The 144,179-nt window shown below is 33.1% G+C and overlaps 2 protein-coding genes across 4 annotated transcripts; one reads left to right on the plus strand and one right to left on the minus strand.

Annotated features, from left to right (window-relative positions):
• Positions 1–30,454: 30,454 nt before the first annotated feature.
• On the plus strand, positions 30,455–99,990 carry LOC118187089 (uncharacterized). 2 transcript variants are annotated; one of them, XM_035357271.2, is made up of 10 exons: positions 30,455–30,582; positions 46,027–46,050; positions 53,567–54,403; positions 59,800–59,914; positions 69,954–70,204; positions 73,374–73,568; positions 81,691–81,978; positions 87,160–87,255; positions 88,777–88,900; positions 98,370–99,990. In XM_035357271.2, the coding sequence occupies exons 2-10, from the start codon at positions 46,030–46,032 to the stop codon at positions 98,426–98,428; spliced, it is 1,986 nt and encodes a 661-aa protein (XP_035213162.1). In that variant the 5' UTR covers positions 30,455–30,582; positions 46,027–46,029; the 3' UTR covers positions 98,429–99,990. The 2 variants fall into 2 exon arrangements, with proteins under 2 accessions (XP_035213162.1, XP_035213163.1); XM_035357272.2 differs by lacking the exon at positions 30,455–30,582 and adding an exon at positions 31,145–31,414.
• Positions 99,991–112,157: 12,167 nt separating this feature from the next.
• On the minus strand, positions 112,158–117,409 carry LOC118180319 (uncharacterized). Of its 2 annotated transcripts, XM_085823890.1 has the most exons (4): positions 117,178–117,409; positions 115,126–115,268; positions 114,898–115,011; positions 112,158–114,253 (listed from the first exon to the last, which is right to left on the minus strand). In XM_085823890.1, exons 1-4 carry the CDS (start codon positions 117,284–117,286, stop codon positions 112,916–112,918), a joined length of 1,704 nt encoding a protein of 567 aa, XP_085680016.1. In that variant the 5' UTR covers positions 117,287–117,409; the 3' UTR covers positions 112,158–112,915. The 2 variants fall into 2 exon arrangements, with proteins under 2 accessions (XP_085680016.1, XP_085680017.1); XM_085823891.1 differs by lacking the exon at positions 114,898–115,011.
• Between the last annotated feature and the right edge of the window lie 26,770 nt (positions 117,410–144,179).

The following is a 144,179-nucleotide window of genomic DNA, read 5'->3' on the forward strand; positions in this document are numbered from 1 at the left end:
TTTTTTAAACATCTTGGTATGTTTGACATCCAAATTTTTGCTTACTTTTCTCCCTAATTTTCTTCTTTCCTTCTACAGTTATTTTCAATGCTCACACAACAAAATTAAGATTTTTCGATTGCTAGACTTCCATAAATTTTGCATTCTTGTTAATTTTTTATAATGTCAGTTACATGAATTGCGTTTCAGCTGAAGACACCTTTTCAGTTTCTAGTCATTTTAACTATAAATAAAGCAAAGTCCAAAGGATAAATATTTTAATCAAAAGATTTTTTGCTAAATGAAAAAGAAATAAAACAGTCCAGCAGTGTTTATTCTGTACCACCAATGGGACCCGATTTTTATATCGACTGAAACAATCTAAATCATATGAAAGATCATGTTTTTTTTATACAATCTATAACGCTAGAGAAAAATTAGTTTCTTAAAACATTCTTTCTAAGAGAATTAATATAAAAATTTATATATATACTTATATATATTTTTTTAAAGCTGGGACTTGAACCAAACTGTCTAACTTTTAAAGTTTTATTTACACGGTGATTATAATTAAACTTCCACTTTGAAATGGTCCTAAAAAGAAAACTACTTGACCAAATATTATGAAACTTGGGAATCGTGTAAAGGAGGTTATGGAAATTTTTTTCCCGCGGGGGGGGGGGAAGAGTTCAAAACCTTACTACCAGGGGAAAAAGGGAGCAATATGCAACATTGTTAAATGAAATAAGACATGAAAATATCCGTTTAAAATGAGTTTAATCGTTTCCGAAACGTGTTACAAAGCAAACGTGTTACAGTTCAATGTAGCGTCCAGTTTTCTGAAAGCAAATTAAATCCTGCTACTGCATTCTCAACAACAGCTCTTAGCATATCAGGAGGAATGTTACATACATGTCGGTGTATAACATTTTTCATTTCTGCCAAATTTTTTAGATTATCACTATAAACAGAGCTTTTGAGACAACCCCATAGCCAAAAGTCACAGAGGTTGAAGTCTGTTGGGAAGTGTCGGCTTATAAGACGTTCATTCGTGAAATGTTGCCTAAGTAACTGTGCGACACATGTGAGGTGGGGCCCAGCCCTGCATAAAAATCGTAGTATCTAAAATGCCACGTTACTGCAGTTTCTGTATCACGAAACATTTTAACATTGCCTCTACGCGAGCTGCTATCACAATGGTCCAGCTATCGACTGCTCTTCAGAAGAAAAAATGTTCAGTTATGAAACTAGCTGTCTGGTGTGGAATGACTGCTATGCAATGAAATGCAGTAGGAGAATACAATGGAACTAGGGAGATAACATGAGGGATTTCTTTGGCCCAAATCGATTAGAAGAGTTTTAAATCAGTATCTTCATGTTTTAGGGCCGAATTCAGGCTTCAAAAATTACAAATTAGCGATCTGTAAGAAAACGATTTTCAGATTGTACGCACTTGTGCGTGTGATTTGCGATCTCACATTTTCTAATTGCTAATTCGTAGTTTTCACGAACGAATTTCTCCCTTACACGGATGGCGCACTCGACTTTTATCGAGTTTAACGCCTTCAAATGGTAATTTGCTTATTTCAAAGTTTAAGGGTTTAAACCCGTGTAACAAAAGGTTAAGTTAGATTCTTACCCATATTTCCTTTAACAATATTGCATACAGCACCATTTGCCCCTTGGTGGTGAGGTTTGAACTTTCTTTTTTTGGCGGAAAATAAATTCCCATGACCTCCTTTGCACGGTTACCAAGTTTGATAGCATTGGATCCAGTAGTTTTCCTTTTGTGACCATTTCAAAGTGGACCTTTAATTATAACCACCCTGTATATTATTAAATTTTAGTTTGAATCTGTGCGTTATATGTATACCATGCGTAAGATTTTCGCTTTTATGGGCAAAATAAATAATCGAAGCATACTTAGGATAACTTACTTAGGATAATAGACCACAACTGAAAAAATTTCCCCTCCCTCCAAAAATAAAATATTGAAACTGCGATCTTGAATTTATTGGATTATCGAAATATTCAATTTGACTTATATTCTAAGTCCTAGTTCCGACAACAATTCCGTCAAAAATTCCGAATTACTGAAGGTAAAGTAAAAGGTTTAGTATATATTCGCTGTATGTTAATAAAGTAATCAGCGTGTAATAAAAATAGGTTATAGAATTTACGCTGATGCAACTTTTTGTCTGAATTTTTGCTGATGTAACTATTTTCTGAATGTACAACATGTAATGGAAGAGAAGGCTTGTAGAAATCTGTTTTTGATATGCCTCTAAAAGTAGGTGTCATACTCCTTTTGTCTCTTCAATGTCAAAAAACTTTCCTTTGAGAGGCAACTTTAGTTTTTGGGAAAGGAAAAAATCACAAGGAGACAAATTTGAAGAACATGCAGGACGATTGAGTACACATACAGTTAGTCACAAAAGTCTGCGTACAGACTAAATTTTAAATTAAAAAAACACTTAAAGCATAGAAAAATGTATTTTAATCATTTTTTTTTTTTTTTTTTTTTGGTTCTATTAGCATTTTTTTGTTCTATTTGGTAAGCTTAAATAAAAAGTAAATAATATCAATGTAATACATTTTACATTTTTTCAAAAAAACTAAGAAATTCCCTCCAATAAGTCTGCGTACTCTTTCAAAAATAAAAGCAAAATTTTTTACATTACTTCAATACTTTGTAGGATATCCTTTATTCTTCAAAACAGCTTGCAGACGTCTGGGCATTGACTGAACTAGTTTTTCAGTGTCATCCGACGTAAATTTCGCCCATTCTTCCTGCAATTTACTAATTAGCTTATTTCGCGACGTAATATTGTGTTTTCGAATTTGTTTCTCCAATTTTGCCCACAAATGTTCGATTGGATTGAGGTCTGGTGACTGTGGAGGATTACGCAACTGTCTTGGAGTGTGATAGAGGAGATATTCCTTCACAATTTTAGCTCTATGTTTCGGGTCGTTATCTTGTTGGAAAATAAAGGTATTAGAAAGGTTTAAATTTCGAGCACTGTCTCGTAGATTTTTCTTCAGAATATCCAGATAAACATACTTATCCATGACTTTATCAATAATGTGAAAATTTCCAACTCCTTTCGACGACATACACCCCCATACCATGACACCGCCAACTACATGTTTGACAGTTGGATTTAAATTTCTCAGATTCAGTTCTGTTCCTGGTTTTCTCCATACATTAGGGTGGCCATTAACTTTAAATATTGTAAATTTACTTTCATCTGACCAAATTACATTGTTCCAGAAGTCCTGCGAAGAGTTTAAATATGTTTTGGCAAAAGCAATTCTTTTCTTTCTTTTTGTCTCGGAAATGTATGGCATAGACCTAGGTTTGCGTCCATGATAATCGGACTTTCGCAGCACTTTTCGTACAGTTTCAGGAGAAATTTCCTTGTTGCTAGTTAAAAAAATGTCTTTTGCAATGCTCGCAGCAGAAAGTTTAGGATTTAATTCGTAAAAGAATTTTTCTTTCTTCTCTCTGCGTTAGCTTCTTCGGTCTCCCACATCTTGGTTTTACAGCAAGACTACCAGTGTCAAGATAGTTTTGAACAACTCTTTGCACACTAGAAAATGGTTTTCCAATGGTTTTACCAATATAACGAAGAGTTTTACCTTCATCTCTCAATTTGATAATTAGTTGTCTCGTAACTAAAGGAATTTCTTTATTGGTTGTCAATTTCGTCAAAGAAAATAGAAATAGCAACTTCCAATCAACGTGAAATTTGCTTCGGAGGTCAATGACCTTGAAAGTGTAACCTTCTTTGCATTCTCAAATTTTAAGTTTAAAAGTTAGATAAGAAATCCCCCGCCTCCTTCGCGTTGTACGCAAACTTTCTTTGATTTCTGGCCACTTATCTTTTAAAAATTAGTGTGCATAAATTATTAAATATGAAAATATTAGTTAAATAATTTCAAAGTCACTTATTGAAACTAAATATTTAAAAAATAAAACTTTAAGAAACTACCCTTTTCGCACCTTAAAATTTGGATTTTATATTACTTTTCTTGATGTATGCAGACTTTATTGACTAACTGTACATATTTTCGGAACACAAGCGGTTCTCCGATTGGTTATTGAATAATGAAAAGATGCATAGTCATGCAATACAAAACATTTGGAATACGTTTTCTGACTGAATAACATAAGATTAAAAGTAATCTGCTTAATTCACAGCCATTAACAAGTCAATACTCGGGCAATTGCAGAATCGTTTTGATACCTGAGCTTGTAAATCAAACCTAATATCGCTGGATTTAAACACTTCTTTATCGTAAAATTCAAATAAACATCATACGAAAGTTCTCAGTTTTAGACAATTCGATTTAAGTGAAGTAGCAGACGATAAAACGCCGAAGATAAAAATTTACTCTTACAAATATTTTTTTAAAAGTTAAAAAGAAAGAAATTTTTAAAAAAATTTAAAATTTGAATAATATCATCTATAATTTAAAAAATAAATATCATCTATAATTAAAAAAAATAATTTTTCACATAGTATTAATAAATATTTATTACGTATCATTGAGGGAAAAAATTTCATATAATTAATTCTCCGTAAAAATTTATTTGAAATTTAATGTTAAAAATAGCTGTGGCAATTAATTGTAACAAAAATCCATAAACTACATTGGCGTTATTATTGCTCAAATAAAAGATGCCAAATTTCAAAACGCGAAAATATGTAAATTCGTGCATATCTTAGAAAATTTTGAATAAAAAAGTCTAATTTTTTGCAGGTAGGCTTAGAAATACACCTACTTTAAGATGATGGTGAAAATTTTATAGGTTATAATTCAAAATTTTTTCCCGAAGGCTTTATAAAAATTATTTAAAAATATATATTTAATAAATAAATCACAAAAAAATGGGTAAATTTTATTTGGAATGAACCTAAATTTCACACACACACACAGATCGTATTTTTTCTCGAGTGTCAAGATGTAGAAACATCTTTTTACTCGACTTCTGATAAAGATCGGGAGGGGGGAGAAAGAGAAGGGTAAAAGGAGTGTGGGAGGCGGAAGAAAGAGAGTGAGGTCCACATTAGCGGCGGCGAAAAAAGCGGAGGTGTCAAGTTCAGTGTCGTTATAAGATGTAGCCGCGGGTGGTAAAACCGCAGAGTCAGTTTTGCGTGAATGAGTCAATTAAGGTTGTGAATCCCATGTGGGGAGGATATCACAAGGGTAGTAATGTTTTTCTCTGGGACGCGGGGAGTGTCTGAGAGTGCTAATAAGGCTATTACTGTGGGTTTGTACTGAATAAAAGAAGTTGACCGCTAATCGTTTAATATACTCTTGAATAAGTTCCATTCGAAGGTCTCTGTGGATGTAGATGTTGGGAATATACCAAGGAGCATTGATAATTTCTCGTAAAATTTTATTTTGTAGAATTTGTAATTGTTTAATATTGGTTTTAGCTGCATGTCCCCAGATCGGTGCTGCATAAAGAAGAGCTGGGCGCAATATGGAGCGATAAAGAATTAATTTGTTTGTAGTTGATAAGTTGCTTTTTCTACCAAGAAGAGGTCGCATAGTAGCTGTAATGATTTTAAATTTTTATACTACGGACCGGTAATGGGTTCTGAAGGTAAGTTTTTGGTCAAGGGTGACTCCAAGGTATTTGGTTTCATTAATCCAGTCAATTTCTTCGTCAAATATTTCAGGGGGTGGAGGATAGTATTTCATGTTTCCTTTACGGAAAATTATCGCCTTAGTTTTATGTGTTAATTTTAATCCTCCAAAGGGTAAGCCATTTTTCCAGTTTTATGAGATAGCTTTAGAGTTGGTTTCTTACGGCGATAACAGTGCAGGCTCTAGTAAGTATGGCGGTGTCATCGGCAAAGAGTGCAAGATGAACAGAAGGGTTTTAGGGATATCTTGTGTATAAATATTAAAAAGATACGGCGAAAGTGCCGACCCCTGTGGGACACCAGCATTGATTACTCTGGTGGTAGAGTATGCAGTACCGATTTCGATTCTGAATGTTCTGTTGCTGAGAAAAGAGGCTATTAAGCGAATAAAATGATCTGGAAAATTGAGAGTGATTAGTTTGTAAATAAGTCCTCGATGCCATACCCTGTCAAAAGCTTTCGCGATGTCGAGAAATATAGCACCGGTCGGAAGCTTGCAGTAGTAGCCTTCAGTGGTAATGTTGATAACTCTAAGAAGTTGGTGGCAAGTGCTATGATGATTACGAAAACCGAATTGTTCTTCTGGGAGAAAATTCATGGAAGGGTGAATTTTTTGGATGTGGAAAAGTAGGATTTTCTCAGTAACTTTAGACAGGTGGCTAAGTAAACTGATAGGGCGATAGTTCTGTGGGAGAGTTGAATTTTGTTGCGGTTTAGCAAAAACAGTTATTATAGCTTGCTTCCATGAGTTAGGAAAATGAGCGAATTTGATAATGTTGTTGATAATTTTAGTTAGGCAGGTATCCGATCGGAAGATGCTTCAGTGCTTTGGTCGAGATGCCATCGTGCCCTGGGGCTTTCTTCGTTTGTAAGGCACTAATGGTGTTGGCAACGATGCTTGGGGTAGTCAGGAAAGTGAAGTTGTACTGAGCAGGGGTATTAAAGAAGTTATTGACCACCTGGTTGACCCGTTCAATATGGTTATTGTCGTACGGAGTGGAATTAAGAGTGAATGTATCTTCCATATAGTCCGAAAAAGATTTAGCTTTATCTTCTTCTGTATATGAAGTTCCACTAGGTCCATGGATAGGTGGAATAGGTTTATAAGATTTCTTGAATTTGCGGGAAATATCAAATAGGGAATTGTCCTCTATAGCAAGGTTATTTAGGAAATTGGTTCATTTTTGGTTTTTCAAGTTCTTGATTCGTCTGTTGATTTCTTTTTGCATAGAGTTTAGTTCGTGTTTGAGCTGTGGATCCCTGGTGGTTTGCCATCTTTTGCGGATCCGGTGTTTCTCTTTAATCCTATTTCTTATATCGGCAGGCAGGGGAAGGAAAGGCTTGTTCACATAAAAAGTATTGGTGGCTTCTTTTAAAGCAGAATTGATGCTGTTGGTAAATTTTGAGACTTCGTCTTCTAAATCTTCTGTGTTGTTGATGCATGGGTTACCTTGTATGGAGTTATTCAGAATTTCAGAATATTTGATCCAATTTGTAACTCCTATACTTCTGTCAAATGAGGGGAGGTATTTATTAATGGCGATTTCAAATACAATGGGGTTGTGGTCGGAAGACAGGGCTGAAATTACAGAGATATTGCATCTGTTAGTAATGTTATTTGAGATGAAGAAGTCAATTGTGGCGGCGCTATTGTACCCGTAATGGGTGGGCTCGTCTGGAGCATGAATGTTATAATTATTTGATTGAATGAGCTTAAATATGTCATTTCCTTTTTTGTTAGCAGGTCCTCGGTTCCAACAGGGGTGTTTGGCGTTGAAGTCCCCTCCGACAATGGTAGAAGTATTAGAATTAAGGAGGTGAATCAATTCTTGTGCGCTGGGATTATTATTTGGTGGGATGTATATATTCGAAATTTTGAATTTTTTATGTTCTATTACAATTTCTATCGTGTTACTTTCGAAAGTGGTACTGGAATTAGGAATTTGAGCGTGTTTTATGCTCCTTTTAACAAATGTGATGATGCCACCGCCTCTTCCTGTCTCACGATCAGTACGGTAGGTGTTATAATTAGCATAAAGTACTTTGAGTGCTGGTTTAAGGTGAGTCTCTTGTATGAGTATTACGTCAGGTTCAATTTCAATAATGAGGTTCGATAATTCATCTTTTTTATGGTAAAGACCGTTAGCGTTCCAAGAGAGGATTTTTATGTTGCATCTGTTCTTGAATTTATTAGCATTAAAGATGATTTCCTATTTTTTTCAATGATTTCGACTACTGCGATTATTTTATCAAGAGGTGATTTCTTGGTTTTAATGTTTTTGAGTCCTTGTATCACTACTATCCAGATTGTTTTTAGCGTAGAGAAGTCAAAGAGGTCTGACAGGGAGGATTCTGCGGTGCTGGTAGTTTCTTCTGTTAGAATTTCGTTTTGAATGGAGATCTGAGCGATATTTTCGTTACTGTTTGATGTCAGCGGAGGAAAGTCTTGTTTTCTGTTAGTCCAGGGATTGGTTGCTGGTGGAGGACTGGGTCGGAACTGAACTTGTTTGTTTTTTGATCTGGCTGGGCAATTTGAAAGGTTGGCTGGGTGAGGACCTTTGCAGTGATAACATATGGCTGGCTGGTCGCGACTACCGGTGCATTCTATAGGTTTGTGATTGCCTCCGCAACGGACGCAAACCCAGTCTCTGGTGCAGAGCAGGGAACTGTGAAAAAATCTCTGGCATCTATAGCATTGTGGAGGGCCAGGTTTCTTGCGTAATGATTCTATTGTTACGTTCATATAACCTATGCGTTTGATTTTGAATACTTCCTTATTTTCTTCTAATTTTGGTATATGTACTAAGAAAAGCGGCATTGGTTTGTTTTCTTTTCTGTTTCTTAATAGTGTTATAAAGTTAACCTTAAATCCTTTGTCAAGAAGTTCTTGAGTGATGGTTTGGGGATCTGTGGTGATGGGTAAGCCTCTTATTATGACTTTTAAAACTTTATCTTCGGGCAGTAAGTAGGTGTGGGCTTTAAGCTTAGTTTCTTCGACTATTTTGCGAATGAATCGATGTGAGTCAGAGTCTGCAGGCTGTATTTCAAGGCGGCGTCCTTTTAAGGTGCCAGTTATCTCTTTTCCGGTTTGCTTGTTTAAGTTTTTTAAGAATTCATCCGCTTTTGGTACGTCATCTACGACAATAATTGGCACTTTATCAATTCTGCTTGTTTTGGGGCTGGAGTTTGGTTTTCTATTTGCGGGAATGGTGTCACTTTTGTTTGGTTGGTCTTTTGTGGTGGTAGTGAGCTGAGTGGCTGATTCATCTTTGTTGTCCAAATGCATGTCGTCTATTTGGTTCTCTAATTGTTTATATCGATTGCTGGTTTTGAGGGAAGGCTCCTCCTCGGAGTCAGAATCCGTTTGTCTATGGCGCAATTTTCTTTTTCTTTGTTCTTTGAAACCACTAGTGGATTGAAATATGTCGCAGAAGTTTTTAATCTCTTCAAATTGCTTAGCGAGCTTTTCGTTAGAGGTTTGTAATTCGTTTATTTTTGCATTGGCCATCTCGTTTTCCTGCATACGCAGTTGATTAATGGCTTTAACAAGGAGAAAGTTTAGTTCTTTTTTATCACTAGCGGACAAAATCACATTTGTGTCGTTACGGATATCTTGGATATCTTCCACCAAGTATCTGGTAGTTTCTACGTCATTGGATAAAGTAATTTTGTGACTTAATATTTGGAGAGGGTTGTGTTCATCGAGATGTCTCATGTGAGGATTTTCTGAGTTTGGAGGTGAGTTATCCATGTTTGTGTTATTATTAGTTACAGTTATGTTTGTTGTGTCATATTGATTAATCATGTGAGGTAAATAAGTTGGAAAAAGGCCTAACTAGAGGCCGTACCCGAAGGTACCCTTATCAGCACGGTAAATAAAGAAAATCAGAAGAAAGAATAAAATACGACCTGTTTTATCCAGCGAAGGGTGCAGCAGTGGAGTAAAGGCGACGCTTTTGCGAGGCGAAAGCCGAAGAAGAAACAACCAAGAGCCCGTGAGGCGAGGTCGATGAACTCGATACAGTAGCGGGGGTGGTAGCAACGCAAGGAAACGGAGAGCGAAGTGATAAGACGTCTATCTCGAACGCTGTCCCACCTCGGAATGTCTAAATTTCGAAATGTGAAAGGAAAAATTAAAAACGTTTAATAAAAAAAGAGATATTAATAAATATTTGCCAAATTCAATTAACATTGAGGAGCTAAAATTTTGAGAGCTAATATTTTAAAAACTACTCGCACGATTTTTACAAAACTTGGCATTCTGGCATAACTTGAGTCGTAGATTCGAAATATGGAAAAAAAATGGTATGTTATTTCAGAAAAACTCCGAATATGTGTAAAAATACCTATGTTAGAAAAGTGCTATATATGAATCTAATATATATCCTAAGTCGCGCTTTCGAGACATGAAAAACGCAATTTGAATTTTGTCAATCGGCCCAGTAGAACGGGAGATATAGAACTGTTCTCTCCCCCCACTTTTTTTGAGCAGTGTACAGGTATAATGTCTTAGTAAGTTTATTTATTACAAATATAATACATACATATAGTCTTACTTATTAATCAGTCCTTTTCCTTTCTTTGGGCGTTAAAGAACATGTCTAAAGTCGATTGTTTTTCTCTCTCCTTCAGGACTTTCAGGAAATGATTGATTGCAATGTCGTTGTAGAGATCAGCAACCCTATTGACATCAGCTTGGTTTGGGTGCCATTTTAAGACCGTTGCTCTGACATCCTCTCACTTCTTCAAAAGATCTTTAATGGCAGATGTCGGCATTGCTCCCCTTTCGTCTTCCTCTTTTTCAGAAGGACACACATTTCGCTGAGTTTCTTGGTGTTCTTTATTCAAGATTTCTTGAAGTTCTTCTGGCATCAACTCACCTTCATGTTCCATTACGAACTCTTCAATGTCATCATCGTTCCCCTCCAATTCCAGATTTCTCGCAGTTGTTACAATTTCATCCATAATTTCAGGGGTGTCACACTGATCATCTCCGTCTCCTTGAACGAGGGATGGACACAGCTTTTGCCAGGCATAAACCAATTGTCGTTGAGCAATTTCTGATCACGCCTTTTTAAAAATACGAATAGATTCGAGAATGTCAAATTTTTCTATCCAAAACGTTTTTAAAGTAATTTTTGAAGAGAATTGTGTTGTATTTTATATATGTTGGGTATGTGCTCAGTGATGATTACAACATGTACACAAACATCGTTTATTCTACATTGCTCATCTACTATTACATCTTGTAATCATCACTGAGCACATTCCCAACGTATATAAAATACAACACATGGCGCAGCCCGTGATTGATTAAAAAAGAAAATCTTTTTTGAAGCCTGGGTAAAGATATTCTAAACAAAAACATGATGGAAAGTTGTTTACAGTGAAATCGAAACTTACATTGCTGGTAAGTGCGTTGTTTATTTTTATTGGAAGTGGCTAAAAATACGTATATATAAATTATTTAAAGTCCTAATTTAAATATGGATGGATTAAAGCCACCAAGTAATCTAAACTTCGAAGGTAATTTAAGCGAAAATTGGAAGAAATGGAAACAAAAATTCCAAATTTATATGTTAGCGTCTGGTGATATTACTATTATCACCTGAAATTAAAGTAGCTATTTTATTGCATATTATTGGTGAAGAAGCACTTGAAAAGTTTAATATTTTTAATTTAAGTGAAGAAGATAAGAAAGATGTTGACAAAGTAATTGAAGCTTTCGAAAATTTTTGCATACCGAAAGCAAACGAAAGTGTTGATAGACATATATTTTTCTGTCGAACACAACATGTAGGTGAATCGTTTGATGATTTTTTAACCGATTTAAAAAAATTAAGTAGCAACTGTGGATTTGCAGAATTAAAAGATAGTTTAATAAGGAATAGAATAGTAAGTGGAATTCTAAATAAAAATCTCAAAGATAGATTATTAAGGGAAGATCAGTTAACATTGGAGAAATGTATTAAAATGTGTAAAGCTTCTGAATTAGCAGAACTTCAGCTGAAAAATTTAACCGAAGAAAATAAAATAGAAGTTATCAAACGTAATAAATTTCGACCTTCAGAGGAAAAAAAGTCTGCCTTGTAAGAAAGACTATCATGTAAAACAAAAGCAACAAAGTACTAAACCTTCTTCAAACTATCAAGGAAATAAGTACAATAATCCAAAACCATGTAGAAAATGTGGAACTTTTCATAAGTTATACAACTGTCCTGCTTATAATAAGATTTGCTTGTACTGTAAAAAGAAAAATCACTTTTTTAAATGTGCACTTATAAAAATGTTAATGTTGTACAGAATAATTTAGAGCATGAGTTACATAAAAATGGTAATGAATATATTTTAGGGTTAGTAGAAGATACAAATCCATTTTCTAAAAATAAAACCGAATGGTTTGAAAAACTAAAAGTAAACATATCTAAATATGTATTTATTAAGTTGGATACTGGAGTTCAGTGTAATGTGTTACCATTACCTAAATTTAAACAATTAAATTTAAGAGATAAATGTTTGACTAAATCAAAAGTCACTTTAAATAATTGCAATGGTACTACAATTGATGTAGTTGGAAAATGTAAATTATTATATGAAACATCGAAAGGGGACAAGGATGAGCAATGTAGAACAAACGATATTTGTGTATATCTTGTAATCATCACTGAGCACATACCCAACATATATAAAATAGAACACAAGTATTGGCATGCTTCAAAACATCGCCAAAACAGCGCCCGAGTGTACAGTTTCTTGAAACTTGCAATAACTTCTTGATCCATAGGCTGAATCAGTGAAGTCGTATTCGGAGGTAAAAACTGCACTGTCCGCGAGGCGTATTTCCAAATCCTACCCCACTTTTCAAATTTTTGACGTCACGGAAATATCGACTAGTTTCACCTGGCAAGACGCCTACCCTAAGGCTACTATACTCTAGTAGCTCTAGCCTACCCCACTTTTGACTACTACGGCGCGCTTTCGAAAGAATTGTGCTGCTGAATAGCGTGTTTAGGTGCTAATTGTGAGATTTTCGCAATTTAAATTATTATGAGTGGGAATTTACGCAAAATCTTTTGTGAATGGTTATTGTTTAAAGCCGTAGTGTATTTGAGGAAAGAGGAGAATAATTCACTGCTGATGTATACTTTAACAGTATGAAAAATCTGGAAGGTGATACTCGGCAATAAATGTGCTGCATTACATCGCAAAATTCAGCGACGCCAGTAAAATAAACGAAAGTGTTCGAAAAACTTATCCACATCTGAAGCCACTATACAAAAATTTTATGTGTGCCTATACAGCAATTTAAATAAAAAAAAAAAAAAAAAATCTCAGAAAACTTCAGATCAAGGAATAAGAATTGCAGTGCCTCTATGTGCTTAAAAACTACGAAGCATTCTGCAGATTTTCGTGCCAAAATCAAGTTTGACAAATAGATTAATACATTTTATTGTTTCTTTTAGTGTATATATTTCAAAATTATTAAAATAATTTGAACAGTTGTTTAATTGCTTAAAACAGCAATAAAGTTCATTTATAAAAATATACAAGGAACTTCATAATTCATTGCTTTGTTGAACAACTGAAATTTACTAAATTACCTAACTTTATAACATTAAATATCTTTGTAACTGTGTTATTATGCTCTGTTTTATAAAAGCTTAACTACTTCCAAAAGCTAACTACTAACTAAAAGCTTAGCTACTTACTATTCATTTGTTATACATTAAAATATTTTCTGATTTATTTACTAAATGTATTAAGAATTTCCATACATGCTTGTGCAGTGTGAATGCATGTTTGTGTAATGAACTTTGATTTTCATGAACGAAAAAGAAATACAATCTCCGAATAAGTACTTTTTTGTTTTTCCAGTTCCTGTGTTTAGCTGTAAAAGTAAATTCACTTCAAGTATGTGTATGTGCAATTTTGACAATGTAAATGCTGAAATGTATGTATAGTAAAAACTCGACAAAAAAAATATCCGGAAAGCTCTTGAAATTTTGGATAGCCGAGCATATGAAAAATGAAATATTGTAATAAGTGAATGGAAGAATAAACTACTAGTCTAAAATCATAAAAACAGTTCATCTTATTTGTATCAACTTGACTATCAAAAGCCAATATTTAATATTATGCACGATTTTGAAAAAAATGTATGCTGCTGATCTTTGGAATATGATAATGGGTGATTTTTACAATGGTTGTTATGTGGATTAAGATTGCAAGTTGAGACTTTAAATATGAACAATAGTAATCTGAAAATTTGAAGTAATAATTTTATATCCAATAATCTCTGCCAAATAACTTCCATGTTTTAAGTAATTAAAAAATATATTTTTAACCACTTATTATTAATTTTATAAAGTACATTATTTAATTTAAATTTTATTTACTTTCATCTATTTTTAATGTTTGCCATTATAAATTTCATACTATGTACTTTTTTAAGATTTCATAGTCGCTAATTAAACTTCCTTTACAATTTATTTAGTTATTCTATACATACATTTATATTTTATGTAAGAAAGGGATTTATGTGCAACAGATATACAGTGAAAATCATTTAACACAAAACTGAGGGGACTGAAATATTTTTTCGTGTTAAAGAATATTTAAAAGAAAAATAAAGCATATATTCAACAAAATTAAGCTTATTAGACTACATTTTATTTACATAGATATGTATATATGCATGTATTTAATAAAAACCAATGAAACAAAAACATCCACAAGAACTTAATGGAATTTAATACAAAATTTTTAAGATTTTGAAAAACAAAACATTTATTGAGTTTTGGGAAAATAATCTGATATTTTAATTTGCATTGTCTTTTTTAGCATCAAATTGTTCAATGTCAAACATTTTGTTATTCATTTTACCATTGGAAATGTGCGTCTAAATAACTGTCCATACTTTTTATGATATTCCTGATTTCGGATGACATGGGAACAGGAACTGCATTCATTTTATTTTCGTCTCTGCATCAATGATATCTTTTTAGCTTTGAACAAACTCCAAAATATCTTTGTCTGCCAAAATTGGGGCTGTACACACATTATCATAAACTACTGCAACGAATTCTTCGATAGTACAGTAAGACAGTTCATTAATACAGAAACTTTCTCAAACATTTCATTAAGTGTCAGCTCAGTTTCAATATCCTACTTCTCCATTTCTTATGGAGCCAAAAAATCTGATACTTTTGAGAATCGTGTGTAATGAAAATAATTTTCGTTCAACCTTGGAGTCGCTGAATTCTATGCAGTGCAACATATGAGCCAAACTCACTAATTTTTACTCACACTGCCATACACTCATCACTGAATTCCGAAGCTAACTGATGAGAGATGAGATGTTTGTGTGGCGTTTGTAGACGTGGAAGGCGAAAGTCCATAGATAAACAAAACTGGCTCGTGTCACAGGCTATTCCGAGGGTATTTCAAAGACAAATTAGCCTCTTTTCTACGAAACATGTGAAACCACCTCTCTTTCATTTCACACCCCGCTTAAATCTCGCCAGCGATGCCAGTGTTTTCTGTATTTTGTTCATTTCCAGAAAGGATATCTTTTCGTGTTAAGCGATTTTTGTTTCGTGTTAAGAGAAACAAAATGCATGAAATTACATAGTACAGTCAAAAGTCGTTAATTCGGACACCCATAATCCGGAATGATCTATAATTCGAACCTCAAAGCTATAAACTTTCTGCGCATGCGCCGCATTGACACATGCGCGTAAGACCTTTTATGACTGCGCAAGCGCAGAATACATTTTCGCGTGCGTGTTTTACGTATAACGGACGGTATAAGCTAAAACTATCTAATTATCTATTTCAGTTAATGGTGATGATTGCGTTGTTCCTTAATCTTCGAATTGGATCCGGCTTATTATTTTTTGCAGACTGTAAGAGCAATTTTATAAAAGTAAACTTGAACTTTCGATTATGTCAAATAGAATTTCCGATTCTGGAGCTCCCAAAGGATCATACATAACGAAAGTATGTTTTGATGTCCATCAAACAAAAAGTGGAATTGCTGCAAAAAATGGATAAAGACATGAAGGTGACAGAGAGATTAGTGAAAACGAAAAACTTTTGATTGACAAATTAGTCGGTATTCTCGGCACAGCAATTAGAGGACTTGGAACTTTGTAACTGAACAAGAAATTATGTCTGTTTATAGAATTAAAGAGAAAGTATTATCACATAAAACGAAGCAACTTAAACAACTTACATTGAAAGAAATGTTTAATAAAGTAAAGAAATAAATATTAAGCTTTTTTTTGTAAATTTTGATACCCTTTAGATCATAATTGTTCTTTATTTCATAAATTACGGTTCCATATTTTTAATTTTAGAAATTTTGCATGCCATCTTACGAGATTTAAACTGTTGATCTATAATCCAAAATCGCCGAAGTCCCGACGAGTCCGGATTAACGACTTTTGACTGTAGTTTGTTGGGACTGTTGCATTATTTCGTGTTAACCGATATTTCGCGTTAAACGTATTCCACTGTATACAGATGTGTTTGGACTATGTATATACAAATAATTTTTTAAATGGAAAATTTAGAATCTTTCCAAAAATTTTTGTGCATTATGCTGCTAAAAATTTATCAATAAATATATAAAGAAAGAAATTTAGAACCAATTTTTCAGAAAGAATAAAAATTGAAATTCAAATTAACTTGATAAAATCCTGTTTAGACTAGTACAGTCAAAAGTCGTTAATTCGGACACCCATAATCCGGACCTCAAAGCTAAAAACTTTCTGTGCATGCGCCACTTTGACGCATGCGCATAGGCGTTTAAGCGTGCGCGTAAGACCTTTATGACTGCGCATTTGCGTGCGCACGAGCGCAGAATACGTTTTCGCTGCACATTTAATGGTATAACGGACGGTATAAGCTAAAATTATGTAATTGTCTATTTCAGTTAATGTTGATGATTGCGTTGTTCCTTAATCTTCAAATTGGATCCGGCTTATTATTTTTTGCAGACTGTAAGAGCAATTTTATAAAAGTAAGCTTGAACTTTCGATTATGTCAAATAGAATTTCCGATGCTGGAGCTCCCAAAGGATCTACGAAAACGAAAGTATGTTTCGATGTTCAACAAACAAAAAGTGGAATTGCTCCAAAAAATGGATAAAGGCATATCCTTTGTTTATCTAACCGTTCCGAAATCTGTTTATCAATTTCACGCTGCTCTGCGCGGGGGGACGTGGCGGCGTGCAATGAACTGGAAGTTGATCTGTCAACACTATCGTTATCTTCAGGGCAGATGTTTTTATTTTATTCGGCTTATAATTCCTTATTAAATGTAGTATTTCATCTCGATGTACTTCGTCTTTGATATGATTTAAATCAAATTCCTTGTCATTATAAATATCACGAATACAAATCAAATAGTTTTCTGGTTGCAATTTTCTAATTTCGGCTATGCATAATGTATGCTTTACGCATGCGCGCGTTGAAAGGAATGTTTAATAAAGTAAACAAATAAATATTAAGCTTTTTTTTTGTAAATTTTGATACCCTTTAGATCATAATTGCTCATTATTTTATAAATAACGGTTTCATATTTTTAATTTTATAATTTCTGCATGCCATCTTGTAAGGATCTTAAGTTTTACTAACGTTTATTTTATTTTAAATCTTTACTATCACTTCTTATTTTCTACTTCCGGCCAGAATTATAAGCGTGAAGGTTTTTATGCAAAGTTTGTCTGGCGAACGCCAAGTATTTAAGTGTGGCCTTTTTGCCAAGCGAGAGGGAGGAAGCAGTGAGTTCGAAGCAGGCCGCTTACCTTAGAAGTTACGCAGATGCTATTTGCCTTACAGGCCAGAGGTTTTAATCCTCTTGATAAATTAAACGTATTGTAGTGTTCACAGTCTCTGTGCTACATACGCTTCCTGTTATTATAAGGCCAATCTTCCACGTGTATTATTCTAAAGTTAAATTAGAGTTTAGTTTTATTTTTATACTTTTTTACGTTAGACCCCCGAGTGGAGGGTCAGTGTATTCCGAAGTACGGAAGTTATTGTATATAGAGAAAAATAAAGGGTTTTGTATACCCTTCGTCTGTATCCTGTCTACTTACCACAATTAGTGAACATAGCTTTAGTAAGCTCTCTGTTCCGAGTCAGGTCCTTGTATGTTCCCGAAGAAGGTTAGAAGGAGCATTGAACCTGATAGTGGCGCCCAACGAAGAAGAATAACCATGGCCGAGTTTCAAGAAGAACCTGTGCTGCCTGCAGAAACGGCTCAGAATCCAGAAATGCCAGCTGCCGCCCTGGAAGGATTTGGGTACATCGTCCAGACCATGCGCGCTTCGATAAAACCAGAAGCAACATTTAACGGAAACTCACCGGTAACCAGTTTTTTGGAAAAATTGGATGACCACTTCATGCTCTACCCCGTGCACGAGTTTCAAAAAGTTACCTTAGCTACCAGCGCTTTGAGGGGCCAAGCGCTTAACTGGTTCAAATGTATAGGCAGAAGTCTCTTGGGTCAAGCAGGAAGTCCCACCTATACTTACGAGAATTTCAAGACTGCCCTACTAAAAGCCTTCCCTGTTGTAAGGGATCGTGCGAAATTAGAAACGGAACTTTTTAGTATATATCAACAAAGAATCGAAAACCTCTCGAGCTTTATTTTAAGAAAAATTCACGTTTTCAAGCTCTTGTATGGAAACCGTCCGGATCCTGAAATAATTCAAGTGATTTTGCCGAGGTTACTACCCCAAGTGCAAGACTTTATTGAATTAAGAAATCCGACTACACTGGAAAAGTTATTTGAGCTAGCAATCCAGTTTGAAAGTAGAAGAACGGCGGACGTCGAAAGAAGACGCCAATATCAATAGCGAAACCAATTTGGTACGCCAAGACTACAGCAAACTCAAGCACATGGCTACGGAGAAAAAGCGAATCAGTGGGCAAGGAAACCCGAGCATTCAAAAACAGCCGGCGAACGTCGACAGTTCAATAGCAACCCAGAAAAAAAGTCTCAAGGCCAGGGGAAAAAGAAGGAAAGCACGGAAAGGAAAAATAATTTAAACTAAAACGCATTTCTGCGGACGAGAGGGTGCGGAAATCCGAAGGCCACGAAAACCCCTCTTCCTACAAGTTAAATACAGTAATGGTGAAAAATTTGACTCTTCCGAAGATTGAAGTCTTGGTGAATAATATCCCAGCCACCGCACTCCTGGATACCGGCGCGCAGTGTTCCTGTGTGGCAGAAGTCTTTTTTAGAAAGTATTTTCGCAAATACCGCATATATAATGCGGATAATACGACAGTATTAGCGGCGCAAGGAGAACAATGTAAGTGCGTAGGTAAAATACCTTTGTATATCCGTATCAAGGACGAAGAAGTAAAGGTGATGTTTTTTATAGTAAAGAATTTGCAAGCACATTTGATCTTAGGAATAGACTTTCTTTCAGGCGCACAAGCTACACTGGATTTTAATGAAGCGTCCCTTAAGCTGACAATGAAACCAGTGCGTGTAGAAAAGGTTGAACCGCCAAGGTTAAATCTTGACCACCTGCCTAATGACGAGCAAGATAGAATCCGACAAGTGGTAAGTGAATTTGCTTCGTTATTTAGTGATATTCCAGGATTTACTCAGGTTACTAACCATAGTATTGACACCGGAGATGCATTGCCAGTTCGTCAAAAACCATACCGGTATGATAAGAATAAGGAAAAAATTATAGAATGGCATATTACCGATATGCTACGTAAAAAGATCATAACGCCCATCTCAAGTAGTTATGCTAGCCCGGTGGTTTTATGTAAGAAAAATAATGATTATCCTTTGGAGCATCCAAAAAGGTGGAGATTCGCTATTGATTACCGTAAATTAAATTCCATAACGAAATATCCGGTATATCCGTTGCCGATCATAGAAGAAATTTTAAGGAACATAAAATCAACCAAATTTATGACGACTTTAGACTTAACGACTGGTTATTTTCAAATAGGGGTGAGGCCTGAGGACGTGCCTAAGACTGCTTTTATAACCAAGTCTGGCACTTATGCATTTTTGCGTATGCCGTTTGGCCTTTCAGGCGCCCCGGCAACATTTCAGCGATGCATGGACATTGTGTTAAGACCTGTTCTTGGAAAGTCCACATTTATCTATTTAGACGATATCATTATTACTAGTGATAATCTCGACCAACATATACAGGATTTAAGACAGGTGTTTTCTTTATTAAATGAGGCCGGTCTAAAAGTTAATGTCGAAAAGTGCAAATTTGCAGCCCCTGAATTAAAATACTTAGGTTACAAAATATCGCAAAAAGGGATCGAGACAGATGAATCAAAAATAATCGCTGTACAAAAGTATCCGACTCCAAACACGGCAAAGAAGCTCTCTTCTTTTCTAGGACTTTGTTCATATTATAGGTCCTTTATAAAAGATTTTGCGGCTATCGCTGAGCCATTGTTAAAATTAAAAAGGAAAAAGGCAAGATTCTCGTGGACGGCCGAAGACAATAGTGCTTTCGAAAAATTAAAACAAGCATTAACGCAAGCCCCTGTGTTAAAATTTCCTGAAAAGGATGAAAACTTAGAAATTTCAGCGGATGCTTCGGATTATGCGGTAGGAGCGGTACTTTCGCAAAATCAGCAGCCCGTCTCATTTTTTAGCCGAACTTTAAATCAAACACAAAGAAACTATTCCGCGACCGAGAGAGAGGCACTTGCAGTTCTGTTAGCAGTGCAAAAGTTCCGAGTCTATTTTGGAAAGGCGCCGATAACAGTATACTCTGATCATGCGGCGGTAACTAGATTGTACTCAGGGAAAAATTTATCCCCAAGGTTAATAAGATGGGCACTCAAGCTGCAAGAATATAATCTGGTAATCAAGCATACCCCCGGAAAGGAAAATATCGTAGCAGATGCCCTATCACGAATTAAATTAGACGAACAGGGTAATACCGTAAAAGTTGCAATGCTTACAGCGTGTACAATAAATTCCCGAGAAACTGTAATAACAGAACTGGGTAAGGATCCTGAGTTTGGAAGTATTTATGAGTATTTGAAGGATCCTGAAAATTTTAGCCACCAAGATATTGTGGCGATAAGAAATAGGGCGGCCCATTACGAACTAATAGATGGTCTATTATTCTACACAAAAACTACGAATTCCAACAACGAATTTCGACCTGTTATCCCAGCTAGTCTTAGATTAAATATCCTGCATGAGCTCCATGACAGCCCTTTAGCTTCTCATGCTGGTATTCGAAAAACTATCCAACGCGTACGCGAGGCAGTCTACTTTCCTGAACTGCAAAAGTTAACAAGGGCGTATGTCCAGTCCTGCCCAACATGTCAAGCCGTTAATTATATTAATTTCCGCCCGGCCGGGTTTCTAAATAGTATTAAATCCGAATTTCCAAATGAAATAATTGGCATCGATTTATTGGGCCCTTTCCCAAAAAGTCAGTTAAATAAAAGTCGCTATCTCCTTGTTATGGTTGATCATTTTAGTAAATGGACCGAAATTGTTCCCTTAAAACGAGCCTCCGCGAAATTGGTTACGATTCTATTTTAAATAAATATATTTTAAAATACGGGGCGCCCCTAAAAGTTATATCGGATAATGGTCCTCAATTTGTAAGTAATATATTTGAAGACATGTGCCAAAAACTGGGCATACGTCATTTAAAAATGGTCCCGTATCGGCCGCAATCAAATATAGCGGAACGGGTCAACAGAAATATAGTGAAAATTATCCGTAGTTATGTTAAAAATTTTCATAAAAGCTGGGATAACTATGTCAATGAATTTGCTTTCGCCCTTAGGACCGCAAAACATGATACAACGGGCAAAACTCCTGCTGAGTTATTTCTAGGCAGAAAGATTATAACACCGTTAGATAAACTATTTTATGTGCAACAAAGAGCCCCAGAATTTAAAATGGGTGATATAGAAAAACTAATAAAAGAAGCAAAAAAGAATACGGAAGTAGCACAAAGAAAACAGAAATTATATTATGATTTGAAACGACGGGGAGTAACTTATAAAGTAGGGGATGAAGTTTTAATAATTAAGCATTCACTTTCTTCAGCACCAGAAGATAAAACTGCCAAATTTTTTCCACGATTTGAAGGACCATATGTTATAGAAAAAATAACTCACGCTGTTGTAGTGTTAAAAGCCAGAAATGGTGAAACCTGTTCCGCAAACATTGATCAAATTAAGCCCTACTTCGATCGTAATAAAATGCAAATCTTTTCAGATCTTTTGCAGGATCCGGCACGGCAGACACCGCAGGTACAAGTTCCAGAGGTGAAAAAACGACAAGTACAAGGGCAAGCCATTAAGAGAAAGAAGCCGTTCCACCGTCAAGAAAAGAGTGCTCACGAACACCCCCAGAATGAAGAAGGGAGAAGGACGACATATGCAAAGAGAGCCAGGGGAAATGACGGCAACTATAACCCGGCTTTAAAACGGAAGATCTACTCATCCGACAGAACTCTCCGCAGCAAAAATCGCCGAACTGCGGAAGGGCCATCAGCGGCGGAGGAAAAAGTACAAGAAAAATTTGAACGGCCAACAACGAGGTCCAAGCAGGATCACGACAGAAGTTTCCCGGTTCCGCCAAGACCAGCTGCCATCAAACGGCAAAGACCACAAGCAGAGGAGAAAAGGAAAGTATTCAAGGGTGGCCGTACTGGTGAGAAAAGGAAGCTTCCAGAGGAAAGCACTGAAGGGCGAGCCCGTACAAGAAGGAGGATAAACCAAGCTACTATCAGCAGTACCTTTAAAGACTGGGCCCAGAAAAGGATGTCCGAATATTACAAAGATAAGTAAAATTTTATGTTACTTTGCAAACTTAAGTTAATCTTTCATTCTTACTGCAAGTGGCAGATTTCAAGAAGTTTTACCTCATGCGAGGTCTACCTTTATCGCCAAAAGGGCGAGAAATGAGTTGTGACCGATTTTCGTATTATGTTTTTAAATTACTCGTGCGTAAAATTAAGTGATGTATAATAGCGTTGTGTAAAGACTTAAATATTGTAAAAAGTTATTGTATAAATTTTATTTAAAACATTCTAGCAAGAAAGAAGTTTTAGTCTGAAAGACTTTCTGAAATGTAGTATTATTTCAATGTAGAAAGAATTGGCACTTGCTTTGAAAAGAATAGAAGTTAACAATGTACTACTAATGTATGTTTTCAAATGTGTAAAATTAACGGCATGTTGATATGTTCTTATATACATGTGAACTGTTATTTTAAATGTTAAGAAATACCGTGATATGGTAAAAGTGAAAGTAATGTTAAAAATTTGTTATTCGTGTGACTGTAAAGATTAAATCATGGTGAATATGTGGTAAAGGTTGAATGATGTAGTTAGGCTCTCTGACGCTACACTTTAGAGTTAGCCACTTTTAGAATAGTACCTCAGGGTTTAGAGTTGAAAGTAGGGTGTGTTAAGAGGTCTCGTTATGTTGAATTTTAACACGTTAGTGTTTTGATTGTAGGAGGAAGTGTGGCACACGTAGACAGAAACACATTCGTGTTTGGTGTTCTTTTACAACACATGTCAGAGAGCACGGGGAGAGATAATTAAAATAGTCATGAATGAAATAAGAATGTTAAGAGAAGTATATTCTATATGTTATTTGCAATGTCATTCTGTAACATTTCATTAAACTAGTTTTCCTTCCAGATCTCTGGAAGGAACCAGAATTGAATAAAGCTCCTGTTTAGATGCAGTACAGATGAAAAAAAGATTGTTGTATATCCTGGGAGCTGCTATTGTAACAAATTTCTTTCTTTTAAATTTTCTAGTTTCTAGTTAAGTTGTGTTTGTAAAAGGTTGGCCTCGCGTTAGATTCTAGAGCTAAAAGTTTTCAACAAGGTCGTTTTAGACCTCAGTTTCAAACTAATTAACTCTGGCGGGAAGTATGTAAGGATCTTAAGTTTTACTAACGTTTATTTTATTTTAAATCTTTACTATCACTTCTTATTTTCTACTTCCGGCCAGAATTATAAGCGTGAGGGTTTTTATGCAAAGTTTGTCTGGCGAACGCCAAGTATTTAAGTGTGGCCTTTTTGCCAAGCGAGAGGGAGGAAGCAGTGAGTTCGAAGCAGGCCGCTTACCTTAGAAGTTACGCAGATGCTATTTGCCTTCCAGGCCAGAGGTTTTAATCCTCTTGATAAATTAAACGTATTGTAGTGTTCACAGTCTCTGTGCTACATACGCTTCCTGTTATTATAAGGCCAATCTTCCACGTGTATTATTCTAAAGTTAAATTAGAGTTTAGTTTTATTTTTATACTTTTTTACGTTAGACCCCGAGTGGAGGGTCAGTGTATTCCGAAGTACGGAAGTTATTGTATATAGAGAAAAATAAAGGGTTTTGTATACCCTTCGTCTGTATCCTGTCTACTTACCACAATTAGTGAACATAGCTTTAGTAAGCTCTCTGTTCCGAGTCAGGTCCTTGTATGTTCCCGAAGAAGGTTAGAAGGAGCATTGAACCTGATAATCTTACCAGATTTAAACTGATGATCTATAATCCGGAATCACCGAAGTCCCGACGAGTCCGGATTAAAGACTTTTGAGTGTAAAATCTTTTTAAATTGGAAGATATTTTTAATGATTTTACTTCCCTCCCCCCATTTTCCTTTGCTACTGCTGTTTGATAAGAGGTTCTAGTAAAGTTTTGTGTTAAAATTATTTTGAACTTTCAAAGATTTTCCACTGCAGGAGGGCATGTTTTCTTTCTTTCTTTCTTTTTTTTTTTTTTAAGATTAGAAAAATATTTTTAAATCGGAAGATATTTTCAATAATTTTCCTTCGCTTTGAGGAGGACTAGAATTTTTTGGTGAACTATTAAGATAAAAAATATATTGAAATGGTTCATCAGCTGATTCTGGATACAGAGAAGCAAGGATTTTGTTTTAGAAGGGGAAATGTAATTAAATTCGACATACCTCCTCTTGACGATATTATGTTAAAGTTGGTTTTATTCCTCACCTTTCTTGTTCTTTTTATACTACTTTTTTGGTTTTTCTTGTGATGGTTTATTTTAACATGTTGACTGCCGTGGGGGTCACCTGTGACCTGCACTCGACTTGGCTACAGCGCTGTGGGTGCCACTGGCAACGCGACTAATAGTAAAATACATAATTAGAATAAATATTGATACTGATAAATTTTTAAATAGTACCATTGTTACTATAATGGTTTGAAGAATAATAAATCGCAAGAATTTAAATTATAAATCACAAAAATGGTCTACAGATGTTTGGAGGTCGCTGGTGACCCCCAGCATGAAGCACAATTATATAACATTATGTTCTGTAGATAATATTTCAACATAATATATATCGCACAATAAAAATTTCAAGTTGGCGTCCTGCGCAAATCACGTAAAATGCACGCGGCAGTCAACGTGTTAATTTTTACATTTTAAATTATTCTTGTTCCACATTTATAGGATTTTATGAAGATCATTTGAACTTCAATTTTTTAGTCTTTGTGAAAAGTTGTTTCTAAATTTCTTTATATACTATGTATAAGAACTCCTACACTCCTAGAAAAAACTAATTTATATATTTATTTATCCCAAATTTTCATTTTGAAACATTTTAGTGCATGCTTTTCCTCAATATTTTAAAAGTTGATTTTTTGTTGAACTGAAATATGTAATATGGAAAAATTCTATCAAAAAACATAACTCAGAATCAAAACAGGAGATAAATAGAGATAATAACAATGTGGGATATTCAATTTTCTTCCCCTAATAGTCATTTGAAACATTTTAGCGTGTTTTTCCATTCAGCTGAAACAGTAAAAATATAGAAAAATTCCCACAGAAACATAATTCGGCTTAGAAACAAAGCAGGCAAAAAAAAAATGGGTTGGTGTCAGGAAACTGATTGTTCTAAAACAGTGCTTCTTAAACTTTTTTTCAGTCGTGACTCTTTTTTATCATAGAATTTTTTCACGACCCCAAAATATTTATGAAAATTTTGTGGGACCCCATAAGCATTGCGAAAATCTGACACACGCGCGAATGAAACTGTCAATTTTTTCACTTGTATTGTAAGATAGTATTGCAGTTTTAGGTCATATCTTTAATTTCTCATTTTAAGACACAGAACAATGTTAAAATTTTAATTAATTAACAGACGAAATGACAGAGTCATGTGCAAAGCAAGTAAAGTGAACATTTATATTATAAACAGAATGCGTTGAAACATTTTTGTTTTTCTCTTTGTCTGTATTGTCTTATCTTTATCTATTTTCAGATACATTGTGTAAAAATATTGGGTAATTGTAAAATTATTATATTAAGTTTAAGAAATACCAAAGCTACTAAAATTTTTTGCGACCCCCAGCTGTAGATGGGGGTTGCAATCTACAGTTTAAGAAAGCCTGGTTTAAAATAACGTTACAATATTTGATTTTGTTGGAACATTGGATAACTGAGGCCACAGCCAGTGCAGTTATGGCAGGTGTGCAAATTTTGGAATTTACAATAATATCAAGTAGCAAAATTTTTGGAATTTAGGAGTGGAAAAGTTTTTAGAATTTAGGACTCACAGAGATTGCATAGCATAACAAAATGTACCTGCTGAAGCTAGGACTCCAGTGCATGGTTATATTCTTATAAAGAGTGTATACCTGAATGCAAAGATGCATTTTGAGTTATCATCGCTAGGTCACTAGCCTACACAGCATTGTGTGATACATCATTCATGTAAATAAGAAATAAAATTGACTGCACTTTAGTTAAATAACCTAACTCATTCCTTGTAAGTATTATACAAGAGTATTGTAATTTTTTTTCGAAAACAACCTCATTTTCGAAACAAGTCGCAGCCATTTCTTATCAGATTGTTTCTTTCAATACTGGAATACAACTACATAGAATTTTTACAAGATAATTAAAATTTATGCCCCAAGACCATTCGTGGTAATTAAGACAATTAGACTGCAATCACTCCACCCACCCGAAGGCAAAATCAAGGGTTAAATTCATCAATTCTAATGAGAATGCAGTAGCGAAGTAAAGCACTGCGGTTTTACATAATTTCTGAGTAAGCTATTTGTACATATTGAAATAATTCTTGCATTTAAACTTGTATTCCAAATTAAGATTTAACTTGAAATTAATGTAGATAATTACTGAGAGAATTAGATTTTTGTAGCGTAGTTTACGCGAGAGGAGATCGCGTGGTGTTACGTGATACGAACTGGCGAATCAAGATGTTGAACCATGAAAACATAGTGAATTCTTAATGTCTTTTAACAAATTTATTATCTCTATTTATTGGCTTTTTACAAAATTTTAAAAGATATTAAAATGTTTGTGCCTTCAAAATAAAAAATTCTTAGAACTAACGTCTGTTAACATTTTTTATTTGTATATTGTATGTTGTCGTCAACAAAGTCTGCTTGGCGAGATTTGCGCCAGTGAAACTGAAAAGTACCTCAGAAACTAAACATAAAGATTAAGTAAATAAATCTGAAGAATTTTTTTAAAGAATGAGCTGAGAACTTTAAAATTAAAATGTGTTTTTGAAAAATATACAACAGTTCCTGAGAAGGATTTACAGGCATCCTTAAAAGTTTCATATTTAATTGCAAAAAATTTAAAACCTCATACAATTGGAGAATCGCTCATTCTTCCTTCAGCAATTAAAATGACATCATTTATGCATGCAGAAAAATATAGTAACGATTTAAAAACAACAGCATTAAAAAAAGATACTGTTTCTCACCAAATTTTTGTCATATCAGACACTATAGAATACAAAATCCAGTCTTTACTATAAAACTTGATGAAACTACCGACAGTACTAAAATGTTTCAATTTATTGTTTATGTGAGATATGTTTTTGAAAACGACGCAGTAGAATATTTTTTATGTTGTAATATTTGGAAAGGAAAAGCAACTGGAGAGAAAATATTTGAAATTATTATCAGACATTTTGAAACAATCTTACCTAGACACACTGTGTCACAGTTTGTACTAATGTAAGCTTTTAAAACTAAGCCAATACTTTGGCAAGGAGAATTGAACCAAAAAAAAAAAAAAAAAAAAAAAAAAAAAACAGAAACATGCTTTTTCACAATTTACTAAAGAAAATAATACAGATTTCTTGTTTAAAACGACATATGATAAAATTGACAGAAATTTTTTTGAAAAATTTCCAAATAACGGAATTAGGTTGGATCTGTGACTCATTTTGCCTTTGGTATTTTCAATTCCAATGTATCTCTAAATGAAAAAGAACAATTTATTGATATCTTAAGTGACGGAATACTGTGTGTTAAGTTAAGTCTCTAACTAGCCAAAAATTTTAGTTGATTGGAAACTAATATGCCGATTTAAAAGGAATGAAAGTAAATTATTACGTTTCTTACATAAAATTGCACAGTAAACCTTTAGCTTCTATTTAAAACTTCTAACATGCTTATGTTACATTTTTCTGTTATATAAGCATTGAAAGTGGATATCTCACTGAAATAGAAATAATTTTGCTATTGAATTAACATGGAGAACTTTTTTATTGAAATATTTTTTCTCTGTGACATTAGTTGCATCTCCTACAAAATAAAGATTAAAGAACTGTTTTTAAAACATTTTGAATTCGTTGTCATATTGATCTATGAAGCACTAGATTAATGAGTTTTTATTACATTATTGACAAATATAGTTTTTAAACAATCAAAAAATTTTCAGCGGAGATAATTATTTGTCAAATATTAATGTGTTTTCAAAGAGGAAATAAATAATAAGTGATAAAAAGAAAATGCAGTTAGAACATTCACATCTCGGAAGCACTTCCGCAGAGAACCCGGTAAATGTAAACATCGCCAACTTTGGCGATAATAGTTCAAACCTGGTAACCCAGCGGATTTATCCTATTCGCTTGTTCGAAGTTTGCAACCATTCCTCTTGCGTTCATTTTGTTGAATTATCACTGTCGTTGTTCGCATTTGCAGATTTATATTATTCTTCTCTTACTTATTATTATTTTTTCTGAATTTTTTAACAACGAATAGATAGAAATATTTTCGTAGATAGATGCCGGTTCTCGGTTCGTGATGAAAGGAAGAAAATACGGCGGGAGGGGTGAAGCTAATTTGTAACACGGCTGTTCACGTTGTGTTCTTAATTATTAACAGCTCTAAGAACCAGCAATTTAAATTACTATGTAATGCTTTTATTTTTATTATTATTGGCTATTGTCATCTAAAATTATGAGAATAAATCAATTTTCTGGGGTAAAATTTTAACAAGATAATATATTGTTAATGCTTTTCTAACAATAATCTTTCAGAGGATGGCAAATGTGACATAAATAGATGATTGAGTTGAAATAAAAAAGATTATTCATTATCTAACATGACAGAATAGTTTGATGCATCACCATGGTCATCAAAATTAGCAAACCACTGCTGGTGTAAGGAATATATTGTTTTCTGTGTTAACTGGAATTTAAGACAATTTTTTTTGTTTGTTTTTGTTTATCACGTTTAACAGGTTAATTTCAGTACATTAATACTAATTTATATTTTTCAAATGAATTTTTATTTCCGTTATAAATGCTTATATATTGTCTTATACTTAATATATTCTTTTCTGTGCTAAATTGAATTTAATATAATTTTCTTATATCACGTTTAACAGGTTAGTTTTACATCTACATGCTTATTATCTGTGAATTTTTACTACCATATGCTTAATATATTGTTTTGTCTGCTTACTTGAATTTACATGCACTAAAAATCACGTTTACAAAATATCTCGTTTGCGGCTCGGCTCATCGCCGATGAACCGCGAGCTTGGCGAGTAAAAATGCAACGGCGCCAACGGGTTCTCTGCGGATGAAAACCCCACATCGGAATTGCTTTGATTTAATCTTTATAATACAATATATTTTAAAATGATAAGGCAAAATCCAATGTGAAAGGTTATGCGAAGATTACGACAGTACCTAGAGTATTCAGCATTTCGTATAATCCTATAACCAGATAACAATAATAATAATATTAAAATAAATTTTATCTGAATGAAGTTTTCTTATTACAGAAACAGTAAAATTATGCAATTACATAAACGAATACACTTTCAGACAATATATTTAATACTGTTTACAAGTGCAAGCCAAAGTTCTGTTTATGTTACTTCTCGCCCTTCAGCGCACGCTCAAGAATTACCATCCAGGCGAAACTAGTCGATTTGTTCATGACGTCAAAAATTCGAAAAGTGGGGTAGGGTTTGGAAATACGCGTCCGCGAGGGAAAGTCTCTCAGCAAATTATCTTCAAGGTCTTTTGGGTGCCCTGGTGCGTTGTTCCATAGCAGCAATGCTTTCATTGGCAAGTAATTGGTATCAAGGTAGTCCTTAATGCTCGGGGCATAAACTTCAAATAGCCACTCTTTGAAAAGAACCTGCATGACCCATGCCCTTTGATTCGATATCCACATCACTGGCAGTTTTCTCTTGGTTATGAAATTTTTTGTAATGCTTTAGGATTCTCAGAGTGATAAACGAGAAGTGGCTTAAGCTTCATATCACCACTAGCGTTATCTCCCAAAAGTAACGTTTGCACTAATGTTTACATCAGCATTTATAAGCTATTCACCGATTTCAAGTTTACTCTTTTCAGAAATTTTATTCCACGATGCATTTGAACTTGTTTCAGAAAACCATGTGTTCTCCGAACAATATCCGCAAAATCTGCGCCAAATTAAACACAAGATTGTTTTGTTGCATACACTTACTTCCGTTGTTCTCTTCGAGAAGGGGATGAATAGCTTCTGCTTCTCGCTTTCTCCGTTGGAATTGTAGCGTAATTTATTTTTCTTCGGGCACAACGACTGAGAATACAGCGCTCGGCTGTGTCTATTTTTATTATTGTAGTTGACTCAAATTCTTCTCAAATTTCATAGTTGCTCCTTTTCTCTTGTAAGAACTTAATATTATGTGAAAATTATATGTTAAAAAAAAGGGCATTCTTTTATTTTAAGATGTTTGGTTATTTTGTAAGGTTATGTAAAAGCAGTTATATATTTTATTACTGTGCAATATTATTCGATGCATAGTTTTAATAAACTTAAAATGAGAGCTTTTTTTTTCTTTCTTTCTTTGCGTGCTTCTTCTCGGAGATGAAATACGAAATTGGTTCATAACTTTATAAAAAATATTTTTAATACATTAAATAGCGTTTGACCCAAATTCGAGTGTTGCGTTTTGTGTCAAGTGAGTTTTGCGCTTGCGAGCTTAAACGTTTACTGCGTTATACAGAGTTTTAATATATTACTTTAAGATGCTACAATGCATTATATTTAGGAATTTTAGATTTTACCGATGATTTATTTTTCTTCCTTATGCACTCTTTGTTGAATGGAATTATGAAGAATCATTGGCTTAAATAAATGTATGTTCTTTGCAATTGGAATTAGATTTTTTTAATGAGTATTAAAAGTGTTCGTATGTTCTAAAACTGATAGGTTGTCAAATTACATTGAAATCGTTGTCCAGATGCTAGTTGTAGGTGTTAGAATATCCTGATAGCAGTGATGATCTTAATAATGTACAGAATCTGCTTCAGTTGTGAAAATTTTATTTCATATTCACACTGTATTATCTTGCAGCTTTCTTATTTTTGAGTTTTCAAGTGTAGAAGAGTGATGATTAAAATTTTTATGTAGCATATAGTCATTCTTTTTTTGCATTAACATATTTAAAACATTAAATACACTTCATATTGAAATTGAAGAAGGGGGGAGCATTAAAGGTATGCCATAATAAAATTCAAAAATTTCTTCTGTTTAGCTCCTTTCAAAAAAATAAATAAATAAATAAACTGATTAGGTGTAACAATTTTGTAATGAAATTATTTATTTTTTAAAGTTTTCGTAACCTCTATGCCATTATTGGCAAAAGATGTGACTAGTATGTATAATTTGAAAATAATTAGAAATTTTGCATCAAATCGTATGCAGATTTTGGGTAATTATATATTGTATTTTGGAGAATATTTTAAATGGGATATTTTAGCTGTAATTTCATCTGAAATTATCCACTTATCCTCAAAAGTTAACTGAATACTGAATAATTTTTCAAATATGTATTATTTATTTATTTTTTTACGAATGTAATTATTATAATGCATTCTTATGCCATAATTATTATTGAATATTATTGCCATTATTGCATAAATTTGTTCAATGCATTAACATTTAGAACTTTGTGCATTATTCTGCATGGAAAAAGTTTTTATTTCTTGCAATTTATTTTTTATTAGAAATGTAAACTTTTTAAATTTACCTTATATTTTCATGTATAATTTTGGTACTTCTCTGTTTTGCATTTGCCATGCATTTTGGCAGGTATTGTAAAAAATTTCTAGTTATAAGAATATAGATACACACACACATAATGATAGCTCAGATGTAGTTGTTTAGTCTTGCTGTGTGTTTGGCCTCTGTATTAGAGTCACCAGAAAGTGTGGCAGGTACCATAATTTTTTTATAGTTTTTTTTAATATATTCCACACTTCACAAGTATTTGTTAACATTGTTTTGAATTTATTGAAGGCTTTTTTATAAACTTTCAGTTTATGGACCACTTTTTTCTTTTTAATCACGAAGGGTTTTGTTTTGCATGAAGGGTCGGAAACGAATAGCCTTGCAGCTATTCGTTTGAGGTATATTTGAACTCCGTACAAGTTCATAAAATCAAGTGTCAGTTTTAATATAAAAATGGATGAATTTCTAAATATTTAAGCATATTTTTATTACTGTACATTTCTGAATATAATCAAAGTGTGTATTTTTTCTTTAAAAATTTACCCGACATTCAAAACTTCTTATAAGTTGAAATGATATTAAAAATGTCTTGCAACATTTAAGCATGTTGCTATGAAGGTGAAAATGTTGCAAAGCAGGTAAAACAAGTGGAATATTTTCCAATCAAATCATTGTGAAGTAAAATACTAGGCACCAATGACTATAGTTTTAAGTCTGATTATCCTATCTGAAGCTAGCACATTCGTTGTCTTGTATACGATCTGTGGCATCTGGTCTTATTTTCTGTGTCATTTAAATTTTTGTCTGAAAGATGAGCGCACGCCTGTTGAAAATTCCAACAACTGTATGGCTGCTCAGCATTTCTCTGTAAATGAAAAACGAATTCCAGAACGGAGAAAGCCTCACACAGATTTCGCCAACATATCTTTCAATGCAACAAGCCAGCATTATAAACAGATTTGAAAATAAAACAACTCATTTTCATAAAGTGAATAATTCATTTAATTTAAATTGAAAAACATAACGGTAAAGAAAACAAGCACAAAAAAACGAACAGTTAACGATCTAACTCATTTTTCACAATTGTATTGTATCAGTATAGCAGTTTTTATGCTTATTATTTTCAATCTCCTGTCAATGCAAAAAGAAGTTTCAAGGTTATGTTAGAGGTATTTTAGCCTTCAGAAAACGTTTGTATGAACTTTTCAATATGTTTATAATTTTTTTTAATAAATTGTTAACAAAATTAAGTAATGTAATGAATAGGATTTTCTAGTATGTATAATAATAAATTGTACTTTCCACTGTGTTTATGTACACTGGTTATCATAAATTAAGGAAAAATCACGGTTACTGAAAAAGTTACGTGTAGAATTTTATGAAACTTACTCACAATACACAACACAAAGTAAGGTATCAAATAACATAAAAAGAAATTACCAGACAATTATGGTAGTATAGAAATTAGCACATGTATAAAATGAACAAATCGAAGATGTCAGTTTGCTATAGTAAAAGTACCTTCAATATGGAATGTAATCGCCTCTAGAAGCAATACAGCACATACAACGATGTGTGATGCTTTCAATTATGCGGTCTATCAGTTCCATAGGAAGCGAGAGCCATTGCTCTTTCAAAGCAGTTGCAAGGGTCTAGAGGGTGGATTGAGGGCAGCTAAACATCTCCCTAAAGCATCCCAAACGTGCTTGGTAGGATTCAAGTCCGGGGATCAAGCTGGCCACTCCATTCGCATAATTGTTTCCTGTTGAAGATAATCGTATACGATGCGAGCCCTGTGTGGTCTTGCATTGTCGTCCTGTAACACAAAAGCATCACCTATTGCCCCGGCATATGGGCGCACATAAGCATCAAGGATGTCATCTCTATAAACATGAGCATTCATGGTTCCCTTTGGAAAAACATGTAGGTCTGTGCATCCACCCAAAATGATGCCACCCCAAACACAGACACTGCCTCTTCCGTATGCATCTCTTTCACAGATGTTTGACGGATGATAATGGGTTCCAGGTTTTCTCCATATCAAATAATGCCTACTATCGTGGTCTAGACTAAACCTGGACTAATCAAAGAGAATAGCTTTCCATTGCTTAGGCGTCCAGTGGACATGTTGTCGTGCCCACTGCAAACGATCCTTCCTATGGTGTGACTTGAGCAGCACCCAAATGGTTGTTCGCCTCGCATACAGGCCACCTTCGTGAAGAGTTCTACACACAGTTGACGTTGACACCAACCTTCCAGTGGCTGCAGCAAGGGAGGATCTAAGAAGAATCGGAGTAGCGGTTCTATTCATGCATAATGTCAAATATTGGTCATCGGCGCTCGTCGTAGCAGTTGGCCGTCCTTGGCTAAACCTCCTAGGTGCTGAATCTGTGATTTGAAATTGCCTCCAAAGTATATGAACCACAGAAGGACTCACATTTAGCCATCGGGCCACTTATGTTTGACTCTGTCCTGCCTCTAGTCTCCCAATGGCTTTCTGTCGTAGTTCTGCAGGCAAATGATGCCTGGAAATCATTGTTACGAATTGGCTATCTCAGATTTCTGATGTCACTATCACAGTGAAATAGGTGGGCTTGCTCACAAACATGGACTTTTATGCTCCTCGCCAATGAAGTATTCCAAGTGCAATGCCAGTAATTTGCATATTGGAGTTTTACTCAGCTACTCTTACTTGGCAACATATTCAAATTTTACACGGTTTGGCTTATTTTTTAGGGAGTTATCGCTATTTTTGTGATTTTTCCTTAATTTATTATAACCAATGTATGTTACTTTTTTAAGTAAATTCTTCACATAATTGTATTAAATACAATAATTGAAGTGTACATTAAATAAGTTATGTAGTATTGTGTTATTATTTTAAACAAACTGCTGACAAAATTGTATTTAATGCTATAATAACAAAAATTTATATTCAATTCCTTCTGTGTGTATATATATATATATAAGATAAAACATATATTTTTATCTTACATATTCCCTCGCCCTTCAAAAGAAAAAGGCGTAGCGACAGAGAAGCCTTTTTAAAGAAAAAGAGTTAAAGCACTAGCAAATGTAAAAAAAAAAAAAAAAAACATAAATCATAAAATTTTTGTCCTGTAAAGTATAATTTATAAATATCAATATTTTTAAATAAATTTTTAATTTTTAGATTCCTAATGAATTTTTCAGCATTTCAGTCCAAAAGTCTTTTTGTTTGAGAGTTCACATAATCATAATTCTTCAGGGAAGGTTCTTGTTATCATAGAATATCACAAAACAAACTTTTACATAATCATTACTTATAATTAAATGTAATGCGCATAAATATTTATGATACATATTTCCATACTGATAAATTATAATTTAACATCATAAATAATAGGATTAAGATTTTCAGAATTTATGGTTTCACCGTTATCATCTTTCATTTACTATTCCTGATTTTACCAAACTGGAAGTCTCGCAATACTTCTAAACAAACATATCCATCAATAGGGCTGTCCTCTTGAGCTAACCAGTGTGTTCTCTGCACTGGTGGCCCAGGGTTCCTAGACAGTTTACTTGAAAAGGCCTCCGTTCCTTGCATTAAGGTAACTGGCCTTTGAGAACTGCGCTAATACATTCCATAATAAAAAAATATAATAATATAAAAAAATTACACACTCATAAAATGAGAGCCTCCAACATTATCTTACTTGATGACGGTGAAGGGAACAACTGTACAAAGGTAATTACAGGCCTCTGCTTAGGAACCCAGAACTCCCTCAACATATACTATACTTAACATACAATCACCCATAAATTTAACATGCATTTACCATAATTTTCATATTACGTATCTGTAATAATTTCAGTTATTTTTTACACCTACTTCATTTTTAGAATAATTATAAAATTCATATTCAAAATTCTCAACAAAATTTCAAAAACATAAAAATTTATCTTAATATCCTTCCCTATGAATAATTTAAATAGCTTAAAATTCGTTACTTAATTTGCTCACACATAATTATGAAAAATTAATGAACAAGAATTTCAGATTTTCTCAAAACAAATTGCAGAAATTTTAACCAAAGTTGAAATGAAAACTATAGAATCCGCAGCACATTCAATAATTTAGTTCCTGAGCTAGATTCACACGAATGTAATAATTTTTGAAAAAGCGGAAGTACAAATAATTTTCTGTCGCACATACTTGCAAACACTAACTCAGATCGACCTTGAATCCTCTGTAATGCTTAATTCCTAAACGGTAATTCACTGATGATTTCCTTTTCGCTAGGCATTCGAACTTCTCAATTTATCGAGAGATTACTTTCAATCTGTAAACGCGTGATTATTTTTTTGAAGCACTTGCAAAACACCACAGCAGAAGAATGATCTGTTATTTTTTAAACACTGAAAAAACAAACTTGATGATTCACTTCTTTCACATTATCTTGGATTTATCACAAAACAATGATTTGAAGAGCTGAACTAAGTTTTCCATTGAGGTTTCAGGCTGCAGGAAACTATCCTACCAGCTTAATAATCTTCTTCAATATGGGTCTAATCACGCATTTACAGTGTTCCATTTTTCCTTGTGCTTTTAATATAACATATATATATACAGTACAAAGTCTGTAATCCGGACGTCCATTATCCGGAATGATCTATAATCCGCACTTCAAAGCCACAAACTTTACGCATGTGCGTAAAGAATGCGCATACATTGCACATGCTCGTATTGAAAGAAATGTTTAATAAAGTAAACAAATAAATATTAAACTTTTTTTTAGATCATAATTGCTCTTTGTTTCATAAATTATGGTTTCATATTTTTAATTGTATAATTTCTGCATGCCATCTTACCAGTTTTAAATTGATGATCTATTATCCGGAAAATCGACGGAAGTCCTGACGTGTCCGGATTACAGACTTTGTACTGTATATATATAATGTATAAGTTGTGTTGTAAATATATTGTATGAATTGTTGATTTTTCATTTACTGCAGTCAATTTAGTTTTAAAGATGTTTGCAACATTTGGCAATAACTTGCTCTTTCTTAAGATCAAATTACACAAGTGCCATTTTCTATTGCAAAGCCTCTACAAAAAAAAAAAACAAGAACCATAATGAAATATTATAAAATTTATGCTAAACTGCTAATTTTATGGCAGTAGTTTTGATTCTGAAATCAAAATTTTTATAAAGGTTCCTCCCTTTCTTTTATGGAAATAGTTTTTTTTTTTTTTTTGTTTTTGTTTTGTTTTGTTTGTTTGTTTGTTTGTTAGTTAGAAGTTAATTTTCTATTTAGATATTTCTTAAGTTTTGGGGTCCAAACAGATCCCAAAATCGATGCCTTGTTTCACTGCAGAAGTGAATACCTGTCAGTACTTTTGTTTTATATCGCACATATGAAATAAACCAGATAAACACTATAAATAAAAAACAGCATTTATGTATGAGGCTGTTTGAAATATATAGTTGTTCTTCGCATCACAAGAGAACCAAATCTCTTTTCCTCCAACATCGAAAACACCCGTGTATATGAATTTCTGCTGGACTGCTTTTCTTTTCCCCATGACAAATTGAATACTATAACGCTAACAATAACCTACTTAAGTAAAGCTACAACTTCTTTCTTGAATGCTTTCACCCTGTGTGAAGTTCCCCTTTGGAACGGGATTGCATCTTTAAACGGGGTTCTTTGACGGCTGTCTGGTATTGAGGTGAAGTCCTAAAACCCATTGTGAGATTGTACATTGCAGCAGTTGACCCTACTTTTGTTTTAATGGACAATAACGCACGTCTTCATACAGCTGACATCATCGATGGCTACCTGGAGAGTGAAGGGATTGCACGTATGGCTTGGTCAGCATATTCGCCCTACCTTAATCCCATTGAAAATCTTTGGGATGCTCTTGGCTGTGCTGTATCTTAACGTTTCCCACCTCCAGCCACTCTTATTGAGTTGGAAACTGCTCTGCAAGAAGAATAGCATTGCTCAATTCTGCGGTGATTGACCACCTAATTGAAAGCATGGCCACAAGGTGTAAACTTTGTATACGGATGAGCGGGGATCACATACCCTATTAATATCCTTTTTTTTTTTTTCATTTTATGCTGTCTATTTTCACTTTATGCATAATTCTGTTTAAGTCTCCAGTATGTCATTATCTGATATCTTACAAAAAGTTATATTGTTTTCATTTCTGTATATAATTATTGAATTTGTTTTATGCATAAATATATATGCTACTTTCCTGCCGAATTTTGTGTCAATCAAAGCAGTATTTGTTGATTTTTTTTGCATTTTACATCTTCTTGCTTAACTTTCCTCCTATGCTTTCCTCCTTGCTTAACTTTCCTTGCTTAACTTTCGTTCTTGCTTAACTGTTGTCCTATATCTGTTGGATTTTTATGAGTAATGTATCAGTAGAAATTTGTTACAGAAAGCAAACTGCTTTCTAAGGTAATTATCATTGATTATAATAGTTAATGTGCATAAAATCTGGCATTCTTTAATAAATAAAATAAATAATTAAAATAAAAATTTCTAATAGAAAAATCTGGAAACTGGATTTGAAGTCTGTTTGAAAAATAGTATAAAGGTCAAATAGTTTGTTTCTCTGTAAGAAAGCATGTACAATTTTCTTGTTTATTGTTAATGATATTGATATTTTGATTATCTGTTCAACCCTTCTGCAAAGTCGGCAGCTGTTGGGGAACTAATTTCTCACCATTCTAACACATGAAAAATAGTAGCTATTTTAATCCTGCTGCAGTGTTCATTTCATCTATACATACATGCTTGGGTCCAAATGGAGCAATGTTTCTTATTTCTATTATTAACTATATTTAATTTTTTTTTAATCAATGCAACAATTTCTTTTCTTCTTTAAGAAAGTATGACATAAAAATACACAATATTTTTAGGCATACGTATCATTATTTAATTCAAAAAATAATTGCAAAAATATCAGAAACTTCCATTTTCACACAAAAAAAAAAATTAAGTTTTAATTATACAAATTTTATTACATGTCTGGTAAATACCAGACACCTTTGATTTTCGAAACCCCCCCCAGGGGTCAACGTAGAGAACTCTGCGAAGCTACTGGCTAGGATCTGTACCTAGGCAGTCTCAGCCACGGGGGTATAATATTTTTTAGCTTGGCAGCTCCCAATGATCCGTGGGGTGGGTCTGTACTCACTCTTCACGAGTCGGGTGGCGTAAATTCCCGTAATTAGGGTATCGGTAGCCAAATAGCGCATGGGCCATTGATCGTCCATTCCCGCTGTCCTTGGAATACCATGTAAAGCCTGGAGGGAGGGACAGCCCGTGTAGTACTGGCGGGTAGCACTTTCAACGACCAGTCGAAGTGCCAGGCATTCAGCCCACCCCATCATGATCTCTGATCGCTGGAACGGTGATCAGAGATCATGATGGAACATGGTCTTGGTTGACCAGTGTAGCATTGGGCCCGCTTAGCTGGTGGAGATCTATATGAAGCTGTTGTCCTGGTGATGTGCGCACCGGGACCTCAGTTGGTGTGTTCTATCTTCTCCCTGGGGGCTTTTTGCTGGGTAGCCTGCCCGTGCCTTATATCGGGGGGTTCCAGTTGGGCTTTTAAAGGCGTGTAGTGTCATTGAGTTGATGGGGCACGTACAAAGTTTACTTACTTACTTAACTTTTGGAAGTGAGTGTAATATGTGAAGTATTGAAGTTTTCTGCATACCTATATCTGTTGGATTTTTATGAGTAATGTATCAGTAGAAATTTGTTAAAGAAAGCGAACTGCTTTCTAAGGTAATTATCATTGATTATAATAGTTAATGTGCATAAAATCTGGCATTCTTTAATAAATAAAATAAATAATTAAAATAAAAATTTCTAATAGAAAAATCTGGAAACTGGATTTGAAGTCTGTTTGAAAAATAGTATAAAGGTCAAATAGTTTGTTTCTCTGTAAGAAAGCATGTACAATTTTCTTGTTTATTGTTAATGATATTGATATTTTGATTATCTGTTCAACCCTTCTGCAAAGTCGGCAGCTGTTGGGGAACTAATTTCTCACCATTCTAACACATGAAAAATAGTAGCTATTTTAATCCTGCTGCAGTGTTCATTTCGTCTATACATACATGCTTGGGTCCAAATGGAGCAATGTTTCTTATTTCTATTATTAACTATATTTAAATTTTTTTTTAATCAATGCAACAATTTCTTTTCTTCTTTAAGAAAGTATGACATAAAAATACACAATATTTTTAGGCATACGTATCATTATTTAATTCAAAAAATAATTGCAAAAATATCAGAAACTTCCATTTTCACACAAAAAAAAAATTAAGTTTTAATTATACAAATTTTATTACATGTCTGGTAAATACCAGACACCTTTGATATTAGGAAATAATAATGGCAATTTAAACAAAACATTCATATTCCTTTTCATTTTTATGTCATATATATACGCAAAATTACCTGATTTATGACTATATTTCCAATGTAGTAAAATATTCCTTACTGAGTAACTGTAGAAGTATGTTTCATACATGCTTCATTCAAGTGAGACTTGGATATTTATTTACCACACTTCATGCATACATGTTGAAATTTATTGTCTGATGTACAGAGATAACAGGGACCTCATTGTGCTCACTGAGCTCTGTGTTTTGGCAGTAGAATTTCCAAAGTCTCTTGCCTGCCCTTGCACACTTTTCACTAATTCAGCTGCAGCTTCTTGTCGTGGGAGCACATCTTTTCTACAGGTACGGTTTTTTTATTAATGCCATGCCTAAAACTTCAATGAAAATTCGTCGTCTTCTCTGTGATTTGTAATTCCAATACATGATTATATCACTTGAATTTATGATGAACATTTACAGCTTAAACATAAAAAATATTTAAAAATATGACTGGCTACCTATTAGTTTTTCTTCTACGAGAACAGCATGAAATCATTTTATCTAAGGTGTCTGCAGCATCTCTATTAGAATTATAAATAAGAATTGCTTGTGGTTTTTTAGATTCTGAAGGGCCAACTTCCCCCCCCCTTCAGAGTGTAGTGTGCTTTGAATAATGACATTTTTTTCTTTTGGGTATGTAAGACACAAGCATAGTGGGGTCACAAATGTAGATGAATAAATTTCTTTCTTTTTAGTTTGGAGCAATTCAGGGGAAATGGAAGGTTTGTTTTTTCTCATTGTTTCAATCGTAGCAATATTCCTTTTCAGTAACATCTGTCCAAGTGTATATGAGGAAAAGAAGTTGTACCATGTTATATTATGTCTCTTGAGACCATAAGACAAATCAAGAACTACCCTAAGCTCCTGATCTTTCTCACATGGCTGGTTTCTTGGCTTTCCAAGGTAGATTAATATTTTAATCCAATATTTGAATATTCCACACATAACTTGTCGCATAGAACTCAAAATTTTATGCCATATTTTGCTGGTTTTTTTAGGTATATACTATTGAAATGGACAGTTTCCATTGAAGAAACTAATTGTATATCACCTGTAACATGCATGGGATTAAAAAGTTTTGGCAGTATTTCCGCCCATGTATCCCATAAGTCCCAAATGGCTGCAAATTTATCCTTTTGTCTACTGCAGGAACATGCTTCTCGATCATCAAATCTCAAAACTCATTGGTATATGAAAGAATCTTTGCAAACAAATTGTGGTCCCGAAAACAGCTCTGCTTTTCTCTGCATCTCACAAACTTTCTGTAAACTTATTACAGGGCTGTGAAGTCGGAATCAGAGTTGGGCGGATTTTTAAGTAAAAGGAGTCGGAGCTGGAGTCACTAAAAACAGGTCAATTCCAGTTTTTGTTGGACAGTTTGAATTTGAAATGAAATTAAAGTGAATTAAAAAAAACATTAATGTCAGACTGAGTTATTATTTTTATTTATGAACTATATACATTAATAAATAGTTACTTTCTATTTTAATGATATATTAATAAATATATATATAAGGAAGGAGAATGGATGTGATGTTTGCCATTAGTGATTAAACTGATTCATTTAGTTAGAAATCTCACTGGTAAATTTAGGTAAGCAGCAAGAACTCCCAAAATTGATGCCATTCTTAGGAAGCGAGCAGGAAAAGGATCAATTATTGGTCAAGCAAAGCGATGAGGAAGTACATATTTAATGATATAGAGGTTTTTAGAATTAAGAACTGTTTTAGAAGATGTAGATAACCCTAATATTTCACTAACAGAAAGACTGGAATGATCTTTCAGAATTGGAAACTCTTCTTTCTACATCGTATATAGCTACAAAAAAAGCTACCATCTGAAGAATTAACAGAGGCGAGAATGGAAGAATGTGATCTTTGTTCTTTCTGAAATGGAGGGTTTATTGCAGAAGGAATCATTTCTTCTATGAAAAAAAGAGAAACTAGTTTGCTAGACAATGATATCTTGCCGAGTTCAATATATGTAGATCCAAAACACTGAATTTTTTTGGATGACAAACAAATTAAGAAGGCAAATCTATGAACTTTCAATAAGAATGAAATTATTTTCAGAACAATTGGAATATTCAAATCAGGAAAGTCAAACTGTAGACATTGCAACTGAGCCTCCATCATCCTTTTTCAGTGATGAATTAGATTTTTAGAAATATTTTGGGATAATATTGAAAAGGCTAAGGCAAACGAATGAAAATAAAGAACCTAGAGCCTTTAGATATAAAAATAGAAAAATAAAAACAAGATTTCTACAAGGCCTTTGAAGAAATAGAGAAATATGATTGCACTTGCAAGACACCTCTTTTAGAACTTATAAAAGTCTATCCTGAAAAGTTAAAAGAAGTTGCCGTAACAGTAACAGCTGTTCCTCCTACTCAAGTCAGTGTGGAAAGACTCTTCTCAGCTCTGAAGTTTATCAAATCAGATCTATGGTCTTAAAACAAAGAAGATCGTCTCGAAACTATACTGTTTCTTAGAAGTAACTAATGCCAGTTTTCCCATTTCATAATAAATGCTAATTAACCCGTAACAGGGGACATGCGGTCTGACGGACCGCACCACATGTTCCTCCCATCACCCCTATTACATGCTTTGTCCAAGTGAATGGATTCTTCCCCTAGCTTCACTTTTCGTGACCTTCTTTCTCACCCCTTCTTATCGGAATGCTTTGGCAAGTGTATCTGTTGAAATTCTTCTAGAGCGGTCTGTGAGACCTCACCTCCCTCTCAGTGTTACAATTTTCGGCAGTAGTGAACACATGGCTCTGAAGTTAGGTCCGCGGAGATTCATTTATCCTTCTGATCCACGTTATGCAGAAGAACTGAAAAAACTTCTAGACGAAGTTGGAAGTGATTTTAGTGAAGAAGATGACTGTGAAGAAAATTTCTGCGAAAAAAGGCGAGCAGTGGTTTTGATGTCATCATTGCATCATTCGATAGAAACAGACTCGGAAACACAGAAACCTGAAATAATTTGTTTTTATAACAGAACCAAAGGTGGTATTGATGCTTTAGATGAAAAATGTTCTGTCCATTCCTGTATTAGGAGAACAACCACGTTGGCCTATGGCTCTTTTCTACCGGTTAGTAGATATGAGTGCAGTAAACGCATACATTTTGCACCAAGGTTATAACCAAAACCCTGTTATGACCAGAATGGTGTTTTCGAAAGAATTAGCGAAATAATTAGTCCAACCACTACTACACACGAGAGGGAAAAATCCAAGAATAAATCGAGAATTGCGCTTGACGATAAAGCGGATTTTAGGAAAAGAAGCTGAGTCTAAGGATGTGGAGCGGTGCACAAAAGAAGCAAAATTAAAATCAAGGAAAACATGTCGTCTGCGCCCCCCAAGCAAGAAAAGAAAGACAGCATATTTATGTTTATCTTGCCAAGACCCTGTTTGTTTGGAATGCACGCAAAAGTTATGCAATGAATATGCTAAAGAAGACGAAAACTAAATTGTTTACTATCAAGATACTGATATTTTAGGTACTGTCAAAATTTTTCTGTATTGTGCTACATACAATTTTCTGCAGTTAAAATTTGCTTTGAATATTAACTAATATAGATAAAATAGTTAATTCAAAATAGATGCATTCTTATTTTTAGTTTTATAGAATTTAGTGCAGCATATGATTTTCATCAAAAAATTTGAAGCTATGGGGAATTTTTCTGCGAAAAATTTAATTTCACTTTAAAGTGTAAAATCATATTTTCTTTTCCGAGTAAAATGTTCAAAGAACATCTAAGTGAAATATCATGATTATATTTTATATAGACGATTTTTAAAAATTTATTATAATTCGTGGTCTCTGAGACCGCACGTCCCCTGTTATGTTCAACTTTTTCACCTCCCCTGTTACGGGTTAATATAAATAATTTTCTATGCCATCAGTTTTTTTTCTGTAGCATCTATTACCTCTTTTATATTAAAAAATACCCATGTGTACATGTTTACATATGAAAGAGTCGGAGTATTTGAAATTTCTGGAGTCTGTCATTTTCCCTACCGACTCCACAGCCCTGCTTGAATACACCAGCAAGCAAAAGTAAACATATAAAGACGCTGAATTCAGTACTATTAATTTCTTTCCACACATTCCCAAATACATGTTTTCCTTCTATATTCAAGTTCATGATGACAATTTACTCGATTTCTTTTGTAACAAACAATCTAAAAGCAGACAGTTTATCATGAATTCTTGAAGTAGCATATTTAGTAGGTTCTGGTGTAAGGTTCAAAATATTCTTTGAGTGGCGATTACCTACTTATAAAGGAGGCTCACGTCTATACTGAATTGATTTATCTTTGGACATATAAATGCTGTTCGTAAATTCATTTTCTGGTTCATTGTCCGAAGATAATTCAGAAGCTTCAGAAATGTGATCTTCTGATTCCGACACAGTTTCTTTGTCATCGAAGCAGTTAATAACATATCCATTTCTTCCATCATTGAATTTATATATTGTATAAAATAAACCCTGTTATAAGCTAGAATTGGTACAATAATTACTTATTACTTCGAACTCACTTCGTAGCTGCAAACACTTCTCAAATTAAAAAAAAGAAAAACCCTGAAAAAACTTTTAATGCTTCTCATTGGTTATGACATTCATGTATCTCTAGACAATTTAAGAAAAAAGGTTTGATTGCTATTCCCCTTTTTTGATTAATCTTTTAGAATTTTTCAATTTTTCTGAGTAAGTCTTGACTTTCTGTCACCACTACGTTTACAGAAAAATTTATAACCATAAAACAATACTGAACAATTATTAATTAACAATAAATGTATTTTCGATTTACAAATGTGTGTATTTTTTATATTACAAAGAGGAAATTGTATTCCTAACACAGTTTATGTAAACTTTTTTTTTTTGACAAGTACACTTATGTTGCAATTAAAACAAAAAATGAGTATATCTCACAGAATAGTAAACTGAGCACATTCATGAAGCCACAATGTAATAGCCATATAATTTTTAATTTTATCACAAAATTAAATTACTTTTGAGTCAAAAGGGACCTGAACACAGCAGCAGGTTAAAAAATGACAATGAAAAAATTGCCTAAAACATCAATGAAGTAACAAAATTAAAAATGCAAGAAACATCCATTATGAAACATTGAAAATTATGTAAAACAGCAACAAATTAATTAAGCTGTACCCATCAATCTGTTTTACTTTAAAAAAAGGGGGAGGAGAGTTTCACAAATTTGGAAATCGCTATTATTACTAAAAAGAATGCAGCAGAAACCACAAACATGATCCTCGAACTTAAAAACTATCAACATTATATGCTGGTGCAACTATTAGTAGGTTGCCAGATAAATATGTTTTCGTAAATTTTTGGCAACATAGCGCTTTGCTCAGTGATTCTTTCAAGACTGGACAGATAATCAGAGAATACATTGATTTTTCCCCCCCTCCCATTTCTTTCTAATGTACAAAATACATTTGGCAGCAAAGAAATTTGGATTGTAAAATCCACAGTTAAAGAAATTTGTTTATTAATTTGTCATTATTTCATAACTTAAATATGTATGTTATGTAATAATATTTATCACGAAGAAACTTTTTCTTTTTTTATATTTTTAATTTATTATTTAACTGTTTTTTACAGGCTATGGATAATTTAGAAAAACAGGTAATTTTAATTATTAATATCTTAATTCTGTAATTATTCAAAATGTATGTATTTTCATATTTAGTATAGAACAGTGGTTCTCAACCTTTTAACGCATACCCATCTAAACAAAAATTGAAAACGTTTTGTACCACCACTACAAAGTAGTACTACCACCACCACCACCAATCTTCAACAAAGCTCACATCGCATAAATTTACGAATGCTTGAGAAAAAACTCAATCAGTATGTTGGGGTTTTAATTTTTAAATTTAATAGTTAAAAATACTTTGCATCTTTGCGTACCACCTATTTTTCTCTTGCACACCACCAGTGGTATGCATACCACCTGTTGAGAACCACTGGTATAGAGTATCATATATGTTTCATTTTTAGTAATATTGATGTTTAGGGTATGTGAATATGTAATATAAGATAAGATATATGGTCAAAAGTCGTTAATTCGGACACCCATAATCCGAATTTCAAAGCTACAAACTTTCTGCGCATGCGTCGCGCGTAAGACCTTTACGGTTGCGAATATGCGTGTGCACATGCGCATAATACGTTTACACATGCGTGTTTAATGTATAACGGACAGTATAAGCTAAGCAAAAATTATATGATTCAGTTAATGTTGCAGATTGCATTGTTCCTTAATCTTTGAATTGAATCCGCCTTATTATTTTTTGCAGACTGTTATAGCAGTTTTGTAAAAGTAAGCTTGAACTTTTGATTATGTCAAATAGAGTTTCCTGTATATATTTACTAATATGTAAAGGATCTACAAAGCGAAAATATGTTTCAAAGTCCATTAAACAAAAAGTGGAATTGCTGCAAAAAATGGATAAAGGCATATCCTTCGTTTCTCTAACCATTCCGAAATCTGTTTATCAATTTCACGCTACTCTGCGGCGGAGGGGGGGGGGGAAACGCCGCGGCGCGCTATGAATTGGAAGTTAATCTGTCAGCACTATCCTTATCTTCAGGGCAGATTTTTTTATTTTATTTGGCTTATAATTCCTTACTAAATGTAGTATTTCATCTCGATGTACTCCGTCTTTGATATGATTGAAATCAAATTCCTCGTCATTATAATTCGCTTCCGATAATGAAGAAAGTGACACAGAGGTTACTGAAAACGAAAAAATTTCGATTGACGAGTTAGTCTGTATTCTTGGCACAGCAATTACAGGACTTGAACAGCGGAACTTTGTAACTGAAGAATTATGTCTGTTTATAGAATTAAAGAGAAAGTATTATCACACAAAACGAAGCAACTTAAACAACTTATATTGAAAGAAATGTTTAATAAAGTAAACAAATAAATATTAAGCTTTTTTTTTTTTTTTTTTGTAAATTTTGATACCCTTTAGATCATAATTGTTCTTTATTTCATAAATTACGGTTTCATATTTTTACTTTAATAATTTCTGCATGCTGTCTTACCATAAACTGATGATCTATAATCTGGAATCGCCGAAGTCCTGACGAGTCCGGATTAACGAATTTTGACTGTACTTATTAATTTTGCAGTATTTTATTATTGTTTATATATATATGTATATTTAAGGCTTTCAGTTTATGTTCATTTTGTAAGATTGCTTTGCTGAAGGTAGCATTTCTCGACTGGCGAGATTCTTATCATTATGCTAATTTAGTATTTTAATTAGTGCTTAAATTGCACCGGAACCCACCAGATGCCGGCTCCAGTACTTCTCAATTTTTAAGATAAATTACAATTCTAGCCGGAGCGTACCGCAGCTCTAAATAATATGAGCTCCGGTACTTCTTTTTATAAAACTGAACTACAATTTAAAGGGAAAGAATTTAGAATTCCTAATGTTAGTTTAACAATAAGCAGACCTTGCAGTACTCTATTTCCGTAGAAATATAATCTCATGAGAACATGAGACGTTCAAGTAAAGTCCCTTACTGACATGCGGAAACGTAAGGAGGGCAAGAAATTTGAGGGAGTTTGTTTAGGAACGCATAAATTTCTCATCAATGCCATCGTATCTAGCGTATTGTTATCAATGCTTACAGTTAGTTATCCTTGCAGGAAGGAAAATTTGTGTTCTTAAATGTGCGGTAAGTGACAGCGAGTACAATAAGATTGTTTACTGAGATAAACTGCTCAAGCACGTCCTATACATCGTCTTCCCACAGTATCCACTAATGGAGGGGAAAGCATAACAAGCAACTTTACATTCATCCTTAGGAGTCAAATTCAGGACTCATATTACTCCTGACTCACATCTGCTTGATGGCTGTAATTATATCAGCAGAGAGCCGCGGTCAAAGAGAACATTCTCTCTCACCAAGATTCCTCTCATTTTTTGTTTCCACCCACTCATACCCTTATTCTGTTTTTCCCTGGAATTTTCATCAGCTATACTTTAAGTGGTACTTTTCAGTTTTGCCGGCGCAGGCGATAAAGTCGCCAGTAATGGTACAACTGATGCCAAACAGAATATCCTCACTGGTAACCTTTTACGCCTTATTTTCAAAACAAGTCGTAACCATTATTCATCATATTGATTGCATACGATTACATAGAATTTTTACCAAATAGTTCAATTTTATGCCCTGAGGTCGTTCGCGGTAATTAAGTCAGTTAGGATGCAATCGCACCGCTCATCCGAAGGCAAAGTCAAGGGTTAAATTCATCAATTCTAATGAGAATGCGCTAGCGAAGTAAAGCACTGCAGTTTTACATAATTTATGAGTAAGCTATTCGTACGAATTGAAACAATTCTTGCATTTAAACTTATATTCCAAATTAAGATTTAACTTGTAATTAATGTAGATAATTACTGAGATAATCAGATTTTTGTAACGTACTTTACGTGAGATGAGATCACTTGGGGTCATGTGATAGGAACCGCCGAATGAGGATGTTGAACCATGAAAGAATAGTAAATTCTTAAATTAATGTCTTTTTATAAATTTATTGTCTTTATTTATTGGCTTTTTACAAAATTTTTAACGATATTAAAATGTGTATGCCTTCAAAATAAAAAATTCTTAGAACTAACATTCATTAACATTTTTTATGAGTATATTGTATGTTGTCGCTAATAAAATGTGCTTGGCGAGATTTGCGCCGGCGAAATGGAAAAGTACACTTTAAGTATATTTAATTTTTGTGATGATAAAAAAACTTTTTCCCCCTATGATCAGAGCTTAAACTGGGCTGAAACCCACCGGATCTCCGCTCTGGTGCTTCTTAATTTTTGTAGTAAATGATAATTCTAGCTGGAATGCACCGGAGCTCTGAATAAGAAGGGTCCGGCACTTCTTTTATGTAATTGAATAACAATTTCAGTAAAAATTTTATCTCAAAAATTTTCTTTTAACAATAAAATTATATTAAAAACCACTTATTAAATTTCAATTTATCTCTTTACATTTTATTTAATTTTAATTATTTCAATAAGTAATAATTAATTATCTAATAATTATCAATTAAATTACAATTAATTAATTATATAATAATTAATGATTAAAAACAATTTATAAACATTAATTAATTTTATAATAATTAACTATTTAATTTAAAATTATTAATGAGTTTAATAGTCATTTTATTTATTTATTTACTCTTGTTCCTCTTTGCTGATGGTCTTCCATAGGGCTCCGGCACTTCTAATCTTAGAAATTAATCCCTGATTTTAATAATAATCTAAAAATTAATTCTGACAAAAAAGAGTTAACTTTCATTGAGAGACAATTTTTTAAATTGTTGTAGATAATAAACACATTTCTTATGAACATTCACATTATAAAAGTTAGGTGGACAATGATAAAGTAAATGAAAGCAATGTATATGTTTTCTTGGTACCTACATATTAGCACAATCACCTTAGTGGAAGTAGCCAAATTTTCAAAATGTGGCATATTCAGGTAACCCCATGCATTACTTCAGTTGTGGCAACCATATGCAGAAACATTTTTAGTTTTATAAGCAATGGCACCATTTTTGTTAATATTCTTTTAGTTATATTCCAAATTCTAATGTTTTTTTGTAGATAAATAGTGATGTTTTTGTTTTAAACGCAATTTAAAAAAATGTCTGTGGAACTTTTTTGCAGTGGAAGAAACTGTGGTAAAGTTCTTAACTACAAATTAAAAAAAAAAAAAAAATTACCCAGTTTTCTATCCAAGTGAATGAAATACATCAAACAAAATAAGGTAAATTTAGCATTTGGGATTTTTTTGTCAAATGGGTTTCCAGCCAAAGCCTAGGACGCGTATGTTTGGCTTTAAACACCTGCTGCCTAGCAAATGACATTTTTGGCTCTCAAATGATTGAAGGTGAGGGGTGCAGCATTTTCCCATCTAGCTATGTATACAGTAAGTGAACCCAAAAGACCATTGTGTATAAAGTGCAGTGTGGCACATACTGGTTTTCCTTTTGTTGGCATAAGAGGAAAAGAGAAAGATTTATGTTCTGGTTAACTTAAGCTTAGCTAACATTGCAAATAGTGCTTTTCTTTCAACTTTGATTTGATCCAACTTATTATTTTGTTCAGTTCATTATTTCTGTCATCTTATCAAAATAAAAGTTTTAGTAAAGGAAAACATCTCTGCTTTATTTTACCCTCAAAACTTTAAATCCGTCATTCAACCAATGAATGATGGAATTTTGTTCGCACCAAAATGTAGATATAAAATAGCCATGAGAATTAATGCAGTAGTGAGACTGTCTAAAATTTTTCAAATATTTCAGTATAAAGTCTGCGTGCTATATGCCATATAAGAGGACAGATCTCCAGATATTTTTAAAAATTCTAACATATACACAGACAACTAGAAATTATCTTTCTTTTAAATTAAAGAAAAAGTACGTATTAGCACATAAAATAAAACTGCTTAAGGTTTAAAAGAATTTTTAATAAAGCAAATGTTAACATTATTATTATTATTATTATTATTATTATTATTATTATTTGTTGTTGTTGTTGTTGTTGTTAAGCTTCACAAGTAGCCTTTTATATCTAAAATTTTTATATTTTCCTAATCTTACTAGCTTTAAATTGACTTAACATCCAGAATCACTGATGTGCTGACCTTGGACTTTGTATTGTAGTGATTTTTATGTAAAGTAAATGTGAAGTTTTTTCCTTATGAGAAATTTAAAGGATTAATCAATCCTTGTGAGAATTGGTACTTATTGTAAGTTCTTAATCTTTTCTCAATAAGTATGTGTAGAAATTTGTTCCAAAAAAAATCTTCAATTAGTAATGAAATTTAGATAGGCTGATTCCGCTAAATACAAGAAATGTAAAAGATGATGCTGTATTTAAAAAAATTAAGCAATAGAAAAGATTGAAGGTGATTGTTTCCTTTTTGTAGTCCCCCCATGCCATTATTGTGATCAAACAAAAATTATTACATATAATTAAGCATAATTGAATAACCAAACACTTTGTCTTAAAAAAAAAAGCATATATCCACATGTCAAGGGATATATGATACTTTCTTGATTAAAAGTTTAAAAAATTGAGACTCATGTATGATATTGCATATGCATTTTAATTTTGTAAATAACATTTAAAATAGACAAGCATCATTGTAATTCTTAGTTATGACTAAAAGAACTTGTAAACATCTTTGATGGGATCTTTAGTCTGCTATACAATAAACGAAGACTTTATTGTGCCAAAAATATTTATTGTGTGGAGGTTATTGTGCCAAAAATATTAAACTAATGATGATGCTGAGTTTAAATTATATGTAAGCTGCTTGAGGCTCAATAGAATGAAATGGTTAGCATTTGGTGTTTCTCTTGTGTTGTGCATGAAGAGATTCATATTCGATTTATTTTGCGTCGGCAAGATAGCCTTTAACATCTATTAAAAAAACTAAACAAAGAAAATCTCCATGTATAGACAATCTTTTATGGACATAATAGCATTTTAGGATGTATGAGAAAACTCTCTGAATTGCAAATCTCACTACTTGGATATTTTGTATAGTTATCAAATTGAAGCATACTTTGCAATGACTGACAAGTATGAAGCACGTTGCTAATTGTTCAACAGAGAATGGATACATGTTTAGATAATTCATATTTATGGAATGCTTGTTAGTAAGCTGTTTGTAGCTGTTTGTGTTGAAAAGTTTTGGAGAACTGTAAAAATTGGAATTTCGAAATTCTTGTACCTCTGATCAACAAAATGTGTAAATTTAGATATTAGCAAAACCATGCTGTTATTTTGAGGTACTTACATGATAATGAACCACCTTGGTGCAATTTAGCAATTTTCTTACAACTTAAAAGGTAAAAATTACTTGCTCAGTGCAAGTGTGTGATTTTCACAATTTTTTTAAAGATTTCCAAATTATCGATATTTATCCTAAGTTGGCAGACATTATTAACATATGAAAAGAAAATATACTTTAGCAATTTAAAATACAAATTTTAATTATATTATGTAAGCATTGTATGATACACATTTTAATTATTAAATGAGTATTACATGATACATTTAAAAAGTAAATGCTTACATTCTTCAAGTCTTTCTGTAATTTTTTGTGCTATTTTTCTCTTCAAGTACATGGCAATCTGCTTTTGCTTAAAAGAAAAAAAAAAAATTAGAAATTCAGAGGTTCATTTTGCAAACCTCGACAACATCAGCTGTCTACCAAATACATCTCTTTGTTGTTCCCTTTAGAGATTTCGCAAAAAATTTGCTATTCCTGCCGAAATTTTACTTTTTTCAATTGCTGGCAAATTTCACAAGCAAATATTTTTAAATTTAGTTAAAGGCAAAAAATATCACAATTCATTTATAAAAACTCTTAGAACGTTGAATACAAAAAGAATGCAGATGAAAGTGGTTACGTTGCTTGACTAAAGGATTGTTATCAGCATGGTTATGCACATGGTTGTCAGAGTTTGGCACATTCGAAAAATTTATTGACCTCTTCTCAGATGGTCTTGATAACACGTAAGCGCTAGTTTAGAATCTTATATGCAGTTTATACAGCAATAGATATTAGATAATTGCTGTTAAGTAATTTTGGTGTAAATATTCTAGTTTAAAAACATATTGTAATTAAAGTTTTCTACCTTGATTTATATAAAAGAAAAATTTATTTTCATTATTAATTGTCTTTCAGTTTTGATATAATTTATATATATAGAAAGCTATAAATCACAGTTTTACATTAAATTGATTGATGAACATAGTTTCATATGACATTCTAATATTAAAACGAAAATTGATTTAACTTATTTGTTCCCTGTGTCATGTATGATATGCTGCAATGTCCCTCTGCGGACCTTTCATATCAAATGTGATATGGGAGAAAAGTATCTGTGGCAGCTCACTGTATCATATTTCAGATATTGAAATCGAATATTGCATTTTTATTTCACAATTGAAATGCCTCACTTAACTTTCCCTATACTGGAAGTGAAAAGTTTGAATGAAACTTATGCATAAGGAAAATTTATAAATAAAGCTGTGTAGTAAAATTGTTTCTAAATTTAATTTTTATGGTATTCTGATTATTAAAATTCTTTTAGGTAATTCAAATAACTGAAGTTGAAAATACTGAGCAGATTAACCAAGTTTCTTCAACAGTAATTGACTCGCCTGTTTCTTCAAAAATAAAGGTTAAAAATGCTGAGCAAGTAAACCAAGCCCCTAAAGGTGTAGACAGCTGTCATGTTGCTATAAACACAGATGTCTCAGAAACTCCGCTTGAAGACTGGGTGCATTTAGCATCATCATCTACTAATACTCCAGTAAAAGGTGGAGAGTCAAGTAATGATTTAAATGATGTGGAGCTCAGTACTCTTGAGGCTGTACCCTCACTTGTAGATCAATCCTTCACTATAGATGATATGGAATTTATTCCAAATCCAGAAGCTAATGAAGTGTATAACAACGTAATGAAGGTTTGCAGCACTACTGCTGAGGCTATAAAAAAAACTATCTCTGAAGTTTTGAACTCAAGAGATGATATTGTTATAACTACAGGAGATGTAACCCATGAACTGGAAGAAAGTTTAAGTAGAAGGATTGCAGATTTCGAAAATGTAGTTAGTGGGTGCTTTCCGGGTAGTTTCGGAGTAGATTCTGATGAGCCTGCCAGTAAACCTGTTAGTATAGTTGAAATTGTCGAAGAAACAGATAAAATTTCTGAGGATTCTACTGTAAATTCTGAAGCTATTGCTGCACATGTACCTGATCAAAGAATGCAAATAAATTGTGCAATATCAATAAATAGCACTGATATAAAAAATTCTAATGATGCATCAGATTTGAACTATGATTTAAGTGTTACAGATGGAAAAAAATCAGAGCAAATAGAAAAATGTGACATTACTAATGTGGAGACATCTTTACCACAATCTGAAGTGAGTTTTAATTTCTTTGTCATTTATTTAAATCTATTTTCCTTGAGTAGTTTTCTGTTCCAATTGCATATTGTGTCTAGAATTGCCTTGTATAATTGCTGTTAGGTATGACGCTACTTTGTTGTGTTGTAAAAAATGTTTAAACTGAGATTTTCTGGGAAGAGGGGAGACAAAATACTCTCACTTTGGCATTTAATCTCTTCCATTTCAAAGAAATCACCTAAAACCACCATCTGATTTTATCCAAGATTGTTTCCACTGCTGAAAGAGTGCCTGAAATTTCTTTCCTGAAATAGTAATCAGCAGTCTCATTAAATGTTCTCTCAGTTTTCCGTAACATCTTGGAATCTCCTTTCTTTGAAGTAGGACTTGACTTTTTGGAAACTGAAATAAGTGATAGAGGGATGTGATATTGATGAAATATAGTGGCTGTAAATATCTGGGAAATCTTATGTTTGCTAAAAAAAACTACTACAGATGCTAAGCTAAATGAGCAAGCGCATTGTTATAGTGGAGCTGCCCTCTCTGGATGATGTAACTCTGACCTCTTTTGATGAATAATATCCCCTGTGTGTCCCTTTCATGATAATATTTCTTGGTCACTCTCTAGCCAAATGATGCATATTCTTAATATACAATATTCTTGTATCAGAGAATACATTTCTTTGACTCATTTATGCTTTCTTGTATCACAGAAGTTGAGAACTTTGAAGACTAAACTTTGATTTCAGAGTCATAGATACATAACAATGTACATAACATGTTATTTCAAATGTTATCATTCTTAAAGCAATTAATATTTTGTGTAATTGAAGCTGTATTTTCTGTCATTCAAAAGGAGTTTGGCATAAACTTTCAGACCCAAATCTTTAGTAAAAGTAATGGTTGATGGTAAAAATATATTTACATGTGCCACTTGGCGAAAATTGTCGATTTTTGGCTGTACATGGACACCGAGTTCATGCAGTGGCCAAAATAACAAGTCAAAGAACTGCACAAACTTGGTATCAATGTACACATTGACTTATTTTCACTTAAAAAAAAAAAAAAATCAAAGAATTGCACAAACTTGGTATTCTGCACTCCCTTTGTCCATGTCCTCATCAATTTATGTTCACTTAAAAAGTCAAAGGAGAAGCCAATTCTACACTAGAGCCAAACAAAAAATATATAATCTCAATAAACTACATTTTAAATCAAATTATGAAATAACATAAAAAAGGAAATTCATCTTAGCACTATGCAAAGAAAATATCCAATTACCTTATAGAAACCACTTACCTTTAGAAATTTTCATGTCTTCAGTCAAACAAAATTCCTTAACAGCATCTAAAAACTACCTAAAATTATCTGAACTAAAATCTGTATACTGGTATCGCCACATAAATTTAAAAAAATAAGAGTCGGAAATATTCTCCGTAGTGCCGGTATCCTCCGACTTTCGACCATACACATTTCCTTCGTACAAACAGGACACTTATAATGGCTACTAAGTAAATCTTCATTTACATAAGTCAGTTAATGTTCTTTTCCCCTTTCATTCCAAATCATACAGAAACTTGAAATTAATCTTACCACATTTAGCCATTTTATTGTGTAAACCACAAAATAATTGCCGTACCTCCTAAGAAACATCCAACACACTAACAAGCCCTTAATCTTTTCACTGCAGTCAGGCAACCAATTAAGTCATAATAGGGTTTCCATAACATTCAACTACTCAGGTTACCATAAATTAAACAACTTGGCGATAAATGAAATAACAACTTCGCGTTAATCCAAGAGACACTCTTCAATATATCTTAACCACGTTTGGTGTACATTAATTCAGCCGATTTTCCATACTTCTGAATTCTTATCTCCAGTGTTTTTCTCAATTTTGTTGCTGTAGATTTTCCGAGATGTTGGTCACTTTTGACAGTTTTTTCAATCATCTTGAAAATCATCTTTAAACAGTTGTAAAGCACATGCAACTCATACAATCCTTCCGATAGACTGCAACTTTGTAGAAATCTTTTTATTGGTATTATCATGTGTTTGGTGAAATCAGATGTAAATTCTCTCTGCAGCCTTCTTTACCAAGGCGAGTATACTGACAAAGCGTATCACATGTTTGTTCAAAGATTCACGTGTGGCAGGATCCTGTAAACAACTGAAGTGAGTCAGTATGTTATAACCTAGGGTGTATATATGGTAGGATACAAAGTAAAACCATGCTAAGTGGCTTCACTCTCTATGTTTTTGCTTCATATATATGTCATTAGTTCTGATTCTATCACAGCTCATATATTTTAATACTTAATTTTAAAAAAATATATAATTTATGGAAAACCTTTATTGTAAGATTGAGTAGGTGTGTGTGTTTTTTTCATATGTGTGTTATTGGTGTTAATTATTTTGAACAACAGTTTAAAAATATTGAAATGTATATCACTTCCTTTATTAACCACTTGCGTTAAAAAGATGTGCCACACACGTCTAGATGCTTTTGTCTCAAACCACGCGCAAAAATGAAAATAACGTGGTGCACACGTCGCCTAACAGCGAGATTGTTTATTTCTCGAGTTACAGCTCTGGATTGCACTCGCAGATGCGGAGTGGCGTAAATGAGACATTTTACCGCTTGTTATATTGTAGCACACGGCACTGCAACCATGAAGTTTAGTCGTAGCGCAAGTGGATAAAGCAGCCCCCACATAAACCTTTGATGATGTTTAAAAGTTGCACATTAGAAATTTGGTAATAAAGGATACTTTTACCTTATACTGTATTGTCTGTTTTTTATGCTTACTGTTGCCATTCAAGTTTGTGCAGAGCAATTGAAGCAGCAAAAAGAAAAGATTCCCTTTTTCTCACTCTAATTCTCCAAAAACCTATTTTGGGAAAAGAACACAGCCCCTATTTTTTCAATATTTATTTACCGTATTTAACAGCATATAAGACGCACCCATATTTAGAAGGCCACACACAAGGAAAAAAGTTTCAGTAGTCCGCACGATAGCGCGGTACCACAATAACTTAAAATGTGGTTTCTTTTAGTTCTCACATTTCGTAAAAGCCAAATAAACAATCATTGCAATTACCAAACATATTTTTATTAAGGAAAATTAACAAACGGCAAGCTATTTTGAACATGATATGTAAATTTCAATAATGAATAAATGAATGAACGGCAAGCAATCAAACATAATACAAAATAAAGCAGAAACAACAAAAAACACAGATTCAAGGAAAGCGTTGCTTATCATGAAATTAGACTTCAATCATTTTCAAAACCATAAAAATCCTTTTCACTATCATCATCATCGAAAATGAGAATATCATCATCATTACTGTTTCCGTCATCGCTAGTATCACCTTCTTCAAATAATGCTAAAGGACTTAACAATTACTTCAGCTTTTACGTCCTCCCAAGATCTTTTTACCCACTCGCACACTTGTGAAATAGAGTGCCGCTTCATTCTACTTAAGGGTGTGAGGGCTCTCCTATCCACTTGTTCTATTGTTCTCGCACTTTTTCCTTAAATGGCTTATTCACCGATACATCTAAAGGCTAGTCTGTCCACCAGGAATGACAGCTATCTGGGTTTTTAATTCTCTCACTTTATTCTTTATGGTTTCAGTTCTATGGGCGCTAAACTGATCCAAAACCAAAAGAGGTTTTTTTTTAAGAGTCCACCAGGTTGCCTCGCCCATACGTTCTGTAACTACAGTTTCATTCCAGCTTCATCCATCCAGCCTTTCGGATGAACATGAACAATTACACCCATTGGAAGTTTTTCTTGTGGATGAGTTTTTCTTTTGAATATGAAAAACGGCAATAGTTTTGTGCCATCAGCACAACATGTTAGAACTATCGTATATCGGGTTTTATCTGGGCTATAGACCTTTATCCAGGCTAAAAATAACATTCAGTATTGAAAGTTAACCTGTGTCCTTCACGTATAAGACGCAGGTAACTTTTTTAGACCAAATTTAGGAAAAAAAATGTGCCTTATATGCCGTCAAATACAGTATTTATTTTTGTGTGTGTGTGAATAAGCCTTGCCATTTTCCAGAATTTTAAATGCATCTATTGTTTTTTATGGGAAGACCAGATGAAAAGGAATTTGAACATAATTCTCTTACTCTTCTGTTATCAGGACCAGATTCAGAAATGTATGTATATATATGTGTTCATGTATGCATATGTAATGTGTTTACTCATACACATATGTGCACATACATAAATACACATGTACAGGTAGCCCTCTACAACATGGCATCCTGTAACACGGCTTTGCTATAACATGATTCATAAATTGCAGGAACCCTCCTACAACACAGTATCCTATAACATGGTTTCACTCTAACATGATGAGAAAACTGCCCAAGAACGTTGGCGAACTCTGCATGAAGTTTCTCCATGTTAAGCAAAGCACCCACATAGTCATTAAACACATAAGAATCCTTATTTACAAAGTCCTGCCAGTTGTCTTCCAAGATACAGTTCCCATAAGAATAAATAACGTCGGGTAGATGAGCCACCTGGTGGAGAGTGACCATTGAATTCTTAACCCATAACTGGAGAAAATGTTTTCCTTCTCTGAGTAAATATTTGACATAGTATTGGGAAATGCAGGTGAAAAAGTCTTTGTTATGATAATTTGTTTCATGGTTCCAGGATTCCTTTTCTTATTGCTTTGTGCTTCATATACTATTAGATTAGGCTGAAGAACTAACTGTCATCAGATGCTGCATAGTAGCCATATTGCACACAGCCTCTGATCTAGTACAAGCATATTTGTGGATCAGAGCAAAGAAATATATCAATAAAATGTAAATATGTACATCATATAATATCCCCATCTTGCTGCTATTAGAGCTCCCAGAAGCTCGAGTCCTGGCAATGTAATTCTCTTAATTGGAGCTTATCAAAATGAAACTTGCTAAATAAAGCTAAAATGAAATTTGTATTCCAGTCTGTTCTTAATCTAGTTTTAAAGTGTACAGTCTTCTAATGTTTTGACTATGATCACCAGTACCATGATCTACATTTTTTTCTTGATAAGTGCAAAGATATTTATTTAGTTATAGATGCATATAGTATAGCAATTAACTTACATCCTTCTGTACAAAAACTAAATTGTTTTATCGAGGATTAATTGTGGTTACATAAAATCAAGGTGAAGATGTAATGATTGTGTTTTGATGTCATGCTTGTCCATTATTTGTGCTAAAATACACTGCTTTTTTATGTTTTTTGCATGTCAAAACTGGTTGATGGTAAAATGCATAAGTATGATTAATGGATCAGTTAATTGGTTATATAGAGGCATATGACTGCATATTTTACCTCAAAATTTTTAAATTCTTGCAGTTGGGAATTTTCATTAACAGTTTTCTATTTGTATTAGGTAAAGCTTTTTCCAAAGGAACTAGTCAAGAATACAATTACTGCAGATGAAGAGCGAGGGACAAAAAAGCAACAGAAGAATAATGCAGCTAAAAAGAAAGGAGAAAGAACTATTGGTTTGTATTTTTAGAATTTAAATGAATTACAACTTATGTACTATAAGTATATTAGTTAAAATTGAACAGAAACAAATACACAGAAGAAAAATTTTATACATACATATACATTTATACATACACATACACATGTATGTAGAAGATGAAAATTGTAAGATTTTTTTTTCTTTTTAATCCTTCATGACTGGTAGGCACAGCAGTAAAAAAAAAGAAAAGAATAAAAAAAAGTTAAAAAATTGAACTTGCAATTGAAGTTGCACTCACACAGCTAGAAGGATACTGTCAAACTATAGCTCTTCATAAGGAAGCAGACCAGAATTTCATGTGATCAATTACTTTTCTGAATTTATTTTTGAAATAGTTTAAATTCAGTAATATTTTGTAATCACAGTGATTTAAGATTAAAATTCATTCTAGAAATAAGTCTGCTCAAAAGTGGTTAGAACAAATATTGTCAACATGTAATATAAGAATCTTGGAAAAATAACCCCCCTCTCCCCAAAAAAATAACAATAAGTTAGTCAAAAATATAAAAAATTATATTGCTACTGCTAATGAGATAAAGTATATAGAATATATGTCTACCAAAATTGGCAGTCTGTTTACCAGGAAGGCATAAATTAAATATAATATGAAGCAAAAACATGGAAATCAGATCTGACACAGATGTAAATTAATAGTGATAAAATTAAATAGGGAGCTAACCTATTTTACAGTCAGATATTATTAAAGTAAATTTCAAAACCAAAATTCAAATTAGAGCCAGCTACTATGGGCATATAAAATTTTAAAAATAGTAAAACAAATTAAATTTAGAAAAAAATTACATTTAAATGACTTAAAAACTTTTTGGATTTATTTTCATTCTAATACATAACAATTCATAGGTGGCATATCTAATAATATAAGTAACTAAATAATTTCACCATTTAACTTCTTATTTTGATGGGTTTTTTTTTTATTTTTTTATTTTGTTTATTTAAATAGTATCTTTCTTTTTGCAACTGAAAGTATTTGTATCAAATAAATATAAAATATGACTTTAAATCAATATAAATTTGACTGAAATTATTCTTAGTAAGCAGTAAACAGCAGTAGTATACTGGATCGTTGAGGTTATCAACATCTTTTAGTGTGTAATTTACAAGAAATAAAATCTTCAGTATTGATATTTGTATGAATTTTTACAACTACTGAAAAATATGCGAGTGGTTTGGTTTAATTTATTATGACAAAGCACTTGAGGGCTATGTGCCAAAGAGGAGAGATGCCTTTGTGGTGAACCTTCTAAGAAAAATTGGCTCGTATACATGTTACATTAGCGAAAAACCATGAAAATGCCCATGCAGCCAGCCTGTTCGCCAGTACTGAACCTTTTTTTTTTTTTTTTTTTTTTTTTTTTTTTAAATAGTGAAGAATATTTATTGAAATTTTATTCAATGTTTGTCATGACTCGTTTTTTCTCCAAAACCTCACCTTCATTAAAAAGAAAATGACTTACTGATTATTTTTTAAGTCCTTTTCTAAAGAATAGATGATGTCTTTATAATAATCCCATTACAGGTAAGAATAAACACGGATGAATAATGCACTTTGTTTACTCTTTAGAATATCTGTACACATACACTTGATGTATTCTCAATGCCATATCTTGGGAGTGCAGTTGGGAGCATCTGTCCAAAAGTGCAGCATCCAGGGCTGCCGAATTGATGTTATAGAATATTAGAATGAAATGTTTTCCATTCTTGGCAAACAGGAGGGGGAACAAAATCTTTAGTTGTTTCCTGGTCGCTAATAATTATAGCTATACTTCTGTGTACTTTAGCAGTCTAGACTTTTTAATACCCTTCAGTCTTGGGCTAAATGTGAGCAAGGTTGGGCACCACTGCACTAGGCAGCAGAATTTGGGGCCAGATTTTTTTTATTTTTTTATTTTATATATATATATAGAGAGAGAGAATTCAGAGAAGCACAGTAGCAAAATTTTTAGATTTTACGGGAGGCTTTGAGCAGCAGAATTTAGGGGACAGCAGAAAACACAGGCAGCAAAATTTAGAACTTACAGAGATTGCATTGGACAGCAACATGCCTAGCATTGGCCCTAAATATCAGAATGCTGCAACCTCATAATGATGCCACATTAGCATGTCTAACAAGTGGCAGAATTTTTTTTATTTGTGTGTCTGTCTTACAATATTGAATATAATAAAACTTAATTTTGTTCATCATTATTATCAAACTCAGCCTGCTGTCTAGATAAATTCTGTATACAAGATTTGTTAAACTTTTCCTGTGTGAGAGGCCACTCAAGATTTGTATGCACAACTCATGGGCCAAATAGTGGTAGATATTTTGCAATAAAAAAAATAAAGTAGGAATAGAAATATTAAAATTGAGCTGTAAATTTAGAGATTAACAAGTTAATTTATTATTTTCCTATTTGTGAATATAACAGAAACATGAGAAATTGATTGTTAAAATTGTGCATTGCAAATTTATCTCCTAATGAAATAAACCTTTTTTGCACAACCATTTAGTTTTCATCTCTAGACCCAAACGGGCGTTAATATCTGTCTCTTTTTTTAAAGAATTTTGTTTCCAAAAGCACTGTGAGAGTTTAGCAGCAGTGTATACCTTAAACTGATTATATGAGATAAAACTCTATCTTTTTTAAAAAGCTGGTAAATCACTTCCTAGCAAAAATTTTATGACTGGAAGCTGTCTGGAGAAACTATTGTAATTTTGATTGGCGTTCTTCCTTATGAGGGAAGAGGGAAAATACTGCTTTTATGTATATTTTTATTTCTGAAAATTATATTTTCTACTAGATTTGTTTTTGCATTTAAATGGACTGCTCTTTGCTGGGAACGATAGAATACAAACATTTTTTGAGTGTAGTATGTTTTAATAAAAAAGGTTTCTGCTGTACCAATAATATATTTGTGATTTGAATATTTTATCTGTTAACTCTTTGGCTAATGAACTGGATTCAGGAGTATAAAACCGTATTACTTAGAGGATTCCAGTCTAATTAATGTAACACACACTGTATGATCCAGTATTATGCTTCCTTTTCGACCATATATTGTACCCTTTTTTTCCTGCTTTTGGAATGCATTCACCCATTTCATTCACAAGTTTATTTATAATAAATGAAATGAAAATTTAATTGAATCTTTTTTTGGTTTTTAAACTCAAATGAACTATGAGAACGGTATATGTTTTTGAAACATATTAATTGACTTTCATGAAACTTTAAATCATTTTGCCCTGATGAGTTCTGAATTGGAGTTTCAGTAAAAAGAGATTAATTTTTATAATTTTGTATATTTTTTCTTTTCGCATTTTTATTTTTCGAGTTTGTTCTTCCAATGAATTCTTTGATATATTTAGATTTGTGTTAAACCTCTTATACACGGTTGCAGTTATTAATATTCTTGAGGAATTGCCTTGCTTCCAATTTAATTTTAACTTTAGATGCTTTTAAGTTTACTTTACTTCAATCTTGCAGCTATAGTGCAGGATGGGTTTAAAAATATTGTTTTTAATTTTGAGCCTATTATGTTTCTTTTTGTATGTATATATTTTCAAGTGGTACCATAATTAATTTGCATCTCAACACAGCCAACATGCACTACATGGATAGACTGGAATTTTCTTAAGACACACCTGGAAAAGTCGGGGAATTTCATTCTCCTGTTTGAATGGCAACCCTGTTTATTCCAGTTTTGTTAACCCTTTCGTGGGCCGTGGGAAGATTACTTCCCACCTACATGTTCCTGGGAAATACACCTGTGGAAAGCGCAAAACCCACTATAATATATTGGCTTTGCTATTATAACGTTGGAACTCTAATTCTCACTTCAGTATTGTGCTGCCATCTGTGTTCAATCGATTGAAAACAGAATTACCACATTTATTTTGAAAGTTCGAACGCGTTGTGTGAGATCTGTTCCACTGAGACACCAGCTTTGATTGACATTTGCATTGCTATACGATTCTGCTTCAAATGTAAGTAAAGCATTGTCTTTATTATAATAACGTTTTCTTATTTTGTATATTTCTGCAGTAACTATCTAATATTGAATAATAAATAATGGGTAAAAAGTGAAAATACTATTGCATCATGTATAAAAGCCACGTGCAATAGGTATGTTGGAAAAATTAGAATATTTTTTAAAATACATTTAAAAATATCATTCAATTCTACTGAGAAAAAAAAAGATTATTTTGGCATGATTTTTACTGAGGAAATTTTACAGAATATTGTTGACGAAACAAACTCATATGCAAAGCAGACTAAGAAAAGGAAGAGATTGGATAATACCACAAAAACACATTATCCTGAACTGGAAAGAAATCACATCAGAAAAATTGAAAGCATGGGTAGGTATGCATATACTCATGGGTATATATCAATTGCCTGAACTGAAAAACTGCTGGAGCACAGACCCTAATCTCAATGTTCAATCAGTAGCAAGAATAATAATCGCAAAGAGGTTCAAAAAATAACTGAGACTTTACATGTAAACGATAACAGCACAAATCCATGTGGGCAATTTGCGTATGATAAACTCCTAAAGTCAGGCATCCTCTCGCAGCTCGATGATTCCATACCTAAAGTCTACGAACCTTCGTCAACGTTATGAATAGATGAATGTATGATAGCTTTCAAAGGGAGAACTTCATTGAAGCAGTATATACCAATGAAGCCTATAAAAAGAGGTTACAAGGTGTGGTGTTTAGCAGACTCTAAAACTGGATATATTCAAAAATTTGAAATTTATTGTGGAAAAGAAACTTCTGATAATATGGATAAAATATTGAGCTTAGGGGAAACAGTAATAACTAAACTAAACGGAAGATGTGAAACAGACAGGTCATCTTATAGCCTATGATAACTATTTGACATCTTTTAGGCTTGCAAGAAAGTCTACTTATAAGTGGTCTGTTTTCTGTGGGGACTGTATGGCCGCAAAGGAAGGCTAATAACAAACTACAAAGAGGGGAATCAGTGTTTTTAACTAAGGAAGAAGTTGCTGCAATAAAATGGATGGACAAAAAGGCTGTTACATTGTTGACTACTGCACATAATTCAGCGATTATTACATCTGTAAATCATACAAAAAGGATGGTACTAAAACAGAAGTACCTTTCTCTAAAGCTGTTGCTGTATATAACGATATCATGGTAGGGGTTGATTGTTTCGATCAAAGAAAAGAAAGGTACCAAATACGAAGAAGATCTGTAGAATGGTGACATCGTATTTTTTATTTTCTTATTGATCTTGGCATCGTAAATAGTTTTATACTGTGGCAAGGAAACAAGAGAAACAGAAGTTTAGACCAGCTAACATTCTGTATAGCATTAGCTCGTCAACTAATAGATGGATATTCCTCAAAAAAAGAAAGGCCGTTCTGCTAGCTTCCAAGCAGAAAGATGTTCAGTTCCGAATAATGTATGCTTAGTCAGTGTGGGAAATCATATGCCAAAGATGGTTTCCAACTATAGACGATATAAGAAATGTAGCACAAAGGCACAAGAAAAGAGAACCCGCCATATGTGTGAAGTATCTGAAGTACACTTGTGCATTGCAACATGTTTCTCATCTTTTCACGACAAATAATCGCCTTTAAATTGAATTTTCTCTATGACCATAAAAGGTCCCGTGGGAAGTATACTTCCCACCCCCTAAAATTTAAATGTAAACAAAAAATTTGGCAAAATAAAATATATTTCCTTAAATGCTATTGTTTAATTGATAATAAAACATAAAAAAGGAAGAAATTCAAAAGAGAAATAAATGGCCCACGAAAAGGTTAAAGTTTTAGATTATATTTGATTATTGGCTTTATTTCATAACTGGGCTTTTTTTATAGCAGTGTATATTGTCATTAAAATAATTGATCAGTATATATATATATATATATATATATATATATATTGATTATTATAAATTATTCTAGATTGGTATTTAATGTTCGATTTAGACTTAGCATTATGTAAAATAATTGTTCTTCCCTTTGTCTCTAATATACCACTTTCAGCATAGTTCCCCCCCCCCAATTATAGTATGTACAAATTTTTTAAGAGAGATGACCTTGTATAACACTTTCCATGTTTTAAGATAATTTAATCAACTGAAAAATTGTGCAGTTTTTTTATAGTAAATGCAAATGAAGCAATTTAAAAAAAAAAAAAAAAAAAAAAAGAAAGAAAAAAGAAATTTTCAATGAGTCACATAAGCACCATTTTATTCTCTGCCTTTGTCATCACTTGTGCAGCTAGGAAATTCCTTTTCTAAAATCAGGGTTCATACGGTCCTTAAGAGTCCTTAAAAGTCTTTAGATTTTTTGGAATCTATTTTTGGTCCTTAAAAGTCCTTAATTTTGGCCCAAATCAACAGAAGGTCCTTAATTTTAATCATCAGAAATTTCTGTCTGTTTTTACGACTATCATTTTGAGTGTGAATTAGCATTTTGAGGAATATTTTTGGTGATTCACTGCTGTATATATGGTAATCTTTTGAATGGGTTCATGAGTTATAATTTGTTTCTATTTCTAATATAAGTGATGGGGTACTCGAGTTTCTAAGCAAGAAGTGAAACATAAGCATTTCGAAATTCATTTTTTCTAGTAAAGAACTCTTAAACAACTTTTTGCTTTTGGGAATGTGAATTCTTTTATTAAACGGTTCTAAATTTGTTGACTTTTCAACATTTTGGCGATTTTAAGATTAGTTTCTATAGAAACTTTTTAATTCCAAAATCTGAGAATTTTTTGACGATTTTTTTTTAAAACATCGTAACATTGATAAATTCTATTAAAATAATGGTAATATATTGAAATTATACTTAAAATATAACATTAAAATAAAACATTTTTATTTTTCCCTGTCATATTATAAAGTTTCATTTTAGCAACTTGTACAATATTTTAAATCTGAAAAATAAACAAGGTATAATGCTTTAAAGCACAATTTACTAAGCAGCTCTTAGCAAAAGCAAAATTAGCTATGTAATTAATTAAAAATCTTGTTTTTAATTTTTTCATAGTAAGAGTTTTTCCCATATAATTGTCTCAGAATATTCAAAATTCTCAGAATGTGCATCAGTTTTCTTTATAAAATTAATTTTATACTTTTTCCCTCCTACTTTTTTCCAAAATATTTCTAGCTTTTTTCTGTTACAGAAATGGTAGGGATAATTTTTCTTTAGGATTTTAGACATTGCAGCTTAGAAAGTTTAAAAGGTTTTGAAGGCAAGATTTATAGACCCACAATTCTAGAAGATTCGAGAAATATGTGACAAAATGAAAAATGTCTCCATGGTATCAACGGGTATTGAATGTATTTTATAGAAAGTTTGCAATGAATTTCGTAATTTTGGGAGAAAATCTGGAGGAACAATGAAAAACATAATATTTGAATGTATTACTTCTGATACTAGAATCTTAACATGTTTATTTTCTCTTTATTTTCTCTACTTTTCACTAGACAGAAGCATGGAAATATCAAAAATGCTTCTGATCTTATCACATGGACAGGCATTATAGAAAGGGATTTTTTTATTAATAAAGAAATTGAAAACTTAAATTTAAAAGATTCATCTAATATTTCTTAATGCATCATACACATAGCTAGCACTAGGCATTTTCCCACCTGATTCAATCTCTGTGGATCCCAAATTCTGCTGCCTACTGCCTTTCTAAATTCTGCTTCCAATGCTTGCTCAAAGTTCTAAAAGTTTTGCCATTTCTAGATTTTGTTGTTTGGTGTGTCACTAAATTCTAGAAATTCTGCCACATCAGCTCTGTAACTGTCCTTTACTATATATATTTCATATTGCTTCTGAATGTTCATAGTACTAAAGAAGTAAAATTAGCCGCTTTTTCTGTACATTCTATATGCATTTAGTGTTTTTTAGAATAACGCAAATCCTTAATTAAATCCAAAATTCCTAAAATGAAAAGGAAACGTGTTGAAGAAAGAAACTGAGTACATAAAGGAAATTATTCTTATTCTTCAAATATATGTGCAGTTATTATTATGTAAATTACCCTATTGTTTATGATTTCAACCTTTACTATTTCTATTTCCTCATATGATAGAGTTATTGAGCCAGATTAAATTACAATTAAATTGTATAATCTTTGACCATTAGTCCGCATTATTAGTTTGAATTTGACTGTTGTTGTTTAATTACGTCACCTTGAGCTGTAATTGATTTTGTTAGCATCAGAACATGCCTTTATGTTCTAAGTTCTTTTTAAATAAGAAGCTCATTTAAACCTTTGTCTGATATTGTAGTTAATTTCAGACATGGCGATAATATGCTTCATGTCAGTCGGGGGTTTGGGACTATTTAACTTTTACCAGATCAATTAAACCCTCATAGGTACATTATGGAGAGGTTGACAAGTTAGGAGATGAAGCACGCAGAAACTAGTGAGAGCATTGCTTTGCATATTGAGACAAATCTCTAATTGTTAGAAAAGATGCTTAAAAGAGAAGGAAATTGTTATAAACGTTCAAATATGACCAACGATCATAAGTGTAAAATATTTAATGCTACTTGATAAATTGCATAGTTTATTTTATTCTCAAACTTATTAACAATTATGTTAATTAATTCAAGTTTAGTAATAATGCATACTACTTATGGATCTATTTTATTGTTAGGATGGTATTACAAACGTGAAATTCAGGCATACATAATATCTTCAATTGAATTTATTCAGTTCCCGTTTGTTCATAGGCCTTAATTTTTTTTCATTAATGGTCCTTAAAAGTCCTTAAAAGTACTTAATTTCTGTGTGCAGAAATGTGTACGAACCCTGTAAAAAGGTCATGTGATGTATTTAAGAAATTATTTGTGTGCTGTTTTACAGTCTGCAAAGAATTGAACTCCAGGCCATTCAAAGAATTTCAAAGTGACTTGGAGAGAAAAAAATTCAAGAAGAAAAGTGTGTTGAATAGGAGGTGGCATACAAACCACCATAGCCACACTCTATGAGGTTTTGTCTGACATTCATTGAAATGTCGGATGAGCATTATCATGATGGAAGGCCATCCTCGAAGGTTAATCAGCTCTGGGCACTTTGCTTTGATTACTGCTTTTAAAAATGCAATTTTAAATAGTTTTTTTTTTTTTTTTTTCTAAATTTAAAGTCTTATTTTGTAGCACTAATTCATAGTATTCAATTCCTTTTTAGTCGCACCATACACAAAGTGTTACTTTTTTCAGATGCAGCTCCCATTTTGATGTTACTAAAAAAGAATTATTTTGGCTCACGCTTGATCATTTTCTTGTAAACATTGTATTGTATTATATTACATCCTCTTTTCATTTCCAGTAATGAGCCATTGCAAAAAAGGAGGTTTTTTTTTAATCTCATCAAAGACGAATCTAGTACCAGAATTTGAGCAAGCACATTATTTCTGCTCTGCTAAAGTGTGGGGTACCCACGCATCATAGCAGCTTACATACACAGTCTTCTTCTCAATTTTTTCTGTAATTTTTTTGAATATATATGCTGTTTGTTCGTGACCATATAAGTTGGATTTATTTTAATAAGCCCTTGATTGCAGAGGATGATTATCTCGACCATTCATCGTTTTCAAGGCTAAAACTTCCATGCTTAAACTTCTCAAACCATCTTCAAACTCTGTCATCACAAACGGCAGTTTGTTTGTAATCAACACAAGTTTTAAAAGCTATCCGACTGGCATTTTTTCCTTTTATAAATTAAAAAATAATAATAATAAATGTGATAAAAATGAAGTCCTCCATTTTTAGTACTGCATAACACATACACAAAAATTATGCCACAATACATGCAAAAATCATGCAATTTAAACAGGAGAGATTATATGTAAATATCAACTTCCGAGATTCAGACAGCCAATCAAGGGCACTCCATATCTGAAATAACAAAATAATTAGAAGAAAACATGCATCGGTTTGAGAAACTGCAGACCTTTTTGGATGGCCCAGTATAATGTTATATGTTTCTCTAAGTTTAAGATATTTTCTTGCAGATCAGGTGTTAAAATCGCTACCAAATTGCTCGACTCTTGAGGAAAAATTACAGTGTCTTTTAAAGAAACATGTAGCAGTTTTGGAAGAGTTACGTAATCTCGAATCCCATGCAAAACAGTTAGAGCGACAAGCGACTACCCAGCGGAGGGAGAAAGAAGTATTGCAAGCTGAACATAATAGAATGATTTTAGCCAAATCCCGATTAGAAAGCTTGTGTCGAGAATTACAGAGACAAAATCGAGCAGTGAAAGTAAGTTCAAGTATATAGTAATACTCATAGCAAGCTTTATATTTTGATTTAAGATATTAAGATTTATGTAGTATTTAATTATCACACCATTATTTTCAGAGTAGTTAAAATTAGTTAATTCATTTTGTGCTCTTTAAAGACTCTGTGATTTTATCAATTTATATTAAATATGCCAAATAATATAGAAATTAATAAAGTCTATCAAATAATATAGAAGTTATTAATAAGATCTTTATCTCTAGAATAGTTTTAAAATGCTTTTAGAGAAATGGGTACTTTTCTGTTTCACCGGCGCAAATCTCACCAAGCAGACTTTCTTGGCGACAACATACAGTATACGCATAAAAAATTTAACAAATGTTAGTTCTAAGAATTTTTTATTTTGAAAGCATAAACTATTTAAATTGGTTTATAATTTTGTAAAAAGCCAATAAATAAAGACAATAAATTTGTAAAAAGTCATTAATTTAAGAATTTACTATGCTATCATGGTTCAACATCCTGATTCGCCGGTTCGTATCATGTGACCCCAAGGGATCTCATCTTGCGTAAACTACGCTACAAAAATGTAGTTCTCTCAGCAATTATCTACATTAATTTCAAGTTAAATATTAATTTGGAATACGAGTTTAAATGCAAAAATTATTTCAATTCGTACGAATAGCTTACTCAGAAATTATGTAAAACCGTAATGCTTTACTTCGCTAGTGCATTCTCATTAGAATTGATGACTTTAACCCTTAATTTTGCCTTTTCTGTATTTTTGCCTTCGGGTGAGTGGTGTGATTGCAACCTAATTGACTTAATTACCGTGAATGGTCTTAGGGCATAAAATTTAACTATCTTTGTAAATATTCTACATAATTGTATGCCAGTATTGAAAGAAAAAATCAATTTGGTAAGAAATGGCTGTGACTTGTTTTGAAAATGAGGCGTAAAAGATTACCAACAAAGATATTCCGTTTGGTATCAGTTATACCATTATTGGCTACTTTATCGTTTGCGCCGGCCAAACAGAAAAGTACCGAGAAATGTAGCAATAAAGTGAAACTATCTATTTTATTGGATGTATTTTTAGGAATAATTGATTCTTCTTTGTATATTTTTTTTTTCATATGCAAGTAATGATGGAAGCTAATTCAGACTTATTTGCATGCATGTTTCTCCATAGAACAAATTTAGGTGTTTGTAAATATGACAATAAAATGGATATTTATTTGAATTACAGCAATTATGTTACAAATGTAAATTTTGCATTATTGTATAGGACAATTTACCTTCTAACTTTACAAGCAAAGTAACATATATGGCTGCTTTTATGTGCATTGTATACTATTTTGTAATTTCTGATTTCAGATAAATTCATTTTGAAAATGCCTGTTATTTTGTTTTCTTCTCAAGCTGTAAATAATTGCAACAATTTAAATAGCTTTCTACATATATTTTGATGATTTTTTTATTGTTAATACAAACTAGTGTTCCTAAAATAGTTTATTACTATTAGTGTTCTAAAACAGTTTATTACAATTTTAATTTAAAGTGCATTAGTTTTGATACCAGCAGCAGATAGCTTTCTGTATATATTTTGAGAATTTGATAATATACAAGGTGTGACACAGAAACAACGAGACTAAGTGTGTAGCTTGAAAACGGAGTGGAGTTGGCAAAAACTGTTATGGTGATGTCATCCTTCACACCTTCTCTATCCATGCATCCAGTTTCAACTTAACCGATCACACCAGTTGGGAGTACTGCGTCATTGAGTGAACATGTGCATCTGCAATCTGCCAGAAAAAATGTCTAATGTAAAAAGTGAACAGCGAATGAACATCAAGTTTCTTGTGAAACTTTAAGAAATTAGCCACAAAAACATTTCAAATGTTAACTGAGGCTTATGACGATGAAACTTTGTCTCATACACGTGTGTTTCAATGGCATAAGCGGTTTTCAGGAAAAGGGATAAAGCACACATGTCAAAATCAGAATTTAAGGCAATGTTGATTGTCTTCTTTGGAATTGTAATGATTGATGGGTTCCCAGTGGTCAGACTGTAATCAACATTACTACATTGCAGTACGAAAAAAACTTAGTGAACAAATTAGAGAAAACAGGCCACAGTTATGGAGTGATGGATGGCTGTTGCACCAGGACAATGCACCCACTTACACAGCCCTATCTGTCAAGCAGGGTGTGTTTCTGATTAGCAAAAGCATTACTGTGATGGGGCATCTTCCTTTTCACCTGATTTGGCTCCATGCAACTTTTTTTTTTATTTCCTAAAGTTAAATCTTGCATTTTACCTCAGTTGACGGAGAATCTCCTGAAGGGCCTTCCAAAACTATTATCAGCAATGGCAACACTGAATGCAGAAGTATATGAATGCTGAAGGGGACTATTTTGAAGGTGATAATGTCAAGGAGAACTGTTTCTGTAAGTACAATGACTCGTGTACTTACAGAAACAGTTCTCCTTGACTCCAGTCTCGTGTTTTTTGTGTCACACCTCGTATGAACTAGTATTCTGGAACAGTTTATTGCAAATGTGTTGGTGACAGCAGTATAAATAATTTGTTATATCAATAAGAATTTTTAAGTAAGTTTTTAATTTGCATACCACTTGTTATTTATTCATATAAAAATTTAATTAAGAGTATATCATCTTTCTCACGTATAAATGTCGTATTCATGTTTGGCCTTAGAATAATTTTCTTTTTAAGAGTATATGATTCTAGAAAATCAGTTTTTATGTTTTTAACTGTATTCATTAAATTTTTTATTAAATTTACTGTGAATGCGTATAGCATAATTATAGAAAATAACATTAGTCATTTACTTTTAATGTATAAATATTCTTTTCCGTCATGTAAATTTAGGCTTTTGGATGTATGGCATCATGTAAATTTAGGCTTAGGAATGCTACAGTTCTGCTTATCAGTGTTATTGAGCAGATTTTAAATTTTATTCACTAATACATAATTATGATATCTGCATGGTTACTTATTCAAAAAATTTGGTATCAACTACTGCTAAAGCAGTAAATATTATTTATGATACACATCATATGATGAATGATATTTTCTAATTTTTGAGTCTTTATGTATTGCATTTTAAAAGGAAATCATTTCTTGTTACTGTTTATTAATTTAGTACATGTATGTTTATTAATTCAGGAAGAAAGTCTGCTTCGTATCAAAGAAGAAGAAGAGAAAAGGAAAGAAGTTGCTAATAAGTTCCAAGTAACTCTAAATGACATTAGTGCTTTAATGCAGGAAAATTCTAAGAAAAACATTCAGCTAAGGGAAGAGAATACAGAATTAGCAAAAAAACTAAAAGCTTTAGTTGATCATTATGAAATGTGGGAAAAGGTATAAATTATTTTTTTTCACTTTTTTTTTTTTATTATTTGAAAAATATATCATTTTTCCAATGTAGATACATATGCTTCAATCTGTTAATAATTCTTTTACAGAAGTTTGACTCTTGACAGCAATGGGAAAAATAATGTTGCTATTTCATCAAAGTACTGTCTCTGAGATAATAACATGAATTAAATTCATATTTGAATTTTTATTTGGTATAATCAATTTAACAAAAGTAATAAATAAATTTAGTATCTGAGATAGTAACATGAATTAAATGCGTATTTGAATGTTTATTTAGTATAATCAATTTAACAAAAGTATAAACTTTATACACTACTTACTCATACTATAAAATTATAACTTTAGAAAATTTTAAATATATATCCATTTAGAGAAATTCAGTTTTTATTGAAGAAATTTTTGTATGGAAATAGTATCTTTCTCCTAAGCTTAAACATATATAGCATGTTATAAAACTTTAAGTAGTACAGTCAAAAGTCGTTAATTCGGACACCCATAATTCGGAATGATCTATAATCCGGACCTCAAAACTAAAAACTTTCTGCGCATGCGCCGCATTGACACATGCGCATAGGCGCTTACGCGCGCGTAAGACCTTTTACTACTGCGCATATGAGTGTGCGCAAGTGCAGAATACGTTTTCGCGTGCGCGTTTTATGTATAATGGACGTATAAGCTAAAATTATCTAATTATCTATTTCAGTTAATGTTGATGATTGCGTTGTTCCTTAATTTTCGAATTGGATCCGGCTTATTATTTTTTGCAGACTGTAGGAGCAATTTTATAAAAGTAAGCTTAAACTTTCGATTATATCAAATAGAATTTCCGATATATATTTGTTAATATGTAAAGGATCTAAAGCAAAAGTATGTTTTGAAATCCGAAATCTGTTTATCAATTTCACGCTGCTCGGCGGGAGGAACGCCGCGCGGCGGGCGCGTAATGAATTGGAAGTTATCTCTCAGCACTATCCTTATCTTCAGGGCAGATGTTTTTATTTTATTTGGCTTATAATTGAAGATCAGATGTTTTTATTTTATTTGGCTTATACTTCCTTACCAAATGTAGTATTTCATTTCGATATGCTCCGTCTTTGATATGATTTAAAACAAGTTCCTCGTCATTATAATTCGCTTTAGATAGCGAAGAAAAGTAACAGAGGTTATTGAAAACGAAAAAATTTCGATTGACAAATTAGTCGGTGTTCTTGACATAGCAATTATAGGACTTGAACAGCGGAACTTTGTAACTGAACAAGAAATTATGTCTGTTTAATAGAATTAAAGAGAGAGTATTATCACATGAAACGAAGCAAAACTTAAACAACTTACATTGAAAGAAATGTTTATTTAAGTAAACAAATAAATATTAAGCTTTTTCTTTTTGTAAATTTTGATACCCTTTAGATCATAATTGTTCTTTATTTCATAAATTACGGTTTCATATTTTTAATTTTAGAATTTCTGCATGCCATCCTACGAGATTTAAACTGATGATCTATAATCCGGAAAAATCGATAATCCAGAATCGCCGAAGTCCCGACGAGTCCGGATTAACGACTTTTGACTGTATCAAACAATAAACAGATTTGCTGATAATTAACAAAAGAATAATATTACAATATTTGAAATGATCCAATCCAAAATTTCCAGTATTGGTAGATTTTGGATGTACATTTTGTCTTGAAAGCATAAATAAATTTTCCTTTTTTGGGGGGTGTTGTTAGAAATTTGTTTTAGTTCATCAAATTTTTCTGCTTTACTTTATACAGTTTCATTAAAAATAGCCCAAATTTTTCCCTAATGTTGAATGTAAGAAATTATTTTATGAAAATTTTATTTTTAATAATTTTACAAAAACTGTACCTTTAAAGTTTTATACATTTTTATCTTTAAATTTTTTATTTGCCTATTTAAATCATATGTCTTTAATTCCTTACTTGATTAATAACCTGATGTCTTCAGTTGTAGTAACTTATAAAAATAATATTGTGCTGCTTAATCCCGCATCTGCTAACAAGAACCTGCAGTAATTTGTTTTCAAGAAATGATTTTCAATTATTTTATCCCTTACATTCATAGATGAAATTTAAAATATTCAGCAACCAATATATATTAATATGAAAATATCATACTTGAACTTGAAATCTGTACTTGCATCAGTTTAAAAAGTTTAAACAGAACTCAACTGACAACTCTGCATACAGAAGAGTACAATATTTTAAAATTAATTTCAGTTTATAATTTGTCTCACCCTCCAAATGAAGAGGCAGATGGCAGCTCTTTTAATGAAAATCTTATCCCCTTCTAAAAAAAGTAAACAGCACACTGAATAGAAAATTCAGATAGTTTGAGCAAAACTGTATAATCATAAGATGAATATCATGCAATCAACATGGTAGTTCTAAGCATATTTAAACAATTTATCAATTGAAGTTTAAAATTGCAACTATATCTATATGACCTAAAAATTCTTGGAGAGTTATCTCTGCACATGCATTCCTATCTGTATCTAGTGTAAATGCTATGTATAAATGCTTTGATAGTAATCTGCTCATTGTGTTTTTTCCATAAATTTATAAATATGTTTGCATTTATTCAAGTGTTTATATGACTATATAGTAAAGTTAAGTAAGGTCTTTTAACATATGTTGCAGAAAATTAAATAGTTTAAAAACTATTGCAGCTGAGCTAAATATAACTTGTATTATGTCACTATTACCTAGCATTTTTGTCATGAAATTCTCTGATTTATTTATTCTGAGAATCAAAGTCCCTTTTTACTTCCTTGTACGAAGTAAAAAGGAAGTATTGTAATCGAAAAAAGTTTCAGGCATCATATTTCAACGAAAATATCCGTTTTGACTGCTATCGAATGCAATTTAACGATGTTTTTGCGTGACATCTGTATGTAAGTACAGAATAAAAGACTCTTCCCCCCCCAAAAAAAAATTATGAAATGGATTTTAAATTAATTCTGAAGAGAATTTTCCGTGCCATCTGTATGCACGTATCTCGCATAACTAAAAAATGAGTGGCCTCAGAAAGTTGAAATTTTGTATGTAGGGCTGCTATAACATGTAGATGTGCACCTCGTATTTTGGTTGCAATCGGCCACACCAAACATATGTAAATATATGTATATATATCCACTCTGTTACTCGGCTCAGTGATCTCAGTTTCTTTATTCTTATATGTTTTTAAATTGTACATTTTTTGTTTAAGAAATGACTGAACTATGCTGTTCTTATCTTCCGGTTAAGGATTTTATACCTTTAGTAAATCTGCATGCAATATTTTTAGAATTATCAACAATTTAAAAGTTGTTTAAGTGCACTAAGCCTAATTATTTTTACCATAGCAGCCATTTTTGTTTATATTTGGAACTTAGCAGAATAGTGGATTTGTTGCCGATCTAGAGAAACTGAGCTTTGCAACAACAAAGATCATGCCTTCTTTTTTTTATTGTGAATTAATTCATTCTGGAATTTATCTGAAGAAATAAGTGTTTCAGATTTATTTTGTAATTTTTAATATAGATATTTTGAGTTTTTATGTATTTTTGTCTTGTCGGGAAGTGAGAACTGAATTAATTGAATGAGAAATACTGAATCGCCTGTTAAAAACTGTTTGTTTTTTGCTTAATTTCTTTTATACATCATTTTAATTTGTTATAGTATTTGAATAGACTATGTGGCAACGATTAGATAATTCTTCAAATGATATAAATATTGTGCATTCTGAGTTATAATATGCATTCTCACCTTGATTTATTTACATACGTAATTGGCCTAAGGCATATGCAAAAGGAACTGGTTAAAATCCTAATGTGATTGTGTACCAGTATACCAGAAACTATTAGGATTAGTTATAATATAAACGAAATTTTAATGCTGTTAAGTGAACCTAGCGTCAGAGTGTCTCTATGGTAAACAAATATAGTAAATTTTAAAGAGTGCATTTATTCTGTTGTGGTTTTATGCGCTAACGACGAAGTAGATTTAATTCAATCCAATAAGTTTAAATGAAATGCAAGAAAAAATGTGTATAATTTAGTATTCCGTACAAGGAAGTTGTGGTGTATATATCAGATTTTTTTTTTCAAAATGTGAAGTTTGTTAAGATTCTAAATTTTTGCATTCATAATCAGATATGCTTAAAAGTAGTCAATTCAAAGTTCAGATTTGCATAACTCTTTTTCAAATATCTGTGACAGTAGCCCAGATTTGCAGCCATGCATGCAGCACGTTTTAGCAAATAAACAATCATCCTGGTGTATTTGGTAGTACTTGTATTTGTTTATCCTTTTCAAGGGCACTGGTTTATTAAATATACCTGAAATTTGTCAATTTTTTAAACCCTAAAAATGCAGGTTTTTTTTTAATACCAAAATATGTAATTTTTAAGTGGCAGCACTACCCTATCAATGCTGAATATTTTGCGACTGCCAAATTAATGTATCTCATTCAGAGGTCTCACATTTCAAGATACCTAAACTGTACTGGAGGGGGTGGAAATTCAAAATCTCCATATGTATAACATACATAGGCTGAACTATATATATTTACTGCATTTCAATTTAAAAAAAAAAAACTGCTGAAGTAGATTATTTAATGATTTTTAAGACTGGTATATAAATTATACCATCACCCATGTAAGACTTGCTATTATTGGCCTTCCAAGCTTGTCTTCTTTCTCTGTTCTGTGAGGTGAGAGTGTATTTATATTAGTTGTTTATGAAAGGGGCTTCTGTAGAGCCCATGGGTCCAATAGTGGAAAAAATAGCTTCAAGGTATGTTAGGACTTCTAGTAAAAGAGCATTCTTCCTTAACAAAATTATATATTACTACGTTATTTATAGAAAAATTAAAAAGGGACCACTACAGGGCTGAAAATAGAAGGAAAAAAAAAAAAAGAGCTTTGAGATGTATCAGAAATAAAATCGTTTAAAAACATTTCTCCCTGAACAAAAAATGATATACCGTATTTGATGGCATATAAGACGCACCCTTATTTAGAAGGCCACACACAAGGGAAAAAGGTTTTAATAGTGCGCACAATAGCGCGGTACCACAATAACTTAAAATGTCGTTTCTTTTAGTTCTCACGTTTCGTAAAAGCCAAATATATTTTTATTAAGGAAAATTAACAAACGGCAAGCTATTTTGAATATGATATGTAAATTTCAATAATGAATAAATGAATGAATGGCAAGCAATCAAACATAATACAAAATAAAGCAGAAACAACAAAAAACACAGATTCAAGGAAAATGTTGCCTATCATGAAATTAGACTTTAATCGCTTTCAAAACCATAAAAATCCTTTTCACTATCATCATCATCGAAAACGAGAATATCGTCATCACTAGTATCACCTTCTTCAAATAATGCGTCGTCTTCTGTTCTGTCAAGAGCATTTACTGATTCTGCACTTCTTAGGACTTAACAATTACTTCAGCCTTTATGTCCTCCCAAGATCGTTTTACCCACTTGCATACTTGTGAAATAGAGGGCCACTTCATTCTACCTGAGGGTGTGAGGACGTGATGTGGCTCTCCTATTCACTTGTTCCATCGTTTTCGCACTTTTTCCTTAAATGGCTTATTCACCGTGTAAAGGCTGCAATTGGCTAGTCAGTCCACTAGGAATGACAGCTATCTGGGTTTTTAATTCTCTCGCTTTATTGTCTTTATGGTTTCAGTTCTATGGGCGCTAAACTGATCCAAAACCAAAAGAGAGGGTTTTTTTAAGAGTCCACCAGGTCGCCTCGCCCATACGTTCTGTAACCACAGTTTCATTCCAGCTTCGTCCATCCAGCCTTTCGGATGAACATCAACAATTACACCCGTTGGAAGTTTTTCTGTCGGATGAGTTTTTCTTTTGAATATGAAAAACGGCGGTAGTTTTGTGCCATCAGCACATCATGTTAGAACTACCGTATATCGGGTTTTTTCATGACCTGTGGTTTTTATGGTTATTTATTTAGACCCTTTAATACTCACAGTCTTGTTGGATGGTACATCAAATGTGAGTGGAATTTCATCCATATTTCCTATTTGACCGAGCTCAAAAAAAGTTTTCTTGAATGCATTTATAACAAATTATTTTTTCTTCATAATCTGATGGCATTTTCTAGTTGTTTTTGTGCGCATTGATAAGCCTTGCCTTTTCATGAACCTGTAGCACCAGCCCTCAGACCCTGAAACGTTCTGATTCCGATGTTTTTCTGCAAATCCTTTGGCTCATTGATTATCATTTTGGTTGAAACACTTATTCCAGATTTCCTCTTATCTATCACCCACATTTTTATGGCATTTTCAAGTTCAGGCTAAGATGGAGCTGGGCATCGAAGGTTATGCTTTTGTTTTTTAGCATTCTTCAGTTGATCTTCCTGCGGTCGCCAGGTATGTATCATTTTTTCGGTAGGTGGTGGACCGAAATGCCTTGCTGCTGCTCTGTTTCCGTGCACTTTGGCGTAGTTTAACACTCCTAGTTTATACTGAATTGTATAGCTTAATCTCTTGTTTCCTGTAGTCATATTTTCCAGGGTATTTTTTTAAACAAATAGTTTTAAGCACCGATACTGACACGTGTGTCGGCTGAGTCAAAGAAAGTCTATGTAAAGAAGGAAAGGCTCCATAGACGTAATGTGACCGTCAAACCTGTTCGAACTTCGACATCAGCTTCGAGCTTTGGCACTTTTTGGTGACAGATATTTCACGCATGCACAAAATAATTATGGCAGATGTAGAAAAAGTTATGTGTGTCTAGACCTTTATCCAGGCTAAAAATAGCATTCAGTATTGAAAGTTAACTTGTGTCCTTCACGTATAAGACGCAGGTAACCTTTTTAAGACCAAATTTAAGAAAAAAGTGCATCTTATGTGCCATCAAATGTGGTATTACATCCTGTATTTACAAAAAATTCGAAAGGGGCACTTACAGGACCCAGAGGCCCAATAATCAAAAGTATGCATGTGAGGAGGGAGTTCTGAGGACTTTGTATCATAGCAAGAGGCATGTTCTTTTTATAAATTATTAAAAGCATAAAACTGATAACTTCATGAAAGTAAATTTTCATTTTTCAGCTGAGTTACATTTCCTTATAACAGTGTGTCACAGTTCCTGTTACAGTTACAGTATGGTACAGTTTGTGTTTTTAATGCTATATTTATTAAATTTTTGATAGGTAGTAATAACTAAAAAAAAAAAAAGATAATTATTTCTTAAACTATTTCTCAAATGCATGTGCACTCACAACCGCTCAGTGACAAGATGAATAAAATAACAGCCTTGATCTTGGTTTGTGCTCATTGAGCTGATAACAATGGAATTGTTGATTCTGAACGGGTTAACACAGTTTTGCATTGTTACATAGAGTATTAATATTCAGCTTAAATCACTTTCAAAAGCTTTTTTCACATATTATATCTAAATATGCTCAACTCGATGACATCATCAAATTGCCTAAAAATAAATTTTATCTCTAAAATTTAAAATTTTTGACTCCAAGTCTAAGTAATTGCATTCAAGCATGCATTTCTGTAATGCACATAATTAAATTTTTGACTCCGAATCTAAGTAATTGCATTCAAGAACGCATTTCTGTAATGCACATTAAAAGTCTGCAAAATAGATTTAAAAAATAAATAATTATCATTGAAAGCTACATGGAAAAAATTTCTTACTGGGGCGGTGGTATAAAATACATACTGAGTCTTAGAATTCAGAATTTCGTTCTGATAATTTTCAATCTCAGTTTTATGCTCTTAAGGCACATATACTACCATTTATGCAAAATTTTACCTCGATTTGAATTCTTTTGTATAACACCCCTGAAAGGGTTAAAATTTCTTTTGTAATATTTTGAGAAGGTCATGATAGGGATCATTTTATTAAAAAAAATGTACTTTTTTGTTTAAAAAAACTGTATCCTTATTGTAAAAATCTAATACAATTTCAGGACTAATTTGAAATATTTGTATGAATTGGGGGAAAAAAGACTCATTTGATTTTAATAACTTTTATTATTATTATTATTTATTTATTTATTTAATTTTTTTTAAGTGAGCTGTGCCTTAATTTTTCTTTTAAACTTCCAGCATATGGAAAAGGTTGTGCACCAAAAAGATTTAGAAGTACAGCTGTCAAAAGCCAAGCATGCCAAAATAAACTTGCTCTTAAAACAAGAAACTGAAAAATTCTTGAAGGAAAAGCAAGCTCTTTTGGAGAATATGAGTGAACTTCAAAAGAAGTGCACTATGCTCACTTCTAATGAATTGCAACTGCGGACTGAGTTGGGAGATTATACAACCAAGTATGAAGAATTTCAGTCAGTACTTAGCAAGAGCAGCCAAGTGTTTGCTACTTTTAAAACTGATATGGAAGCAGTAAGTATCTTTTTTTAATAAAAAAAATTATAATAATATTTAAGCGTTTGACCTCTTGAGGACCAGTGCATGGAGAATGAAGCACAGCCACAGGACCGAACCCCCCCCCCCCCCAAATTAGAAGGTCGCCATGTGTGGGCCGATGGCAATGTTTTGTAATAAGAAATACGAAATGTAAAAGAAAATTAAGCAATAATAATCTGTAGGTAATTTAATAATTTTGTTGTTTGTGAAATAATTTAGCACAACACAGAGAATAGTGATGGCTTTTTTTCATCGAGCATATGCCAAGTAAGATCATGGTTGCCACGCTACCTGGAAAACCGGGAAAAGTCAGGGAATTCAAAAATTGACCAAAATATTCAGGGAAAAGTCAGGGAATTTAAGTATTTTTGTCAAAATCTGGAAAAGTCAGGGAAGTTCATACAACGATCCCGCCAAAAAAAAGCGATTTTTGCGCCGACGTCGGAAGAGAACTTTTTTGGCGAATTATGTATCACGTGAGTGTCATTCGGGTAGCTGGCATAGAGCCAATTTTCGCAGCTCCAATTTGATTGTCTTTTAGAAAGGCAAAGCAACTTTCCCGGTTAGAATCAAAGAATATGTATTGTAAAGAAGGAAAACCTCTCTGCAACAGACGTGGCTCCGTTCCATCATAGAGGGAAACAGCTGTGCATGTCTGATATATCTGTTGCCAAAGCTCGAAATCGGTGTCGAAGTTCGAAGGTCACGTTATCAAGAGTTCATAAAATGAATATCGTTTAAAATTTCTTTAACGACTTGCGATAAAAAGACGTGCCACGCACGTCGAGATGCTTCTGTCTCAAACCGTGAGCGATGTGAACACCGCGTCGATAAGCATTTATCGCAAAAATGAAAGTAACATGGTGCACACGTCGCCTAACAACGAGATTGTTTATTTCTCGAGTTACAGCTCTGGATTGCACTCGCAGATGCGGAGCGGCGTAAATGAGACGCTTTACCGCTTGTTATATTGTAGCGCACGGCACCGCAACCGTGAAGTTTAGTCTTAGCGCAAGGGGTTAAACTCTAAAGGAAAAGAAAATATTTTTTGGCGCAAGTAAATTAATTCATGGATTAGTTATTTTCAGGGGAAAAAAAAACTACGAAAATCCGTTTTTAAAATTATTGCGTGGATTTTTCTCAATAATTTTAAAAACGGATTTTCGTAGTTTTCTTTTTGTCAAAGAGCGTTTCTTAACACGTGTTTCTCAATTTCCTGTACACATCGCGGAGAGGGAAATTCTGGCCGCCAGGTTCCGTCGCCAGATCCCTTGGCAAATTTTTCCTCCGCATTCTAACGGCGTAATAGCATTTTACTTGTATGGAACCTTTTCTTCTTTACATAGACGTTCTTTGGTTAGAATAATAATGAGATTTGGCGACATCATGATGCGCAGTAAACGGGTCATTTTGGTCTTGGCGACAATTTTCAAAATCGTGCCAAAACCTTACCGTATACTAGAATTTTACCGCAAAATCTTTTTAAACCTTTTTTTTTTTTTTAATAAATACCTTGCCATTTTGCAGTAAAATAAAAAAATAGTAATCAGTCATCTATGCTAGCCATGTAATATAACTATATTCGCTAAAATATCGTTGATTATTCTAATTCAATTTTTAAGTAATTATTTTTATGTTATTCATATAATTTAATGTTGCTTCTTCCCTCTAAATTTATTTATTATTAGTAAATAATATTTCCAAATTTCAGGAAATTTTCTCTGGCATAATCCAGAAATGAATTCTAGCAGTATGATGACATACCATCACGAAATTTAATGCACATATTTTTTCCTTATGTATGCTGCGAAATAAATATAAAATACCTCAATTTATTAAAATAGATTTCTTTCTTCCGTTTAGCTGCAGAATGTCTGCAAAAAAAAAAGCCTTATTTTGTTCCAGATTGGGAAGATTCTAATCTCAATCTTCAGTGGAGAAAACAACTCCTATTATAATTATATTTGTGTTTTCAAGTGTTAAGGTGCCTTTTAAGAACATACCTCACGCAAATTAAATTTACCTAAAATCTAACCTAACTATTTAGCATTGCGTTGTGATTTATAAGGACCGGATTAGCCTCGTCTTGAACTGGTGATGATCATAAGTAATAATTAAATAAAACATACATTTGTTATCCAATGTATATATCTTAAATTTTATTAAGTGGAAAACTAAACAAAATTATCAAACAAAGTATACCAAGAATAATTAAGAATAAATGTCCTCTGGGATTTATTGAATAATTAAGTGAATTTGCTACACAATGCAAGTAATACCATAATTAATTTACCTCTTAGCACAGCCAACGTACATTACGCGGATAGACTGGAATTTTCTTGAAACACACCTGGAAAACCTGGAAAAGTCAGGGAATTGACTATGATTGAGTGGCAACCCTGTAAGATGCCTCACATATCAAGAAAGCTGATGTCTTTCCTTTTTTGTAGTAATGCTGTAAAGTTACTTTTTAATTAACCAAGAAAGTCTATGTTAAGTTTTAAAATAAATATAAAAAAGGACAACTTGTCTGAATGCATTTTCTCACATTCTCCTAACAACAGCAACAATAATAACAAAACTTAATGAAAACATTGAGCTGAATGCATTTCCCACATTCTAATCATGAAAATGCAAAGAATAAAAATGAAGACAACAAAACAACGAAAATTCCTGATGAAATAAACATGCTAGTGCTCATGCATTAAAGAGCTGTGAGCTGTTACACCAATAAATGTATAAAAACCAGAAGCACAGAACAGAAACTGATGCTCATACATAAAGGACAAGAGCCACATGACTTAACCAATGTGAAAAATGTTACCATTTAACACCACCTACTGCATTTAAAAATTTTTTTAAATATCATTCCGTTTTCAAGTTATGCATAAGCAGTGTGGGGCTGAAGAGATTGATCAGAGCTCTTCGCCCCACACTAATGATGCTGGGCTGGTAACAATGGAATCGTTACATCGTGCCTACGTGATGTTGGTCCTGAATGGGTTAATATGGTTTTATGTTTCCTTTAAACCAGAGTTTTATATTATTTCCTAGATTAAAAAAATTATGAATATGAATTGTGTTTGTTGTAACTAACCTTACTTGTGTGACCTAATCAGAAAAAGCCCATGAACTGTATCATGGCAAAAATTGTAAGATTGCATCTATCACTGGCATGAGCCTTGAGCACCACATAGGTGACAGTATAATTTTATCCAGTTTTGAAGGAGAGCATATCGGGGGATGGGACTGAGTGTCTTCCACCCTCATCCCCTACCACCAAACTACTTGAGAGAATGTTTGGCTCGCCGTATATTTCGAGTGCCCTCCATGATAGACACTATACATTTACAAACATCCATGCCTTCTCTGGGATTCGAACTCAAAACACTTTAGTACGGAAATCAGCATCATTAAGATACTGCATTTGTTTTGGATGGTGTACAAAGCAAAAATTACTTCTTTTATTTTATTTTTATTTATTTATTTATTTATTTATTTATTTATTTTTTTTTTGTGTAAATTAGAGGGTAGGAGTGTTAGCAGTCAGTTTGACTACTGTCTCAGAATATTGCTAAGAGCTTGTATAATTAATCTATTTGTCATAAATAATCTTTTTAGTTGTAAAAGAAATTATGTGTATATCAAATATGTTTTGAATCAGCTATGAACCCTACAATTATCAAAAACTATGAACTTAATTGCATTATTCATAAATAGGGATCATACTGAGGTATATTTTTCTAATTTGCTATGGAAGAACTGTAATGACAAAATATTTATTTGATTATTCTTCTCTAAAAAAAATTCTGTTCAGAAAATGTATATAAAATGAATTTCATAATTAAAATGATCAGCTACATCCCACTTAAAAAAAAAAAAAAAATAGAGATAGTAAGAATTTACAAATAATAATCTTTACATAAAAAAAAAAAAAAACATTAGCAAAACTTGCTTTCTAACAACTGCAGAAAATTTCTAATGCAATTCTCTTGATTGGAGAAGGATCATTCCAGAAGAAAAATACCACTTCCAGCAAGATGTTCTAGAGCTACTTTTCACATGCTAAGTATTATATACGTCCCAGTTTTTCATCACATCTGGTTTACCAGTAGATCACCAAATACTTCTGGTTTTTAACTTTTAGCCATGGCTAAGGAAAATATTTTCCACTAATGAGTTCATTTTATTGAATGTATGAAACTTAAACTGTGCCAGTTCTATTCCTACATATGTAGCGATTCTCAGAATATTTTTTCTTCGAAAATTTTATTTTATTTGAACTGTCCCCCCCCCCTTATTACATTTTATTAACCTTTTCTTATTTAATTTAATTTTTTCTGAGTTCTCATAATCAATCTACTGCAGACATTTATTTTATTTTTATATGAAGATTCAACCAATGTTTAATCAGTTAATATTTATACTTATTTTACTTCATTATATGGTACATTACTATGATTATCTAGGTAAATGTTATATACATTAATCATTAACTTTATTTTCACTGTATTTAAAAGTACTTCGATAAATAAAAGCTTTTTTTTTTTTTTTTTTCTGTATTTGGGATTTTCTCAGTATAAAAGCGTAAGAAAATTACAAAATAAAATTATACAAAGAGCATAAAATTTAGAATATCTAATTAAATACTGATATATTTTGCATCAGAATTGTAATAAAAATAGTTTAGTAACTTGAATCATGCATTATAAAGTGAATTTAAGTCAATCAGGAGTTCCTTTGAAATGAAGCATGAAAAGCACGAGAATGAAAATCTTTTGGATTCTCCCGCTTTAGCTTTCAAGGATGGCAACTATATTATAAGAAATGGTGACACACATGACAGAGATCAAGAAATATTTGTAAAAAATATTTTGAACTTGATCAATATGTATTCAAATGAAAAATAAGAGTATATAAATGAATTTTCAGAAATATTTAAAAGGCTGCAGGGTGTGATATGGATAATTTAGCTGAATAAAAATATACTTGGTAAAAACACATTGATTCTGTAATATTTTACACGTATTGTTTTAGGTCTATATGTTAAAAATTCCTTACAAGGAAGCTACTTCATGTAGAATTACATGGTAATTAATTAATAATAATGTAATCAATAATATTGTTATCAGTGGTAATTTTTTGTTCCCATTCTAGACATCCAAAAAAATTAAGAAACTTGAAAAGGAAACTAACGTGTATAAGCAGAAATGGGAAAGCAGCAATAATGCTCTGTTAGGCATGATAAATGATGTAAGTATGTTGTTATTTTCTGCATTTAAATATTTTCAGATTAATTTCATTTCTTAACTATTTAGCTGAAATGTACTGAATTGAATTAGCATAACATTTATGCAGCTGTTTCAAATATATTCTTGTTCAAATTTATGGGTTTAAAACTATTATTAGTTTTTATTTATGATTTTTAGTTAATGCATGCATATTTACATATGTGTCTGCATGCAGTCAGGCTATCTTTGAAAGATTTCAAAATTATTAAACACTAAGACTAAAATTAAGTTGTCTTTATCCTTTATTTCCCATTTTGTTTTCATTTTATGTTGTTACTGATTGTGAGCTGCACAATTTTTAGAATTCTCCCACCCTGTATTTGAAAGCTCTGAAAAGCTTTCAAATATTTAATATACTTTCAAAATAAAATTCACTCTGTTAATACGGTTTAAAAATATGCTTATTGAAAATATAATATATGCTGCTATATTTTGTACCAAACCAAAGTTGAAAGAAGCCAGTGTAAAGTGGCATAAAGAGGACTGCCAAAGACCAATAAAATTCTTTTGCTGTCTAAAATCCCTCTTTCTGCCTAGCTCTGTGTGCCAAACAAACCTGTTTCTATGCTTTGCATAAATCAAGACCAAGAAACAAAAGTTTATAAAATAAATATTTATGAGACTGATAAATAGATCATAATGTAAATATTCAGATCATAAATATTACATAAAAATCACCAATTGCATATTTTTTAATATTGCATGCATATATCTGTGTTTTTTTTTTTTTTTTTTTTTGTCCCTGCTTCAGCATAGTTTATTTTATTTAGTAACTGTAATTGTTTATTAAATAATTATTTTAGCTGTGATAGAATATCCATTATTTTCTTTGCTAATAATGACAGTGAATGTTAATTTTCATGTTGTTAATATATATATTAATTACCATCAAGAAAAAATGAAAAGATAAAATTTTCATTTAACATTTAATTATGTTGATAACATTTTTCTGAAAATTTCAAACATTTTTAGTAAATGTACATTAAGCATTAACAAAAAAGTTTTAAGTAATATGTCTGATATCAGTTAATAAATGTATTTTAATAATATGCATTAAGTATAGTTAAAGAAGTCATTAAAAATTTACTTAATATGCTAATCAAATCTCATAATATATGGTGTATTTTATTAAGTCTTTTTAAACTGTTATATTTTGGAAACAAATATTTAACTAAGGAATTTTTTATGCTTCAAAACTATTTTTAGTATATGTACTCCATTTTGTATTCATATTCTTATTTTTTAAATGAATATATTTTGTTGTACTTAATAATTTTAATTTATGAATATTTTTTGCATTTTACTGTGTGCTTGACTTTTCTTTGATGAGTAATTATCGAAAATGTGGTATATGTTATGATCCCATATTTTTAAATAATTATTACCTATTTTTTTTTCTTTAGAGTGAAAAATAGATTAAATGTTCCATGCTCACACTATAACTCCAACAATAGTCTTGATATTTTTTTATTACTAATTGCAGAAGCAGAAACATGATAAAGAATTGGCCAATGCTCAACAGCGGATTTTAACTTTAGAAAAACTATGCAGAGCTTTACAAGCAGAAAGAAATGAACTTCAAAATCAAGTTAATGTGCTCTCTTCAGGTATTTTAAAACTTATTTAAAATGCAAAGCATGTATTTTTAAAAGCTTCAGTGCTGTAATTTTTAAATTGTGTTCTTTTTTAAGATGAAGTTTTTTTTTGGGGGGGGGTTACATTTTATGAAGAAAATGTTAAATTAGAGGAATAAAGGTATTTTAAAGAGATTTGAAAAACGTTGCATGAAATCTGTTCAGCTACAAAATTAAACATCAAATTTAAATGATTGAAATTTATTAAAGTTAATTATTGTAGAATATATTATCCAAAAATTTTCAACTTTTAAAAGTTTTCCTGAAATATTTTATGTAAAAATTTCATTTAATAAACGTGTCTGTAAAACTGTGAAACTTTTAATTAAAAAAAGTATTTTCAAATGCTTGTTTTTAACTTCAAAATTATTAACGTCTCCAAGAAAATATGTGTAAATAAATATACATATATACAGCATTTTTAGGACTAAATGCTAGTATTATTCAGCACAAAGTTTTCTGAAACTAAACAGATTCTTTTAAAAGGCAGCTGAGCTTAGTGAATGTGCAGTTCAGAAGCTGAAAATTTTCTAATCAAGAATGTTGACAACTCATTTTGGGAAATGGGTATTCATTAGTAATTGAATCTATTCAAATCATTTAAATAACTTTATTTAGCTATCAAATCTATATTTATTAGCGGAGAATCAAATAAAATTAGTTCAAAATATTGTTGTACATTTTTAATAATAATGTCAGACTATAAATTAAGCGTGCTTTTTTCTACTTCAAAAACATACGACAGCATTAAAATTTACTAGAATATAAGATTTTTGTCTTTGTTTCTGTAAGACAACAAACAAAAATTATTTTAAAAAGATGTTTTAGGAAAAAGATATTTTGTGGTCTTTATTGTATACTAAATTTCTCAAATAAACTGTTGTTTGCATTTAAAAAACATCTAATTATCATCAAAGACTTTTTTTTTTTTTTTTTTTTTCAAAGCAAGATATATTTTTATGTAAGAAGTGGATTTAGTCAAATTCAAATTTGTCAAGACCTGAACTCTAATCACTAGTAATATAATAAATGATGATTTTTGTTGCATTTATTTTCACATTATTATTTATATTAAATTTTCTGTTTTGTTAGAAGTTATTAACATTCTTATAAAATAAGTTAAAAGTTTCTCCTTCTGTGTAAAGTTCTAAAAGGTTCTCCTTCTGTGTAGACATATTGCTAATTTTATATCGATCAAATTTCTGTTGCCTGAATTTCTAATCATTCTGTTAACTCTGCCAAAAAGTACAAATTAAGTGAGTGACAGTGACAGTTTAATGATAGGTGCTGTATTTTTCATATTCCTCCAACTTGGATAACTACACTAACCTTTGGTGAGCTTTTAGTTAGGACCGCTTAAATTAAGAGCCAGGTTATTAGGTTTGTAAATTAGCTTATGTTAAGTAACCAGTTATTATGATTTATGTCTTTCCATATTCCTTACCAGAATGCCAGTTAGCTTTTCATGTATTTAAGCTGAGGGTTTTGAATCTTTAGTGTAGAAAGCTTCTGGCAGTTACATTGTGCTGTTAATATTTTTTACCAACTCAGTTTAAAAATATTCCGATTTTAGCATTCTCGTTAGTCGATGCTTATTCTGTCTGGTTGTAATGAAAATTTTCTGCCAAAAATCATTCAGAATAAAGTTAGGAAAAAGCATGAAAGCGGTACCCAATGTGCAGGTAGTAAACATCACCCAAATTTATGATTTTCTGCCAATATTTTTTATACTTCTTCAAAGCCTTCAGCCCAGAAATTTGGTAGCAACGAGTCCAAAAACAGATCAAACTCATTTCAAACGTCCTGTGCAGAATGGAAGATAGCACTAGCAAAGCAGCACGTGTGAAAAAGATTAAAGTCTGAAGGAGCGATGTCGGGCTATTTGGTGGGTGTGACAAAAGATTTCATTCGAGTGCGTACAGTCCAGCTGGTGAATGCAGACACATGTGGTCTTCCATTATCTTGATAGAACATTACTCTTTTGTGCTGGAACTTAGTGTGACGTTTTTCCTTGATAGCAGTGTCAACACAAACTAGCATCTCGCTGAACACCTTACTGTCAAGTGTTTTACCTTTTTCCAGATACTCTTTGTGGGTAATACTATTGCAGTTCCACCAGATACAAACCATGATCTTTTTGTGAGTTAAACTGCACATTTGCGACCCTGCCGATGGGCTAACCGGGCGCATAATGTAAAATTTCTACTTGAATTCCCCCTTCCCCTATTTCAGCTCTACCAATCTCAAAATTCACATGCCTTTGAAAATCCTTTCCTAACCCCCCCCTAAATTGCCTACCTATAGTTTTACTGCACTGTGCCTTCGATTTCCTTTAGTGGCCTTAGCTCCTCAAGTCAGCTGACCTCATTTCTCAGATGATACGTGCTGCAGTAGTTCACCCGCCGACATCTACATACAAGTAATTGCTCTCCGTTAGTTGAATTGAATGTTAACATTTCACTGCTATTTATGCAAGATATTCCTCCAATTAAGATATGCCAAACTACTATAATTGCTACTTATTTCTATGATTTTTTACATCCTCTGATGCTTTCAAATGCATCGCATCCAAATTTTTCATGGAATGTGCTAGCAAAGAAAAAAGATATGCTCCAAATTATTTTCACTTAGCTACACACAGGGTAGGGCGATGCCTGGGAACCTGAAACTGTGACCTTGTCGCTTAATGAGAGGCACTGTGGTGTAGTGTTAATGCATCAACGTTGTGGTGTTGAACTCCAATGAAAACGCTAATGATGTAACACCACATGAAAATTTTATTGAACGCCCCCCCCCCAAAAAAAATGGCTACATACAATCAACAACAGAAAAACCTAAATCTTTTTCTTAAAATCAAATTCTATACATTTTACGTGCCAACAATACGTGGCTCTCCAGCTTGCATTTTTAACATTGCCAACAATTTAATTATTTTAATAACAATTTTAACAACTATTGAAAACGTGTTCGGAAGCTAAATAATAATAATTTTCATCTTATGCTCACGAGACATCCTTGTCCATATAATCTTCAGTTTCTTCTTCCTTTATGCGACCTTATCACAACTCCTCTCCTCATAAAGGAATTTTTCTTGACTATGAAAGGAAAAATTCTAAATACTTTTCACTGCTTTCAAAGCACAAGTGGTAACCATTTAAGTGATAATAGAGAAGCCAGTTACATTACTCTGCACTTATTTCCTACATAACATAAATGCAGAAATACAACAAAAATAATTTAAACTACTCCCAATGTCTGCCCCACACAAAGTGTATTCCTCAAATTTTACATAATGCTAATACTTAAGATAAAACATTTAATTCTAACAATTTTTTTGAAAATGAAACACACAATGCAAACAATCAAATAGCATAAAGAATAATGAAATATCTATATTACTCGGTTCAAACGCGGTACTAGATCTTTCAAATTAACCTTTTTTTCTCTAGATTATTCAACTTTCGAAACCATGAAAACTAGGCTATTGGTCTGAACCACATTCATCAGTTTTAGCCTTCCAATTCAAAAACTACACTCCCGTTCCGCTCTCTCTTGTTCACGTTCCCGCTCTGCTCTTTCGCGTTCTCGATCTGCTCTCTCTTGTTCACGTTCCCGCCCTGCTCTTTCATGTTCCTGCTCTGCTCTCTCTTGTTCGGCTATTTCTTCTGCCTTTTTCTGCTCAGCTGCAGCCCAAATTCTTGCTGCGTATTCTTCGTAGTCCTCAGCATTTAGAATAGCCTGCCTAATTTCTCTTACTTTATTTGACTGAGACACATTTGTTTCAAACTCCTCCGCTAACTCCAATAGCAGAGCTTTAGTAAATTAACTCCAATAGCACCTATTATGGAAAATTAAAGAAAAATAACGTACCCTGAAATATAATAACACAAAAACAACAACAGGTCTGTTTCTCCACAACTAAATAATTCCCTAACAATTCTGAACACAAATTGCCTTACAACACTTAATGATAATACCTATGCCTACATACAAAACGTATATAAAAAAAAATGCTAATTAAGAGGCAACCTTTTCCTGCTCTATATCAACTAAAATATTGTCCTCTAACTCTGGACTGATTTAAAAACTAAATTTTTCTAAAGCATACCGTTACAATACTTCATACAATTTAAACAGTTACTAAAACAATAGAACAAACAATTAAATTTCAATTAACAACAGTAACCACAAGCTTAACTTTCAATAACCACCAGAAAACTTTTGATCCCCAAAAACAGAACTATGTCCAAAATAAAGCTAGTCTTGAATAACTGACATAACTTCTCCAAAATCACAAAAATGGTACTCACCAAATTTTGAAGATGCCTTCGATTGACTCTCCTGGTACTAACTGGGACATTCTTCCGGGAAATTTCACTATTTTCCAGCACTAGATCACGCTTCTTCCGGCGTTCCCTTCTGACACACTGACACTTGTCACTGAAGAGGCTTCACCATGCAAACTGTCCTTGCATGCAAAATTAGATCGTTCTTGTGAAGAGAAGAATGTCTTGACTGCTCACATAAAACTCAAGTTCCCAGGCGAAAAAGTCCATTCCTAAATTCACTCTCAGGAACAATCCCTAAGTGCTGCCGCCAACTTTTAATATTTACTGCTGTGGTGTAGTGTTAATGCATAAACATTGTGGTGTTGAACTCCAATGAAAACGCTAATGATGGAACACCACATGAAAATTTTATTGAATGCCCAAAAAAAAAAAAAAAAAAAAAAAAAAATGGGTACATACAATCAACAACAGAAAAACCTAAATCTTTTTCTTAAAATCAAATTCTATACCTTTTACGTGCGAGCAATACATGGCTCTCGAGCTTGCATTTTTAACATTGCAAACAATTTAATTATTTTAATAACAACTATTTTAACAACTATTGGAAACGTATTCGGAAGCTAAATAATAGTAATTTTCATCTTATGCTCACGAGACATCCTTTTCCATATTAATCTTCAGTTTCTTTTTCCTTTATGCGACCTTATCACAACACATTCTCCCACGATCTTGTGATGTATCACACAGCAGATTTTATGCTAAAATACTTCAAAAATTCTTGAATAATCTTACCATTATTCAAGAAATTTAACATGGATTTTAAAAATGATACTTTATATTTGCATTTCAGCGCATGCAATATTTCGATATTCATAACATGAATGATCGATGTATAGTTCAGAGGAATGAATACAACAGATACATTATATTTCATTAAAATTTTAAATGAAATATGACCTGGACAGTTATCTACAATAAGGACAATTTTTGCATCATCATGTTAACCAAATGAATTCAAATTTTGCCAAGCCTCTGGTATGAAATGATTTTCAACCGAATCATACATTAACGCTTGTTTCATCCATGCTCTTTTATTTGCATGATATATAACGGAAAAATCTTTAACTCCTTTAAATGCTCGAGGTCATACATTTTTTGCGACTGCAAAATTTACACTTGTGCATTCTGCAGCATTTGCGCATGCTTAAATTCTTAGTCTAGCTTTGAAATCTCTGACACCAGTTGGAGCATTTTCTGTAGAAGTTGCCAAGATATTCCATGGTGCATATTGCCAGGAAAGACCAGTTTTATCAGCATTGTAAATATGTCCTGGAGATAAAGTTTCACTATTAACCCCTTAACTGCCACGGAAAACGTACAAGATTCACTTCCCAGTGTCATTGTTTTTTACGCTGGTGTAATGTATTAGGAGGAAAATAATTGCTGTCTAAAATTTGTTTACTTTTACAAAATAAAAAATAAAAGAAAAAGCACAAAATACAAAATTTAATGTATGGGTTAAAAGAATAATAAAAAAGATAACAAAAAACGATCAATTTTTTGATCAATTTATTTTTAAACCAATAAAGTGTGATATCAGGTTTCAGTGTTATACCTTTTAAAATCAGTATGCCTAAAAAGATATATACAATCAAAAGTCTTTAATCTGGAATGATCTATAATCCGTACCTCAAAGCTTCAAACTTTCTGTGCATGCGTAAATGCATAATGTGTTTACGCATGCGCATAATACCTTTACGCATGCACATATGCATTTACACATGCATTTAGGTATGCACATTTAATGTATAACGGACGGTATAATCTAAGCTAAAATTATCTAATTATCTATTTCAGTTAATGTTGCAGATTGCGTTTTTCCTTAATCTTCGAATTGGATCTGGCTTATTATTTTTTGAAGACTGTTAGAGTAATTTTGTAAAAGTAAGCTTGAACTTTCGATTATGTCAAAAAGAATTTCCGATTCTGGAGCTGCCAAAGGATCTACAAAGCGAAAGCATGTTTCGATGTCCATCAAACAAAAAGTGGAATTGCTGCAAAAAATGGATAAAGGCATATCCTTTGTTTCTCTAACCATTCTGAAATTTGTTTATAAATTTCATGCTGCTCTGCGAGGGGGGGGAGGTGCGTCACAGCGTGCAATGAACTGGAAGTTGATCTGTCAGCACTATCCTTATCTTCAGGGCAGATGTCTTTATTTTATTCGGCTTATAATTCCTTACTAAATGTAGTATTTCATCTCGATGCACTCCATCTTTCATATGATTTAAATTAACTTCCTCGTCATTATAAATATCACAAATACACATCAAATAGTTTTCTGGTTGCAATTTTCTAATTTCGACTATGCATAATGTATGCTTTATGCATGTGCTCGTTGAAAGAAATGTGTAATAAAGTAAACAAATAAATATTAAGATTTTTTTTTTTGTAAATATTGATGCCCTTTAGATCATAATTGCTCTTTAGTTCATAAATTACAGTTTCATATTTTTAATTTTATAATTTCTGCATGCCATCTTACCAGATTTAAATTGATGATCTATAATCTGGAAAAACCGATAATCCGGAATCGCCAAAGTCCCGAAGAGTCTGGATTAAAGACTTTTGACTATATTTCATTTGAATTGGCTGGATGCTACGATTTTGTTCTTGATTTTTCTTTTGTAGGATGCTAGTTCATATACTGGTCTGCTAAACGATTAGTTTCAGTAATAGTATGAAGCACAAACAGTTCATCAAAAAAGAATCATCACTGTCAGATATATTCATAAAAAATAGCACCTACTACAAACAGTACACGAAAATGGAAGACACAGAATAATAATAAAAAAAAAAATATGTTTTACTCAAACAGAAATATGAGCTATAAGGGAGCAGTCGTTAGTCATAATTTTCAGACGTATTCATAAAAAAAGCACCTACTACAAACAGTAAACAAAAAAGGAAAATGCAGAGTAAACAAAATACGTTTTACTCAAACAGAAACATGAGTGATAACTGCACAGTCAATTATTTTCACCATTTCAGAAACATCCCCTTTGCAATTCCCCCTCCCTTCTCTAAAATACTATCCTTCTTGGTATACTCTGTCAAGGTCATTGTGGTGTTGCATTCCAAAGCTTTGCAAATAATTTTACTCGTAACAGCACAAAGCAAATGGTAGTGTTTCGGAAGGGCGTATATTTATGCCAGGGGCAGTTAACGCATCGACTGAGCAAGGCGTATAATATATGCCCATGGCAGTTAAGGTGTTAATGAGTTCAATGAATTCATCTGCAAAATAGTACAGCTGCTTCAGAATAAGCTGAAGCTTTTTCACCTAACATTTTTAGCTGCATTTTACCACGGCAATTTTAAAATTTGGTTAGCCAACCTGTCGAATATGTGCACTCCGTTTTTAAGTTCATGAAATATTTTGGTTTGAGCCATTCGCATTGTCTCCATCAATGGCACATCCTCACTACATCTCTCTATGAACATTCAATCATCACTTGATCTCTGTGATCATCACTAGCAAGTAATTTTTTGTTTATTCATTGCGAGTGGGGTGTCAGAATCCACAAAAAATTCATAAAGTTCTTTTTTCTGTTATGTCATACATATACAGTTGATTTTCCACTGCCATACTCCTCACATAATTTTGAGACAGATATACATATATCAATTTTTTTGCAGCAATTCCACTTTCTTCTTCTTCTTTTTCTTTTTCTTTTTCTTTTTTTTTTATGTACATTGAAACATGCTTTAATTTTGTAGATCTTGTTGCAGCTCTGGAATTAGAAACTGTTTTCAACATAATGAAAGTTCAAACTTTAGTTTTCATAAATTTCCTGTAATTATAACAACGTGCAAAAAATAATAACCTGGATCAAATCAAAAAGTTAAGGAACAGCACAATCTGCTATATTAACTGAAATTCTTTGGAATCAGTAAAGTATAATTTTAGCCTAGCTTAGCAGCGTCTGCTATGCATTATTGGCTATGTAGAATGAGATTGGCGATGAAAGACAAAATGTTTCCTTAAATTTTGTCTTGCTTCTATCATGCATTGAGACATTTAAGCTAGAATTGTATTAATTCAGTTATTTAATATACTTGCATCTAATTCCTGCATATACTTAAGGCTTATATGAATCCTTAATAAATAAATTTCCACACATACTTAAGCTTACTGAGAGCCGATATTAGATGTAGTGTCTGCGGCTCCTAAATTCTTCTACCAAGCACCTCCCTAAGTTATAGATTTCTGCTGGCTTTTAATTTTGGATCCCAATGCTTTCCCTAAATTCTAAAAATTTTATCCTCCCTTAATTTGTTGCTCGGTGCTTCTCTAAATTCCAAAAATTTTGTCATCCCTAAATTTTGCTTCTTGGTGTGGCCAAGCTCTGGCACTGTTTCTGGGTTTATGTAAAAAAAAAAATCCATTTTTCTTAATTCAAATAGCACTAATTTAATCTTTTAGCCTATGAGTATCATTAACAAAATCTCTTTTTTAGCATACTGAAAGACATTTTTGTTTAATTTTTCTTTGTCAACGTGTAAGGCATTTAACTTAAATCTGTAATCAACACCAAGCATAGTGTAAATATAAAAGGTTTCCATACTCTTTGTTCTTCAAATACTAATATAAAAAAAAAATTTTTAAGCATCGTTGCATGAGTCATTATTTAAGTAGTCGTGTTGATAAACATGCGGTGATGAAAGCAAAATATAATAAATAATGATTTGCCGGGTGGGCGTCAGAGATATAGAGTATTAGTAGTTGTAAAGTCAATGGTGTTTCTATGTAGAATGTTTCAGTTTGAGATGTATGCCTAGATGATGCGCAGCTATAGAGATAAATTATTGATCACACAAATTTTTGCTAAAATGATTCTTTCTTCAATAACAAGGTATTTTATTTAGGGCCAAAGTGAAATTAAGAATCATGATTCTCCACATGTTTTCTTGCGAGGAAAAATCAAATGTGCATCCATAAAGCATAAAAAAATTTTTTTTCCTAAAAAATTTTTTTTTCCTTTAAGGTCCAGATTTTAGTTCATTCCAGATATTGGAAATCCAGATCTCAGACTTTGTACTGTAGTAAAAAATGTAGTAAAAAATTGATCTTGTGCTTTAAATTTTCCTAGGTTCCAGTACTTCAGAAAAGGATGTGCCTTCTATAACTCCTGAAGCAGAATTAGCTTAACAGATTGTTCCTTGAAAGTGTCTGCTAACACACAAGTTATTTTACAGTATGGCATTTTTATGTACAAGTTCCCTTCAAGTTAAAAAGTGAAGAATTCAGATATGAATTTATGTGGTTTGGACTTTTACTGTAGTCATTTAATTGTGTTTTTACATTTTGTGTGTGTGATATTTATTATTTTTTTGTTCTGCTTTCTTATACCACGATATTACTTTATAAACATGTCATGTATTTTGTTTTTGAATTTTTATCTATTTGTTTCAATGCAGAATTTATAGTGATGTAAATAGGTAATATATTTAAAAACCCAGAGTCTAGAATCCACACAGCTCTTGAACAGTGAAGTGTGCAGTTAATGGGTAAGCCTGAGTTAAAATAGTAACATTATGCAACTCTACATTAAAAGTGTACTTCAGTTGGCCATATTTGGACATTACTGGTTTCCTTTGTACTTTTTCTATTGATTAGTGATCTTAGAACTGTTACCAAATAAATAATTTACCAAAAGCCACAGAACTGAAGATAAAATCTTATGCTGTTTCAGTTGAATTATATTGTAATTGGAATTCAGTTCTTCTATCATTCACTAATAAACGTTTGACATTTTTTTAATAATGAAAGTATCTTGTATAAAATTAATGCAGGCATTATCCAAACTAGCAAGCTGCCAAAACTAAAAGCAGAAAGAACACTTCCATTGTATTGGAATAGCATGTTCTAAATAAACTGTTTTCTTTCTAGTAATAATGGTGAGGCTCTAACCAAAACTTTCTGAAGCTCAAAACAAACTACTGTAAAGTAGATGATTATTTAAAAAATAATTCTTATGTGCTCTTTGTCCGATATTTTGTATAAAATTATAATATGTAAGAAAGTTTAAGGGAAATCAACTTTATTCCCCTTTGAATTTTCATTTCTAACTTGAAATTCAGCCTTAGGTTCTAAGTTGCAGGTTTTTTCTTCTAATATGTTAAAAAAGGTTAATAAACAGGAAATTTGCAAGTTTAATTAATTTGCAAAACCAGATTTTTATTTTGTTAAAACATTAATTTTTTTTCTATTTAATTATGATAATTTGGAAATGTGCTTGTTATTTGACATTTATAATGTTTTTGCTCATGTTAATGATATTTATCTGTTTTTTTGTGTTCAGAACTTTTTTATGCATTTTAATCTCTAGAATTAATTTTAATGGTGGAATTCAACAAAAATTTCATGTATCTGCAATAATATTAGTAACTAAAAAGTCATAAATTTCCTAAAGAAATATAAATCAAATTTTAACAGGTTCACCTAACTAACTTTAGCACTACCTGAATTTCACCACTACATTACATTACCTTTATATTTCCATAGTTATCAGAAATGTATGAATTTTCATTTTGACTCAGCTTTTATAAGTGGGAGGGTACTTATTTATGGATTGTTATTTTTGTTTAGAATTTCAAGTGAATAAAAGGCTTATTAAGCATTTATCTTTACATTTTTTAATTTGTACAAGTATTCAAATAAAATGCATTTGTCTTCACTTATATTTAAATAAAATATTTGACTGTAAAAAAGTTGATTTCTTTTTAATTTTTTTTAGAACACAAATAGTCAAAAGTAATGCTGCATGTCCATTTCCTCTTTTACAAGACAAATTATGTGGGAAAAAAGTGTTAAACTAATTAGATTACCCTCCCAGTGAGTACATTTTCAAATTTTGAACATTTCATAACGTAGTCTTTTGAATTGATTTCTTCATATAAGATGAACAAGTACAAATAAGTAGTTTTAACTGCATCAAACATTTTGCCTTCTTAACCTGTTCAGCCCTGAATTTTTTAGCCATATCCCCCCCCCTGCAAATAATAATACAATAAAATTCTGAAAGGGTTCAGACTTTTAAGTTGCCTAAAAGTGTAATATGGTTTATTGGTAGAAACAGAGATGGAATAGCAAAATGTTTAATAGTATATTACTATGGTTCCCAAACTTTTCTGACCTTTTTCAGTTAAAAGTTTTCCATGTTGCCTTACCCTAAGTATGACTAATCATATGCGAGGTTTAAAAAAATAAAACTCATATCTTCATTTTTTAACATTTTAAAAATTTTATTAACATTTTTTTAATAATGAGTGCAATAGAGAGCCTGCAAATCACTCCACAGTTTCTCAAATAGTGGAGATAAACTGGACACGTCCACCTTCATTTCCTTTTCCATGTTGTGATGTCTTCGTTTTGAAGTGTTGAGTCATTTAATTCACAGTAGTTGTCTTTTGATTATTTATTGAAAAAAATAACAAACATGATTGAAACAAATATGAAATATCATACGTGGCACAGTGCCAGATCTATACATCTTACCACATCATTGTTTCGTTTGTTCTAATTGTATCCCCCCCCCTGCCGCGAGAAAAGCCAACATCAGTTTATTCCTTTAGGGAATTTTTTTAGTTGGAACATCCTCCAGCCTGAGACGAAGGCATTTATCATAAATTCAAAATCTTACAATAAAATAGTACATCTTATACTTTTACAAAACTTGTAGCATACAACATAGCATAAATACTTTGTATGTAAAGGACATTATCATCATACTAGCTACTACTATACATTTTATCTTACTAACTACCACAAGCTAAATGCAAATAGAAAAGAAAACAATTATCATCAAACAATAACTAACAAATTTCAGCTACTAAAGAAATACTAAATAGATACTTGAAATTCTGAAAACCAATCATTCTTATCTCCTTCCAAGTTCCAAATGATATAGCATTTGGATAGGCCTTTTTTATACACCTGATGAAGTTTTTACTGTGATACTTCTTACCTTATTATCACAGCCTCTATGCAACTCCATCACCTTTCCCAGCTTCCACAGCAATAGTTTGTCATCCCCTATCAAAACTACATCATTTATATTAATTGTGGTTACATTAACAGGTTTGAAACAATTTGCACCTTTTAATTGGAGAAGATACTCTCTTTTCCAGCCTCTCCAAAAATCATTTAAAAAATTTTTCCGATACAAATGTCTTTTAATTCAAATCCTTTTGTTACTTGCAATATGTTCTTTAACATGACCAGCCTGGTGCGGTAAGGATGTTAACCGCTTTCCAGTTAGGAAATTAGCAGGACTGTGAGGGAATGGCTCTGATGGATCATTCTAAACGTAAGTAAGTTGTCTAGAATTTAGAAAAGATTCTATTTCTGTCAAAATGGTTTGTAATTCTTCAAAGGAAACTAAAGCCTTTCCTAGCACTTTTCTCAAAACACCTTTTGTCATTTTCACCGTTGTCTCCTACTATCCACCCCATCAAGCTGCTCTTTTGACAATAAAATGCTGTCTTATTCCTTTTGTACAGATGAATCAACAATATTTGCATATAACTTCTTCAGTTCTATATCTGCGCCTTTAAAAGTTTTGGCATTGTCAGAGTTTATAGTTCGGCAAACACCTCTTCTTGTCACAAAGTGACGAAATGCTAGAAGGAAATGTTCGGTCCTTAGGCTAAAAACAATTTCAAGATGAACTGCACGTATGACTGCACAAGTAAACAAACAAATGTAAACCTTCTCTCCATTTTCTGTAAACAAAGGTCCAGCAAAACAACAGCTGTGATTTCAAAGGGATTCGCTTCATGAATTCTATCCGCTGGTAATGAGACAATCACTTGAGTGCCCTTTTTAGCCTTAAATTTCCTGCAAATGAAACAGTTATTCAAGCGTGATTTTACAGCTTGTCTGCCTCGGATAATCCAATAATTTTCTCGAGTTTGAGTGTATCTGAAACACCAGCATGTCATGTTCTCTTTCGATTAGCAATTCAGTGAATCTAGATTTTGTGGTATAATCCATAGATGCTTTTCTTGAAACTGAAAATTAGAATGTTGTAATCTACCACCAAGACATATGAGTCCTTCTGCCATCAGGATCAGGTTTAGACCATATAATTTGGAATCGGAATTAAATAATTCCTTTCGGGTCAATTTAATAAGATCCTTTTCAAACTCACTATGCTGTATAAAAACGAATCCAATAGCGTTCAGCACTTGAGAGTTCTTCACAGTTAGTGCTCCTTTACACTTTTCAGAATTCTTCTTATAATTATTAATAAACCGTAGGATGCATACAGTGATTCGAAGAACCTTAGATAAGTCACTGTATCTGTGTAATTTTAACAAGCTATCGGTACATTCAGGGTATGTTGGTAAAGCAAAACAATTCTTTTTTCTCTCCTTTTCTGCTTCAAATGTGTCAGCATTCGGTATTTCTTCACTGTTTAGAACATCAACTTCTATTATTAGCCACAAGGAGCCTCTCCACCATGTTTATCATTAATTAAAGATTGTGCACTTACTTCCCTAGTAAATTTATCTGTAGGATTCAGCTTTCCGTTACAAAAATTCCAATTTGATGGATTTGTCTTTTCTTTGATTTCCAACACTCTATTGCGGAGAAATTACTTCCAATCATTTGCAACACATCTAATCCAATGTAGACATATTGTGGAGTCTGTTCACATAAAAATATCACTTTCTTTCAAAGAAGAAAACATGAATCATATATAATCAGACAATTGTGCGGAAATCAAGTTTCCTATAAGTTCTAATCGCGGCAAAGTCATTTTCTTTAGTGGAGCTAGATGACATTTTGAAATTATAAAACTTGTCGCACATTTGTCATGGTATCTAATCTTGAAATATGCGATCGCACCATATGCTTTTGGGCTTGCATCAGAAAATATATGTACTTCCAGTTGCTGAATCTCCAGCTCGTCAAAATATGGTCAAGGTATGACAAGCCTCTCAACCTCGGTTACTTCATTCCACCATCCTAGGACACAGATTCCAATTCTGCTGGAATATTTTCATCCCATTTTAAGCCTTTTTCCAAAGAGTCTGCACTATCAATTTAATTCTAACACTGAATGGTGTAATTAAACACTCCTAATGGATCAAATAACATGCCACATACGCTTAGAACTGTACATTTTGTTGGTGTCACATATTTAAATTTTGTAAATTGATTCAGATCTATCTTCAAGGTGTCCTTAATCATTGTCCCAAATTAATCCTAATACCTTTAACAGTATATCTGTTTGATTCGATGGCGTCCGACATTCCATTTGGGTTTCCTTCCATCTTTTATTAAGGATAGCTGAATTCGAAGACCATTGCCATAAATTCATGTTTGCTTCACTCAATATAAATTTAGAATCTCTTGCAAGAGATACTGCTTCTTCAACGGTTGATGGCCCACTTATTAAGTCATGAACATTAAGTTCTTTCAAAATAGAACATGCTTCATTGTGTGAATTTTCATATTTCTTTAAATAAAGTCGTATAGTTGCTGTCAAAATAAAAGGACTGCATTTCACACCAAAAGGAGCACGTGTCATTCGTAAAGTTCTGATATCACGACCATTGAAATCAAATTCTGTTTCCTCCTCTTTATTTCTCCATAAAAACTGCAAAAACTCTCGATCCTCCTCTACTATGCTAATCTCTAAAAATTATCTTTCCTTTGATTCACGTGCTACAGCATGATGAGGCATAAAATAACCAATTTTTCTATTACAATCTTCATGAAATGCAACTTGCTCATCTCTTAACTGCTCATTAATTATTTCTTTATAACAAAAATGCAGATGCCTAAATTTATTATTTAAGCTTATCAAACGTCTTTCTGCAACTGCATAATTACTATTGAATGTGTTACAACCCTCCTTCCATAAAAATTTAGTTTTATATCTCCCATTTTTAAACGTGGTATTGCTTTCAAACAGGTCTATGGCATTTGATCGCGAAATTTCCTTCTCCTGATTTATTCCTATAGCCTCCAAATCCCATAAATTCCAAACTCTTTCAAAATCTGTTTGTTCCTTCACAAAGATATGGTTTACACAAGTCTTATCATACTCATAATTGCCATGATTATCCGATCTCATTTCCTTACCTTGGATTACAAACCCAAACAAACTGTCCGTAATAACTAATCATTTCCCTAATCTTACGTTTCTTTCATATAAAATTTCTCAAATGTAATCTGAGCCAATCAACATGTGTATCTCCTTCGTATTTCCAATGTCGGCCAATTCTATTCCCTTACTTAGAGCCATATTTCTATACCACTTTGAAAGAAATTCTAAGTGGTCATGTGTAATTGCATCAATTGCCACTGCTTCTATGCCGAGTTTTTTCACATGGGTTGATTCTATTTCGGAAATCAAGCTGAACGATATTATACTGCTGTTTAGGTTTACGCTCGCTAACCAAACCCATATACATTAGTTATCATAAATTAAGGGAAAATCACAAAAATAGCGATAACTCCCTAAAAAATAAGCCAAACCGTGTAAAATTTGAATATGTTGCCAAGTAAGAGTAGCTGAGTAAAACTCCGATATGCAAATTAGTGGTGCTGCACTCGGAATACGTCATCTGCGAGTCCATGTTTAAAAGTCCATGTCCATGTTTAAAAGTCCATGTTTGAGAGCAAGCCCACATATTTCACTGTGATAGTGACATCAGAAATCTGAGATAGCCAATTCGTAACAATGATCTCCAGGCATCATTTGCCTGCAGAACTGCGATGGAAAGCCTTGGGAGACTAGAGGCAGGACAAAGTCAAACAGAAGTGGCCAGATAGCTAAATGTGAGTCCTTCTGTGGTTCATAGACTTTGGAGGCAATTTCAAATCAAAGATTCAGCACCTAGGAGGTTCAGCCAAGAACGGTCAACTGCTACGACGAGCGCCGATGACCAATATTTGACATTATGCGTGAATAGAACCGCTACTCCGATTCTTCTTAGATCCTCCCTTGCTGCAGCCACCGGAAGGTTGGTGTCAACATCAACTGTGCGTAGAAGGCTTCACGAAGGTGGTCTGTATGCAAGGCGACCAGCCATTTGTGTGCCGCTCACGTAACGCCATAGGAGGGCGGTTCTCTAACTACATTTTCGTATTTATTGCGTAAACACCGTAGTATTTTAAACCCGGCGAAGTAGAGTTTTATTTTATGAGAGCCGTTTCGCCACATTTTGGCGCCCGAACAGGGACTTTTACTTTTAAATGAAAGTCAGTTATAAATTGAACTATGGTGTTAAGTTTTATTTATGATTCAAAACTGCGCATTAAGATTATGGATACGAGAGAACGACGGGTTCTTTGGCGGTTGTTCATAGTAGAAGCAAATAGCTTAGAAGAACTCCAGTAGTGGGGATAAAACAGAACTGAAAGCAAGATTTGAAGCATTAAAAGGTGCTACTTTGGTAGACGGTTGCACAGATTTTGGCGAGCGATACGACTTATGGTAAACTCATTGCTAGACAAGTTATTTATAGTAACTGATAATTTGTTGTCATTTTATTTAAAAAATAGGTTAAAATGTGGTTTAGCTCACTGCTTGGCAATTGTTTTTCAATGGGCAATAAACGTGCCAACATGGCTAACCCGATGTTTTGAAGCTGTGTTGTTATTCTGTTGCCACTAAATGTTATCACCCTGTGTTATATTTAAAGAAATTAAATATTGAAAAATCTGCATAAATGTTTCTCGCATTGTGATAAAACAACGGTACCTAGAGCCATCAAATTTTGAATAACATACGTTTCCAACCTAATATGGGCATCTGGAAGCCCAAACTTTGAGTTTTTTTTATTATCTGATTGATATTTTGTAAAACTTGAACGAATTTTTGATTAGCAAATTCAAAGATTTCAAAGCGAGCAACGGCAACACAGTACGGGGGGAAAAAAAAAACATTTTTACATGCAGAGCGCAGAACTGTGTATCAGAAATTCTAAAGATATGCTCATTTTAAAATTATTTTGCGATATTGCTGTTGAACTGAATTTTATGGTTTAAATGTAAAAAACATTATATTTGATAAAGAAAGGTAACACACAAAACGTTAAAAAAAACAAGGGCGTAATGTAAAATCTAAAGCTTTCATTATTTTATTTTATTTATTATTATTATTTTTTTTTTTACTTGTTAATTCTGTTGCGGTTTGAATGTTTTTATGTGGTGGTTCTTTTTTTAATCAAGTGTTCCCCCCTGTGGGTTTTAGCCTTTTTTCTGCATATATTACGGTAACGGCGTATAAAATGTTAGTAAATTTATTTAAAGATGAGGGGGTATCCAAAAGAGTTTCCCCCTGAGATAAATTCATATATAAAACCCCTCAAAAAGACTACATTTTTCTTGAAAAGTGTAAAGGAAAAAATTTTTCTTCTATGGTTCGTTTTAAAAGTTGCTTATTTTTAATATTTTGTATTTCTTTTTGGCTCAATCCTAGAAGATTGGAAAAGCTGACGTTGTGCAATTCTCTGATGTTTTTTTAATGAACATAGATCGATATGTACCTGGGCAAAGCCAATGCAGTGCGCAATGCCGACGTTGTGCGCGATGCCGAGTTTGTGCAATTCTGGGATGTTTTTTTAAGTGAAAATAGATCGATGTGCACATAGGCAAAGCCAATGTGGTGCGCAATGCCGAGTTTGTGCAAATCTGGAATGTTTTCTTAAGTGAAAATAGATCGATGTGCACATGGGCAAAGCCAATGTGGTGCGCAGTACCAAGGTTGTGCGCGATGCCGAGTTTGTGCAATTCTGGGGTGTTTTTTTAAGTGAAAATAGATCGATGTGTACATGGAAAAAGCCAATGTAGTGCGCAATGCCGAGTTTGTGCAATTCTCTAATGTTTTCTAAGTAAAAATAGATCGACTTGCACATAGGCAAAGCCAAGGCAGTGCGCAATGCCAAGTTTGTGTAATTCTCTTATTTTTTTAATATTATTTAATTGACTTAAATTGTATAGCAGGCTTTTCTATACACTGTTTCTGGTATGCATAGTGACTGATATCTCTTTAAGAAAATATGTATGCACGCAGATAAATTTTAACAAATGAATCCTTCGCATGAATCATGCATTTTGCGAGAAATAAACTTCCATGTTTGAATGAAAATGTTGTAAATTTCTACGAGGTTTAAACCTCTCGCATTTGTTGTGAATTACACGTAGCCTTTAAGCGAAACTAATAGTATTTTGTGTTTTAAACTTACCTAAATTGAGTTTTAAATTATTAGTCCAAAGGGGAAATTTGCCCAAAAGGACTATTAATTTCGTTTCGGCATTTTGCGATGATTCACTATAAGCGTTGTTTCACTTTTCAAATTGTGGCCAACGAATATTATCGCCCTGTATTATATTTAAAGGCATTAAAGGATTAAAAATCTTCATAAATGTATGTATGTTTCCCGCATTTTGATAAAACAACGGTACCTAGAAACATCAAATTTTGAATAACGTAATCCTGCGTACGTGCGTGCGTACGTTATGTATCTCGCATAACTCAAAAACGAGTAGCCTCAGAACGTTGAAATTTTGTATATAGGACTGCTATAACATGTACATGTGCACCTCATATTTTGGTTGCAATCGGCCGCGCCAAACGTATATAAATATAATTATAAATATATCCACTTTGTTACCCGGCTCAGTGATCTCAGTTTGTTTACTCTTATATGTTTGTAAATTGTACATTTTTTGCTTTAAAAATGATTGAATTATGTTGTTTTTATCTTCCGGTTAAGGGTTTTGTGGAATCCCAAATTTGAAATTTGAAATTGTTTTATTATCGTTTTCATAATTTGTAAAACTTTAACGAATTTTTGATTAGCATACTGAGGAATTTCAAAGCAATTAATGACAATGCTCTATAGGGGAAAAAAAAAAAAAAAAAAAAAAAAAACATTTTTATCTCCAGCGTGCGAGACTGTCTATCGGAAAATCTAAAGGATGTGCTTATTTTAAATTTATTTTATGATATTGGTGTTGAACTAAATTTTACGGTTTAACTGCGAAGAACATGATATTTAATTAATAAAGGTAACACGCAAAGTGTTAAAAAAACCGCACCTTTGGGGCGTAATGTAAAATCTTAAATTTCAGATTTTATTTTGTTTTTAATTTCATTATATTTGTTCTCTTTTTTTTTTTTTTAATTTCCTATCGTTGACAATATTACCTATCGTACCTTTGGATATCGAAAAGCCATGGCTTTCATAGCGTTTTTACTTCCTTGTACGAAGTAAAAAGGAAGTATTCTAATCGCGAAAAGCTTCAGGCAGCATATTTCAACGAAAATATCCATTTTGACCGCTTTCGAATGCAATTTAATGATGTTTTTGCGTGATATCTGTACGTAAGGACAGAATAAAAGACTCTTTTCCTCCAAAAAATCTAAAAAACTGCTTTAAAATGAATTCTGAAGAGAATTTTTCGTGGCGTCTGTACGAAACGTATCTCGCATAACTCAAAAACGAGTAGCCTCAGAACGTTGAAATTTTGTATGTAGACTACTATAGCATGTAGATGTGCACCTCGTATTTTGGTTTCAGTCAGCCGCGCCAAACGTTTATAAATATATCCACTTTGTTACCCGGCTCAGTGATCTCAGTTTCTTTACTTTTATATGTTTGTAAATTGTACATTTTTTGCTTTAAAAATGATTGAATTATGTTGTTTTTATCTTCCGGTTAAGGGTTTTATGCCTTTAGTAAATCTGTATGCAATATTTTTAGAATTATCAACAATTTTAAAATTGTTTAAGTGCCGCTAAGCCTATTTTAATGGCGGCCATTGATGTTTACATTTGAAACAAGAGACTAGTGGATTTGTTGCCAATCTAGAGAAACTTAGCTTCGCAACAACAAAGATAACGCATTCATTTATTATTGCCAATTAAATCATGCTTAATCCTTTCTTGAATTTTTTCGAGGAAATAAGCGTTTAAAATTTACTTCGTAATTTTTAATACAGATATGTTGAGTTTTTATGTATTTTTGCCTTGTCGCGAAGTGAGAACTGAATTAATTGAATGAGAAATACTCAATCGTCTGTGAAAAACTGTTTCTTTTTTGTTTTGTTTGCTTAATTTCTTTTATACATAGTTCTAGCTTTATTATAGTATTTGAATAGAACATGTTTAGGAATTTAAGAAACACGGATAAAAGCCCAAGTGATAAAAGCCCAAGATACGAACCTCCACCATCTGCAAAATGCATGGCTCTCTTTGTACAGGATCTCTGTGGCTGTTACTGGAAGCCTAGAGTACGTTCAAGCAGTAGTAAATAGGCTTCCTTATTCTCCGTTTATTTAGTGTGTGATATATTTGTTTGTGTGTGTTTATTTGATAGTGTGTCTGTATAAATACTTTTGTCTGCCATTGGAAATAAAAATATATGCATTACAAATCCGAGTTATTAAGTATATTAAGGCTGTTTACATTTTTCATTCCAAAACATATATTCAATTAAAATACATTATGCAATTTGTGTTCATCTACATTTGTTAATGTTTAATTAATGCCAACAGAAACATGTTCGCATAAATTCCTCTAAGTAATTTAAACATGAGGTTGTTTAAGAAGGCCATTTTTATCCATTCATTTACTGAAATATTTGCATTACTTCTTATATATTAAAATTTACATATATTATGTACTTTTTTCAGTAGACAATCCAAGAATATTCTATATGTTAAAATGTATGGTATATGCAATAATTCCCCCCCCAAAAAAAAGAAAAAAAAAAAAAAACTTATCCTCTGTTTGTGATCTTATTATCTGATTGTGTCTTCTTCAAAATACACAAATAATCTGATGGAATGAAAATATTTTGGTCATTAAAACTTTTTAATCACTGCTCTTTACATCTACATTTCTTTTTTCACATAATCTGAAGTTTTCGAGTAGTCTGAAGGTTTTCAAACTGTATTTCACAGAAATTTTAGATACCATGCAACTCCTCTAGGGCATCTGTAAGTCAAAATTTAAAACAATTTTTAATATCACTGGACATCAAAATGAAATACTTGAAATAATCTTTGAAATTCTCTTATTATTGTTAAAAAATATTAAGCAGATTTTTGTTTATGATTAAATTTATAATGAAATAATGAATTTCTTTTTACTTTCTGCATAAAATGCACAAATTTTATATTTCAATTCTTTAACATTTATTTTTCTGAGGATAGAAATTCTTCTATAGAAAAAATTACGATTTTAGAAGTTTTTCTGAATTTAAAGATTTGAAAACAACCCTGTTATAAGGGTTTACGATTATAATGTGAATGACCCAAATAATTGTAAATGGCCTATGGCCATACTTAATACACATATTATTTAAATTGACATGCTTTACCTGTAATGTACATTTGTGACTTATGTTATAATTTAAGTGCACCAGTTTACTCACACTTATCTGTATTGTATGTATGTAGTATTATATGCATCTCTAGACTCAGGTTAAAGCTAGCTCGTTTTCCCTTTCTCAGCTTTCCCAGATGACATTTTTGGGTCTTTACTGGAACTCAACACACACTTTATTTCGGCTAGAATAACCACTTATCTCACTCTTCTTTTATTCAAAAATTATAACATACTAATTTGGGGAAAAAATTATATTTTATGTTAGTTACTCATGACAACATTCGAAACAACCTACATGTTCGACAAGGGGTAGGGGTCTAGGAAAGCCACAACTTTTTCAATGAACTGGATGAATAAATGCAGCCCTGCCTTTTGTTGTGTTTTATGCATTTATAAATTTCTACCTGACTGTTTATTCTTTAATTCTATATAACACAATTAATCGATGCTTGTTTCTTGTATGGAATTTTAACATTAATTCTACATAATAACATGAGTAATCTTTTTTTTTTTTTTAAATTGTATTTTAGCATTATTAAAAAACACTTTGGCACTATGAACTGAGAATATCTGTCAATCTGTCTTCTACGTTAATTTACAATAATATAAATGTGAATATCTGAATGGAGTTATATTGAAAGATCTACTGGATGCTATGATTCCATGATGGTCAATCCACCACATTGGAAATATTAAATCAAACAATAAGTACAGGAAAAGATTCAGCAAGACAATATATCCTCTTTTGAATGAATACATTTAACTGTAGTTATTCCATATGATGTATTATACAACACCCCAAAATCATGGAAAATAACTTTCTAAACCGAGTTTACAGTGTAAAAAAAGTAGTGGAAAAATGTTGTAGTCATGTAACTGGGCTATCTAACATAAAAATTACAGCATATTACACCAGTGTTCTTACCTTTACTGCATATTACAACCAAATAACTACAATTAGATATGAGAAAGAACAGGCAGTGTCAGTACAACCAAGAGTAAAACTTTTACAGAGTTGCTAATTTGAAAACAAGTGAACCTGTAAAACTAACCCTGCATACTGGTTTGCTTTAGATGCATTTGGTAACCAATATGCCGTAAGTCTTTACCAGATTCAGTTTTGAGTGCATTAAATACTATATTGCTCATATGTCTTGATCGTGACAATCAATGCAGCTGCAGCATTATTGAATAGAAATAAGTTATATGACTCTCAAATAAGTGTTTGTAAAGTTGTTCAGGAAATAAATATTACTAAATAATAACATGTATTATGTTTATTGAATTGTACAAAACTTATATGTTATACTTTGAATTATCGTCAATTTTAATTGTCTGAAATCTGGTATTTGATAGTATATAGTTGTAGCAGTTTTTTCACTATAAATTCTGAAGAATCCGAAAATAAATGCACATACTAAAGTATTTCAAGTATGATAATATTCAGTATTTAAGGTAATCCTAAAAGTATTAAATTTATTATTTTATTTGAAAATAAGTATTAGTGTATCCATGGCATGCAGGTCCCCGAGATTACTCTATTATCCACTCATAGGTGGGGGTGTCACCTTTGCCAAAGGCTCTTTGTAGCCTGCTTTAGGTTTTATACTAATTTTAATTACTGGCCATCTACTGAAATGGTTTCTTTATGTATATCCACCTTTATTCCAACTCTGGTATTTCTACGGCGATGGAGGTTTAGTTGACCATACTTCTTGACAATTCTTTTACTTTTTTTTAGTTTAATTTTTTTTTCAATTTGAAGCGGTAGACCAGTATATTCATCTCGCATAACTGTTTTTGAAGCAGACTCGAAAATCTCCTTCAAAGAGTTGGCTACATTGTGTAAATTTTCGCTATCTAAATTCCAAAGGAGTGACCAAATTGATCTGTAATTTGCATCACACTCATTGATCAAATTTCTTTTTTTACTCAACGTTGCTTCTTCAGATATGGTGGGTAAATTATCTGATGTTCCACCTGAAGGAGTTTCAGTTGATGAATATTTTCGTTTTCTGGTGCCTGAAATACTTCTTGAGACTAAATCTTCATCAACTTTGAAAATAGGTGTTGAAAATAGCCATTCCGCAGTACATTCCAAACTCCAGGCTGGAAACTTCATGCCAGCAAACACAATATGCTTGCACAGCAGTCGGTTTCTTCTGAAATCTAAGCACGTGCATTGACACAGTTGTTTCTGTTCATCAAACGTGACAGAATAAACTGCATCATGCTTAGTTTCAGAAGAAACTTTAAAGAAGACATGTGAAATTTTTTTTATACTACCCACAATAAACTTCAGCAGCTCTTAATTTTGTTTTTATGTGATCAATTAACCATTTTGGCTTATTGATTAAATAATTTGGTACATGTTCATTGTATAACCTGGCCTGCGAAAGCATAGTCAGATTTTTTCTGACGTAAATTCTATATCTTTCTGGCAGAAATTTCTCAACCAAGATCTTAATTATTTCAGACAGCATACAGTTTTTATATCCCTGAAGATATCTATATTTTAGTTCCTCATTTAAGCGTTCAACACCATTGTTCGAGTTTATGAATAAGTCATTTGGTTTGTAAGCCAAAGCCCATCTCTCAATTTCCTTGAACCATGTTAATTCAAAATAATCTTTCACAGCTTCATATTGGTTCCATGATTTTAATACCTCTATTGCTGCAACCATTTCATCTTGAGTTGGAGCATTTTCTATGGCACGTAATTTACACAAAAGCTCTTCTTTGGGAACCACTGCATTCTTTTTCTTAGAAGCCCATCTTGACCATGCCTGCTCTCGATGGAAACTACATATAAAAACCTTAATTCCTGTAAAGACATTTTCCAAACTTGTAATTTCTTCCATTGCAAAATCAACCATCCCATATTTTGGTCTAACGAGAGGCGACCAATTTTTAATAATTATAAGAGCTTCTTCTAATGCTTTGGCTGTTTCATTTTGTGTAATTATTATGCTCACTATTTGATAGTTCACATTTGTTTTGACAACTAAAAAATAAAGTGGGAGAGCATACTTACAGGTTCGATAGGTCGCGTCGAGAACAAGATTAGAACCATATAAGACATATAAATTTTTCATTTCTTCACTTTGATATACAAATAGCAGATTTAGTTTTGAATCTGTAAAGTCATTTGGCTCAGTACCATCATATGTATTTTCAGTACATGGTCTAAAAAAAACAGAACACTTGGAAGTATCCCAGCTATTTATTAACATTTCTGTATTTTCCTGGTCAATTTTACTAGTTCTAATATTGGATTTTGCTTGGCTTATTATTTTCCTTATTGCCTCCATTTCTGGATAAAATCGTCTGCGCGTTTTATCAGTTTCTCCCAATTCAGTTGAAACGTATACTTCTAATAGCTTTGCAATTACAGTGGCATTGCATTTTCCATTCTTAACTTTAGAAGCTACGAAATGCCGCACTCTAGCATCTATAGGTTCTATTACTGCAGCCATGTTACCCATTAGATGATTTTGATGATCTTGGCTATTAGGTAAATTAAACATGAAAACTTCTTCACCAGCAATACTATCTTTATTGGCTAGTTTTTCCTTAATTTTCCGAGATATCATAATCTTTCTTTTTCGGGTTGGCACTACCTGTAATTTAAACATATTTATCACAGTAAAATTTAGAAATTCCAGCACAGTCATCTAAAACTAATTATTGATAAAGGTTCAATTTTAAAAACTTTCTGTTCATAGCAAATTATTAAAAAAAAAAAAAAAAAGGAGTCATTTCTTTCCTTTAAAAAAAGCTGTAAAAAGGATCTTCCATTTTTATAACAATAGATCAAATTACTTCTTCAAAGAAACATAACCAATAAAACTTCACTTTGAACAACTTATTTCTATTTGTAGCAAATTGGTTAGAATATAATTAGCATAAAAAGCCTTTATTTCTGGCCTGAAAACATCATTTTATTTGCATGTCAATTACTGAATTATTTATTTAGGAAAATATTACTGTTAAAAACCCTCTTTTGGCCAAAAAAAAAAAAAAAAAAAAAAAAAACTATTTAGAAAAATATGTTGAATAAAGAGACACAAAAAATCATTTCTCTTTTTTACATTGTGACTCTAAAAATACCTTTTGTTTTTATGTCAAAAAGTATGTATACTTTATCATAGAATACCTTCAATACAACTTGCTCATACATGACAGAATTATATTTTTTCCTTAAAAAAAAATTCTCTAACATTACTAAGACCATCTTAGAACAAAAAGTTAAATAAACTTCTACCTTGAACTGAGGCATCCTGTACATTCGGGTAACATTAATTACAGCTGGACAATTAACTTTTTTAGTTGTCTGGTTCTTGGAATATGCTTTACCAAAAGCATGATCAGTTTGACACTAAAAGAAAAAAAAAAAAAAAAAAAAAAAAAAACACACACACACATATATATATATATAATCCAAGAGGTGATATTTTTGTATAAATTTTTAAATATAACAATGTTATTTTACCTTTTCATTTTTTTCTTTAGCATAATTTTCCTTTTGACATTTATTCAGATCTTTTCCTTGATGGCAAACATAGGTTTTTCGCCCAAAGTGGAAATAGGGAATATCATCTAACCAGTTTAATCGTAAATCTGGAGTTAGTTCAACTGGAAAGAAAATTTTGATTTAGATCACAATCTGATAAGCTTTGATTTTTAAAAGAAAGAAATTACAGATCTCTATAAACATATTATACATTTAACATTATACTTTGATTTTTAAAAGAAAGAAATTACAGATCTCTATAAACATATTATACATTTAACTGTCTCTATATATACTACATACTGTAGACACTGCTTAATGTATTGCAGCTGATGTCGTGTATATTGGCTATTGAATTTCTAAGTTCTGCTCTTTCATATATGGAAACATAAAAAATGCATCATTTGCTGTAATTTTATTTGCTCAATTTGGTTAATATAATCAAAATATTATACAATAAATTTCTTAAACTGAAGAACGAAAATGATTTTAATCAAGCATTTAGAAAAAAGCGCAAAACAATAAAATTAAAAAAAAAACTTAATTTCATACGAATTTTCAATAGCTATTGATTTGGAAGGGCTTCAGCACAGTTCCCTCTTCTTCAAAAGGGAGGTAAAAATTCCTGAAAACATCTTTGCCAAAATACACTTGCGTTTTTGCGCAATTTCAGATTTTACATTGGCAAAATCTCTTTAAACAAGGATGCCCTCCAAGTATTAAGATTATAGGTATAGAATTGGTCCAATAAATTTCAGAAACATTATGCACTACTCAAATGAACTTTTGCAATGAAGACTGTAAACAATTGATAAACAAACTTTTATTTTTCCTAATTAAAATGTTAAGAAAGTGGCTAGTTATATTTATAGTTAATTCAATTCCTATTTTAAAAGATACTTTTCTCATCATCTTATATTATCAAAAATGGGCAAATGTAATCACATTAAGCAGCACCTACTGCAAACATAGAGAGATATTAAAAGCATTAAACTATTATGTAAAAAAATTATGTCATTTTGTCTCATATTAAAATTATATATGCTAGGTAAAGTATAGAATGAGCTAGCTGCCTTACGCAAAAGGGATGCCTTTGAGAAGGTCTAATGGGAAACTGTCTTGTATTCACTTATATATATAAGGAGAACAGGAAAATTCCCATGCAGCTAATCCATTCAACAGTATTTGTACCTTGATCAAACATCCAGTATTCAGCTATCTTATCTGCTAGTCTATTGGTGCTAAGAGTCAAAATAGACAACTTTTTTTTTACACACAAGATAAGTAGCATTCATTGACTAAAGAAATATATATATCACATCACTAAAGAAATATATATACCTTTCAGAAAACTTTACTGTTTTCTAAAATTCAATATCTTTATTATTATAACTTCCTGATATTTCAATGCATTATAATTTTATGGTGAACTATTACCTGAAAATAAAACAGAATATTTTTTGAATTGGTAGTGTTTATTATAAGGTTATTTTGAAACATGTTGTTAATGATAAAACTAAAGAATGGATTTTCTTTATAGACTATTAAATGATTATATTTCAAATCAACAGACTGCATTCATACACTAAAATAGGATGAAAAATATAGTAGTCATCGAGACAAATGTCGAGTTTCTCAAGAAACAAAAACAACAATAAAAATTTTCAAATCTAACACGGTATATCTTGTTTAATGTTTAATATAGTACGGAATGTTTCGTGAAGCATCAGCTATTTAAAAAAAAAAAAAAAAAAAACATGCAATACCTGACAATGAAACCAAATAAAAATCAAACATAACGCTATTACACGTTATGCAACAAAATTAATGAATATGAACGTCTATAAACCCTTTTTTCAACTTGGACCGAATCTCGCAACATCAACTAGATCGTACGCAATAAAATTAATACAAATTAGTGCTGATAAGTTCTTTGGAACAAAATGGCCAAATATCAACTAAACAACCAAAGAAAGCACTTACATTCTAGAGGATTTTTATTTACTCATTACATCTTCAAAAATTACTTACTCTCTTTATCGAATGACTTTCCATAGTAGTAAACATATTTTGTTACAGTTTCTACTTCGTGTCTGCGAAGTATTTCTTTAAATTCGCTCCAAGATTTCGCAAAATTCATTTTGCCTCTAAACACAAAGGTTCATACACGAGACGGACTTTGAAACTCGTAATCGATAAACCGGCCATTCCCCTATCGTTGACACAAGTCTTTCTATCGATGGGGAAAGGAGACTCGCGCTTGTGACTCTTGGCCATCCGAGAAAGCGGCGACCCACATAGCTCCGCCTTCGCAACTTTGTTTATGCAACGTATTCTGAGATTTTACTGGGAATTTTCAAAAAATCGCCAAGCAGTGGGCTAAAGCACATTTTCACCAAAAAATAATGCGTTTTATTATGCATAAGTTCCGTGTTTTAAATTTTATTTATGGCTTCTAAATATTAAAAATCGGTGCTACTTTGGTACACAGTTTGCACGGATTTTTGGCGATTTACATTGGCGCGGTTTTTACAGTCGTCAGCCATCTTGAAAAATGCTGTTTTTACGTATTTCACGCATAGTAAAGTATTCGAAACTTTAAAAAAATACATATCGTTAAAAATAATGGATTAATTTTTTGTTGAAAACGTTGTTTTTTAAGATGACTGGCAAACGTAAATAAATACGTTTACTAAGAGTATAAAATGCTAAAGTAAGGTTAAATTATTACTTTCATATAATAGAATAAAAACACCGCTATAAAAACATTGCACTAACATTTAATTGGATTAAAATATTACTTAAATTGAATATCGAATTAAAAACATCATACCAACGTTTAAAAGAATTAAAATTTTTCAATTACTTAAATTCAAATCCTTTAAAATAAGTTTTATAGGATATACTTATTTAACATTAAAACATATGTGGCAATAAATATTTCAGGAATTTTGGAAAACAGTGTATTAATTTTTTAATAAAAATTGAAATATACAATTATAAAGTAAAAGAAAAATATATACTTACATTTTTTTAAGTATTTTAACTGTCGTATATTGATAAGAACCAGAAAAAAAAAACCCGATCTTTATCTTTGATCCACATCTCTCGCACGTCATTGAAGAAGCAATTAGCAAGGTTTCCTCCAAAAATTTTTAATAAATTTCCTCTGACCCTTGTAACAATAAATAAATCTTTGATTAGGAAAGCCAGGTTGGCCAAAATAAGGTCAAATATTAAAATAAAAAAAAGGCAATTTTTTTATTCCGATACCAATAATTCTTGGTAATTACCAATAACAACATTCATCTTCGAAACATCCATTCGCTTTGAAATCAGAGGAATTCGAAGAGATGAATAATAAAATTTTAAAATGGCGCGGTAATGCACAAATATTCAGTAACCAATCAGGGAGCTGATTACATCACGCATAGAATTAAAATTATTTAAATAATTATTCATAATAAAATCATATTTTAAAAAATGCAAAATTAAATTGTATTTTAATATTTAAAAGCCATAAATAATGTTTAAAACATTAGATAAAATTTATAGATATTAAAACCAGTTACTTTTAAAATAATGTGACGTCATTCATTACATCATTCACAACATAAAGTTCCATAAAATATCATAAACAATAAAATTTTTATTTCAAATAAAAATGCAAAATTAAATTCATTTTTATTATTTAGAAGTCATAAATAATATTTAAAACACGGAATTTATGCATAATAAAACGCATTATTTTTTTAATAAAATTACAACAAAATATCGGTTACCATAAATAATTTGTCCAGCAATGGGTTTACCATAAGTCGTATTGCTCGCCCCCAAAAAATCGCCAAAATCCGTGCAACCGTCTACCAAAGTAGCACCTAAAAATCAATTTAATTTTGCATTTTTTATTTGAAATTATGGTACTATTCCGTTTTGAGGACCGTAAAAAAATTGCAGCGAAAATGTATGCGCAAAACCGTCAAACCTAGCAAATGCGCCCATTTAACAGTGCGCCAAATCTAGCTTACGCGCTGATTTCAGATTGCGTAAGTTTATATAGTTCAACTTTTCGTCATGGCCAATTCCAAATTGTTATATCCTATGGATTTACCAATTTGGGAATTGGCCATGACGAAAAATGTGCAATCGAATTTTGTGTAAAGTGCAAAATCACCCACTGCTTGACGCATTTTTAAGAATTGCACATACTGGGTATTCATGAACACATCAATCTATTTTCACTTAAAAAACAAAAATCCCAGAATTGCACAAAAATGGCACTGCGCACACCCTTGACTTTATCTATGTACACATCGACCTATTTTCACTTAAAAAGTAAAAGAAAATTGACAAAAATCCAATTGTTTTTACCCCTGTAAAAAGCAGCAAACAAACAAGTGGGCGATTCTGCACTTTACCGAGAATTGTTTCAAAGAAAAGGCATGATTCATTATAGAAAGTTATGTTTGAACAACCAACGAGATGAAACTATGCTTTAGCGATAACTCGGTAGCGAAATAGCGATGCAGGCATCCATTCAGTTATCTTTAGCAATTTTTATATAAATTATAATAATGATTTGAAATAGTTATTTACTCTTATGCTTCCATTCAGTCATGTTTAGCCTTTTTATATAAATTATAATAATAAAAATGTATTATATGAAATTAATCTTTCATCTAAATTTAAAACATCAATCTTAGATAGTTATTTACTACTAGAAAGCCCGGCGATTATACGAAATGACCGCTGTTCTAGATATTATAAATTGTAATTAAAATGATTTGTGCAAAGGTGTCTGCTAATTCAAACTGAATTACCCAGGGCATGCGGCGAGGACGCCCATTTGCTTACTGCCCCATGGGTTTTCCCCCTTCTACTTGCTGAATTGCTTAGAGTGCAATGAAGGAAACCACTGGCGGTACATTTCTTAAGAGCCACCGCTAGCTCAATAAATAAAGATGATTTAAATAATAAAATGTTAATTCACATGTCAAAGATCTCTTTGTACACAACATTTCTTGTGTAAATCTTTCCATCATTTTTAAGCTCGCCTTGCAGAGGACCATCCATAATTTTTTAATTTTACGTCCGTTCTTTCACGAACTCTTGAACAGGCACCATAAAGTTGACCGTGTCCAAATGCAGGTTCAGGTAAAAAAAAAAAAATGCCAACACGCTTAAGCGTTTGGCCCTGAGACTTATTGATGGTCATAGAAAAGGCAAGTTTTACAGGAAATTGGCTACGTCTCAATTGAAACGGCAACCCTGTGCCGTGGCAACTTCACACCAAGGAAGACCACTGACCTGGCCTTAGCCTCACAGTGTGTTATCTTCCTGGCAGAAACCATCTACTCTCTGCTCCATCCTGCTCCGGGAACGCAGCCGAATAGACGGCTAAGAGCCTCATAAAGTCTACATATAAGCTTGGATGGTGTTGTACGGGGAAAGAGTATCCTGTTAGGAACTACTTAAAATTAAGCAAAGAAGCAATCAAAAGACTGTTAAGAATCGCTGTTAGAATAGACAGAAACTTGTGTTAGATAAAGTAAAGATAGGAGGACTCTGCCTGAAAAATTAACTGCTGTGGATTTTCTGGACTTGCTAAATGTCTACATGCGGGTGCTTATCCCGACACAACTGTCATATCTTTATGGGGCTTCTGTGAAATCGTTGGTCCTGCATGGAGGAAAGTTGTAAACTTTTGCAGTCCTCCCTTGAATGTCACCATTGGCTAGTACAGTTACGCAAGCAACCAATAAACTATTGGCGACAAACAGACATTTAAGCCGCGTATATATATGGGGTGAAGTAACATCGTCTCCTCCGAAACGGCTGGCTTCCGGGCTTAGCGAGGCACACCGTTGGATTCCGCAGGTCCGTGGCACGCCATTTTGACTAATCGCGTCTTCTTGGGACTTTAATTAGCCGAGATATTAATTAAAAACTAATTTTCCCCCTACGTTTTCCCTACATTTTCCACTTTCTTTCTTAGGTTTTCCCTACTAGAGGGATTTGGCTATGTGCAAAATTCTTTTTTCTCGAATATCTACGAAACGGCGCCGACTTGAAGTTCGAGACGTGTATCTTCGGATTCCAAAAAATTCTCCGAATCCATCGATACCGTTCTCATCTTCGTACGACTTTAATCGGCCGAGATATTAATTAAAAACTGCGGAAACTTAATTTCCGTGCTCATTTTTCCGAGTGGCAACAATAAAATATCGGCGACACACTTTAGCCGCTTATGTGTATGTATAAAAATTATACTTCCTTTCTTGCATTAGAGTTGCCACAATTATTTTTGGCAGCACATGCATCAACAATAGTTTGGCGATTTTCTACGGCCCTCAAAACCGAATAGTACCGAAATTATTATTATATTGTTTATGAACATTTTCGTTTCGCCGGCGCATATCTCGCCAAGCAGACTTTGTTGGCGACAACATATACATAAAAAATTGTTAACAAATGTTAGTTCTAAGAATTTTTTTATTTTTGAAGGCATAAACGTTTTAATATGGTTTATAATTTTGTAAAAAGCCAATAAATAAAGACAATAAATTTGTAAAAAGACATTAATTTAAGAATTTACTATGCTCTCATGGTTCAACATCCTGATTCGCGGTTCGTATAACGTGACCCCAAGTGATCTCATCTCAGGTAAACTACGCTAAAAATATAATTCTCTCAGTAATTATCTACATTAATTTGAAGTTAAATCTTAATTTTGAATACAAGTTTAAATACAAGAATTATTTCAATTCGTACGAATAGCTTACTGAGAAATTATGTAAAACCGTAGTGCTTTACTTCGCTAGTGCATTCTCATTAGAATTGATAACTTGATTTTGATACATGACTTGATACTTCAGTTTTTATTTAAAAAATTAATGCATTGTTTCCAAAAATTGCCAAGACATTTATTGCCACATATGTTTTAATGTTAAATAATTATATCCTATAAAACTTATTTAAAGGATTTGAATTTAAGTAATATTTTAATTCTTTTAAACGTTTATATGATGTTTTAAATTCGATATTCAAGTTAAATGATATTTTAATCCAATTAAACGTTGGCGCAATGTTTTTATATCGGTGTATTTCTTTGTTATATGAAAGTAATATAATTTAATCTTACTTTAGTATTTTATACTCATAGTAAATGTATTTATTTACATTTGCCTGCCATCTTAAAAAACGACATTTTCAACAAAAAATTAATCCATTATTTTTAACGATATTTATTTCTTTAAAGTTTGGAATACGTTACTATGCGTAAAATACGTAAAAACAGCGTTTTTCAAGATGGCTGACGATTGTAAAAACCGCGCCAACAATTGCGCCAACGTAAATCGCCAAAAATCCGTGCAACCGTCTACCAAAGTAGCACCCATTAAAAATAAAATAGATTAATGCTCTAAATTCCACTTATTTAGAAGAACTTCTGGAAGATAAAAATGTGACAGAAGATAAGGTGGAAGAGGAAATGCGGTAAGTACGAATTAAGATTTCTTAAAATTAAAGAAACAATTTTTACTGAAACAGTACTCTCAGATGTTGAAGCTATATCTCAGACTGGGTTCAAAACTCAGATAAAATTACCTAAGATAAAATTAACAAAATTTGATTGAGATTTAAGAAACTGGATGTTACCGTTGTTACTGGGGACAGTTTACTAAAATTCATAATGATCATTCTTTATCTGATGAAGATAAATTTGAATATTTGAAACTTAGTATGAAACCTGGGTCATCAGCACAAAAATTAATCGAAGGTTTCCCACCGTCAAAAGAAAATTATTAGAAAGCTATAGGAATTTTAAAATTCAGATATGGGAAGGAAGAATTTTTAATAGAATTCTATGTTCGTAAATTAATGTCTCTAGTTCTACTAAAAGGGAAAAATATTCCAATATCGCAACTCTATGACAAACTAGAAACACAGTTACGTGCTTTAGAATCTTCAACCGTAACTAAACAAAAATATGCAGCGATGCTTTTCCCGTTAGTTGAGTCAGCTATTCCAAAAAACATTTTTAAGATCTGGGAAAGACACCGGGTAACTAAAAAGGCTTCGACCAAAAATCCTGATGATTTTTTTGCGAGTTATTGGAATTTTTAAAAATAAAAGTAGAAAGTGAGGAAAAGATTAAAACTTAGAAATGGTTCTTTTAATGACGAAAGAAAATTTCCTTTTAATAGCAAAACTAAAGGTACTTCGAGAATTAACAGCAGAAATAAAAATATTCCTACAGCTGCTGCCTTAGTTTCAACAGAGAATTCTCGAATTAAAGAAAGAGTTTGCATTTTTGTGATAGAAAAGGTCATAATTCCCAAGACTGTGCTACAGCTGTTGATTCTTCAGTTGATGAACGTAATAAACGTAAATACTGAAGAAGAAACGTGTCTGTCGTGTATTCTTTAGTGGGTAATTATCTCACAAGATATACCCTTTTAAACTACATACTACCTATACTATTTATTATATATACAAAATGTATCATCACTCGCATACACACTTTTATCTACAGCTACTCGCATTCCAGTCCTTTTCTTATTACTGCGCGCGCTTCGATGCCTCGCGCTGTGCCAGCTTAAAGTCCGATTATGATATACACATCGATAGATCTTGATCCCTTCCCCTTTATCATAACTGCAGCCTATTTGGGGGACGTCGAATCTACTGGACCGACGCAAAGGTTGTGGCACTGCGGGTTTCTTTGGTAACCTGGTTGTTTCAGCAGCAGATCCGGTGGATGGAACATCACGTACAACCTTGGGCTCGGAAGACGACACAGACTCATCTGCCTGGTGGCTATTATCTTTGGATAGTTCTGGAACTCCACTCTTATCAGGCTCTTTGGAAATCACGAGAGCTGGAGGTGGACGTATGAACCCCTCATTTGTTACGGTTCTTTCATCACGCATCTGATCAATATGTCGTCGCCATAGCTGACCATCTACATTTATGGTGTAATGAAGCTGCCCATCCTTGAATTGGACGGTTCCAAATCTCCATCGTCTATCACCTTGCCGATAATTTCTGACTGCCACTCTATCTCTTACTCTAAATCCTCGGTCTGCAAAAAACTCGTAGGTTTCTTTTCGAACTCTATCTTCCACCCTTCTTTTGAGATCTGGTCTCAATAAATATATTCTTGTTCGAATTTCCCTCTTCATCATTAGCATTGCAGGGCTTTTAGAGTAGTTAAATTCGGAGCTTTCCTATATTGTATCACAAATGTACTGAGTTTTTGTTTTAAAGTTCTTGGATAATTTTGCATTGTTCTTAAAGATAGTTTTACTGTAAACACATACCTTTCAGTTTGCCCATTACTAGATGGTTTAAATGGTGCTGTAGTTTTGTGTTTGATTCTGTTACTCTGTAGAAATATTTTAAACTCATGTGAAGTGAACTGTGGTTCGTTATCACTCACTAACAATATTGGTAATCCGAATCGTGCGAAAAAGTCCCATAAACATTCTATTGATTTGAAAGTCTAGTTTGATTTCATTGGATAGGCTTCTAGCCATTTTGAATGAGCATTGACGATTATCAAAAACATATGCTCAAAAATAGGGACTGCATAATCGATGTAAATACGTTCCATTGGAGCACTCGGGTACTCCCAATGATGAACTTTTACCTAAGGAGGATCTATTTTATGTTTTGCACATTCAGAACAGTGTTTGGAAGTATTTTCGATATCTTTATCTATATCATTCCAAAATACGTAAGATTTAGCAATTGCCTTCATCTTTTCAGTCCCTAAGTGTCAGTGGTGAACTCTTTCAAAACATTGTCACGGTATCGTTTTGGAATACAAACGCGTTGACCATACATTATACAGCCATCTTGGAGACTGTACTCCATCTCCCTTCCTTTTAATTCACCGCCGCTTTGAAGTATTCGTAGCAGAGGAGAGTTCTGCATCAATTTCAGTTTCTTTAGCCAAATCTCTGGCCGTGATTGGAAGAGTTTCAATCTGCTGTAATTGAAAAATAGTTACATGATCCTCAACAGACAGTTGCTCTGAGTTCGTCGGCAACCGTGATAGAAAGTCAGCATTGCCATGCTCGTTTGTTTTACCGTAAATAATATCGAATTGGAATGACTGTAAAGACAAAGCGTAACATAGGAGTCTTGTTGCAGCGAAAACTGGCATGCCTTTCTTAAAGCCGAAAATTGCAACAAGAGATTAATTATGACCTGTAATTAATGTAAATTTCCTGCCTTTTAAGTGAAGAAATTTTTTTTATTCCCCAAATAACTGATAAAGCTCCTTTATCGGTTTAGACTATTTTTTCTCCGTTTCAGTCAGTGTTCTTGAAGCATATGCAATTGGCCTTTCTGTTCCATCAGGAAGTTTGTGAAAAAGTACAGCACCTAATCCCACTTCAGTTGCCAACGTTAAGGGCAATTTTGGATCATAATGCATCAAAAATTTTTGTGAACACAATTCTTTTTTAATGTTTAGAAAAGCCTCCTGACAATACTTCGTCCAAACCTATTCTGTGTTTTTCTTACTTAATTGATATAAAGAATTTGCGATTGTCGCTAATTTAGGATAAAAGTTTCCATAAAAATTAACCAATCTCAAAAAACTTTGAATTTCCTGTACATTTCTGGGTCTTGGGGCTTTTGCAATCGCTGATAATTTTTCATTAGTTTTATGTAAACCATCAGCATCAATTTTATGACCTTAAAATTTTATCTCATCTTGAAAAAATTTACTTTTCTCTAAATTTAATTTTAGTCCATGAGTTTTACATTTCTCGAAGACATTTTTTAAAGTATTTAAATGTGCTTCATCATCCGCCCCTGTTATCCGCGCATCATCCATGAAGACCTTACACCGGATTTAAATAATTTCTTAATGCTGTTTTTAACCCATCATAATATTTATCGTAAGGATTATCAGAAGCTATTAAGAGACTATACATTTTCCCACGCTTATCCTGTGAAACATGTTGTATATCTAAATAACTTTCGAATCTCTCTGGAAACGAATCAAACTGTTCTTCGTGTTTATTGTAGTTCTCAAACTGAACCGAAAGTTTCGAATTGTCCATTTGTGGAGTAATAACTGAAGTAAGTCTCTCCATTAGAGCTCTATTCAGCGCCATTAACTCAGTTACAAGCTGCTCCATGATCTTCCGAAAGAAAAAATGATTATAAAAGCCGTCTTGAGGAATCTCGTAAATCCTTACTGAGATTGCATTAGGCACAATTTTTTTTTAATCATGCATCTAAAGTCGCCAGCTGTCGTGTATCCTTTCGTGGGTAATTATTTCACAAGATACACTCTTTTAAATTACATACTACCTTTATTATACATACAAAATGTATCATCACTCGCATGCACACTTTTATCTACAGCTACTCATAATTACAGCTACTCGCATTCCAGTACTTTTCTTATTACTGCACGCAATTCGATGCCTGTCGCTGTGCCAGCTAGTCTGATTATGATATACACATCGATAGTTCTCGATATACCACAGTGTCTGTTTTAAATGTTTAAGAACGGGCCATATGAGTTCAAAATGTCGAGATTTTGTAAGATGTGCGTTATGTAAAGGTCAGCATTATTCCATAATGTGTTCCAAAATTAGAAACTACAACGATAAAACGATAAAACGATAAAACGTCTCAGATTGAAAATGAACCAGAAGTAGTTAAAATTTTATCTATTTCATCTAAGTATTCCGTTTCATATTTACAAACTGTGATTTCACATATTGTTGTGGGTAATAAAACATATCCAGTGAGAGTATTATGTGATTCAGGCTCTCAGAAAAGTTATATTAAAAATTGGATTGCAAAAGAATGTAATTTGATACCACTTTATCGCAAGCATTGTTCGGTGTTAAGAAGATTCCGTTCTCAACACATGATATGTACAAAAGTATGTTATCAAGCCTTGATTCTTAAACTATTTTTGAAGTTGATGTTATTGGATCTGATCAAATTTGTACTAACGTACCAGGATTTAAAAATGGGAAGGTTTATCAAATCCTTAAAAGTAAAGTAATTGAGATAAGTGATTACTTAAAAGATAATCATTATTCAGAAGATGTCCAGGTATTATTAGGCGCAGACGCTTGGACGAAAATTGTAACACCTGAGGTAGTTTCTGTTAAAAAGAATTTAGTAGCTATCAGAATCCCTTTAGGTTGGACATTCTTAGGTAGTAGTTGCGACCCAACGTCTATTTTTTCTTGTTTTCTTATTTCAATGAAATGCTCTAATGAAACATCGAAATTTTGGAAGTTAGAAACACTAGGCATTTCAGATCCTGTTGAAAGAATTACACAGGAGGGAAAAAATAAAGAAGCCGTGAAATTTTTTGAGAATACTACCAAATGAAATGAAGCTACAGGTCGTTATGTAGTACGTCTTCCATGGATTGATAGTTGACTTTCCTTACAATCTAATCTTAAGGCTGCTGAAAAAAAGACTTCGGAATACATCGAAGAAATTGAAGAAACTAAACAAGTTTCAAGAATATGACGATGTAATTAAAGACTGGTGGAAAGTGGGAAATATTGAAATTTTACCGGAAACAAATGCAAATGATAGGACCCATTATTTACCACACACAGCTGTTTTTAAAGAATGTAGTACTACGAAAATTAGCCCAGTATTTGATGCATCAAGCAAAGATGAAAATGGATCTCCTCTGAACGATTGTCTGGAAGTTGGATCAAATTTAATAGATTTAATTCCGATAGTTTTAAATAATTTTAGAATTTATGCAATCGCTTTATCCTCTGATATAGGAAAGCCATTTCTACAAATTGAAATTGATCCAGCAGATAGAGGTCTCCTACACTTCTTGTGGTAGGAAATATTGTTTAGGCACTGCAGAGTAGTTTTTGGCGTTTGCTCTTCTCCATTTCTTCTTTCAGCATGCCTAAATAATTTATTAGAAAATCCACCTGAACGTTTAAGCAAGATCGCAAAATAGTTAAAAGGCACATTCTATTTGGATAATTGTCTTACTGGTGTTTTTAAAGAAGAAGAAATCGAATCATACCTTAATGAAGCCACAGAACTGATGTTTATAACTGGGTTCAACCTTAGAGGTTGGAAAAGTAGTTTAGATTTGAATGAAAGTCCAGAAAATGTGCTCGGTCTTCAGTGGTACCGCCCATCAGATGAATTGGGATACCAAGTAGTATCTTGGTCTGAAGACACGAGACGAATCCTGCTTTTATGCATTCAGAAAGTTATTGATCCCATAGGAGTTTCTTCACCAGCTCTTCTTTTTCCAAAGATTATTTTGTAGAAGACTTGGAAATAAATGTCTGACTGGGACGACGAACTAGCACAAGACATTCAGAAAGAATTCAGTAAATGGTCTACAGAAATACATTTTTTGAATGACTGCCGAGTCCCAAGAAGAATTTTCATTAATTCAACAAGCTCTTTACACGTCTTCTGCGATGCAAGTAAACTAGCTTATGGTGTCTGTATATTTTTAAGAACGGAAGAACATGAAGAAGTTTACTTGAGTCTTCTCCTAGCAAAATCCTGACTTACACCATTGAAAGAGCTCACTTTACCGTGGTTGGAATTAATGGCCGCACTGATGGGTGTAAGATTATATCAATTGGCTATTAAAAGCTTGAATTGTATAAACACGAAGACTTATTTTTGGTCGGACTCTTCAGTGGTTTCAGCACGGCTAAAGAAGAGAACTAATGGGTCTGTTTTTGTAGAAAACCGAGTTCAAGATTACAGCAAAGAAGGATATTGGAAACATATACCAGAGATCTTAAACCCTGCTAATTTATTGTCAAGAGGATGCTATCCATTGCAACTCCTAAAATCCCAATGGTGGACAGCACCTGAATTTCTGAAGAAACCTCCAAAAACTTAGCCTTCAAATGATCCTGATTTTGATATGAAAGAAAATGACAAAGAAGGACGCCGAACTGTCATTTCGGCGAAGAATTCAACGGTTGAAACTATTCTAGCTAAACTTGCTTACTTAAGATTTAAACTTAAACTTAAGATTTTCGAAATATTCTATGATTGTACGAACTATTGTTTGGATGTTAAGATTCCGACCCACTTATATGAAAAATGAAAATCGTTTGGCTAATACATCCGCTGAAGAATTCGAGAAAGTCGAAAAAACTTTACTTTTTCTTATATTATACAAAAGGATGCTTTTGAAGAAGCACGAAAAAAGTCTGATCTGAAAAATCTCCAGATTTTCGTTGATAAAAAGGGAATTTTAAGAATGAAATCTCGAGTTTTAGATTCTTCAGGTTTGCTGGAATATACATTCCCTATATTGCTACCTTCCAAAAATCTAATTGTAGAAAGAATGATCGACCAATTACACTTAGAACAAAAACATGCTGGAACACAAACACTTCTAATGATCTTGAGAGAAAGAGTTTGGATTATCAGAGGTAGAAACACTGTACGTTCTGTGGTAAAAAGATGTGTCATATGCCAGAGATATGCTGTTAAGGCCTTAGAAGTACGCCCACCAGCGGCCGAGCGGTAAAGTCGCTGACCACTGGTAGTTCGGTCCGAGGTTCGAATCCCGCGAACAGGCTGGACGCATGGGCGCTTTCGGGGTTTTCCCCATGTGTAACGTGTATACGTGTTTCCCTTAGAAAGGCTTCCACGAAGGCATCCCTTCCCTTAGGCAGATAGCCCTAATGTGCTTTGCCGTAATTAAATAAACAAAACAAAACCTTAGAAGTACATCTTCCTCCTTTTACCTGAAGGCAGGACAAAAATGCTCAAAACTTTTCAAGTGACAGGAATCGATCTTGTCGGCCCAGTAATTTTCACGTGTGCAGTTTTTAGAGGTGTTCATCTTGAATTAATCACTTCTTTGAGAACAAATGTCTTTATAGATGCATTTATACGTTTTATTTCACGAACAGGTCGAGTTGAAGTCATAAACTCGGACAATGGTTCGAATTTCGTAGGTTTAAGTAAAGCTACGCATCAATTTGATTGAGATGATATCGAAAGGAAGTGTGCATTAATGAAAATAAAATGGAAATTCAATCCTCCCACAGCGTCATGGTGGGGAGGATTTGGGGAGAGGTTATAAGAATTTTCAAGGATCTCCTTCGAAAAAATTTGAGACACACTTGTTTAGGATATAAAGAATTTCTAACCCTCCTGTGCGAATGTGAAAGCCTAATGAACAACAGAACTTTAACTTACCTGTCGGAGGAAGGTCATGATGTTGAGTACATAATTGTTTGATTGGGTTAAAAAACCAGGCGAATTATTTTTCTGATTTAAGAAAATCTTAATTTTAGTTAATTCTGAATTATTATTTTAATGCTTTAATTTTGGGGAAAAACAGATACTTCTAATAATATTATTTAGCTTCTAAAGAATATTATTTATTTTCCTTTTATTTAAAATTTTTGTCCAAGATTCGAGTCATTGTGAAAAGAATTCGAGAAGGGAGGGATTTTGCTATGTCATGATTTTCGCGGGTTGTTTTTGTCCTTGGTAAGTTCTAGAACAAATTTGTTTTGTGCAATTTACCTTCAGGACAAGATGTGCGTGACGGAAATGTCAGAGGTTGCCACATCACCTTCAATGAAAGTCATCTTGTTTGGCGATCGGAGCGTCTGGTGTTCGCTAAGTGCAGAGGAGTGCGCATGTGTGATCAACCTATTTCGGTCATTCAGGGAAAGAAACGCAAATTTAGTTCAAAAAGGGGGGCGATAAATGAAGCCTTTATGGGAGCCCGTGTTTGTGAAGGAGACGAACAAAATTCGAGTTTGAATCACTTTTTGACTGGACTTTGTGACTAACACTTAGAGATGTAGTTCGCCTACCGGCAGTGCTTCTGGCAGAGGGTGACAGTCAACTGCAAAAAAGGAAGGAGCTGCTAATATGCTTTCTCCAGCTTCTGTGAATTGAATTTCGATTCCTGATGTGAACTGTATACAGATCATAAGCCACGCCAGTTTCTCAGCTACTGCAAATATTCTTACAGGAATGGACCAGCACTGCTACATATGGCACTCCATTCTAATGGCTCACCCCTTCTTCGAATCCTCCGATTTGCCTGGACGGGTGTAGCTGATTTTCCTTGAGTGTGATGCAATTTATTGTGGTGCCGTTTCGAGTCCCTGTGGTGTGGATTAGCCAGGTGTCGTAAAATTGGGTTTAAGGAAAAGGTTCCCCTCTACTTCAAGATGCCTACTTAAAGATAAGTCATTCCTGAGTATTCATTTTCTTGGACTTTAAATTAATTCTGAAATATTTATTAGGACATTATTTTTCTTATTTAAACTCTGACTCTAAATTAATTTTGAATGCCTGAAAATTTCTCTCCCTTTCGATTTCTTTTTTTTTACAGAGACTAAAATGGAAAATCTTAATAAGTTAATTATGGTATAAAAATATAGTTTGCTTTTGTGAAATTATCCTTAGCATAGATGTTGAATTTCAGAGGTGTACCTGAAGAATGTAAAAAAAAAATGTATTTCTTTGACCATCTTATGATTTACTGCAGTAGTTTTGTTTAAAGTTAAATTAAATAGGGCATAGAGGGAATTCTGAGACTAAATTCATTAAGTTAATTGAAAAGAAAATGAAATTTTTAAGTCCTTATTTTAAATGTGTAAATGATATAAATTGATTAGTTCAGATGTGTAACTAAAATAAAGCATTGGATTGGACAGTATTAATTACCAGTGATGTGAAATTTAATTAAAAATGTTGAGGAATCTGAATAAACTTGTATTTTAATCTGGAAACTTATTTTTATGTTTTTCTTGAGATTTTGAAGTTGTTTTTTTTTTTTTTTTTTTTTTTTTTTTTTTTTTTGTAAACACTTTCCTTTTGTCAGCTTTTGCATTTTTGTGCCTGCAGTTTTGTATTCTTGTTGTGAAGTTGTCATGCTTTCGATTGCTACATAGAGTGCAATGCATACACTTCATTTTCAGTACTCGATTGCTCTCTGGAAACCAGATTTATTTTGAAAACTATTCTGTGTCTTTCATAATAATTGTGTTGATTACAGCCTTAGTTCGGTACAGTCGGTCACAAAAGTATTCGAACACCGGTACCCTATCAGAAAATGACAAGATGGCGTTTTTTTTTTCTCTTTCTCTCTGTGTGTCGTGTTATTCCATCCTAGATTTTCTTCTCCCCCCCCATCTTGGAAAAAACTGGAAAAAATTGGTTACGATCTCTTTTTGAATGGGGAGATGCCATTTTGAGAAAAAGCTGACGACCCTATCTTGGAGAATGAACATGACCGCTCTACACACCCTTTTACTCTCTCTCTTTGAATTGGGAAGCCATTTTGGGAAAAAGCAGACGACCGTATCTTGGAGAATGGAAATGAACGCCTCTCCCTCTCTCTTTGAAATGGGAAGCCATTTTGGGACCCTCTATTCTTGGGGAGGGAGAAAACTGAAGTCTGCATTTCGCTGTCTCTGAATGCGGAAAGCCCTTTTGGGAAAAGCGGACCCTCTTCTTCTGATCTTGGAGAACTGGAAATGAACGCTCTACACGATCTTTCTTTGAATTCAGAAGGTATTTTGGGACCTTCTAATGTTGGAAAACTGAAATGAACGCTCTACACCTTCTCTCTCTCTCTCTCTCTCTGAAATGGGTAGCCATTTGAAAACTCCCTAAATTTGGAAAAAAACAGAAATGAACGCTCTACACCATCTCTCTTTGAAAATGGGGGGTGTCATTTTGAGACCTCCCTCCCCTAAACTTGGAAAAAAACTGAAATGAACGCTCTACACTTTCTCTCTTTGGACATGGGTAGCCCTTTGGGGACCCTCTCCTCTTGGTAGAAAAAAAAAGAACTGAAGTGAAGGCTCTACACAATCTCTCTTGGAATGGGATCCATATTTCGGGAAACGTGGATCACCTCATGCTGGAAAACTGAAGTGAACCACCAAGATTGGACTCTATATAATATTTTTTTTTTAAAAATTGACATCATGACCCTCCTTCAATTTGTTATTAAAAAAATTGTTTTTTTTTGTTTTGGTTTTTATCCCATTTCCGATGTGATTTCAGAAATGCAATTCCATAACAGTTCAATTTCATTCGAGGTTAAATGATCTAAACAGTCTTTGACCCACCCATCCGTATGATTATTTTCTTCTCCTTCCTGTTGCACCAAATTTTGTAAGTCCATATAATCATTCCATACGGGAAGGGCTGGATCCTCACAAGGCTGTCTTGAAACACTTGGAGTCTCTTTGGGATGAGTGGAGGGATCTAGGATGTCTGGACCCGGCTGGGATTCTACCTCCATGATTTCTGGACCCGTTGGAACTTGTTTACCCGGCTGAAATGCTACCTCCATGATTTCTGGACCCGTTGGAACTTGTTTACCCGGCTGTGATTCTGCCTCTACGATGTCGGGACTTTTTGAAGCTTGTGGACCCGTCTGACATTCTACCTCTACGATGTCGGGACAGGTTGGAGGAGGAGGAAAAGAAGAAGAAGAGGATACTAGAAGAAGTTCTGTCTGTGAGGAGTCCGAAAGAGGTTGCCTGTTTGAACAAGTCGGGGAAGAAGAAGAAGAAGAAGCTTCTGGATTCTGAAGCGGATCTTGCACGCCAGGTAGGTTCCGGTAAGTCGACCGTTTTTTAAGAGGTAATTTTTTTTTCTTCCTCCTCATCTTCAATTGTGATGACTTCAATTTCATTCCGTTGCCGGGTCGATTTTGTTTCGGGCCATGACGACGGTTTGGTCCAGCTCCTCTTATCATCTAAGGAAGGGATGGGTAAAGGTGGCGGAGGGTTTTCTTCTTCTTTTTCTTGAAACATCATCGGCGATTGGAAAGAAATCTCCTCTTTCAATTGTTTCCAAAGCGAGTACGAGCACCGATCGACGAGAAAGAGACTCTTCTGGGTTGTGACGATGAGATATTGCGTTTTCGGGGGAACGACATAGTTTTGAAAAGGTCTTAGAATATATTTCTTATATTTCATCCTGTCGCTGACTTTAAAACTTCTTTCCTTGAGATTGGGGGACGATGATTCGTAATAGGCGAGAGGAGCGGCTGTGGTTTGAACAATATGAACTTCGTCCTCAGCCGTCGTTCTCACTCCAAACGTAAAATATCGTTTCGTGAGAAAAATATTCTTCCACCGAAAACTCGTGCGCGGATCTGTATATCGCCGGTCTGTTTGAATGGGTCGTCTCAAAGCTCGATCCATCCGATTCCAAGAGAAGGGAGATTCCTCTTTCGTTTGTTGCGATTCGAATAAATTTCTGTATATATTCTGAACGAGCAGGTTGGAGGATTCGACATCTTGGTTGAAAGAAACGATCGCTTGACGAGGTGGTAAATGCGGAATAAATGTCGCACAATGACACGCCAAAAAAATTTTCAAGTTGGAGATTTGCTTTAGCGTCTTCAAATCCTCCCCGTTCGAAATCCGTTGAGTTGGAAAAACGTCTAATAGCGACATGGCTCCCAATGGAAAAGAAATGATCTCGCCCAGTACTCTCGTCTTTTTATATATCTATATAGACACACACAGACACACATAGAGGCTCTATGACGTCCGTTTTATTTGTTTTTTTTTGTTTCTCTCTCTCTTCTTTCCAAGAAATCTTATCTCCATGACCTCTTTTTCTTTTCTTAAAAAGATGAATGTGTGTGGGAATGAGGAAGTGAAAGTAATAATTTAATAAACAAAAAATTATCCAACCATGACCTTCTTTTTTTTTCAAAGTCACCCTTTCCAATCCATGGACGTCCAGAGATAGAGGAAGCAGGGAGAGAGGAGGAGGAGGGAAGGGAAGGTCACACTCTCTTTCTCTCTATAAATAAAAGGGGAGAGCCCCAAAGTAGTATTTTTGTCCAAGTGGATCATGAGGAGGCATCCCCGGCTCACTACGTGTATTCCTTTCAAATATAAATATGTTGATCTTTCCTTTTATATCATCCAAGGAGTCGTTTACCTGAAAGCCTCCGATTTTTCAAAATGTGCGGGTTATTATACCGTGGGGAGTTATCAAAAGATGCGGGACGAATTTTTGTCCGACGAAAACGTGTTGATGGCTCGTGACATTCCACCTTTGGATGCACAAATTTTGTTAATGAAACGAGCCAAATATTTTTACACGTCCCACTTTCTAACCGTCTCGCAAATGAATAGGATTATGGATCGTCTTGAGAAGACAAAAGGGATTCTCGTTCATTTTAGTGAATGGTTGCATAAATGTTTGCACGAACCTCTCTCGATCGAGAAGACTGGGAAGAATACCTATTATATTCTTCTGAAGGACTCTCCTCCTTCGTCTCATCATAGAGAAGCTACGACTTTTGAAAAAATCCTCGAGCAAGAAAAAATAGAATGGTGGAACAACTACCCCATCCCTCTCCCCGAGCATCAAGAGGAGCCTGTTCAGAAGAAAAAGAAAAAACCTTTCCAAAAGCCTATCCTCATCCTCCTCGATAATGATGGGGATGAGGAGAAGCCTGTTCAGATTCCTCTCCGTTTGTCAAAACCCGTCGAGGATGAAAAACCTCTCCCTTCCTCAAAACCCCTTGAGGAAGAGAGACCCCTCGAGAAGGAGAAATCTCTCCCATTGTCAAACCTCCTCGAAGATGAAAAACGTCTCCATTTATCAAGACCCCTCGAGAAGGAGGGACCTCTTCCTTTATCAAACCCCCTCGAAGATGAAAAACCTCTCCATTTATCAAGACCCCTCGAAAATGAGGGACCTCTCGATTTGTCAAAACCCCTCGAGGATAAGGGAACCAAAACTTCTCTCTCTTTCGAAGAGGAGGGACCTCTCAATTTGTCAAGACCCCTCAAGAATAAGGGAACCGAAAATCCTCTCCCTTTCTCAAGACTTCTCGAGGAGGAGGAGGAGGAGAGACCGCTCCATGTCTCAAGACAGGACCCCCCTCTATCTCTTGAGGATCCGAGGGAAACGATTCCTATTGAAAAACCATCTATCGACGATCCCCAGAAAAGGTCTTCGGAGGAGATTAGACTTCCATGTAGAAAACGAATCTGCCACAATCATCATCATCATCATCATCATCATAATAATAATAATAATAATAATAATAATAATAATAATATAATACCCCCTTCTCAACAACAGAATCCTACAACATTTGCAGATAAATGCATTCAAACCAATCCCTTTATAGTAACCCTTTTGATTGGAGAACCCGTGCATTAGCCTCGAAAAATAAAATGAGATTCTGGCCTGTTTCTATGACCAGAATGTTAAGCCAATAGATAGGTCTAGCTCAGAAGTTTTCTTTTTAAAAGAAAATAAATAAATAATCCAAAGACTATTCGTAAATATAAATGGTAAAGTCACGAGTCGGCTGGAAAAAAATTTTCAGAGCTGAGAATAATTCTACAACTCCAAAAAAAAAAAAAAAAAACTTTTTGTTAATTTTTATCATGTCTTAGACATGATAAAAATTAACGACCCCCTTCCCTTTTCGTCTGGGAATGTTGTCTCACTCTTTTGAAAAACAAATCGTGATTCATTCATGGAATGATTGCCATTAGAGAAAGGATGAGTCATGGTCTATTTTTAGAAAGGGTGAGACATCCTTTCCAGACAAAAAGGGAGGGTCATTAATTTTTATCATGTCTAAGACATGATAAAAATTAACCAAAAGTTTTTTTTTTTTTCATTATAGAATTTTTATCTCAGCTCTGAGAAATTTTTTTTCTCCCAGCCGATTCGAGACTTTACCCATTTGTTTTTAAGAATGATTTCTCCCTGATCTATTATTTCAAAATTCCAAGTTTCGCTTCAGAACCATCTGTGCTGTTGAAGAAGTAACATGATATATGTATTTTTTTTTAATGAGTTGTGTCAAGATTGAATATTGCAGGATCGACCTTGCGAATTTCTTCTCTGTGTCTTTAAATAATAATGATACCGAACTGCTTTTTGTAGAGCGCAATGGAAAAAACCTTTTGTATGGTTAGGACAATTCATGTGTTCGATCCCATTGTATTTGAGAATCTCTTGCGTCGATCCCGAAATGCAATAAATGGATCTTTGCAACCATTTCTCTAAAAACCGCCGTTTCATTTCTCCTCGCACCCAAATCATGGAAAAAGGTTCCGTCAACATCGTTAACACCCATGGAAAATAACTGTACGGAATTTCTCCTTCGTACCACGACAAGCCGTGATAATAATCACTTGCCCACACAGCGGTTCGTTTTTCTTTCTCGGTGAGCATTTGCCATGGAAACGGGGGTTTAAAAACAAATACCGCTCGAGAAGTACCGTCCAATGTGACGTAAGCCAATTCTTTCACAATAAAGGCTCCTTGAGAATCGTAGAAACCTTCAAAGTCGAGCACGAGTTCCATGTTTTTTATTTCTTTTTCTTTCCAAGGTGACCTTTATTATTATTATGATGGATGTGTATTGAGATACGCACGATATTATTCAAAAAACAAATATATATATATATACGAATGTGACCTTTCTCAGAATTCATACGACCTGTCACGTGCAACCTTCTCTCTCTATATATATAAAAGAGGAGACGGCGAGAGAACGCTATCCATTTTTTCCTTCAGGACACACAGCGAGAGAGAGAGGGAATTTTGTTTTCTTTTTTCCTCAATTGAAGAAGATGGACATTTTAAGTACCAAACCTCTCAAAGATTCCTACATTGTTCTGGACATGGAATACTTTCACTGTTATGATCCAAAGACGGGAGATATATGTTTCATCTTGAAAGAACTGGGCTACATCACTTGCGATTTAACCTTATGCGGATCCATGATTTTTCTCCCTCCTGTCCATTACGATGACTTATCGTCCCGCAATCAAGCTGTGGTCAACCAGACTACAAATAACCGACACGGCCTGCAATGGACCGAGGGTCGTCTTTCCTACGAGCATCTTCCTACGATCCTGAAAATACTGACCGAAAATGTGGAGGTGATCTACGTCAATGGATACGATAAAGCCGAATTTTTCAGCAAGCTCTGCCAGCGATCCGTTTACGAGTTTTACATCCCAGGGAAAACCGTGTGGCGGAACAAGTCGAAATGCACGCGACACCAATATTTCCAAAAGATGATTCATTGTGCCGAGAACAAGGTGAGAAATTTTCGATACCATTTGATGGAGGGTAGTTACGTTTTCCGGAAATTACATTGTTACCCCTCCGAAAGCAAAGCTGTCGAAGACGAAGAGGAGGCGGAAGAATCTCCCCAGGAGAACTCGTGCGACGATGAGGAGGAGGAGGAGGAGGAGGTGGAGGATGAACATTCTAATAATAATAATAAATGTCTAAGTTGGGATGCTTTAGAGACCCAAGAATATTGGTCTCAACCCTTATCTCACCTAGACCTGAAAGAGGATCCTCAAGTGTACTCTTTGTGGTCCTCTTCTAAAATTTGGTCTTGGAGAGAACCCTTGAATGTTCATGAATGAAATGGTATGTAAATCCCTAGAGAAAAAAAAATAGAAAAAAAAAGTTCCTTTTTTTTGTAATATGTTGATTTCTTACCAATCCCATTTCTTTTCTATAACTCCAGCCCAATCGACGAGAAGAAGAAGAATTTTCCAAGTTACACAAGACGAATCTTCCAAGTTACACAAGACGTAGAAAGATTTCACAAGGTTTTATAAATCACACTCTCCCACATGATATATGTATAGAGAGAAAAAGACCCTCTGTTCTCTAGCCAATACGTCAAGACTTCCCTAAACTAAGAGAGACCATGAGTACCGAGGAAACCTTAGCAGAGCAAGTGGAAAGACTTTCAAAGAGATTAGAAGAGTTAAGACGGGATAGATTTACAGTTCCGCCGACTAAAGAGGAAACTATCATCGATTTCAACAAACCGCTGTACTTTCATCCCCTACCCCAAAGAATGAGACGAGTGGACTCGCCGTTGAACAGTTCCAATGAGAAACAAAATGTCACTTATTTGAATAGCCAATTTCAACACATGAATATTTCATAAGTATTTTTTTCCCTAAAGCGTAGGGAGATCGGATCAGTAGTTTTTCCCTTTTCATCGTCGAAAAAGATTGGGAGGAAAAATTTTTCTCAGCTCTCTCAGAAAAATTTTTCAGCCTTTAAAAAAAAAAAAAAAAAAAAAAAAAAAAAAAAAAAAAACTTTTTGTTAATTTTTTTCATGTCTTAGACATGATAAAAATTAACTCTACCCCCCCTTTTGTCTGGGAATGTTGTCTCACACTTTCTAAAAATAGACCATCACTCCTCCTTTCTTAAAGAATAGAATTCCAAGAATGGGATCTGGTCTATTTTTAGAAACGGTGAGACCCTATTCCCAGACAAAAGGCGGGTAGAGTTAATTTTTATCATGTCTAAAGTTCAGGGTCCATCCATCTTCTTATGTGAAACGGTGACCCTGACAAGATCGAGATAAACAAGTCCTGTGAGTTGTTTTGTAATCTTGACGCGATCCAAGAAAGAATTTTTATTATTTTTTTTTGAAATAGGCGGGGGGTGGGGAGAGAAAATGTTCTCACGACCCTCAGATATCTTTTCATAAATATATTTTTTATCAAAGTGTTTCTTTCATTCCGATCCTTTTAAGAGGTTGGAATGACCCTGACATTTAGATGGGGTCGCGATCCCGACAGATGTCGCGCGAGTATAAAAGTGTGTGTCCTCCGCGAGATTTCTTCATAGAACAGAAGAAGACGTGAAGTGAGCTGGTAAGTCCCTTTGGTCCTATGAATATGGTTATCTATAAACTCGATTTGATTCTTAGTTTTTTTTTTAATAATGATAATAATCATAACTTCATTTAAAAAGACCTTTGAAACTTCTTAACCCTTTGAAAAGAAAAATGTCTCTTTCAAGACGACGACTCTAAAACGTTTTATTGTTTCCCCCCCCCTTTCTAGATCTTCCCTGTTATACATATATACCTTTTCGATTCTCTTTTTTGCTCCTGTTTGTGGAAGACATCACCGTATTCATCGCCATGGCGTGTTCAGAAAACTTTATCGTGCTCGATCTAGAGGGTTTCCAGTCCTACAACCACAAGAAGGGTGAATTTACCTACGTTTTAAAAGAATTGGGCTATGCGACAAAAGATTTTTTGACCGTGGGATCGTTGACGTTTACTCCTCCTCACCCCTTCCACCAACTGAGTGAAAAAAACCAAAAGACAAATGCCTGGCTGACAAGAAACCGGCACGGACTTCGTTGGAACGAGGGTCATATTCCCTACAACCATTTAGGACGCATTCTCCAATCGCTCACTCACAGCTTCTCCACGATTTATGTGGTGGGATGCCAGAAAGCTAAATTCTTTGCTAAAGCCTTGGATTATCAAAAACCCGTGACGGAAATTTATGTGCCAGATGGAATCATTTGGAAGTATCGGGAAAAATGTGCCCGATATCATCAAAGGATGAAATATTTCCATTGTGCCGAAAACAAAGTGCGCAACTATCGATGGCATATTACGGAAGGAGATTTTCATATCAATCACGTCTATCCAGACGGAACGGAGAAAGAGGAGAGGATTCAGGAGGAAGCAGACAATCCTCTGCAAGCTTTTGATAAGGCCTACGATCAGTTAGAGAAGGATCCGTCCCCAAAAGCGTACGATAACCTCATCCAGAAATGGGATAATCTGTCCTGTTTCCAAGTGATGGAACATCCGGATGAGCATACGCCTTTAAACTTGATGGGCTCTTCTACTTCTTCTTCTTCTTTGTCGTCAACTTCCTCCAATAACTCGAGGAAGACGGAGGGTTGGGGAGACATACCTGAAAATATTCCCCATTACGATCCAGCAGCCTGTTGGGACGAACCTTCCAAAGAATCTCATGAGACCCCCCAAATATCTTCAGAGGATCCAAAGACAAAATCCACTGAGTGTTGGGACGATGAACGGACGACTCATGCTCCAAAATCCACTAAGACTATATCCACTGAGTGTTGGGACAATGAACGGACGACCCATGCTCCAAAATCAACTGAGACTATGTCCACTGAGTGTTGGGACGATGAAACCGAAAAGACGACAGAGAATTGGGATGACCGTTCTCAAAAGTATTTGAATTGATATATACATAAACTCAGGAGAAAAAAAAAAGAAAAGATTTTTAGAAATAAGTAGGGAAAGGTTCTCCGCTTTCCCTATATTTATGGAAATGGACTGAGAAGAGAGAGAGAGAGAGAGAGACGAATCAGGAGACCAAAAAAAAATGGGTCTTGGAAGGAATGAGTGCAAATGCATTCGATTCCTTCCGAGACCCATTTTTTTTGGGTCCCTCTCTCATCCAAACTTGGAAAAGGTCTATTTTTCTAGGTCCATTCAAAAAGAAATGAATCTATCCATAAATTTTCTTAAAAGAAAAAAAACAAAAAGATCCATTACCTCTTGACGGTCCAAAGTCGAGAATCTTGGAAAAAGTCATCCACTCTCTCCATCCAGTCAAGCTTCTCTGTAGAAAATCTAGTAGGTGCATCTGCATTCTTGAACACCCGGCAGTTATTATTGGACGCGAAACGTCCAATGCTGAAATAGTTAACAGTGAGCCCATTCTTAAAGAAACGGGGATGTTTAATTCATCCAGTCGAGTGCCGAAAAATTTCTGAGAGCCGAAGAAAAATTTCTCTAGCTGGAAAAAAAAAAAAAAAAAAAAAAAAAAAAAAAAAAAAAAATACCTCCCTTTTAGTCTGAAAATTGATGTCTTCAATTTTTCAAAAATTGAAGACATCAATTTTCAAATTTTCAGAGTAAAAGGGGGGGTAATTTATTTTTCAGAAACTTTTCCCAGCCGACTCGATGTGAATAAAACTTTACTGTTTGTTAAGAATGTTATTTAATGGATCGATTTCAACCTATTGAGTTTCACTTGAGTTCCGGCCGTGCTGTGGGCCCACCTGGATACAAATTTTGCCCTTTTGGAATAGAATAAAACTTTACTGTTTTTTAAGAATGTTATTTAATGGATCGATTTCAACCTATCGAGTTTCGCTTGAGTTCCGGCCGTGCTGTGGGCCCACCTGGATACAAGTTTTCCCCTTTTGGAATAGAATTTCCGTCAAGGTAGGCAGGCTACTTTTCCTCTTTTTGCATTTTTCGTGTCATTTCATTTGTATTACAATATACTGAAAACGGGCGTTCGAACTGATTTCTAGGCTATTTCTATACAAATGGAGCTCGATCCAAGAAAGAAATGATGTCTTTTTTTATTTTGTGGACTGCCAATTTGTATTGGAATATACTGAAAACGGGTGTTTGAGTCGATTTTCAGTATATTTCAATACAAATAGAGCTCGGTCCAAGAAAGAAATGATGTCTTTTTTTTTTATTTTGTGAACTGCCAATTTGTATTGGAATATACTGAAAACGGGTGTTTGAGTCGGTTTTCAGTATATTTCAATACAAATAGAGCTCGATCCAAGAAAAAAATGATGTCCTTTTTTTATTTTGTGGACTGCCAATTTGTATTGGAATATACTGAAAACGGGTGTTTGAGTCGGTTTTCAGTATATTTCAATACAAGTGGAGCTCGATCCAAGAAAAAAATGATGTCTTTTTTTTATTTTGTGGACTGCCAATTTTGTATTGGAATATACTGAAAACGGGCGTTCACGTCGGTTTTCAGTATATTTCAATACAAATGGAGCTCGATCCAAGAATGAAATGATGTCTTTTTTTTATGTTGTGGACAACCAATTTTGTATTGGAATATACTGAAAACGGGCATTCACGTCGGTTTTCAGTATATTACAATACAAGTGGAGCTCGATCCAAGAAAAAAATGATGTCTTTTTTTTATTTTGTGGACTGCCAATTTTGTATTGGAATATACTGAAAACGGGCGTTCACGTCGGTTTTCAGTATGTTACAATACAAGTGGAGCTCGATCCAAGAAAAAAATGATGTCTTTTTTTTATTTTGTGGACTGCCCTATTTTGTATTGGAATATACTGAAAACGGGCGTTCACGTCGGTTTTCAGTATATTACAATACAAGTGGAGCTCCATCCAAGAAAAAAATGATGTCTTTTTTTATTTTGTGGACAGCCAATTTTGTATTGGAATATACTGAAAACGGGCGTTCACGTCGGTTTTCAGTATATTACAATACAAATGGAGCTCCATCCAAGAAAAAAATGATGTCTTTTTTTTATGTTGTGGACTGCCCTATTTTGTATTGGAATATACTAAAAACGGGCGTTCGAGTCGGTTTTGAGTATATTCCAATACAAATGGAGCTCCATCCAAGAAAAAAATGATGTCTTTTTTTTATGTTGTGGGAAGCCAATTTTGTATTGGAATATACTGAAAACGGGCGTTCACGTCGGTTTTCAGTATATTACAATACAAGTGGAGCTCCATCCAAGAAAAAAATGATGTCTTTTTTTTATTTTGTGGACAGCCAATTTTGTATTGGAATATACTGAAAACGGGCGTTCACGTCGGTTTTCAGTATATTTCAATACAAGTGGAGCTCCATCCAAGAAAAAAATGATGTCTTTTTTTTTATTTTGTGGACAGCCAATTTTGTATTGGAATATACTGAAAACGGGCGTTCACGTCGGTTTTCAGTATATTCCAATACAAGTGAAGCTCCATCCAAGAAAAAAATGATGTCTTTTTTTTATGTTGTGGACTGCCCTATTTTGTATTGGAATATACTGAAAACGGGCGTTCGAGTCGGTTTTCAGTATATTCAAATACAAATGGAGCTCTATCCAAGAAAAAATGATGTCTTTTTTTATGTTGTGGACAATCAATTTTGTATTGGAATATACTGAAAACGGGCGTTCGAGTCCTTTTTCCGACTATTTCTACACACATTCCACTATATTAAAATGACGTCATGGTTGAGTCCAAACAGAGTCGTCCCCGGACAGAGTCGTCTCCGGACAAAGTCGTCCCCGGACAATTTTATACCGAATTTGTATAGAGATATACTTAAAATGGGCTTGGAGGGGAGGGCGCTTTCTAGTATATTCCTATATACATTCGGTTGCATTCAGAAACAAAAAGAATGTCTTTTTGAATGGACAGGATGACTATGGAAACCGGATCTCTCTCTC

This window comes from Stegodyphus dumicola, chromosome 9 (genome assembly GCF_044657685.1).
Source record: "Stegodyphus dumicola isolate Sdum_Otavi_A_Nest chromosome 9, ASM4465768v1".
In the NCBI taxonomy this organism is placed as follows: Eukaryota; Metazoa; Arthropoda; class Arachnida; order Araneae; family Eresidae; genus Stegodyphus; species Stegodyphus dumicola.

What these genes read in the sequence shown, in the direction of transcription:
- LOC118187089 (XM_035357271.2), top strand. Translation starts at nt 46,030, where the DNA reads ATGGATAATTTAGAAAAACAG. An exon ending in CATCTTTACCACAATCTGAA is followed by an intron (nt 54,404 to 59,799) that starts GTGAGTTTTAAT and finishes TATTTGTATTAG; the next exon opens with GTAAAGCTTTTTCCAAAGGA. An exon ending in TTAAAACTGATATGGAAGCA is followed by an intron (nt 81,979 to 87,159) that starts GTAAGTATCTTT and finishes TTCCCATTCTAG; the next exon opens with ACATCCAAAAAAATTAAGAA.
- LOC118180319 (XM_085823890.1), bottom strand. Translation starts at nt 117,286, where the DNA reads ATGAATTTTGCGAAATCTTGGAGCGAATTTAAAGAAATACTTCGCAGA. An exon ending in AAAGTCATTCGATAAAGAGA is followed by an intron (nt 115,269 to 117,177) that starts GTAAGTAATTTT and finishes TTTTCTTTCCAG; the next exon opens with TTGAACTAACTCCAGATTTA. An exon ending in CTAAAGAAAAAAATGAAAAG is followed by an intron (nt 115,012 to 115,125) that starts GTAAAATAACAT and finishes TTTTTCTTTTAG; the next exon opens with TGTCAAACTGATCATGCTTT.